The following is a 115,977-nucleotide window of genomic DNA, read 5'->3' as shown; positions in this document are numbered from 1 at the left end:
GCAGGGTGCAGGACCTCCACGAGGTTGTGCTCCTCGGGGCTTGTTTCAACTGACAGAGAAGTGGGGCTCAAACAGCCATCAATTCTGTACCAACCTTCTCCCTGCGCTCCTGCCCGGCCCAGCCCAGGCTGTGACCACTTCGCTCCTGCTCCCAACGACCGATCCCATGGCACCAAGCCCCCAGAGCCGTACTATGCCAGCACCGTCTGGCAGTGTTTGCAGGGAGGGCGAGGGGGACTCGGTCAGCGGGCCCAGCTACCTTCCGCTGTGGTTTTAAAGTGGATCTGGCAGAGGATGGGTTAGCAGCACTCAGAGAGGGGGCTGGATTCTCACAGGAGCACGGACGCATCCCTGGTTAGTCCAAACACCATGCCTGGGAGTTACCCCCCCACTGCAGGATGGGCTGTGGCTAAGCCAATGGAACTCACAGCAAAGGACTCGTGGCTGTTCGTGAAAATACAACTCAAGGTTTAATAAAATACCCCACTTGTATCCGAGTAGCAGAGAGGCAGGGGGGGCGGGTTAGGCCATATCCGCAAAATCCACAAGAAGTCCTGAGGCATCATATAAACTAAGATTTCTTGGCGCATCAGCTTTTGTGGGCAAAGGCCCATGTCGTCAGCCATTCCACGCAACTGACAGACTGGGTCTCTGCCCCTGAGAGCTGATGCGCTGAGAAAGCTGTTAGCCTGTCAGGCGCCGCGGGACTTCTCGTTGTTTTCACTGATATACAGACACTTCTCCCCACCCCCCGCGCACACCCACAGCACGGTTTCACACAAAAGCTAACAGCAGGACAGAGAGGCCAGGGAGTCTCTGGGAGCGAGTACCTGCCAGTCCTTCTGTCCCACGCATCTGCCCTCCCTGAGCTGCTGGCAGAGGAGTTCTTTGGAGAGCCCATGCAGGACACTCGGTGAATGCCAGTCCCCTCACACCAGACAGCAAGGGGAGGCGGTGCCGCAGCAGCACAGCAGGGGAAACGGCTCGCGTTTCCCGGGGGGCTCCCGCCTGCCGCTCTGTGATTCCCAGGACGTGCTGCCTGAGCCAGTCAGGGGCTGGCTCTGCGGGTGCCGTGTACATTGAGGTGGCCTGTACTGTAGGCAGCAGCCCTGCTGCGCAAGCCAGAGAGAAGCACCCCTGGCCAAGCCGGCAGGCACTGGGAAGGGCTTGGGAAGGCCAGTACTGCTGACTCAGGCCCCGGTTCCAGCACTTGGGCTCAGAGACAAGGGAGAGTGGAGGGCCCAAAGCCTCTTCTTCTGGGACCTGTTACATGTCAGGTGCATAAATAGTCAAGTTCCTTCCTTCTATAAAGTTTTCTTATCCTGTTGGCTCAGGAGCTGGGCGACGCAGTAGGGGATGAGGCCAGCCGCTGCCACAGGCACAGCCGCGCTCTTGCAGAAGGACAGGACGTAGAACAGCAGCTCCACCTGGGTGGGGGGCTTGAAGGAGTCGAAGAGGTGCAGGACGAGGAGCGAGGCCGCGATGCAGCTCAGGCGGAAGGGCAGCTGCCGGCCCACGTTCCCTTTGCAGCTCTCCCGGTACAGCTGGGAGTTGAGCGCCAGCCCCAGCCCAAACAGGATGCCCAGGTTCCGGAGGAGGCCGGCGAAGGGGGTGGTGTCAATGTGGACCCACTCCGGCCGGTCGCACCACCGCTTGGCTTTCTCCAGGGTCCACAGCAGGTCAACCCCCAGCGCCTTCAGCAGCAGGTAGAAGCCCAGGGCGAAGCCGAACAGGAAGAGGGTGGTGCCCAGGTACCGCCGGAGACTGGTGTCGTAGATGGCGCGGGTGTGGCGGAAGGTTTCAGCCACGGCTATGCCTGTACGTGATGGGGCGGGAGAGGAGAGACAACCCGTCAGAGCCAGAAAACGGTGCTCACGCCCCACCGGTGCACAGAGATGCCGCAGCCCGAACAGCTGCAGGGCTCCCAAGACTAGCTGGGGCTGGACAGCTGTGGTGGGGCATCTTTGCTGTCCCTAGCATCGTCACAGAGCCAGCTAGGGCTCATTTCCAGTTCTGCAAGCGATGCTCCCTCTTGTCTTTCCCATCCACGAGCAGAATAAATTTTGTTCTGTGCACCAAGGCATGGGCAGTTGTGCACCTCCCACAGACACACACGCTGCCCTCGGTGGGTGCTCTGCTATCGGCCGGGCAGCCCCCAGATCAGTCACGAGCAGCCATCTGAGTGCTCAGCACTGCCAAGCCAGAATCTGCATTGCCACCTGTCTGGAATTGCCACCCTCTCTGGGCAGCATTCTGGTGCCAGCGTTCACTAGAGGCACAGAGAGGCAATCTTGCCGACCCATCTCACCCTATGCCGGGATACCCTCCACTTTGTGCCACGCCCACTGCGCCCACGATGCCAGACAGTGCTGGCCGGCAATAAAAGCCGCCGGTGACTGGACCTAGTCTGCTGATCTGGCTGAGCTGGATTACTGCATTTAAAAGACCGGGGAATATGGGCCTTGCAAAAACACGAGCCTGTGCACGCTGTCTGGGATTAGAAATGCAATCAGTGCACCCTAGCCACTGCTTACACCTGGGGGCTTGTCCTGCGATATTTCACTCAGTGCTGCACAGGACGCAGGGTCCTGGGGGTGTGGGGGCAGAGTGGCGGGAGACAGGTCACGAGCATGAGGCAGGGCTTAGAAAACAGGCCTTCTGGAAGCTGAGCATCTGGACGGCTGCCCAGGAGTGATTCAGGTGCTGAGCGGCCACAGCCAACAGCATTTGTTTCTATGGGTGGTACACATCCACTCCTGCCTCGGTGCACATAACAAAATTTATTCTGCCCATCAATTGTAAAAATTAGAGAGGCCCCTGCCTATGGAGACAGACTCTGGGAGCTGCTCCATCTATTACGTTTGAAAGACCAGGTGAAGGGGAGCTTGGACTGCAGCCCATCAGCGCCTACCTGGGGAACGAATACTTGCTAATAGGATCCGTCTCGCAGACAAATGCCTAACACAATCAACAACTGGGAGCTGAAGCGAGACAAATTGAGATGGGAAACGGGGCACAGTTTTTTAACGGTGGGAGCAGCCAAGCTCTGGAATAATTTATCCAGGACTGTGGTGGTCTCTGCAGCACTGGCCAAGACCGGATGTTTTTAAAACAATCGGCTTTGGTTCAAAGGAGTGACTGGGGGCTGTCCCATGCCCTGAGCTAGGCTGGTCAGATTAGATCAGGGATAGGGCATCACGAAGAGGCAGGGCCCTCCTTCACCTCGGTGGGCCACAGCAGCCTGTTGCCCTTCAGCCCCCTCCCTTTTGACTCCCTCCCCCATGCAGCGGGGCACCAGAGGCCCTGTACATACCTGCCTCTCCACCTCCCTCCCAGCCCTTTTGGAGCATGCAAAGTGCCTGCTTGGCCCACCTGCCCCTGCTCCTCCTCCTCCGTCCCAGAGCTGGAACGCCATGAACAGCTGATTCCTGGCATTGCAACTCTGGGAGGGGGAAGGAGCGTAAATCAAGGGATTTGCTCTTCCAGAAGTGCTGTGAAGGGTCCAGCCCCCGAGCCCAAGAGGGGTGCAGGAGGAGGGGGCAGCCAGGCATTGCACGGGTAGCACCCCAAAGGGTCGCAGGGTGCCCATCACTGGATTACATGAATACAATGGTCTCTCCTGGCTTTGGCGCTATGAACCTCTGGCCCCTGCGCCTGCTGCTCAGCGCGATGGCACCCAGGCAGGCAGGACTGGGAGAGGTGATGCTGCACAGACCTGAGATGACCCCTGCGATGACTTGGTGAGGAAAGTGGGCGGCGATGAAGACGCGAGACAAGCAGACGCAGACCTGGATGGCCCAGAACCCGGCCCACAACACCGTCCGCAAGCACCTGCAAGAGAGACACCTTTGGTTAGAAATAAAGGTCAGCGGAGCTGGTCTCCGTTCAGGGCCACGCTCAGGCTCCCCTGCCCCTCGTGCGGGGCAGCTGGGATGTCAGCCGTCTCTCCCTGCAGGCTGACACTCCTGCAGGTGGCGAGGAAGGAGGGTCCCATGCCATAGCCCTCCGTGCCTGCCAGTTGCCGAACTGAGAGTGGCATTCGACAGTTCCCGCAGGAGGTTCCAAGTGAGGGATTTGCCTTCTGCCATGCTCCAGGGAGAACTCAAACATTCGGCAGGGGTCCCAAAACACTCAATGCTGGGTTCTGACTGCGCCTGTCACCCTGGCCCTCCGCTTCCTTCCCCGCTGCTGCAGCAGGTTCACAATCTATGCAGTTCCCTTCCTCCGGCATCAGCCGGCTTAGCTGCCATTGGCATTAGTGCTCATGTAGTCGTTCCTGGCTCTGGGAGTGCTTTGGGGTGTGAGAATGAAGCTTTGCAGGCTTCCTCCAGCAGTGAGCTCCACAGCTCAGCTGCACCTTGCTTGATGACTTATTTCCTTTGGTTCAACACACCCCTTCTGCTGGCCTCCCAGAACCACTCACATCCCACAGAGCAATGTTGCCTCTATTTTTTTAATTTTCCATTCATGTGTGGAATAAATTTTGTTTTGTGCACCATAGCACAGACATATGTGCACCACCAGGACATAAGAACAGCCACACGGGGTCAGACTAAAGGTTCATCTAGCCCAGCGTCCTGTCCAACAGTGGCCAAGGCCGGGTGCTCCAAAGGGAGTGAACAGAACAGGGAATCATCAAGTGATTCCCTTCCCTGTCACCCATTTCCAGCTTCTGACAAACAGGGCTCAGGGCACCATCATTACCCACCCTGGCTAATGATGGACCAAACCCCCATGAATTTATCTGTCTCTAGTTTTTGAACCCTGTTAAAGTCCTGGTCTTCACAACATCCTCCGGCGAGGAGTTCCGCAGCCTGACTGTGCTCTGCATGAAGAAAACTTCCTTTCATTTGTTTTAAACCTATCGCCTATTAATTTCATTTGGCGAACCCTAGTTCTTATGTCATGGGAACAAACACATTACTTTTCCATGTTCACGTTCTCCATATCTGTCATGATTTTATAGACCTCTTTGAGATCCCCCTTCGTCTCTTCTTTTCTAAAATGAAAAGCCCCTGTCTTTTTAATCTCTCTTCATACGGCAGCCGCTCCGAACCCCTCCTCGTTTTTATTGCCCTTTTCCGAACCTTTTCCAGTGCAGGATATCTTTTATGAGACGAGGCCACCACATCTGCACTCAGTATTCAAGATACGGGCACACCACAGCTTTATACAGAGGCAAGAAGAGATTCTCTGCCTTATTCTCAGTCCCTTTTTAAAACGATTCCCAACATTCTGTTTGCTTCTTCGACGGCTGCTGCAGATCGAGTGGCTGTTTGCAGAAAACTACCCACGGTGACTCCAAGAGCTCTCTCCTGAGCAGTAAAAACACAGGCTGCCGGCTGGGGGCTCTCTGCTAACCAGCTGGGCATCACCCGGATCTCTCCTGAGTGGCTGCCAAGTGCTCAGCTTACAGGGAACGTTGAGACGCACCCAGGAGAGCAACAGACTCAATGCTGCTTACTGGTGTTTCATGGTCGGCTTCTTCTTCCCCAGAGCATTAGAGAGAATGGCCGTCACCATCACATAGTAAACTCCTGCAGCGCCCATGGCGTGGCCGGAGGGACTACCTATAGGGGGAGAAAACATCCACGTTATGCCTCCCCTGGTAGTACTGCGCGGGTCACTAACAGCAGCCTCCTGCTGAGTGTTCTGGGTGCTGGGATCTCCCGGCTGAAAAGCCAGGAGGCTGCACCATCCTGGTGTGGTACAGCTGGCTCAGGCAGGGTGCGAGGGAGTTGATGGGGGACAGGCACAGAAGGACTCCCCCAGGTGCGGCACTGCAGCGGGATGGTCCTTTTCAGGTGTGTGTAGGAGGGGCAGAAAGGGCAGTAGCCCAGCCGGGGGTGTGACTCTGCGGCGTTAGGAATGGAGACAGGATCCCCAGACCACGGGGATCTCGGAGTGTCTGGCACCAGCTGCAGCACACCTCCTGGGTGTGGGTCATTGCCCCATGGTGCGGCATCTCCCCGCTCACACAGAGAGAGACAGCGCCTCCTCTCCAGCCTTAGCTGAGAGCCAGCTGGCTTTTAGCTCAGCCAGAGAGGCTGCTGCACAGAGGTCCCAGGTTCAGTTCCGCCTGTTGGCGTTTCACTAGCATGAGGCCAGAGGAGGGTAACAAGATTCCTCAGGGCACAATCGCACCCGGGCCCCACTCCTTGCACACATCTGGCATAGGGGAGTTGTGACGGTGACACTGCCAGATCCTTCGCCTTTGTGCAGAGAGTCTCCATTGAGATATTAACTCAAGGAAAGCTTAAGGACAGCAGCTGTGGTCACCGCATGGAGCGTAGGGGCCCATAAACCTTAAGGACCAACTTCATGCTAACATCTTCTGCTCAACCTCAGCCTCTGGGCTCCATAATTCCTTTCTTTGAAGTGCTCTGAAGGACTCAGTGCTCGTCCACACTGTGACACTCAGGGACATTCACTCTAATTACCTGAACACCTGAGTTCAGAATGAATTACCTGCCTGGCCACTCTCACTCTGAATGACAAGTTGTCTTCCCTCTATTTAATGTAATTAACTCTGGAAGTCAATTAAGCTTCAACGTTGCATCAGAATGAGTTTGCCTTAATTCAGCTGATGTTGCTTGACTTCCGGAATTAACAACAGGTCAGTGAATGATTTAATTCTGAAAAGGAGGGTCCACACCGGGGTTTAATGCAGAGGAACTAATTCAAGTACTTTGGAAGACAGAATTAGAGTGAAGAAGTGATCTTGGGAAGTTGGAGATTTGGTTTGAAGCCAGTAAGTTGAACGTCCACAAAGAAACGTGCAAAGAACTGCAGTTAGAAAGGAGAGGTCGAATGCACGAAAAATCTGGGTGTCAGAGCGGCTCACAACTGTCACCAATGTGATGCTGTTGTGAAAAAGGCAAATCTCATTCTTGGCTGTATTCACAGGAGAGTCATGTATAGAGGGGGGCCCTCCGGCATGATTTGGCCTATATTGTCCCTTTTTTAAGCCCCGTCCTTGCTGTCTTGACTTTCTGGGGAGTCGGTCAGTTGGCAAGAGGAAATGGACAAACAGCAGCTTTTGCCAAAAGAAGAGTGTGGTGTGGAGGGACGTGCGGGGTGTGGGGTGAGCTGGTGCAACCCACACACCTAGGGGTGTGGTTCGCTGTCCCATGTGGTGGCACCCAGGCCACTTACGCAGAGAAAGAGCGAGTCGCCTCTCCAGCCTTCGCTGACAGCCAGCTGGCTTTGAGCACAAATTGTGGAGCAGGGTCAGCGACCCTGGCATGGATGCCAAGAGCGGCCCATGAGCTGATTTTCATTGGTGTGCGAGGAGAGAGCTGAGCCCACCGCTCCTCCTCCCCATTGCATCCAGGAGCTGGCTCAAAGCTCGGCTGCCGGTGTATTAACTAAAGACCGGCTAATGCTACCAATCACCACCGCCACAGTCAAGCTGGTAGAATCATAGAATCCTTGGGCTGGAGGGGACCTCAGGAGGTGATCTAATCCAGCCCCCTGCCCAAAGCAGGACCAACCCAAACTAACTCATCCCAGCCAGGGCCTTGACAAGCTGGGACTTAAAAATCTCTTCACTTATTATTAGGACTATTAGTGACTTTAGAAAGTTTCCCTGGCACTGGGACTGTACCTACAGGTCATATTACTGCATTCTGCTTCGGAAAGGTTGCTGACCCTTGCTGTAGAAGCCCCTGCTCTAAGTTCCAGAGGTCCTGGGTTCAAGTCCCACCTCTGGGTGGTTACACAGGAATGCCAGCCCCATGCAGTGGAGGGGACAACTCTCCAGTGAAGGGTCCCACATGGTTCCAGGAACCAAACACAATCTCGCGGGGAGAGAGGGAGGGTGGGACCAGCCCTACCTGGTGTCCTCTTTCCCTGTTGGGAAATATGGTCACCCTACATATGTGGGATACAGGAGGTAATTGTCCCGGTTTACTGGGCAGCAGGAGGTCTCAGCAGAACTGCGTCCCATTTGGGGAACCACACTTCAAGAAAGATGGGAACAGAGCAGAGCAACAAACAGGACAACAGGTTTAGAAGATGTGATCTGGCAGGACAGGCTGGAAGAAGGAGGAGGGACCTCAGAACAGTCATTGCCTATGTAAAAGGTCGTTAGGAGGGGGATCATTAGCTCACCATGTCCCTTGTGGCTTTCTAAGCAGCAAGGGAGCTTTGGGGGGATATTAGAAAAAAAGTTTGAACGGGGATAGGCAAGTGATGGGCCTTCCTCCAGCTTCCTGATGAATCTCCCAGAAGTGAAAAATCCCCACCCCATGCCCTGTTGCTGCAGTGGAAGATGCCTTTCCTTGTGGATAACAAAGCACGACTCTGCCTCATTACACACGTCTCTAGATGTGTCTCACCTGGGCCAGTCTCGCAGGTGAGGGGGAACTGCTGGATCCCAGGGATGGAGGCGTTGCCATAGTAACTGGTCTCCCGGACCCACCAGTAGGGTCTCTGCCCAAAGAGGATCCTAGAATGCCAGGATAAAAGAGGGTGTAGGTGCCGAAGCATGGATGCAGCTCGTCAGCTGGAGCCCACGGGGGAAGAGACTAGGGCTGCAAGAAGGGGGGATGCCCCACTTCCAGGCCTATTGTCTATGGCGCGAGCTCAGCCTGAGCGTGGGGAAGCAGAGATGGGTTCTGCTCCATGTTCACACGCATTGCACACTCACCCAGCTGCCCATCCCCCCCTTTCCTTCATGGTGAGCAGGGCACAGGAGAGGTTGCCTCTGCCAACAAGGGTCTGCTTCTTCCAGGCTGTGAACCGGACAACCAGCTGCTCTCAAGCTGGCTAGACCATCACCCCCACCTCCCAGCCCAGTCCACCACATGCCCTCCTTGGCTCCAGAGGCACCTCCAGCCCCACAATCCATCTTGCCTTCCCCCCCACCCGGCCGGGTCAGAGGCTCACGGTAGCAGCCAGTCAGGAGCAGAGCAGTCACCAAAAAGGGAGCAGCATCTCCATGTCCCAGGGAAGACCCGCAGCGGCTGCCCCACACCAGACCGCCTCCCCCAGGCGAACGAAAGCAGCTAAAGCCCCGCTGAGCCGTGAGGCAAGCACGGGAGCATTTGCAGCAGGTTGCTTTGGCGGGCAAGGGGGCAGCTTGGGGAAAGTTCAGAGCCACACCTAGGAGGGATCTTAACAGATCCAGGGTCTCTTTAGTGTGGTGGGGCTACTGCAGGAACTCTTACTGCACCCTGCAGCGAACAGTCAGGAGGAGTTAGTGTCGTCAGGGGAGGTTCCCGCCAGGGTTCCCACTCATTTTTTCCATCCATGTGGGGAATGAATTTTGTTCTGTGCATGGAGGTACATGCTGTTGTGCACCACCAACAGAGACACAGGGGTGGCTGCGGGTGCTCTGCTAATCAGCTGGGCAGCACCTGAGTCTCTCCTGGATGGGCGCCCGGGCACTCAGCTTACAGGGAACACTGAGCCACGAGCCGGAGCCGGACAATGGCTGCAGTCCCAGGCACCCCTGCGGGGCTGACTGAGGAGGAAATCAGAGCACTGCAGAGCAGGTGCCACCCCAACCCCACTTGGAAGGTGCCCACTTCACAGCCAAACCGCCCTCCGCAAGCAGGGCTCGGGCACGTACAAGGAGAGCTGCAAGCACAGCCAGGACAACTCACCACTTAAAGACCAGGTTGAGCCAGTCCCCGATCACGGCCACCCAGATCAGCTTGATGCCCACGGCCTCACGGAGGTGGAACCAGATGGGGAAGAGGATGAAGAAGGTGTTTCTGAGGTCGGCTGCGAAGGAGACGAAGAGGAACCAGTCCTGGGCGCTCTGGTAGTTGTCCTGCAGGTAGTGGGTGGCCTGGACGCCCACGTCATGCAGCATGTTCATGCCCGCCTCCATCCCCCCTTCCTACCAACGCGTCAGTCTCAGCCGAGAGTGCTGAGCAAGTTGGAGACGGCGCTGCTCCTTTTATACTTCGCCGGGCTCTTGTTTGCAGCCTGCAGGTCACTGGTTCCCAGGCTGATCTTTGGACCCAAAACACTTCTGTCAAAACTCCTCTTGATCAAAGGTGCATCCAGGGGAGGGGGAGAGACAAACAGGGGCAGAGCCACTTATGTAAAAGAGAAAAGGAGGCTGACGAAAAGGGCAGGCCGTTTGCCAGCCGCTGACCCGAGGGCAGGGTTAACCCTTCGTGACACCAGGCCACCAGCTCGTGCAGCGACAGCCAAGGAGAACAAGCAGCCCTGTAGCACCTCACCAGCTGGCCAGCTGATGTATTGGGTCGGGCCGGCCAACCTGCGGCTCTTTTGCAATGAAATGCGGCTCCGGCTCAGCGCCACGTGCTGGGACCGCTCACTGCCGCTCTGCGCGCGCACCCCGGCACCTGGAGGGAGAAGCGCATGGCAGCTGCTCCCATGAGTCCCAGGCGTTGGGTTAGGGCGGGTGGGGAGCTGGGAATGCCTGGATCTGGAGGGGGGAACTGAACCACCTATTATATATTTAATTTCATAGATAGATAGATCGATAGATAGATATGGGGTGTATGGGGACAGATAGATAGATAGATAGATAGATGAGGTGCACAAGGGTAGATAGATAGATAGATAGATGAGGTGTACAGGGATAGATAGATAGATAGATACGGTCTATGGGGTTAGATAGATACGGTGTATGGGGCTAGACAGATAGATGAGGTGCACAAGGGTGGATAGACAGAGAGATAGATGAGGTGTACAGGGATAGATAGATAGATATGGGGTGCATGGGGACAGATAGATAGATAAGGTGTATGGGGTTAGATAGATAGATAGATAGATGAGGTGTACAAGGATAGAAAGATAGGTAGATAGATAGATAGATAGATGGCTCTTTACACTCGATCCACAATGTTTTGGCTCTTAGTCTGTAACTGGTCTGTAACCCTGTTTTAGACAATGAGCTTTCACGTGTCTTTCTGCCAAGCTGCTGGCTCCGGTGCAGTGACAACCAAGGAAAACAAGCGGTCCTGTAGCCCCTTAAAGAGTTACCATTTGATTTAATAGGTAATGAGCTTTTGTGGGTCTGAAGTCTTTAAGGGGCTACAGGCCTGCTTGTTGTTTTGCGAAGCTACAGCCTAACCCGGCTCCCCCTCTGAGACTAAGATCACTGGGGTTGGTATTTTAAACTTGGCTGGCTCATAAGCCTCACTGCCTCCTGTCACTTGCATCCCGCAGTGTCCTGAACTCTATGTGAATAGAGCCCAAAGGGCTGAGAGTTGAACAGGTGAGCGGCAAAACACGACATGCTCAGGCCTGGGTCATACAATCATAGAATCCATCTAGAAGCCACCGAGTCCAGCCCCCTGCCTCCAGCAAGATCAACCCAAACAAAACCATTTCAGCCGGGACTTTGTCAAGCTGAGACTTAAAAAACCTCTAGGGATCGAGAGTCCGCCACCTCTGTAGGTAACGCAGTCAGTGTGGCACTGTCCCAGAGAGCCACAGCAGCGTACTATGGAAGCAAACTGGGACAGGAGTGCGTCAAGCAGGCCTCAGAGGGGGGAGCCGCGTTAGTCTGGTTCTTCAAAACCAACGAGAAGTCCTGGGCCACCTTAGAGACCAACAGAGATTTTGGAGCACAAGATTTCGTGGGCAAAGATGCATCCGACAAAGCGGGTCTTTGCCAACGAAAGCTTCTGCTCCAAAACATCTGAGTCTATCAGGTGCCCCAGGACTTCTCGTTGTTTTGCACGCCGGCCTGTTGCACGTTGGAGGGAAACATCCCCTCGGTAAGGGCTTGATTGGCACTTGACATGCGAGGGTGAAAATGGCAAAAGATGCCTGGGGCAGGTGGGTGCAGGATGAAAACCAAAAGCACCTGCTGGGGTGGGTAGCAGGAGAGATGGATGGTCACCTTTGTGGCATTCGCCCTCCCTTGTGATTGAAGCAGTGTTCCCTGTAAGCGGAGCAGTGGGGCAGCTGCCCAGGAGAGATTCAGGTGCTGCCCAGCTGATTAGCTGAGTGCCCACAGCCGGCAGCGTGTGAGCCTACTGGTGGTGCACATCCACACATACCTTGGTGCATACAATAAAATTTATTCTGCACACAGACGGAAATAGTGAGAGGGACTCTGCTTCCTGGGAGGAGAGTCCTCAGCAAGGCCTGAGGGAACTGCTAACGATGGGCTTGTGCTTTTACAGAGACCCCTTTCTGGGTTTTGGGTGGCTTTGCAGGGGAGCCATTTCGATGTCTGAGATACTGCAGCACCATTGCACGCTGAGCTCATGCCCTGGACTTGGTAACTCTCTCGCTTCCCTCATGCACAGAGCTGCCGGGGTACGGAGCACAATGGAGGAAGAGGTGTGCGTGCCAGAGGGCCCGGTCCTGCTCCTGTTGCAAGCAATGGTAAAACTCCTTTGCTCCTCCCTGGCGTGGCGCTTGCCGGCATCAGCTCTGAATCTGGCCCCGCGCTCCAGCTTGCGCAGTTAAAAGCTGAGCTGCCCCGGGCAAAAAGGTGCCCAGAGAAACAACCAACTAGCTTCTATTCCAAATCGCTAATCTCATGTTGCTGGCTCTGCAAGCATGCTGGGCTCTGACCCGGGCGCTGCCAGCCTGCTCTGTGCCCGGGCAGCCTGCCAAAATCCCCAGGTGATGCAGCAGCAGAGAATATGAGCCAGGCAGCCCTTGGACGGGGTTTCAGGCAAAGGTGGCATCTGTTTATTTTGGAAAATAAAACCCTGAAGGTGCAGTGGACTCGGACCCAATATCAGCCTGGGACAACTGAAAGGGAATACGCTCAGTTCTTGACTCCCTCGTCCCACAGCTTGGCCTCTCCTCCCCTGCGTGCTGCCGCCCAGCTGTGGAGGAGATGGCAGCCCACAGCATTATCAGCAGGTCGCTCCTGATAAGCATGAATTACGGGTCTGCTATCTGCCCAGCGTGCCAGCCAGCCGGAACAACACGCTAGGAACAGGCGGAGGACTCTGCCATGCGGATTCGTTGTCACATGCTGAGTCAGGAAAGCCGGCTTTGATAGCTGGCAGTTCTGGTCCTGACTGACTCTGCCATGAGTCAGAGCCGGTGGCCATTCCTGGGCAGACTGTGCGTAACCTGCACACCTAGGGGTGTGGTTCCCTGGCCTGTGGAGTGGCACCTAGACCACTCACACAGCAAAAGACCGTCTCTCCTTGCCAACCCGAGCCGAACACGAGCTGGCTTTCAGCTCACGCTGTAGCAGCTCCTGAACTGAGGTCCCAGGTTCCAGCCCGCCTGCAGGCAGAGACGTGTGCACTCGCCGAGGTCCTGGTGCAGAGAGGGGTGGATAAGGCTGAACACGTGTGGCAGGATCAGCTCCTTCCGCAGGATGGATGGGGTGGGGGGGTTGGCTGAGCCCCTGCTTCAGGGACGGCAGCCATTGAGGAGGGACAGCGGCACCAGCAGGAGCAGGGTGACGTCCAGCCTTGGAGCAACCAGGAGTCTGATGCACGGAGCAATGGCGAGTGGGTGGCCCATCAAAGGGTGGGGTGGACCAGGTCAGAGCTGCTGCAACATGGAGATCCGTGGTGCTAATCAGGAGTCCCTCTACTTTTTCCATCCATGTTTAGAATAAATTGTATGTGCCGCAAAGTGTGTGAGGATGTGCACCACCCATAGACACACACAGCCCTGGCGGCTGCGGGTGCTCTGATAATCAGCTGGGCGGCTCCCCGACCTGCTTACAAGGAACACGGGTGCTAACGTTGCAGAGGGTCTGGCCCTGCCTCAGCTGCAGAGGGAGGAGGGGAGGGCAAGCTGGCTCTGAGGCTGTGGACTTGGGTTTCAGGAAGCAGGCTGGGATGTTCTGGGAAGAAGGGACAGCTAGAGTGGCAGGGCTGCAGCCAGGGGACAGGCCCAGGGTGGAGAAGCTGCTGTCAGAGGCATCAGCCCAGCAGCACAAGCCGTTTGCTTTGTCCAACATTGCTCTGCTGCTGGAATGTTGTTCTCGGGCTGTGGCCTGCCCGTCCACCCGCCTGCCTGGTTCCAGCTGGCTGGTGCTGCTGTCGAAATGCCGGGGGCAGATGCTAACCAAACAGCAGGGATGTTAGCTGACCAAACAGAGGGCGGCCAAACTCCTCTGCACCAAAACATGTTGACGTACACAAGTCGGAAAACAGCATGCGGGTCTCGTGTTTGCCAGTCAGTGAAAACGCAGCCCTTATCAGCGCTCAGCGAGAAAGTTCAGGTCGAGAGCCTTGAACCCCTTCGGCTGCGGGCAGCTTCTCCCAGTGCAGGGTCACGTCCCCAAGAGCTGGGCCCTGCTGACAAACAGTGGACACTAGACAAGGGAAAACACGCTAAACCGCTGAATTCGCCATCAGCTGTATCCCACCCGCACAGCTCCCAAGCAGCTGCTGGTGTGAGCAGCAGTACCAGTTCTCGTGATAGTTTACCTTAAAGACCCAGCTCCAGGAGTCAGGGGATCATGAGGGAAGCTCAGATTTTTTAATGGCGGAATGCAAGGTCTGAGGGTTCCTAATCTAATCTGATGAAGCGGGTCTTTGCCCACGAAAGATTATGCTGCAAAATTTCTGTTCATAGAATCATAGAACAATAGAGCTGGAAGAGACCTGAAAAAGCCATCAAGTCCAGCCCCCTGCCCTAGGCAGGACCAAACCCATCAGATCAGCCCAGCCAGGGCTTTGCCGAGCCTAGACTTAAACACCTCCAAGGATGGAGACTCCACTACTTCCCTGGGTAGACCATTTCAATGCTTCACCACCCTCCTCCTGAAAAAGTTTTCCTAATGTTAGTTTTTCTAATCTGTTAGGCTATAAGATGCTACAGGACTTCTTATTATTCTTGAAGATACAGACGAACTCGGCTACCTCGCTGATAATTGCAGAGCAAAGCTGGAAAACGCAATCTTAGAAGGCAAAGTATCCAAAGGCGGGATTTAAAAAAAAATCTCACATGCGGCTTGTGCTCGGGGTCCTGGTGTCACCCACACACTTTGGCTATGTTTACACTGCGGAGCTATTTTGGGGTACTGAGGTATCCCACAATAGTAACGCCACATCTAGGAAATGAGCCTGGTATTTTGAAAATATTTTTCAAAATACCGGGCACACAGTTTCGGCATCCCTCTCCCCTTGGTGCAGGAGGCGTAAGGGATGCCTTGAGACAGTGCCGCTTTCCTGCTGGCCACTGAATACAGAAAACACATGTCCCATGTCTCTCCTCGTGCTAAGCACTGAATGCAGAGAACATGTGTGTCCTGTGTCCCTCCTCCTGTTAATCCCAGAATGACGAGAACACACGTGTCATGTGTCCCTCCGACGAGCACAAGAGCCCATGGGCTGCACAGATGAGGAGGATGGTGGTGCTCTCTGGATACCAGTGGCTCTACCCCGGGAGCTGCAGGTCTCTGCCCAGAGGGGGCGCACAGCAGGGATGTTGCCCAGGCAGGTCTGAGAGGGCAATACTGGCTTCCGTGTTCCCATCAGACAGTTTAAAGTCCTAGAGCCCAGGGCCGTGTGCAGGCCGTGGGACCCTGCCACGCCCTAGCCACAGGCCGTCGGACCAGCAAGAATGGGAGCAGGCCTGGGCTGGTGGGTGGAGGGCAACCAAAATAATTAGGGGGCTGGAGCATATGACTTATGAAGAAAGGTTGAGGGAATTGGGACTGTTTAGTCTGCAGAAGAGAAGACTGAGGGGGAACTTGATAACAGCCTTCAACTTACTGAAGGGAGGTTGCAAAGAGGCTGGAGAGAGGCTGTTCACAGTGGTCACAGATGGCAGAACACGGAACAAGGGTCTCAAGTTGCGGTTGGGAAGGTCCAGGTTGAACATTAGGAAAAACTTTTTCAGGAGGAGGGTGGGGAAGCGTTGGAATGGTCGACCCAGGGAAGTGGTGACGTCTCCATCCCTGGAGGTGTTTAAGTCTCACCTCGACAAAGCCCTGGCTGGGCTGATCTGATGGGTTTGGTCCTGCTTAGGGCAGGGGGCTGGACTCAATGGCTTTTTTAGGTCTCTTCCAGCTCTATTGTTCTATGAATACACTCACAGAGGGCTTCTGGGCCCAGTTCTTTTGCTCCTTCCCAAGAAGCTGCCCAGCCTGGGGGCCTTGTGCACATTCAGTCTTCAGGGCGCCCCAGGGCCACCTCACCAGGAGCACGCGTCCAGTGCCCGCTCCCCACCCAGCCTCAGGCTCTGGGTTGTCAACAGGGGCCTGAAGAAAGCACAGGGGTCTTGCACCCCAGCCGGCGCATCCCCTACCCTTACGGTCCGACCAGCTTCCAGACTCGGCACAGCCTGCCCCAGGCTCCGCTCAGCTCACGCCAGTCCCTGGCCTGTTTCCCCAGCGCCCCTCCCTGCTCTCCAGCTCTGCACGAACTCCCAGTCCTCAGCCCATTTCAACCACCCGGACCTGGCTCGCCCGCTCATTCCTCCTCAGGGACGTCAGCCACCGGCCCGGCTGCTTCCCAGGAGCCAGCACCACGCCTGGCCCTGTCCTTTGCCAGCGCCCCACGTCCTCTCTTTGTGAGCCCCAGAGGCTGAGCTGTCCTCTTCATCAGCCTCGCCTGGGATGTGTCTGCGCCGGCCTAGGAGCAATGGGTCTGCGTCATGCGAAGGGAGCAGCCAGCCGGCGACAGGCTCCCAGGGAATGGGCGTGCTGGGGAGGGGTGGGGTGGGAGGGATTTTCTCCCCATTTAGCTCCTGGGCTCAGCCCCACCACACTGAGAGTGGAACTAAGTGGATGTACACAACACCCAGCCGGCCCGCGCCTCCACCCATCCCTGCAGGAACAGCTTACGCGCTCCTGGGGCAGCAGTGGCTTTGGGGAGGTCCTGGCACTGATCCGACTTAGGCCCTAACCAGAGGCGGGAAAAATACCCCCAGTTACCTGAGTAAAAGGCCAGCTGCCTTGGGGTGTGGGGGATGTATCCTTCTGGGAAGCTACTTGAGTAAAAGTGCAGCTGTTTCATGTCTAGATTGTACCCAAGTATCCAAAAGTATCCGCCAATTTCATTAGGGTGGTTGCTTGTCACTTCTGGATACTTGAGTACAATCAATCTTGTACTTTTACTCATGTACTTTGGGAGGCACATACCCTAACTTTTACTTAATTACATCCCTCCCTCATCTAGCTGTACTTTGATGCAAGTAACTTTGGGAGGCACTAACATTTACTTATTTACACCCCCCCATCTAAGCTGTACTTTTACTCAAGTAACTTTGGGAGGTTCTTTTTCCACCTCTGCCCCAACACAGTGCAAAGACACAACAATCCATAGCAGCTTCCTGGCAAGGGACTTTTGAGGAGGCAGCTGTTCTGCAGCCGCCTGCTCCTCCATGCAGATCTCACGCCCTCCTGTGCTGCGGTGGGAGCCCAGGCTTGCTGTGTGCCCCTACAGAGGAGCAGCGTTTGGGGGCGCCCGGGCCCTGGGGCCTTGTGAGAGCTGCTGCAAAGGGGAACACACACGTGCAGAACCAGTGCTTAGATAAAAACTGTCCCAAACACACCCTGCCAGGCCTCCCTGGGGGAGAGCTCTGCCGAGCCGTGCCAGGGAATTTGACTTCAGCTTCACAAACGTCTTGGAAACGGCCCAGTAAGAGGTCAGCCCTTTGAAGTTCCCCCTTGGAAAACAAGCTGGGAAGCGGGGCCCTGAGAACCACTGGTCTGCAGCTACTTCCGGCCTGATTGCAGAGACCTCCCCAGAGGTGGTCCCAGCCAAGCTGAAGAAGGCAGGCAAGCCGGGGGGTAGGGAAAGAGGGTTTCGCTGGACAGATCATTAGAGCCAAGAGCTCTCGAATCGGAAAACAAGCCCCGGCTGCCAGGACAAAGGGCTGATGGCCAGAAACGCCACCGGCTCTTGCAGCCAGTCCTCAAAGGACATCTCATGCCCCCATCCTTTGCCCCACCAGCTTTGCCCACCCCGCCAGCCACTGATCACCCAGCTCAGTAAATGCCAAAATGGCTGGCAGCACTGTGCCTGCCTCCCAGCCACAGCCCTGGTCCCTAGCTCTCTACCCTCTCAGAACAGCTCTGCACCCTGACTGTGGGTCAAAGACCCCACACCGCTGTCATCCTGGGGATGGATGGCGGGGCGGGTCTCTTTCCATCTCTAACTGAGACGCTTTTCTCTAACAATGTAGTTGTGCAGGGGTGCAGACAAGGTAGGAGCAGGGCTCGCCCTAATTTTCTTCCTTCCATGGGCGGAATAAATTTTATTGTGCGCATGATGGCTGGTGCCGATGGGCACCACCAACAGACACACATGCTGCCCACTGTGAGTGGCTGTGGGCGCTCTGCTAATGAGCTGGGTAGCCCCTGAAGCTCACCTGAGAACTCAGCTTACAGGGAACACGGGCGAGGAGGCACTTATGAAGTGTCAGTCCCCTTTGCTCTTGGTTCAGCCTCATGAGTCCTCATTCAGAGTGTAACTACTGGGCAGTAACCAAAGCAGGTGCCCCGCTGGCTTGACAAAGCCCTGGCTGGGCTGATTTAGTTGGGGCTGGTCCTGCTGTGGGCAGGGGGCTGGACTTGGTGACCTCCTGAGGTCCCTTCCAGACCCAGGAGTCTAGGATTTAAATGACCCCTTGGAACTTTTTGTTCTGTTCAATCCGCTCACTCCCCGAAAGGCAGAGTGCGCTGTGCCCAGGCTTTCCTTTGGCCAGGCTGTGGGGTGTGCCTCCACCAATGCCCATGGGTGCTGGTGCAGGTATCGGAGGGCTGCAGCCTCCATCCGTGCACCTGCTCCTCAGACGCAACACAGCACCAAGAGGCCCAGGGAGCAGAACCAGAGCACGGAAATCCTCCAGGTGCCTTGCCACTGCCGAGAGGGAAGTGTTCAGATTCTGCGTCACGCTTCCCCATATGCATCTGCCAGCAGCAAAACCCCACTGCGCGGCTGCCCTGCAGAAAGCACCTACCCTGAGGGGTACACAAGAGACGCTGGGGTTGTTCTGATCCCAACACAGCCCCTCTTCCCCGAAGGACCCCTGCCTCCCTGGGAGCTGAAGCCAAGCTCCAGCCAGCCCTGCAGGGCAAAATGTTGCATTTCTGTGGGTGACTCCTTTTCACTGTGAAATTAACAAGTGGGTTCAGAGGGAGAATCATTGTCTGGCCACACCCCATGGCCTGCGATCCACACACGTCAGCATCTGGGCCAGGAAGCAATGCCAAGTGCAGGGTCAGCCCTGCTCCCGTCCACAGCAAGGGGCCAGACACCTCCTCCAGAGGAGAGATGGAGTCGGTGCCATGCTGGGCCCAGAGTCGACATTCAGGCCCCACATCCTGCGAGTTTCTCAGCCTCAAGGAACTTTTGTCGCAGGCCAGGAACAGCTGCAGCCCAAACAGTGTCTGCGAGAGCAGCATGGCTCCTGGCCAGTGTTACACAAAATTGCTCCTGACATTCTAGGTGCTGTAATAGCTGGCTAATCCAGCCGGGTCTCTGCCCAAGTTTCCTTCCACCAGTGAGTTGAGGAAGGTCTTCGGTCTTAGGATGCCTCCCATTTCCTGTCCTCGGCAGATCATCCCTCAGGGCCTGCCAGCGCCAAATTCCCCCTTCCCACTCCCTGCAAAGAACCCCTGGCCTTCCAGTGGCTGGCCTGAACCTAGCCCACCCGTGGGCAAGCTGCAGCTGATCTGGGCTCTGGGTGTGTACTTAAGTACAAGTTAGTGGTCCACCACCCAGAAAACTACTTGAGTAAAAGTACACGCTTGTCACATCTAGAGCATACTCAAGTATCCAGGAGTGAAAGTAGCTGCATGTAACTTTGGGGGCACATTTTCCACCTGTGAAGGGTGAGGGCAGCGCAAGGTCTGGAATCGTTTCAGCTGGGTTCGCTCGGTGCTCCCATCTGCTGGGAACTCATCCCTCCTTGCCCCTAAGGAAATTGGCCTTGGCTGGAGTGGATGGCGAGGCCGGCATACCCCACCGTGTGTGTGTGTGTGTGAGAGATGCACCTTTACCTCTGCCAGCCGGGACATGCAGGAAGGCTGTAGCTCTGGAGAAAGAGAAGAGGTGCCTCCATCCACAGCCTTCTTTGGTACCAGGTGCACACGCACCAGAGGGAGAGAGATTTCATCCGCATTAAACCACCACTGATTGGTGAGCTCTGCCTTGGCCCAGCTCCAAGCATTTCCGGTGATTTCAGTTCCTCCACTGCTGGCTCCATCCTCTTGCAGCGTGACGGTCCTGGTAGGCTGCTGTGCCCAGGTGCAGAGCAAGAGCATTTCAAAGGGCAGCATTTGCCTGGGAATCAGAGCAGAGCCCTCCGCGTGTGCCGGGAAAGGAGGATGAACATCAGTCTTTTTATCAAGGCCCCCGCACAGCTCCCGACCGAGAATAATACACCCAGGGAGAAGAAACAACCACGTCAGAACCCCCGTCTCCTTGTGCTCCAGAAGGGTTCAATAAGTAACAAGTCACTGTGGCCCCAGGGCCTCTCACCAACCTTTGTTCCGCTAACCACAGCGGCCAGATGGCTGGTTTTGGGACAACATGTTCCCGGACATTCCAGGGCTCTGGTTAGTGCCCCGTCACAGATACCGGCTCTGGGAAACATTCCCAGCTCTTGCGCTTTCTGTCAGAGAGCCCTGCTGGGTCCTCTTGTGCTAAGAGAGAGACGTTTCCTAGAGCTGGAAGTGACCTTCCAAGGTCACCTAGTCCAGTCCCCTGCCTGCTTGGCAGGACCAAGCACCATCCCTGACATCTATTTGCCCTGATCCTTAAATGGCCTCCTCAAGGATTGAGCCCACATCCATGGTTTCAGCAGGCAGTGCTTTAACCCCTGAGCTACCCTTCCCCTCTTAAATCAATCAACCCTGTATCACGTACATATTATATTATACACTCCCTGCCCACACCGGCCACCCCCCACCCCCACACACGCTGTCTTGTTACCCACTAGTTGTTCCCCCTGATTTCACTGGCCAGGTGAGTTCAATGTTGGGGGGTGGGGGGAGCTGGGCTTCCGCTGATCCAAATCAATGCTCCAATGTTGATAAGCTGAGACTTGGGGTCCCCTGCAGGACACAGATTTAAAGTAGCTGTCCTATTATGCAAATCCATTATTTGTCTTATACAAATCCCTGCACTCTAGATGGGTGGCACCTTTGTGGCACCTTCTCATCATAGAATCACAGGGCTGGAAGGGACCTCAGGAGGTCACTGAGTCCAGCCCCTTGCCCAAAGCAGGGCCAACCCCAACTAAATCATCCCAGCCAGGGCTTGAAAACCTCTAGGGATGGAGATTCCACCACCTCTCTCGGTAACACATTCCAGTGCTGGAATTCCTGGAGAAATAGTTTATAATATATTCCTGGAGAAATAGTTTTTCCTAGTATCCAACCTAGACCTCCCCCCACTGTAACTTAAGACCATTGCTCCTTGTTCTGCCATCTGTCACTACAGAGACCAGCTTCTCTCCAGCCTCTTTGGAGCCCCCCTACAGGAAGTTGAAGGCTGCTATCAAATCCCTTCCTCACTCTTCTCTTCCACAAACTAAATAAGCCCAAATTCTTCAGCCTCTCCTCATAGGTCATGTGCTCCAGCCCCCAAATCATTTTGGTTGCCCTCTGCTGGACCCTTTCCAGTGCATCCACATCTTCTGGGGGTTGTCCTCAGTGCTGTCATGGGCATCTTCAAAGCGGGTTTTGATTTTGCTTCGAAAGAAGGTGCCAAGGCCATCGATACGTCTGACCTTCTCTCAACCAGCGCATTTGTCAGATCCGAGGCTCTGGCTACACTGCAGGGTTTTCCGGAAATAACTGAGTTTGACCATCTAAGTAAGTTATTTCTGAAAAGAGCATTCACACTGTAAGAGCATTTCGAAGGGGCACGTTCACTGCGAAATAAGAGCCTTGGCGGCAGGCAATTAACTTGTAATTACCTCTGCTTAGCACACACGAAGTCAACGTCCCACTCGGAAGGGGAAGGGGTCACTGAAAGTCGTTCAGTCTGGTGGAGTTACTATTTTGAGTTAAGTATCAGAGAGGGAGCCGTGTCAGTCTGTATCTTTCAAAACAAGAAGTCCTGGGGCACCTTATAGACGAACAGATATTTCAGTCCACTCGTGCATCTAACGAAGTGGGGCTTTGCCCCCGAAAGCTTCTGCTCCAAAATATCTGTTCGCCTACAAGGTGCTCCAGGACTTATTTTGAGTTAAATGCTCTGTTACTCCAGAATAACCAGCTATGTTATGTGGACACCAGGGGTTTGTTTTCCCGGGAAAAATAAAAGGGGGTTTTCTCCAAAATTAGCGGCAGTGTAGACAAGTCCTTAGCGTCCTGAGATCAGGCCCCCTCTTCCCTCCCCAACTATTGCGACTGTTCAGAGGTACTTGCCTTTCACATCACGCTCATCCACACCTGATTCATTCAGCGGGGCAATCAAGTCAAAACGGAGTTGATCTATTTTAGTCCAAAGACATTTTCTTTGCCTGAATTATTCCTAAGGACAGTGACATTACAAAGACGAAGATTTGACATTTAAAAAAAAAAAGACAAAACAAAGTTTCTATGTGATGAAAAAGGTTCAATACAAAAGTTAGCTGAGAGGATGTAACATGGGGATTTATTTACACCCAGGACAGATATTTAATCTAAAGAGCTCCTGGCCTGCTGGGACCTTTTGGGGGCCACGGCGTAGCGGGGAGCAAGGAGCTGGTCTTGGCAGCAGTCCACAGGGCGTGCTCCCAGCCTTCACCTACGTCAGCACAGTGAGAAGAGTCCAGGCAGGGTACTCTGGTAAACACCCCCGGGGAGGGTGATGGATTTCCAAGAACCTGGCCTCCCCCGGTTCTGGCTGGCTGTGTGTAAGGCAGGAAACATTCAGGGAATGGCTTCCCGTTTACGGCTATCCCTGGCCCCTCCCTATCTCTGCTTTCTCAGCTCCTGGGGCCTGATTCTGCATTCACCTACTCAGGTGTAAATCCAGAGCGACTGCACTGGGGAAGGTGGGGTGAAGCTGGCCAGCGCAGGAGAGACAAGGCCCATGGACATGCAGCTCAGAAAGGGTCATGGTGTCCAGCCAGCCCCATCCATGGACTCCTTCAGGAGAGGCAGCTAGACTTCTTCTGGTGGGATGTGACAGAGCTGTGTAACCTAACCAGAGCATAGCTGTGAGAGAGACACCCGCCATCTTTTGTTAAAGGTTCCCACTGCCTCGTGAGCTCAGGACTTCTCTTGGCCACAGGACCTCACGGAGAGGATGAGGTTCAACGCCCTGATGGTTTTAAAGCACAGTCAGCTTCTCAGATGCTAGAGATGGGGCAAAGGATGCAGCTGCTTCTAATGTCCCTCCCCTGCACGCACACCCCGTGTGTGAGCCGTGTACAACAGCCACGTCATAGACACCAGAGAGGGAAAGGTCATAACCAGCCAGCCCACAGCCCAATCCGGAGTCCAAGGCAGAATTGTTCTATCCTGCTAGGAGCCAGCAAACAACAAGGACTTTTCTAAGTGGTCTCCTCTCCCCAGCAGGTATTTTTTCCCTTCCCTTTGCCATTGTCTAGGCAGCTACTCCATCCTGGTGTCATCTCCCGAGCACAAGCCTTTAGTGGGAACCAGCTCCTGGCCTTTTCTACTGGCTATTCTCCGCAGGCTGACTGGCAGCTGGCAACGCTCACGGAGGAAATGGCGTCTTTCCCAGCCAGACGGGCGTCTGCAAAGGGAGCTGCTTTCCATCTGGCCCATCTCGTCTTCAATTAAAAGAGGAATCGTTCTAAGCCGCAGAGGTTTCCGAGGATCCCTCAGACAGGGCACAGATTGGGGCTAACCGCTCTCGCCACGGAAATGCAACCACTTCTAGGATGGCACGCGGAAGCCAGAAGCATAGAATATGAGACTTGGAAGGACCCTCAAGAGGCCATCAAGTCCAGTTCCCTGCCCTCATGGAGGACCAAGCACCATCCATAGATACTTATCCAACTGCTCTTATATATCTCCAACGATGGAGATTCTACAACCACCCTCGGCAATTTATTCCAGCGTTTAACCACCCTGGCAGTTGTGATATGTTTCCTAAAGTCCCCTCTAAAACTCCCTTGCTGCATTTTAAGCCCATTGCTTCTTGTCCTATCTTCAGAGGCCAAGGAAAATAATTCTTCTCCCTCCTCCTTGTAACGCCCTTGTAGGTTCTTGAAAGCTGCTATTGTGTCCCCGCTCTGCCTTCTCTCTTCCAAACTAAACAAACCCAACTCTCCCTCTTCTCTCGGCGGTCATATTTTCGAGACCTTTCGTCGTTTTAGTTGCTCTTCTCTGGACCCTTTCCAATTTCTCCACACCTTTCTCAACGTTGCACTCCTTAGCCTAGGACAGGGTAACGCCAAGCCACCGCTGCTGCTCCTAGGGAAAGGAAATCCTGATTGTTTCTGGCCTGGGCTTTGGGGCTGAACTTGTATCCTGGGAAGAGCAGATGCTACTAGGAAGGAGCAGCAGCCCTGTGGTAAAGCAAGGAGCACAGAATCCTGCATATACCCCTATGCAATCCTGGCCTTGGCTTTTGTGGCGCACAATTCTCCTGGCTCCAAATCAGAGATACGGAGCCTTGCACAATGCATCTCCAGCCTCACCAGAAACACGCAGGGCCTGGGCACCTGGAACTCATGCAGCCCAGGCACAGAACAGCTGAGCAAATCCCTCAGGCTTCAGCACCCGCTTCTTCTGAGTGGGGTTGTCCCAGGGTGGACACCTAGGTGGAGAGGGTCCCATCACAGTGTGCCCCATGCACCGGGCCTGGTCCAGGCAGGCACTCTGAATGTAGCAGCCATTAAAGCGCTCAGCCAAGAGCGGCGAGCTCCGAGAGCTCATTTCTGTACAACGCCTCCAGCTCCGAGCCCACACGAGCCACTTCACGCACTACACCCTGGCTGGACCCTGGCAGCCTGGATAAGTATACTTGCATGGCCACACATACCGGTGTGCCACTGGCCCTTCACCCCAGCGTTCCAGAACTCTGCACCAGGGGCTGGGGGTTGCAGCCTTGGGCAAGCTGGGAAAATATTGCAGCCCCTTCTGCAGCCCTAGAGGGGTCGTGTTCGCAGGCTCTCAGGCCAGGCTTGCTGCCTCAGGAAACGTCCCGGCTCTGAGAGGTCAAGGCAGGCACACGCCACCTCTGCCCTCAGACACACAAACCCACCGGAACCTGGGCTCTTGCCTTCTGGTTTGGTGCATGTGTAACTGCCCACAGAGGGACTCACACCTGGGACCTGTGGAGCTGAGTGCAGGAGCCGCGACCGTTGGCGCTAAAAGCCGGCTGGCGCTCAGCTCAGGCCGGAGTGGAGACTGGTTCTTTCTCTCTGTAGGGTCCAGGGGCCACGCCAGGGGACAGTGACCCACACCTAGGTGTGCGGGTTACCCACGTTCCCTGAGACAAACCCCACTCTGAAGAAGCGGGTGCTGGAGCCCGAGGGATTTGGTCAGCTGTTCTGTGCCTGGGCTGTGTGAGTTCCAGGTGCCCAGGCCCTGAGTGTTTCTGGTGAGCCGTTGTGCAAGGGTCCGTATCTCTGATTTGGAGCCAGGCAAATTGTGCTCCACAAAAGCCAAGGCCAGGGCTGATTAATCCCCGCTAAGTACAATCGTTACACATTAACTCACTTGTTTGTCCCTTATTTTCCAGCTAGTGCCTCGCTATCAATGGCCTGGGTCCACAGAGCATTCCCAGCATGCGTCCTGCGCGTGGGATGCTGGCGAAAGTACCGCGCAGACACAGGTGAGATCATGCCTGTGGGTCCCTGGCTGCGCTGCTCCCAGAGCCCTTTAACCTGCCCCTTGCTCCAGGGACGACTCCATTCAATAAGCTGCCAAACAACTAGTCCTCAGGCAGCGCAGCTGTGCCATAGTCTGCTTGCCAGCACTCTGGGCGAGGGGGTGAAAGCCAGCAGGCACTCTCAGACCTCAGCCACCTCCACTTCTCTGCCTCCTCCCGCTCCTCCTCAGAGGCTAGTGTAACACCCACAGACCTGGGTTGCCAGCACCAGGGATTGAACCTGTGACCATAGGGGCTGAAGCCCTGCACTCTACCATGGGAGCTAAAGGCCAGCTTGGTTGCCTGGTAGCAAACATTTCACTTACAGCTACTTCAGGCCATGTCTAGGGAGCGTGCACAGCTTCTGTGCTTTACTTTCTCATATGCACTCTCAGCTAAGCTGCAATTCTGCACCACGTCACTCGGTGTCTGTGGAATCAAAACTGACCTGGGAGAACTTTAATGAGACGTGAGGTATCTCAACCTTGGCCCAATTCAGCTCCCTGTTGGCAACCCCCCAGGAACATGACTGCGGCACCTACTTGGTATTCGGGGAAGCATACTGCAGCCATCTCTCCACTCTGACACAGAGGCACCGCTGTTTTGCTGACCGATTCTGGCATGCAAGGCTCCCTCTCAGTCCACGTGACTTTAGAGATGAGGTAGCTGGCCTGCACCATTATGGATGATACGCAGCCCCTTCGAGACACCTGCAAGCTGAGAAACCCCATGCTGCCAGCGAGTTAGAATTGCTTTACAACACTGCACTCAAAGGGCCAGAAATTCAGCTCCCACCTCAGAAATTTCCGCCTTGCTTATTTACATACCTACAAGGGAGCTGAGCTCCTCTGAAAATCCAGCCAAAATACTCAGTGAACAGAGAATCACAGAAGAAATGAAATAGTCTCCGAGGGGCAGCCGCATTAATCAGCAGCTTTACAAATAACAAGCAGTCCTGTGGCACCTTAGAGATTAAGACATTTATTAGGTCATGAGCTTTGGTGGGTATGGAGTGGAAAAACAGAACCCAGTGTTTAGATAGCAGTGGGGCAGGGGGGAGGAAAGACTAAGAAGGGTTACCTGTCAGTGGTGGGGCCAGTTAATGAAGCATATTAAGCAGGTCGTGAGCTTTCATGGGTAAGACCCACTTCAGATGCAGAAGAATCACCTGGAGAAGTGGGTGTCGCCCATGAAAGCTCACGACCTAATCAACGTGTTAGTCTCTAACATGCCACAGGACTGCTTGTTATTTGCAAAGCTACAGACTAACACAGCTACCCCTCTGAGACAAATGAAATAGGCCGTGTCCCATTCCTGTGAACATCAGAGGTGGGGAAATCGTCCTTGTAACACATTAGGTAGTTCAGACCTCTGGTCAGGCCGAAAGAACGAGAAGTCCGGTGGCACCTTATAGACTAACAGATTTTTTTGGAGCATAAACTTTTGTGGACAAAGACCCACTTTGTCAGATGCACGTAGACTTCTCTTTGGTTTTGTGGATACAGACTAAGATGGCTGCCCCCTGATTCAAACCAAAGTTAAATGTCTAATATTTGTAAATGAGTTCCAATTCGGCTGTCTCTCTCTGTAATCCTGAGGTAAAATTATTTAAAATCCATTATCAAATGCCTGAGAAAGTTAAAGCGTTCCCCCACAGGTTTATGTGCGTTCCCATGCCTGATGTTGGATTTATGTCCATTCATCCTTTGGCACAGAGATTGTCCAAGGTAAAGGGAAGAGGGACATTATTGGAAATTTCCCCACCTTTGATATTCCCAGGAGCGGGACACATCCTTAAGTGATTTGCTTCATTACCTTATCCTACTAGTGACAGCTAAACCATTTTTCCACCAACCTGGCTCCCTCCCTGCTATATAAACCCACATTCTGTTTTTCCACTCCATTCATCTGAGGAAGTGGGTTTTACCCATGAAATCTTATGACCCGGGAAAAGGAAGGATATATAAGCCATGCCGCAGGGTTCTCATCCAGTCCAGCTCTAGCCAGTGCAAGGTTGTTCTCAGTGCTTTGTCTAGCCCTTGTGCATTTCGATATATGTCAGTCCAGAAGCAGAGCAAGCCAATCGTGTTCGAGCTGAGAGAGAGCAGGAGCAGCCCTCTCTTTCTCGGAAGTTTTTTTTGTAAGCTGCGTGACTATTCAGCTAACCATAACCCACCTGCAGCTCTACCGCTGCCAGTGAGCCTGGGCTGACCGTTGCTTCCTGTGAAACCCTGAGCATGTGGCCCAGTGAACAGTCCATCACCAGCCTCAGGCCTCTGTCAGGTTCTGGAAGCCGCTGTAGGTGAAGGTGGGGAGGGCTGGCGAGCACGAGGCAGTCTTGGAGAGGCAGGCGAGATGGTTGACATCACACCTGCCGGGGTCCTGGTCGCTTCGGAAATAGATGCCGTCGGGCGAGCGAATGGAGGGGTCCTCGTCGAAGTAGTTGTAGGGTCTCAGGAAAAAGCCGACTCCGTTGCCCACAGTCGCCGTGTTCGGGATGTCCTCGGCGTGTGGGACGTGCAGGAAACCCACAGTAATCCAGGCCACAAGGTCCTGGAAGAGGAAGAGATGCATTGCTGGGCTGCTTGAGGAACACTGCTCCCTGGGGAGTGTACCTGGGGCAGGCCCACTGGAAATACCACTGAGCAATGGCCCTCAGGCCAACACAAACGGGGAGCAAGGGGGCTACCCTGCAGCCTGAGCATTGGGTCTGCCTGCCTGCCTGCCTCCGACGCCTTGGACTCCCCGTCGGCCTTGCACTCTGTCTGTCTGTCCTACACACACACGCAAACACCCCCAGAAGGCGCTGAAGCTCCCCCACCCCCCAGCGGAAGGAGAAAGCAGCGCACCTCGTTCACGATGGTCTCGTTGTCTATGAAGTCAGCAAAGGCCACGGTGGGCGTCCAGGGGTCGTTCTGGTTGTAGATGCTGGTGCTGGTCAGCTCCTGTTCCTTCCGTTTGGTGACGGCCAGTTTGTACCTACCGAGGGGAAGGAAAAGACAGATCGGCTCTCCCGGTTGCAGACTGAGCCCAAGCGATCACGTCTGCGCTGGGAGCCTGGACTCCTGGCGTCTCTTCCCTGCTGTGTGAGCCTGGAGAAGTCACCTCTTCTCCCTGCCCTTGTTTCCCCAGCGGCAGAGAGGATATTACAATCTCAGCCTGCAAGGGAAGGGGCCGGTCGGACAGTTAGGCCATGCATTTGTCTGGGCCCAGTGCTAGCGATATGCCCTCTGCAAATCAGCGGGGTTGGGGCCCCGTTCGCACGGCGTCTGCCTGCGGAGAGTGCCCCAGGGAAGGGGCCGCCCCATATTTGCAAATGCTGCCAAGGGGCGGGTATATAAAAGAGACGAGAGGGAACAGCTGAGCCGGGAAACCCTCAGCACCTCTTCGTCACTCAGACGAGTATGGAAGGCCGGGGCCCAGCCCAGGGGTGTGCGGTGGAGGGAGGACACAGCCTGGGCCTGACAAGAAGAGCTGGCGAGATTAACCTAGAGGGCTGGCCACATGGGCTGAGACTGCTGCCTCCCGACGGGAATCCTCCTGCAGTTGATCATGGCCTCGTAGACCCCCCTAGGGCTGGAAGGAACCTCCGGAGGTCATCCAGTCCAGCCCCAACAGTTCAAGGTGGGAAGACTCGGCTGTTAAATAACAGTTTGGGACCATCTAGAGCAGGGGCCAGCAACCCCGGCCCGGGCGCCCAGAGTGGCACCGGCGCTGATTTTCATCGACATGGGAGCTCAGCCCCGCCCCTGCTCCCCGCAGCCGTCGGGAGCCGGCTCACAGCCAGGCCGCCTGTGGATTAACAGGAGACCAGCTCATACTACCCACCGCCACCGATGAACGAAGCTGTCGGCGGCAGGACTATTGGTGACTTTTAAAAGTATCCCCAGCCCTTGGACCGGACCTAGACGTCAAAAGGTGAAATTTCAGCACTCCGCCTTCGACAGGCTGCTCGCCCCGGAGCTAGACTGTCCGAGAGACAAGATGGGCGACGTAACATCCTTTACGGGACCTCGCTCACCTTGGGTGCCAAATACCGTAGGACCGACAAGGCTACGGCAGAACTGCATATAACAGTCGAGATTCGTAGCATGTAAGGCCAGAAGGGACCATTAAGAGCTGTCATAGCCCTCCTGTACAGGAGAGACAGGCCTCTTCCTGTTACTCCTGTACTGAGCCCCACAATGGCAGTAAGGTACCAGTCCTGATCAGCGTCCCCTGGAAGCTGAGCCCTTGGGCGGGCACCCAGGAGAGATTCAAACGCTGCCCAGCGGATTAGCAGTGTGTCCCCAGCCGGCAGCCTGTGCTTCCAGTTGTGGTGCACCTCCACATATGTCTCAGTGCACTCAACAAAATTCATTCTGCACCAGGAAGGGAAAAAGTAGAAGTGCTCACTGAGGTGAGGGCATCACGAGACAGGGCACGTGTTCCAATGGTTCATCACCCTCCCTGCGGAAGACCAGGGTTGCCAACTTCGGCCGGACATAATCCTGGAGATTTCCTCATACAACATAACCTTGAATAACGGATTCAGCTTTAAGTCCTGGAGACTCCAAGGCACTCCTGGAGGGCTGGCCACCCCAGCACAGAACCCTGGTACGCTTAGAAGGGAACCGGGGTTTGAAATACTTCCGCATTTGTGTCATCAGCAAAACAGCTCTCAGCACATACGGGTCTGAGCCCACGACGAGCTCCCCCCGCACCCACCCACAGCCTCAGACAGGGGCCTCTATCTCTGGGACTGAGCCCGTCGTGAGTCCCACCTTCAGACAGAGGGCTAAGTCTGCGGAAGGATATACCCCCGCCCCCGGCAGGGGCCTTCACCTCTGGGCTGAGCCTCTGGAGCCCATCGGAGCTGGGCCTGGACCCTTTTAAAATCTATTTTTATCTTTGCTCCCAGCTCGCCAGGCTCCAGCAGTTGGGTGGGGCAGCCAGCGCCGTCCTCCTCCTGGGCCTCTCTCCTCCACTTTGTCCCGGCCCAGCTGCTATTTCACCGCAGGGAATTCACATCATTTCCCTTTGCCTGTTTTCCTGGCTTGCGTGACGCTCGCCAGCCATGGCGGAGGCCCGGCCAAAGACAGAGCAACGCCAGGGAGAGAGAAAGCATCTGCGGAGGCTGCTCCAGGTCTGTTTCTGCTTCGGATCCGGTGCTCTGTCTCACGTTCCGGCTGCCCCAGCGTGGTCTGTGTGGTCTGGGCCACTCCTCGCCGAATGAAACCCCGGAGGAGGAACTGTTCCCCCTCTGCGGCCAGGCAAGCGGTGCTTGGCTCAGGCCCTGCAGCAGGAGGCTGCTGGACCGGGCCGCCCACTGGGACAGCGGAGGGGAGCAGTTCCCCAGAGCCCAGCGATTTAAAAGGCCCTGGAGCTCCAGGCCAACACTGCAGTGCCTGGAGGCCAGGGCCCTTTAACTCACCACCGGCGCCCTGGACGGCTGCCTGGGGGTGGCTAGCTTCTAGCCCCGCCCCTTCTGCATGAGGCCCCGCCCCTTCCCAGGGGCAGATCCAAGCGCCCCTCCCCCCGCATTGCCCAGAGCCCAGCAAAGTCTATCACTAACTCTGGTGCTGCCCCATTGCTGCCCCATGGGGGGACCACTCCCCACAGCCCCGATTTTGCAGCCAGAGGTTCCTGTGTGGCATTGACCCAAAGAGGTGGCAGTTAATCATAGAAGACCAGGTAATTCAATTGTTCCTAATGTCCAACCTAAACCTCCCTTGCTGCAGGTTAAGCCCATTGCACCTTGTCCTGTCCTCGGAGATTAAGGAGGACAATTTTTCTCCCTCCTCCTTGTAAGGCCCTTTTAGGCACTTGAAAACCGCTGTCATGTCCCCTCTCAGTCTTCTCTTTTCCACACTGAACAAGCCCAGTTCTTTCAGCCTTCTAAGCCTTTAATCATTCTCGTTGCTCTTCTTTGGACCTTCTCCAATTTCTCCTTGTCTTTCTTGAAATGGATGCCCAGAACTGGGCACAATACTCCAATCAAGGCCTAATCAGTGCTAGGGATGTTAAAACGTAACCAGTTAATCAGTACTGGCTTCGGTTAACTGGTATGGGCAGGAGCTTACTGGAAGGCTGCTGCAGCCCCACAGGGCTGCCATGGGCAGGGGCTCTTTGACTGGTCCAGAGTAGCCCCATCCGTGGTGTAGAGGACAAGGGGGCAGCTTGGGGGCTACTTCAGCTCAGCTGGGCTGGAGTGACCCCAGTCAGTGCAGAGTAGAGTGGAAGAATGACTCTTCTGTCTTGCTCTCAAAACTCATATTCCTACAACCCAGAAGGAGGTTTGTTTTTTCCCTTTGCAGCAGCGTTACGCTGTTGACCCATATGTAGCTTGGGGTCCACTATGACCCCTAGATCCCTTTCTGCAGTGCTCCTTCCGAGACAGTCACTTCCCATTTTCTATACGTGAAACTAATTGTTCCTCCCTAAGTGGAGTACAGGTGGACCCTCTCTCACTCAGCACCCTCAGGAGCTGACGGGTGCCAGAGGAGAGAATTTGCCAGACCCTGGGAGGTCAATTTGATCTAGCACATGACCAACACTTTCACTGCTTACTGGGCTCTTAGAAGACATTTGGGGTAAATCACAGCTAAATAACAGCACAGACCACCGAGAGCCAGGACTGCTGGCTGGAAACAAACTTTATGGGACCACGGGAAACTTGAACACAGCCCTGATAAGTGGTCATCCAGCTAACTAAAATCATGCCGGATTACGGATGATGCCGCACGAGAGTTCTGTATTAGAGAGGTTCCACCTGTACTTTGAATTTGTCCTGGTTGAACTTCATCCTATCGTGACAAAATCCTCTGTCAACCCTCCAGGGGTCCCTGTGCTTCCAGGCACTTTTCTGTTGTGCCTCAGAGACCCACGGTGGCCCCTTAGTTGCCCAGGTCTTTCCAGAGGCAGGGGTCTCCACTTGGCAAGCTATTCTCATCACAGGCAAGTCCTGATTGGGGGGGTAAAACAGACTCCCCCTGCCCCCTTGCAGGCTTTTGCCTGCTCCAGCAAGGTAGCCCTCGGGGAGGGGGGAAGGGTGGGAGGAGCCCAGACCCACCCACAACCCTGGACTCTGGCTCAGGGTCCCTAAGAAGACAAGAAGCAAATAGCAGGGCTCTTTCCTCTGTCCCAGCGTAGCAACCTCACCCTGGGCCACTTCGCCCACCACTTCCCTGGGGCAGGCCACGGCACGGCACGGCACGGCACGGCACGGCACGGCACCTTCCAGCTCTTCCACCCCGCTACCTGGGAGGAGGCTTTTTATAGAGCATACGGAGGCGTCAGCTGTGGCTAACTCCTAACGAGGCCCCAGCTGCCTGCCCTAATTGGGCTTACTCAGGGAACAGGAAAGCACTGGCCCACCGTCCAGAATATCTGCCTTTTAGCAAGTCCTTACAGCCCCACAGGCTACCTTCTGCCGCACAATTTCCCTCAGGCCATTTCTGGCAGCACAAGTGGCAATCGCTGAACGAAAACACCTTACCTCCCCCAGCTGACGGACCGCTCCATGGAACTGGCTTCTGGCAGGGGGTCCCCAGCAAAGCTGACGACCTGCACCCTGTAGCCGCGCTGGTGGCCCCACTTATTTTCACGGTTGGTGGCGAAGTGGATATATCTGGGCATCTTGGAATGAAGCGGGAACACGGCCTTGTCCTCGGTGTCCAGGATTTCCTGAGTGAGACTCGGCTGCTGTATCTGGTGCTCTGGACTCCACGGAGCCTGCACGGTGTTGAATTTCATGTCATGACCCACCAGAATATTCTTTATCCCTGGGAGGCAAAGAGAAGATGGCTGAGAAACTTCACCCTGGGCCTGCTGGCCTTCCCCAGGGGTGGTAAGACTCAAAGCCTTGGCTCACCCCAGGCTGCAGGCTACCTGGCAGCCAGCAGTGCTGAGAGAAGAACTGAGGAAGAACTGAAAGTAGGATGTTAAAGAGAAGCCATCGGTGGCATAGAGGAAACTTCCCCCCTCTGCAAGGAGACACTGACTATGCTACAGAAGAAGGAACTTCCAACTCACTTTGGACATTGGGACATGAAAAATTCCAGGCTTCTCTGCTGGCTTGACTAATCAGGGTGAGGATTCCCAACCAGCGCCATCCTTATGATTTATGGAGTCCTTTGCATTATTATTAAACTACAGCCCTGGGAGCCAGCCCACTCTGACTTGCCTTCTTGGGGGGCCCAAATTTTCAGGTGCCCTATGTAGCCACATATGCCTTAGGACAGCCCTGTCACCCTGCTGTGCACCCAAAACTCCTCGCTCTACTGCTTTCCATTCTCCAGCCTTCTGGGAAAGAGAAGAAGATCATTTCCTCCCGTAACTCCTGGGAAAAAGGGTGCTCACCCCTCTCTGCCCTTAGCATTGTCCTGGGGAATTGGGATTTACGGCACAGGGCTCAACACACAGTGAATGTGTTTCAAAATCACCTGCTCTGTTTCTGTGATGTCTCTTCCAGCAGCTCCATCCCTCAGTGATGTCTCTGTGACACGAGCAACGCTCCCGCTAATTTTTCTTCCCATACATGTGCGGAATAAATTTTGTTGTGTGCACCAAAGCATGTGCAGATGTGCACCACCCATAGAAATGCTCACTGCCAGCTGTGGGTGCTCTGCTAATCAGCTGGGCGGCACCTGAATCTTGTGGCCTGCTGCCCAAGCGCTCAGCTTGAGGCAACACTGTTGTCAGAGATGGTCTAGCTCAGGGTTTCCAAACCTATGGGTTGCGACCCAAACATGGGCGGCGAGTCCTCTGCTTCTTAGTTGGCTTAGCAGCCATCAAGCAGTTAAACCAATCAATTAAATCAAGTACCTTTTCAGCCCCGCAAGGCAGGGAACTACCCACCTGCATGCGAAAAAGGTACAGGGCAGAGATCTAGGGAGCCAAAGGGGCAGTTCAGGTGAGGTAGGTGTCAGAAGGGGAGGGTGGCAGGCTGAAGCCTGGTTCTGGGGGGGGGCTGAAACCCGGTCAGGGCTCCGAGCTCCCACCAGCTTCCAGCCGGGGGTCCACCCTGCACCCAGCTGGGGTTCCCTGGCTGGCATGCTGGCCAGGGCCTGGGTCAGGGGTTCCCCAGCACCTGGCAGGGGTTCCTGCAGCTGGCACTGCTGGCTGGGACTCCGCGCTCCAGCCACAAGGATCGGGATCCCTGTGCCTCCCCTAGCCCCCTCCAGCCCCTGAGTGTGACTCCCCTAGCCCCTGACAGTGGGGTTTAAGCCGGGGGAGCAGTTTGGGGATGAGTGTCTTTCCACCACCCCAGCTCTGACTAACTCTAGTAAATGTAGTGTTATTATTTTATTAATATATTTCCCCTTTTCTATGAAATAATGATAACAAAGAGGAGGGGACGCAATTTTATATTCTTGCCTCAGGCAAAAATTAGCTAGTTCAAACACTGCCCCCTCACACCCCGGTTTTTGAAAGGCCTTGGGGTCACCAAGTCGTGCTGAATTGTCAGAATGGGTCCCCCTCTGGAAAAGGCTGGGAACCGCTGCTCTAGCTGGTGCCTGGTCATGTGAGGAGGGCAGGGGGCTGAACCTCAAGTTCCTTCCAGGCCTACAGAGATACTGAGAATCATCACCTCGTGGTTAATTGGATGCTCTACTGGCACGTGGCTAAGGTACAGGTGGTGTCCCCCATGGGACACTCTTCATGCAGAAAGTCACTGGCTGGTGCAATTTGTTTTCCATGCTGTAGCATAGTCTAATCAGTCGGTCATTCTTCCGCTCTACTCTGTGCTGGTTAGGCCTTAGTTGGAGTATTGTGTCCGGTTCTGGGCACCGCATTTCAAGAAAGATGGGGAGAAATTGGAGAGGGTCCAGAAAAGAGCGACAAGAATGATTAAAGGTTTAGAGAATGTGACCTATGAAGAAAGGCTGAAAGAATTGGGTTTGTTCTGTTTGGAAAAGAGAAGCTTGAGGGGAGACATGATAGCGGTTTTCAGGCATCTAAAAGGGAGTCATAAGGAGGAGGGAGAAAATTTGTTCTCCTTGGCCTCTGAGGATAGAACAAGGAGCAATGGGCTTAGACTGCAGCAAGGGTGGTTTAGGTTGGACATTAGGAAAAAGTTCTTAACTGTCAGGGTGGTCAAGCAGTGGAATAAATTGCCTGGGGACGTTGTGGAATCTCCATCTCTGGAGATATTTAAGGTTAGATGAATGTCTCTCAGGGATGGTCTAGACAGTCCTTGGTCCTGCTGTGAGGGCAGAGGGCTGGACTTGATGACCTCCCAAGGTCCCTTCCAGTCCCAGCATTCTATGATTCTTGCACGCATCCCTTCTGGGGCTAAGCAGGTCTGTTGTCAAACAGCTGTGCAGAATTCAGGCTCATCCCCACAGAGGCACTGGAGTGAATCTGTCCAGTCTTCTGATTCCCACAGACACGTAAGCTGAACTTTCCCATGTTCAATGCTAACTCCTCCCCCCGCCGGAGAGGCAGCTGCAGCCAACATCTGCAGGATGCAGTCAGCAACGTTTACATCAACAATTCCTAAGCCTGCCACGGTTTGATGCTCGGAAACTGCTCCAGGAGGTTTTCTAATTTAATCTCACCGCTCCACTTTCTGGGCTGCTCTGGTGAGTCTATTCACCCCTTAACCACGCTGGCCTCCAGTTCACTTTCTGGGAAAGGGCTTTCCCAATCTTCCCAGATTACCAGCTACAATGCAGTTTACACCCAGTGGCCCCAATTCTTGGCTGCATTCCAGCTCCCTCACACCATTTTGTCGGGGGCCAGATCCCAGAGCAGGCAGAGGGCAGATCCCAGGCTACTCACAACCACTCAGCTCCAGGCAGAGGTGGCAAAAGGACACCCAAAAGTTACTTGAGTAGAAGTACACCTGATGGGGGTGTACTTAAGTACAGGTCACCTAGTTGAGTAAAAGTCCACTTAGGTCACATCTTGATTGTACTCAAGTATCCAGAAGTGAAAGCAGCTGACCTTTTACTCAAGTAACTTTCGGGGTACTTTTGCCACCCCTGCAAGGGGTGAGCCAGGGCTGGGAAAGGATATAGCTGCCTGAGCCCAGTGCTGCAGCTGTTCTGGGCTGTGGGAATCTGCCTTCAATGAGGTTGTGATTTGCACTGGGCGATAGGGATGTAAAATCCCATGTAATTAGTTACCCAGTTAAATGTCACGTTTAAGCTGTTAATTGATTAAACGGAGGGACGGTGTGGGCTGCTCTGGCCACACTGAAGCGCCCTCTTTCCGCAGCACTCGAGGGTCCACCCTGGACCAGTGCTGGCAATCCCCACCCTCAGCACTCCCCCAGCTTCTGTGGAGCAGGCTAGAGCAGCTCCCTGCTCCACCAATTAACCTTAACGAGTAAGCTTCATCTGTTTAGGGTAAGGCTCCATTTAACAAGTTAACCATTAACATCCCTATTGAAGGACGAGCAGGCCCTGGCCAACCCCAGAATGCAGAAGCCTCTGTTACAATAGCTGGGGCTGCTCTTCCTCCAGGCTGTGGTTCCCCATCCCTACAAAGGGCTCTGCGTGTCCTTCATGAAGCATAGGCGTGAGCGGGGGCGAGAGCAGGCGTGTGCACACGGAGAGACCTACCTCCAACATCCAAGTCCACTTTATAATGGATGAGGTGGTTGTGCATCGTCCCTAGGGTGTGTTCCCCCACCTGGCTGCCATGCTTGGTGCCTGTGCCATAGAGAAAGGATGAACTAATGTAGCCGGTCGCGTGGATTTTGACTTCTATCGCGCCGTTCTGGTAGAAGATGAAGTCCCAAACGTAGTCGTAGTTTATGAGTGTGGAAATGGCCCGGAGGACCAAAGCGTAGTTGGCCAGTCCCCCATAGTACAGGGACTGCATGTTGGAGAAATGGCGCCTCAGGGGGACAGACATGTCCTGCTCGAAAATACACATGGAGTTTTTATTAACTTGAGGGGCCTCTGATTCAACTAAGTAGTGTCTGTCCACATAGGTGGCTGTGTAGGGACAATCAACGCCCCTGACCAACTCCAAAGCAAACCTCCCAATGCCAAAGCTCCCATCCATATATCGGGTCACCATCCCCCCAGGACAATTGGAGCCGTAGAGAGCCAGGGCTTCCTGCACGCTCAGCTCATAGAGAATCCTCTCGCCGTCGAACCTGACGTCAAACAGCCGTGGTCCTGTATTCACATCCATCCCAAAGGCGAAACTCCAGGCCTGGAAGCTGACGTGGTTGTTGCGGATGCTGTAACGGGGCCCGTGAGGCTCATATTGCAACGGGCCTGGTGCCACAGGGGCTGCTCTGGGCTTCATGGAGCCAAACGCCTCCTCGGGCTGGACTTTTCTCACTTTGACGTCTTTCACGTGGCCCTGTCTGAACTGGCTCTCGAGCTGCTCCATGCTGTCGTAGTAAATCCCATTGTAGAACACTTTGCTGAGGCTCCACTGGGAGAGGTCCAGGCTGCTGTGGTTCACCAGCACCTCCAGCCCCACCGGGTGTAGGTAGTAGCCACTGCCAGACGCTTTCTGGAACAGAACAAACCAGGTGGCGCGATCTCCGGACTGGAACCCACGAGGAACCGTGGTGAGGGTGGCAAAATTGGTCCCGTCATAATCACAGCACTCTCGAAGCAAGGCCGAAGCTTTGGAGAGCTCCTGGTAGACAAAGTGGTCGATAGCCTTGTATTCTTTCATGGTCACCGGTCGGCGGTGGTACGGCAGCTTGCTGCCGTATTTCCGCACCGTGACATCCCTGTGAGCCGTTGGCCTGGGCAGGGGCTCCACCACGTACTCCGTGATGTTCGGATCTGGTTGGTTGCCAAAGTACACCACAGCCAGTGCCTGCCGGGTGGGTCGCTGGCCGCCACGGTCCAAGAACCTCAGCACCTCTGCCTTGGTGGGGAGCTGCACGTCCACGTAGTATATGCAGTCATCAGAGGGGTTGGCGTGAGAGGCGTCTACCAACGGCACCCCCAGGTTTTCCCGAAGGTACTTCACCACTTGCTTCATTTCTTCCGGCGTCAGGTCAGCAAAGACCAGGCTCTGGTCACTGTGTTTTCCCTCCTGGCTGCTCTGGGGCTGTGCCTCGCAGCTGGTTGGTTTCCCTCCTCGAGTCAGCAGCACGCAAACCAATGCCAAAATCGTGGCTAGCGCCAGGACCAAGAGGATGAGGACAGTTTTCAGATTCATTTTCCTGCCACTGCTGTCAGAGCTGGCTCCTGAAACCTCCCAGCCTGGGGGCGCTTGCTGCAGGCAGCCTGGCTGCAGGGCGTGTCTGGGTCTGTTTGTGGGAAGGTGCAGGGCTGGAGGAGGGAAATGCAGCGAGAAGACGCTTGAAATTTGCTGGCGACCATAAAAGGCTTCTTTTCCCGGCTCCAGACCATTCACAGGCTCAGCCTCTTTATGCTTCTGCACAGACTCCCTTTCTGGCCAGGTCTTCGGGAAGTGTGTTACAGAAGTTGCTCCCAGCTTCGGGGTCCTGGAGCCGGGATGGCTTGAGAGTTGTTTTAGCAAACACGAGCATGGACCCCAAAACCAGTGACAGCCAAATGCTCTGGCCAACAAAGCAGGCGCTTTGTAGAAGAGAGTGGTCTGCTGGGGGCTTCTTACCAGATGTTGTAACCTGATCCCCTCCTGGCTCCACTCCCCTTAGGAACTTCTCTGCAGCCGTGTGCCTGACTTACCCTCTCCTCCCTTGCGTGGTGATTTACTGGGTGACATCCACTATTTGGTCTGATTCAGCTGGGCGGCCAGCGCCTGCTCCGGTGATATGCCAACTCTTTTATTTAGTAGCAAACGGTTCTGGGTACTGAGCTTGGCCCAGGCGTGACGTCCCATTCCTAGTCTCCGTTCCAGCCTACTCAGGAATTTCTTGGGGATGGAGGGAAGGTTTTTTTTGTAAACGTGGACCGCAAGTTTTGCTAAATATAAAGGCGTTCAAGATCATCGTGCAATGAACGTACATGGAGAGGTTAATGAAAAATCTGAACAGAAGCAGAGGTGGGTAACATGATTTTGTTATAACATACTACAAATGTACGCAGGAATAAAGGTCTTATGGAAATTACCTTCTGGGGGGTTTTGCTGTAATATCGCAAGTGAAAAGAACATTTCAAACTATTTCAGGCTTCTGAAGGTGAGACTGGGGCTAAAGCCACCTACCACCTGTGCACCCCTGTGCTCCACTCACTATGCCACCCTTTTGCAGCAGCCGTCTCCACGCATAGCTTCCCCTTTCCCCCTCCTTTCCCCATTGCTAGTAGCCAAGGACATGCTGGGAAATGTAGTCCCTTCCCTGCTCCAGGGCTAACCAAGGGACTACAGCTCCCAGGGTGCCTTGGGTCCCCTCCTCCCCCCCCCCCGATGGCATAGCACAGCACAGCAGGGAGGAAGGGAGAGAAACAGGATGAGGTGGGAGGCGGTGCTTTCTCATGAACCATGCCTTACCATGCAAAAAGCCCTCTTGGAATGGAACTCTCCTCTGTTGGAACAACCCAGCAGGATTAAGGGTGGCTGACCTGGGCCCAGGGGCAGGGACTTTGCTGGGTTGTCTGTCAAGCACCACACACATCGCTGGAGCGAGCGGCCCTAAATAATGATAGTAATGGGCTGCTGGGAGGAGCATAGGACTGCAGGAGGTCTCTAGGGTGACTTGTGTGCCTTTGGAAACAACCTTCATGCTGTGCGATGCGAGTCAGAGTCCCAGGGCGAGGGGCACCGAAAACACATCCATGGAGACCGGGAGCTTCCTCTGAAACCTCACATGTGCTAGGAAAGGATCCCAGAGCAAACAGCCAAACCCCGCTCGCCTTGCCTGCTTTTTGGAGCTGGAAATGGCTATCACAAATGTGCAGCAGGTGGGTGGCTGATGCTGGGTAGGCAGGGTCAGAGCCCAGAAGTGTCTCGTCCCCTCAAAAACCTCCTCCCCATGGCATATCTAGCCCTCCCCTCCATCCGCGTGTTGTCTAGAGAGGTGGTGGAATCTCCAGCCCTGGAGGTTTTTAAGTCCTGGCTTGACAAGATCCTGGCTGGGATGACGTAGATGGGGTTGGTCCTGCTTTGGGCAGGGGGCTGGACTCAAAGACCTCCTGAGGTCCCTTCCAGCCCTAGGATTCTATGATTCTGAGCAGGGTTTGGTGCAGCTGCAGGGAAATCCAGGATGCTTGGACTAAAACCCAAGCACAGGGGCTCATCCAAATGCCCACCCGCTAACTGGGCTGATTTAGTTGGCACTGGCCCTGCTTTCAGCGGGGGGGTTGGACTCGACGACCTGAGGTCGCTTCCAGCCCCATGATTCTAAATCTGAATCCCTTCTTCCTTTCTCATTGTCCTCAGGTCTGGCAAGCCAAGTGCGTGGGAGTGACAGGTCCCGTCTCAGTGCAGCCAGACCAGACCCTCAGGAGAGGCTTCAGCCTGCAGGGCGTTACACAACGGATGCTCTCGAAAGGCACTGGCTCAGGATGAGGACTGGCTAACCTCAGGGAGACCTCACGGCTGTGCTACAGCTAGTGCTTTCTCCAGGCTGGGTCCTGGCCAAAGCTTTGGGCCAGAGCATGCTTTTAGAGCTGCCTAACTGTCGGCCGTGCCTGAGCCCATGGAACTCATTTCCAGGGATGCCGTCAAAGCCAAAAACGTAACTGGGCTCAAAAAGGAACTCAATAAGCTCCTGGAGGACAGGTCCGTCAGTGGCAATTAAGGCCGCAACAGCTTGCTGCATAGGCGATGTGGCACAGGAGGTTACATGCACCCCCTCCCCACGGCCCCCCTTGCATTCACCATCGGACTGTGCCACTTCCAATGAGCGCAGGATGGTTCCACCTCTCCCCTGGAGCAGCACAAGCATCCTAGATTGTGCTACTCCCAGGCAGCCCGGCTCCAGGGGAAGGTGGGCGAACCTGCCCCATACTCGCTGGAAGTGGCACAGTGCTTCTGCAGGCCGGGCAGAGCAGGGGCAGGAGGGGAGAGGCACAGCTGGATAAGGGTTGGAAGGGGAGGGATAGGGCAGGGCAGGGCAGGGGGCATGTGACCATTGCCCTCTTTAAAATCCCCGCACCTGTGGCCTCTGCCTTGGGCAGCATCTTCCAGCTCCACAGACGGCTTCAAGGAGCTGAGCCTCTCTGCTCAGTGTCCCCCTCTGGCTCCCTCATTTTAAACCTCAGACCTGCACCCCGCTTTCTCATTGGTTGTCCCAAGCAAACAGTTGGTTCCTGGGTCCAGTAGCCCCTACCACTCTGAGTACCAGCAAACAGGATGGGACGCCAGAGAATGGATCGCTCAATGATCACCTCTTCTAGTCACCCCCCGGCAAAAAGCTGCCGTGGGAAACCAGGATACAGTAGTAGTGAGACACCGCCTGACCCAGCCCGACTAATCACATGTTCTTACGTTCCTCGCCCCTTCTGCCTTCCTGAGAATGGAGAGTGCAACACCATTCAAGACTAAAGCACTGGGGATCACTCGGTTCGGAGATAACGTGAGTTTCACCTGAACTAGCCACTGCTCAGTATCTATTACTGTTATTAGAGGGGCAGAATTTGCTCTCCTTCGATCTGCCTCTCTCCGTGTGACATGTCAGATTGATACACGTTATTCTGAAACAGACTAAAGCAAATTCTAACCTGGCCAGGCACAGAGGATGTTAGATTTCCTTGTAAAGATGCAGCCCCTTGTAAGACAGGTTTGTCCCTCGGGTGCCGAATGAGAGAATTTGCTGGATCACAGTCAATATTGTCTAGCAGCATTACCAACACTTCCACTGCTCACTGGGCTCTTAGAAGCACGTTAGGGTTAATTTACAGCTAAATAACAGCCCAGAACAAATAAACTTTATGGGATCCTGGGAAACTTGGCCACCCCCATGAGAAGTGATCTTCTGGCTAACTAAAATCATGCTAGATTATGGCTGTTGCCAGACGAGGGAGTTCCAGATTAGACAGATTCAACCGGTCGGTACTCTAGCAAAGGTCCGCCACATCGTTAACAGATGGCCTTGATGACAGATCCCTGTTATTAAAATAGACTTGGGGACGGGCGGCAGCCTGGTGACTCAAGGGGATCAGATTAGTTTCTTCTAGCACATAAAGACACTATGGCCAGGGTTCCCTGTATTTATTTCCATCCATGGGCAGGATAAATTTTGTTACATGCACCAAGGCATGTGCAGAAGTGCACCACCAGTAGAAACACAGGCTGCCGGCGGGGGACGCTCTGCTAATCAGCTGGGCAGAACCTGAATCTCTCCTGGGCAGCCGCCCAAGTGCTCAGCTTACAGGGAACACTGGCTGCAGCCCATAACTTTCAGACATAGCCCTTGTAAGCAAAGATATCGGTGATCAAGAGAGACGCGCAGTCATTAGAAATTGGCTTAAGACAGATCTCCGTTATGCGAATGGATCTTTTGGGCAGAGTAGTGACTCTGGTGCATCATATTCCTTTCTTCTACCACACCAAGACCCTACAGGCCACAACGTTTACAGTCTTGCAAGGTTCTTGAAGCCTTCATAGGTGAATGGAGGGAGGGCGGGTAAACACGAGGCACTTTTGGACAGGCAAGCAATGTGATTGACTTCACACGCACTGGAGTCCTGCTCGCTGCTGAAAAAGACGCCGTCGGGTGAGTCTATGGAAGGGTCCATGTCATAATAATTGTACGGCCTCAGGAGAACGCTGACTCCGTTTCCCACCGTTACCGTGTTGGGAATATCCTCAGCATGGGGGATGTGAAGGAAGCCAGTTGTCACCCAGGCAACCAAGTCCTGGGGAAGAGAAACAGCGGCACAGAATTAGGTTAACGTCAGGAAAACAGCCCTGTGGGAGCAGGACCTGTCACAGAGCTGAAACCTCACAGGTGTCTGAAGAGAGAACCCAAGCCAACATCTGGGAACACCACCCGACTGACATTTTTTTCCCCCGTTTGTTGCCGTTTCAGGCTCTTCAGACTGTCCGAAGTAGCTCTGCTCATTCACTCTACTCACAACTCAGGGGCAGGGACTTCCCAGGGGCAAAGGCCCAACAGGAGCCAAGTCAGAAGACGAGAAACACAGAGAGCACCGAGTTACCGCAGCAGTACAGCGGAAAGGGACCCGGGGGTTATGGCGGATGAAAGGCTGGATATGAGTAAACAGTGCGCCCTTGGAGCTAAGAAGGCTAACGGCATAGTAGGGTGCATTAGGAGCAGCATTGCGACCAGATCTAGAGAAGTGGTTGTTCCCCTCTATTTGGCACTGGTGAGGCCACATCTGGAATATTGTGTCCAGTTTTGGGCCCCCCGGTATAAAAAGGATGTGGATTTGCTGGAGCAGGTTCAGCAGAGGGCAAAAAAAAAAAAAGATTAAGGGGCTGGAACACATGACCTATGAGGAGAGGCTGAGGGATTGGGGCTTGTTTAGTTTACGGAGAAGACGACTGAGGGGCAATTTGATAGCAGCATTCAGCTTCCTGAAGGGGGGCTCTAAAGAGGATGGAGAGAAACTGTTCTCAGTGGTGGCAGATGGCAGAACAAGGAGAAATGGTCTGAAGAGACAGAATGAGAGGAGTAGGTTGGATATTAGGAACGACGGTGAAGCGCTGGAATGCGTTGCCCAAAGAAGTGGTGGATTCTCCATCCCGCAAGGTTTTTAAGTCCCGGCTTGACACGGTCCTGGCTGGGATGACTTAGTTGGGGTTGGTCCTGCTTTAGACAGGGGACTGGACTAGCAACCGCCTGAGCTCCCTTCCAGCCCTAGGATTCTATGAGTCTGATTACTTCTCCTTCCCCGAGGTGTTACTGCCATCCCAGAGCAACCAAACGCCCTGTTAGCTACATCGGAGTCCCAGGCAGAAGAACAGGGTTTGCCTGTGTGGGTCCCTAGCTCTAAGACTGATAAGACTCAGCAAGCCCTATAACGCAGGGCCCCAGTGTAACCTGTGCCCGGTTCACTGTCCCATGGAGTGATACCTAGACCACTTTGACTCTTCTCTACAGCCTGAGTCGAGAGGCTTTTAGCTCAAACTGTAAAGGCTCCTGCCCCAAGCTCCAGAGGTCCCAGACCGCTTGCGGTCGGTTCCCCGAGCACAAAGAGAACCCAACTCACCTCGTTCACGATGGTCTCGTTGTCTATGAAGTCAGCGAAGGCCACAGTGGGCGTCCAGGGGTCGTTCTGGTTGTAGATGCTGGTGCTGGTCAGCTCCTCTTCCTTCCGTTTGGTGACAGCCAGTTTGTACCTACCGAGAGGGGAGAAAGAGGGGCAGCCACCCAACACACAGGCATTAAAAACCAGACTGGGAGAAATACACTGAGCACTGACTCCACTGGGGGCATGGGTTAGAGCCGGGGGGAAGGGTCCCTTCTCGGGTGGGAGTGTCAAAATTTCCTAAGGGTGGCCAGCATGACTGGCTGCCGGGCCTCAGGCTCCTGCAGCTCGTTAAAAATGACGACAAGTATCGGAGAGGGAGCCGAGTTAGCCTGTGTCTTCAAATACAACAAGAAGTCCTGTGGCACCTTTTAGATTAACAGATATTTTGGAGCATCAGCATTCATAGGCAAAGACCCACTTTGTCAGATACATGGTCGGGGGGTTTCAGAGGAGGGTCTCAGAAAAGGGGAGGGCCAGAGCTGACAGGGTCTAGTCAGTCTCCCCTTTACTGAGACCCCCTCTTTAAATCCTCCTCTGAACCCTGCCCCACTCATGCATCATTAAAAATGTTGAAATCAGTTACTGTTTTTATGTCTGTGTATTCACATCTGCAGACCCATTCATAAAAGTTTTTACTTTCTACAGACTTATTTTCTTACACATGCCAAAAGAGGGGGTTTTTTGTATGAAAGTAACCGAAATTTCCATCAGTTTTTCACACAACGCACAGTTAACCTGGGGAACTCCTTGCCGGAGGATGTCATGAAGGCCAAGACTACAGCAGAGTTTAAAAAAGAACTAGATGAATTCATGGGGGATAGGTCCATCAATGGCTGTGAGCCAGGACGGGCATGGACGGCGTCCCCAGCCTCTGTCTGCCAGAGGCTGGAAATGGGCGACAGGGAATTGATCACTTGATGATTCCCTGTTCTGTTCATTCCCTCTGGAGCACCTGACATTGGCTGTTATCAGAAGACAGGACACTGGGCTGGATGGACCTATGGTCTGACCCAGTGTGGCTGTTCTTATGTTCTGATGGATGCCACTAGAAAAGGCTGGGGTGGGACGGGCAGTAGCTGCTAACTGCAGAGATGAAAAGCGGGGCCCAACAAAGAAAGTTTACTCCCCCCCGAGGTTAGATAACACACTAGGGCTTTTCCATCTCAGGCTCCTCAGAGCCCACAGTGCACCTCCCAAAACTATTACCCCAACATTCAGCCCACCTGGCTGGACCTACTAAGGAAACACCAAAGCCTGGCGTGACAGGCAGCCAGCGAGGTGCATCAGCCAAATGGGAGTGGGTGTGTCCAGGACTGGAGTAGCAAGTACTGACTGGGATCTGTGGCCAAGGGGTGCGGCAGGACTGGGAAAACAAAGGGGGCTTCAGCCCACAGTTCAGGTGCATTGGGAGAAGTGTGGACAAAACAAACCAACGACATGGACGACGCAATCAAGGTTGCCACAGAGGTTTGGCTGTAAAGTGCAAAGAATCAGCAAACAGCGGATAGGACCCAGCTCCCAGTGATTGACAATGGGAACGTGACACCCCTTTGTTATAGGTGACCAGAGTCTTTGCCCATGTCCATTCAAGCGGTATCTGAACCACAAACTACACGGTAACATCGAGATGAAAACGGCCTACCTCCCCCAGCTGATAGCTCGCTCCATGGGACTGGCCTCTGGCAGGTGGTCCCCGGTGAAGCTAACAATCTGGATCCTGTAGCCACGCTTGTGGCCCCACTTATTCTCACGGTTGGAGGCAAAATAGATGTATCTGGGCATCTTGGCCTGGAGCCGGAAGGCAGCCTTGTCCTCTGTGTCCAGGACAGTTTTGATGAGTCGCGGCCTCTGTATACGGTGCTCTGGACTCCAAGGTGCCTGCACGGACTCGAATGCCATGTCATGGGCCATCAGAGTATTAGCTGTCCCTAAGAGGCAAAGAAAAACACTGCTGAGAAATGTTTGCCCGTCTCAGAGACTCCGAACAGCATGGTTGCTGCATGCAGCCATCTCCGGTTCTGTGCTCAGCAAGCTCTCGGACTCCAAAGGAGCAGTTTAATCCTTCCCAGCCACGACTGCAGCTGTGATCAGTGGGTGAGCTGCAACAAGAGGTGACCAACCCCTTCCCCTGGAGTCACCTCAGGTTAAGTGGAGCCTTATGTTAGCCCCGGCAGATGGGTGAATTCCCCCCAGATGACGATGCGGGTGTGACAAAGTGGGGTTGGTGGGGATTTTATTCCCCTCGTGATGGTGCGTTTTCTACTGTCCTGTAGGACCCCGGTGTGGGCCTTGGTTTCCCTGGGCCCTGCACCAATACCTAGTTGGTGATGGGAGTTTCGGGCGTGATAGCTTCTTGCAGGAACACAATGGCCATGTCCTTCGTAACCTGAGTGCAGCCAGGTGACACCTTTTGCAAGAGGAGGAGGACAATGGCTGGAGGAGGCCCCTGGCTGTTTAGTTTTGAACTAAGCTGCTGGGAATGCGGAAGTCTGGCTGGCTGGGAAGGCGGGGGGAGGGCCAGTGTCCTGGGTTTGGCCTCTCTCAGGCCTGCACGCAGAGGTCCAGGTGCAGGGATGTCCCGAGTGGGAGGCGGGGCCCCAGGCAACCTCCTTCACACACCACTTGGCTTTGTAACGCTTCACAGTACACTTTGGATGTGACTGTCTTGAACAATTGTCGTCTGCAAATTTCACAACTTCATTGTTCTCACAGGCCAATGCACACAATCTTTAGGGTCAGCAGATGTTTGGCTGGAAGGCTGCATGGCTCCCATTTCCAGATAATTTATGAACATGCTGAACAGCACAAGTCCCCGCAGAGATCCCTGGAGGACACCACTATTTACTCTTCTCCATTCTAAACACTGACCATTTACCCCTACCCTTTGTTCCTTGTCTTTTAACCAGATACAGATCCGAGAAAGGACCTTCCGTCTCCTCCCACAACTGCTTATAGTTTAAGAGCCTTTGGTGAGTGACCTGATCAAAGACTTTTTAAAAGTCCAAGTACGCTAACGCCACTGGATCACCCTGGCCCACGTTTCGTTGAACCCCTCCAAGAATTCTAAAAGACTGTTGAGGTGTGATTTTCCTTTACAAAAGCCAGGCTGACCCTTTCCCACCTGAAAACTGTTCTTTTCTATCATTTCAACCAATTTGCTGCTACTCCAGTTAGGTTTATCCCTTGTAATTGTCAGGATCACCTCTGGAGCCATTTTTAAAACTAGGCATTACATTAGTTACTCTCCAGTCATCTGACATGGAGTCCGATTTAAACAATAGGGCCATGTCTACACTAGCTCAAAACTTCGAAATAGCCATGCAAATGGCCATTTCAAAAAGTTTATTAATGAAGTGCTGAAATACATATTGAGCGCTTCATTAGAATGCCGGCGGCCACAGCACTTCGAAATTGACGCGGCTCACTGCTAAGCGGCTCATGCAGACGGGGCTCCTTTTCAAAAGGACCCCAGCAACTTTGAAATCCCCTTATTCCTAACAGCAGATAGGAAGAAGGGCTTTCAAAAACTGGGGGGTCCTTTCAGAAGGTCCCATTCTCCACAGGTGGCGCACGATTCAAAAAGCCGCACTTTCGAATCGCCGCGGCCGGCATTATGCTAATGAGGCGCTGCATATTCATTGCAGTGCCTCATTAGCGTCTTTCGAACCCGCTCATTAACATGCCCCTTTCGAAAGGAAGGGGCTCATGTAGACACAGCCTGTCTTATATACCAGTCAGCAGTTCTGCAATTTCATATTTGAGTTTCTCAAGAACTCCTCAGCAAATACCCACTTTATAGCTGCAGATAAGGTGCATCTAGGGGTTTGGAAAGCCACAGACCATTTTTGTGGGTCGTGGATCGCACAGAAATACACATTTTGTATCTGCACAGGGCTCTACCCACATCCTCTGCAGTGAACACTCTGCAAAGCAGTTGTTGAGCTTTTACGCAATGACCTGGTCTTGCTTGAATTCTCTGCTTGCCCCGCACTCAACAGGTCCCATGGACTGTTTGGCATGGCTCCTGCTTCTGATGTACTTTAAAACAAAGTTAAGCAAGACCAACTTATTCCACGGTTAGGAGGCCTCCATATCTCAGCGACCTTCCTCAAAAAACTCACAGGCGAACATGTACAAGCTTTAGGGTCTGCAGATGTTTGGCTGGAAGGCTGCATGGCTCCCATTTCCTCCAGCTGTTCGGCCTCAGCCCTGCAAACTCACAGTGGGGTGGAGTTAGAGGCCTCCTGTTGAACTCACAGGGACCCGTGGAAAGACTTTGATGGAGCCAAGGGCAGGTCTGCACCACGGGCACTGGTGCAGGGACAACAAGACCTGGCTTGGCCCTGCTGGTCCCCTCACTTTTCACCCAGGACATAAGAGCGCAATGCCTGACCCAGCTGCGTGGAACGACTCAAGCGCCAGGGCTGGAAGCCTGGGCCGAGTGTGATGCAGGCTCACTGTGGCAGCTTGCTGTAGGGTGGCATTGGGCTGTGGGTGGCTCCCATCTGCAGCTGCTTGTCAGTCAGACACCCAGGGACAGAGGGCAACGTACGTGAGGGAAGTCACTGCCCTCCCAGAACAGCCTACGTTCTTGGGCCAGCCACAAGGGCTGGGGCCACGAGGCAGCTGCCTGGTTCTCTAGTGGGCCGGGGCCACGGCATAGCTGCCTGGTTCTCTGACTGGCCAGGTGGGCTGTGGCCATGGGATGGCTGCCCAGGTCTCTGGCTACCAGGGCCATGCCACCCACTGGCAGGGGAGACACGAAGGAGCCTGGGGGTTGGCTCCACCAGGGGAAGTCGTGGAAGGGCCAGGGCTGCAGTTTGCATTCCCCACCACCCATGCAGATGCTTTTCATCTCTTCCCTCACTCCAGAGCACTCTGCCTTTTGGCCCCAGTCAAGGGGCTGCTATTCAGCGGAAGGCCGGCTACTCTCTACAGAGCCCCAAACCTCCAACTCATTTGGCACGGGGAAGGACGCAGGGGCTGCTGGTACTGTAATTCAGGCCAAAGTGCATTGCTGAAAAATGTTGCAAGGGCAACTTTCTAACCAAAGCATCTGCTGGGCCTTTCCCACTCACGTGCACAGGACAGACAGACTCAGCAGCAGCTGTTGCATGGGGGTGTCAGATACTCATGCATCAAGCAGGCCCCTTAACAGACACCCTGCGCTGGGACTCATGACCGGTCTTCCGATTTTTCACATCCAAGGGCAGAATAAATTTTATGGGGACCAAGGCCTGTGCAAATGTGCCCCACCTATAGAAACACAAGCTGCCGGCTGGGGGCGCTCTGCTAATCAGCTGGGCAGCACCTGAATCTCTCCTGGGCGGCCACCCAAGTGCTCAGCTTACAGGGAACATTACTCACCTGAGCTGCTTCAACCATCAGCAGAGGCCCAGGTGACTTGTGAGCAAGGGATGAAATGCAAGACGTTATTCTAAATCGGTATGTGCACATCCTGGGCCTTGCCTGAACCCGGGGAGCTGCACAGAGCAAGCTCTGGGCGAGACGATATCAGGCTAGACTCTCAAGACTATTAGAAACTGATCTGCCAGCCACTCACCTTCCCTGCACTGCTGTCAGGCTGCTGTCAGGCTGCTCTCTGCTGGCTGAGAGCTACGTTGCTGGGCTGAACAGGACAGTGGCTAAGACAGTGCCAGTCCATTAGCTTTGGCCAGCCAGCCCGAGCGAGAACCCTGCCTGCTGTGTCCATGAGTATATACGCACATCCTTCTGCCAGTGCTAGCGGATGTGGGTGCCTGGGGAGGGTTCTGAACTGCCTGTTAATGCAGGAGAGGGGTATTGTAACAGGACACAAAGAACAGAGCAGCTTCTTTCAGCACTCTGGGCAGAGGGGGAGGACCAGGCTGGCCTAGGCCACTGCACAGTTTTCTTTGCACATTCCAGGCTGGAACACTCAGTGGAGGAGGGTCCAGGGCAATGTTCCCCCGAATCATTTCCATCCAGGTGCAGAATAATTTTTGTGTGCACGAAGGCCTGTGCGAATGTGCACCACCCACAGCAACACAAGCCTAGGAGTGGGAGCTCTGCTAACCAGCTGGGGGATAGTGGAACCTCTCCTGCAGGGGGCACACAAAGGCACAGCTGATAGGGAACACTGGTCCAGGGACGCGACCTCCCATTTCATCCAGGACTTCATCCCACACCCCTACCGCATGTTCAGTCTTGGGCTAGGTAACTTTCCCAGCAGCAGATGGGGGCTGACGCTGCTGTGAACAGCCGTCACAATCCTCTCCCAGCCCCTGCTGTCGCTCCGCATCTTAGTGCCGGGGTCAACACCCCCCGGCACGGGTGCCAAGAGCGGCACCTGAGCCTATTTTCATCGGCACGAGCTCAGCCCCAACCCTTCTCCCCCATGCAGCCGCGAGCTGGCTCACAGCCAGGCTACCTGTGGATTAACAAAAGACCAGCTCATGCCACCAACCACCAGGTCTGCGGTAAAGCTCTGCAGCTTCATTTATTTATGAATGAAGCTGTTGTCAGTGGAACGATTAGCGACTTTAAAAAACATCACGGGCGCTCGCTATACGAAGAGGTGGAAAGGTTGAATTTCAGTGCTCTGCCTCGGACAGGCTGCCGACCCCTGCCTCAGGCCCTCTTTCTTGATGGGTTTGGCTGTTCAGAATGCCCAGCGAGGACTAGAACTACAGAGGGGATCAGCCGAGATAGCTACAAACATTCTCTCTCTCTCCCCGGCCAGCCAAGTCAGGGAACTGGGGTGTGGCTGCTGCGTGTCAGACCCAAAGCACGGAGGGAAACCAGAGGGATGATTAGAACAGAGGGTTCCAGATTACCAGACTTAGGACAGAGAGGAGACCAAAACATCTGGGTTTTATGCAGCTGATTGCCACGTGGGTGCTTATGGTTGCTTACCTCTTAGTGGATAAACAGCATTTCCCTGAAACCTTCCAGCCGCCAGGGCTATTTCTGCCAAGCGGATGGAGATAGAGAACTGAGAGCGGCTCTCTCTGAAGAGGCCGGAGTGCACTCCACAGGAATGAGACTGAAGCATTCTGCAGTGCCCCTTAACGAGTTAGAAATGAAATACATTTCCCTTCAGTGGTTGGCTCCACCACTGTTCCCTGCTTATATCGGGTTTCAGAATTTAACTGAGAGATGACTTAACTTTTATTTCCTTCAGCTGTGGAGATCTGGACAACGACTTGCATTCCCCAGCCCCGCCTTGGGTTCTCTCATTAATGCAACTCCCCCCAGGTGGACTCAAACCTGCAACCTGTGGAGCTCGGTGCATGTGGCTCTACATTTTGAGCTAAAAACCAGCAGGCTCTCAGCTCAGGCTGGAGAGGAGTCTCAGTCTCCGTCTCTCTCTCTCTCTCTGTAAATGGTCTCAAGAGCACTCTGTGGGCCAGTGAACCACACTGCGGTGTGGGGGTTACATATTTCCACAAGCTGAAGGGCCCATCTCAAGCTTCAGAAACCCAGACAAGCCCCCACTTGTAACAACCCAGGAGCAAGCTCAAACTTGGGACCTCTAGAGCTTAGTGGAGGTGCCTCTGCATGGAACAGGCAACCACACCTAGGTGCCAAGTATCAGAGAGGGAGCCATGTTTGTCTGTAACTTTGAGAACAACAAGAAGTCCTGGAGCACCTTATAGGCTAACAGAGGTGCCCCAGGACTTCTTGTTGTTCACACCTAGGTGGTTCATTCTATCCCTTGGCTCCTGATGAGAGGGTTACCCAGACACCTTCTGACCAGCTGCAGGGCACGTCATCGCATGCTCACCATAAGTAGACTGAGGATGCTAGAGAGGGCAGATCTGGAGAAACATGCCACTGATGGGCTGCACGCCTCATCTACCAGAAGATGGAGAAAAGTCACACATCAGAGACCACCAGAAAACCAACTTTGCCTATCTAAGTTTACCCTGCTGAGGTCCTCCACGGCCGGGCACAAAACCAGCAAGAAAAGTTACATGGAGACCTACCTCCAACGTCCAAGTCCACTTTGTAATTGATGGAGTGGGTGTGCAGCGTTCCCAGGGTGTGAGCCCCAACCCGATTGCCGTAGTCCAGGCCGTCCCCGTAGAGGAAGGAGGAAGTCATGTAGCCTGTGGCTTGGACTTTGGCCTCAATGGCTCCGTTCTGGTAGAAGATGAAGTCCCAGATGTAGTCGTAGTTGCCCAAGGTGGCAGCAGAGCGAATGACCAGGGCGGTGTTGGTCAGCCCCCCGTAATGCAGAGAATACAAGTTGGAGAAATGGCGCCGCAGGGGCGACCCCAAGTTCTGCTCAAAGATGCAGATGGAATTTTTGTGCTTTTCGGGCACCTGGGTTTCCATCAAGTAGTGCGTATCTACATAGGTGGCCGAATAGGGGCAGTCGACCCCCCGGACTAAAGGGTACATGAATCTCCCAATGCCAAAGCTCCCATCCATGTACCTGGTCACCATCCCCCCAGGACAGTTGGACCCATACACAGAGATCGCATCCTGGATGCTGATCTCATAGACGATCCTCTCCCCCCGAAATCTGATGTCGAACAGCCGCATGCCGCTATTCACGCTCACCCCGAAGGCAAAGCTCCAGGCCCGGGAGACGACGTGATTGTTGCGCACACTGTAGCGGGGCCCGCGGGGCTCGTACTGCAGAGGGGACGGAGCCGTGGGAGCGGCTTGGGGATGCAGGGAGGAGAATCCCCCCTCAGGCGGGGCTCTCTTTACGATCTCCACTTTGACCCGGCCCTGTTGGAACTCACTCTCCAGGTGGGTCAGGTCCCTGTAGTACTGCCCGTTATAGAACACTTGGCTCACCCGCCACTGGGTAACGTCCAGGCTGCTGTGCTCCACCAGCACCTCCAACCCCACTGGGTGCAGGAAGAAGCCGCTCACGTTCTGGAAGAGAACGAACCAGGTGCTGCGGTCTCCAGACCGGAAGCCCCGGGGGGCTGTAGTGAGTGGTGCGAAATTGGTTCCATCATAACTAAATACTTGCTGCAGGAAGACAGGAGCCTTGGAGAATGCCTCCTTCGTCAGGAAGATTCCAATCTGCTCGTACTCGTTCCCCAGTAGCGGTCGGCGGTGGTACGGCAGCTTGTCCCCGTATTTCTGCACCGTGACGTCCCGATGAGCCATCGGCCCGGGCAGGGGCCCCACCACATACTCTGTGATGTTCGGATCTGGTTGGTTGCCAAAGTACACCACAGCCAGTGCCTGCCGGGTGGGTCGCTGGCCGCCACGGTCCAAGAACCTCAGCACCTCCGCCTTGGCGGGGAGCTGCACGTCCACGTAGTATATGCAGTTATCAGAGGGGTTGGCGTGAGAGGCGTCTACCAACGGCACCCCCAGGTTTTCCTGAAGGTACTTCACCACTTGCTTCATTTCTTCTGGGGTCAGATCAGCAAAGACCAGGCTCTGGTCACTGTGTCTTCCCTCCTGGCTGCTCCAGGGCTGTGCCTCGCAGCTGGATGGCTTCCCGCCTCCAGTCAGCAAGGCACAAAACAAGGCCAAAATCGTGGCTAGCGCCAGGACCAAAAGAACGAGGAGAATTTTCTGATTCATGTTGCTGCAACCACAAAGGCAGGAGACCGTGAGGCTACAGAAACCACTTCCAGAGTGGAGTTCCCAGCAGCCGTCAGCCTCTTTAAGCTGCAGCTGGAAGGGTTAAGCACAGGAAATATGAGATGTGGAGGCAAGCTGGGAGGAGACGATCTGCTTGGTGGAGCCGCTTGATGGGGATCAAAAGGGCAGGTCCTCCTTATCAGCCCCGCCCAGCTCCCTCTGCAATGGGCTGACCATCAGCTACAGAGCAGCCACCAGGACTTGTTCGTTCAGACCAACTCCAAAGGGCTGCCTGAAAAAGTTGGGATCCAAGTGTAACCCCAGAAGCACGGAGACCACTGACAAGGGAGTGAACGCTGTTCTATAGCCTTGGTAACCAGCGTCCATTGGCTTTTAGCTTGTGCGGTTGTGGCACATGGCTTTAGCCCCTACAGTCGCAGGTTCCTCCCCTCCCACCTGGGTCCGTTGGCCTTACAAGTCCTCAGCTAAAGCTGTAGAGCTGAGACTTCACTCTCTCTCATAGGTGGCCTCAGCGCCCCGCGGGTTTCAGACATCCCTCAGCTGAGGAAGCTTCTGAGCTCTTCCAGCAATTGTGCGCTTTGGTGCACATAACAAAATTTATTCCACCCGTGGATGCAAAAAAATTAGATGACCTCCAATTGTTTCAGCCAACAGGTGGTGTGCACAGCTCCACCAAGCCAGCCTGGGATGCAGGGCATTATTTACAGAACTCTCCAATAACCCACTATGGGAACTGCTGCTGCACAACATGCCTGACTTTGCAAAGGCAATTGGAATTCAGCAGCTGCCATGAGGCCCGGTTGGGGTCCCAGTTTTGAAACCTGAACCACAAACATTCCCAGAAATCAGCTAACACTTGGCACCGCACAGTCCACTCAGTGGATCCTCTCTGGCCACAGTCACGGTATCCGTGCTTTACACTGGGGAAAACAGGCACAGCAAGGAACGGTGGTAACCTCAAGCCACCGGGAGTGGCAGCAGTTAGAACTAGTCAGAGCCTGGCTCCCACTCTATACCCAGCAACCAAGAAGTGTAAGAAAAATGTACCCATTTGCAAACTGCTGCCTTACACCTTTTCCCTGGACCAGCTGTGGCACCAGCTGCGTCTTGCTGGGATTGCCAGGGCTCCTGGGATAGCGACTTTCCAACTCCTCAGTTGAAAGACAATAAATAATGTTGGAAGAGCTCTAAGGGAAAAGAGAGTGACTGAGTGGGAAGTTCCAGCTCTGAGACAGCTCCCACTCCTGCAGCTTTCCAAACCAACACGTAGCGAGAGGCACAAGGAGAAGGTCTTCGAAAAAGAGACCTTCCACCAGCGACCAAGTCCACTTTATAATTGATGTAGATGCAATTAGCAGAGGGGTTTGCAATTAGCCCAGGGCTGCTCTGCAGGTACCTCACCACGCATTCAATTTCTCCTAGTGTCTGATCAGCCCAGGCCAGGCCAGGCTCTGGGCAGCACGCTTTCCCGCCTGGCTGCAACTTGCAGCCAGTTGATTTCACTCCTGGAGTCACAACGCACAAACGAGGACCAAAATTGTGACTAGCACCAGAGCCAAGAGGATATTTCATGTTGCTTGAGTAGCAAAGCAGAGGAGACTCCTGGAGCTTCATCACCGTTTCCAGAGCTTGTTTGGACCGTGGCTGGGTGGTTAGTACAGGAAACGTGAGAGGTGGAGAGAGACGTGGGGGAGAAGATCTGAAGTCTGAGCGACCAGAAAGGACAGGCCTGTGCCGTCAGCCCATCCAGTGGGCTGTGGTTCTCCAAGAACACTATGCTAGGCAAACTACCGGCACTGCAGGGCCAGAGATTCGTAAGACAAATTCCCCATTGTTCTGTTGCTTTTTTTCAGTCTGCTGAGGTGACCCATAGAACTGGTTGACCGGTTGTCGAGCAACAGGCTGGGGGACAGGGCTGGGCATGTAACCAGTCAGCAAGTGAAGATTTCACTGCCACCCCTCCGAATCTCACAGAATTCCCTCAATTTCTGAGGCTCCTTCCTCCTCCATGTGCCCCTTTGCCGAGTGTTTGGGTTCTCGATCCCCAGCAGCAACGCCCATGTGGAGGAACATTCCCACCCCCTTGGCTGTTACACAGATGGATCAGCTCCAGTTTAGGGCCTTCATCTCAGCACCCAGACCACAATGAATACTTAGCACTAACAGCCTCCCATTGTGCGGCCTTTAATTGGCCAGGCCTGGTTACACTCCTAGGAGAAGAGCTCCAGGTCATGCTGAGCCCTGTTTCAGTGGACAATGACACCTTGCTGCAAGGCATAAGAAGAGACATAGCCATCAAGTTCCACCATGTGCTCACCCAAGCTGCCCGGCTGCACCCCGGTCACCAGCTTGGTACCTGGCTGGGTGGGCTCCGGGGAATGACGACACGTTTCTGCAATGCCACTTGTCACATTTTCCCTGGCCGCAATGTAGCGGGCGCAGCCGCCTGCTGCAATTCCCACCAGCTCCTGGGTAAAATGACTTCTCTCGACTCCTTGGAGGAAGCGACGGTCTCTCTGAGCCTCCTGAAAGGGCCCAGTAGCACAACGTGCTGGTGAGCCAGGCTCAGCGGGCGGAGACTGGGCTTTGGTGTCCCCTGCTTGGCAGAAAGCAGAGCTTTGGGATCCATAATTCTTGCCAGCTCTGCGGCCTGCGCTGAACGCACAAGGAAACGAGTCAGAGAAAGTTTCTTTTCCTACTGCCAATCTCCCCTCACTGCTGCCTCCTTGCCCCTCCCCCCTTTACTCCTCCTCTCCTTCTACTGCAGCGTCCCTCCCCTTGGCTTTGGCCCACCTCCCTGCCCTGCAGAGAGCCATGTAGCCAAGTAAAAAGGAGAGGGCCTGCAGCACCTTACAGACTAACAGGTCTGCTGGAGCACGAGCTTCCGTGGGCAAAGCCCCACGGCTGCTCTTGGCAGAGGGCAGCTACAGCAACACCCCCGCCCCCACCCTACTGTGCAATGGCTGAAGCAAGAGCATCATCTAGTGGCCACTGGCTGCAGACCAGGAACACCCCCAGTGTGTTCTGGAGAGGGTGGGGGGCTTCTGAACAGAGCACCCCTCTACCCAGCCAGGGCAAATCAGCTCCACCTGCCGGCCCCTTCCCCAGCCCCAGGAGGTTACGGACTGTGAGTGGCTGAGGCCGCACTGGAGGGGAGTGCGTGGCAGGTTCCTTTCCCCCAGCTGTAGAGCAGGGGAGCTTTCCGTCTTGCTTCAGGGTGCAGGCAGGCGGCAGAGGGAGCTTGGAACCCGTCACTCACCCCTGGAAGGCAGGAAAGGAGGGAGCACACGCCCCGACCAATGCAGGCGGAAATGAAACGAGGGCTGAAAGGTGGCTGGGGAAGGGGGCAGCATTCTGAGAGCACAGCAGCTCTGGCCTAAGCAAGGCACAGCCTGATAGTCTCTGCCAGCCAGGGTACTGCCACCGAACTATTCAACAGGCTCATGTCTCTGTCCTCCTTTGGTCCTCAGCTCCCGCCTAGCGAAAGGGGCCGGGTGGAGAGCTATGGGGCAGGCACTCTAGGCCTGAATCACCAGCGAAAGCTTCTCCCTCAGGCAGGGCCTCATCAGTCCAGAGACAGACAACCCCAAGGTGGGAGGCACCCACTACAGAGCTGCAGCCGCGGCCCAAGGAAGAAGCTCCAGGGCCAGCTGCCTAGACCCAGAAGCTTCCTTGTCCCAGTCCCTGGTCCCCAGGGCTCATTTTATTCCAAATGTTACCAGCAACTCCCACTCGAGGGAGTAAAACATGAGGCCTTGGTCCGAGGCGCATGGACAGTCCTGGAAGCCGAGGGCTCCAGCCAGCAGCAGAGCATTTGGACAAATGGTGAAGACGAAGGAGCAGGATATGGCCCGAGGTGGAGAAAGGGAAGTGAGAGGCAGGGCCAGAGGTGTGGCAAAGCCACTGACAGAGCAGATCCGACAATGCAGCATCACACAGGGTCCTGCTTAAGAATTCAAAGTACCTGTATTTTAATTTCTTGACATGGTAAATGTTTTACACACGTTCATCCTGCAAGGAAAGTTGGAAAATCCAACAAATAAAAACAGATCAGTACAAAGAAACACACGGAAGATGCTACTCCCAGGTAGCAACTAAGACGCTGTTGGTTTGTTACTGAATATTTATTAAGGGGAAGACAAAGATTGGACTTGCTACAAACAACAACAAAGGAGGCTATCGAAAGGGCCGGGGGCCCTCTGCGCTCAGAGTGACCCCTGGGAAACCAGCGAGAGACAACATGGCTCTTCAGCAGAGTGGAAACAAAAGCAACGCTCATTCCATTTCTCACGACTAACGACTCTAAGGCTACTGCACAAGAAGTTACAGGAGGGACAGCGAGACCTGGGGAAGCTGCTGGGGTCCAGGCCCCAGATGACCCAGCATCTCCCTGAAGGAGGGCGTGAAGTAAAAATACCATAAATAAGAAAATGGAGAAGGAGCCTGCAGTATTACGAGCCCATTTCCCACGCACACAACTGGCAACGCAACTGATCATTTCCCACAGGGTTTGCAATGGACCACGACACGCTCCAATGGCGTGGGGAGGAGCTGCTGGCCACAGGGGCCATCTGAGAGGTGGTGGGGTTTTGATGCTCATTGGCTGGCATTGCTTATGGCCATCCTCAACCCAAGAGTTTGGCCATTACAGCCACATCTTGCCCTGACAGGACAGTGTGTCTCAGCCTGCCAAGTCCTCAGCAGCAGTGACTCCAAAATTTGAGCTCAGGCTTCTCCCTGACCTCATTCTGGACAGAAACGCCCCACGCTGGAGGCAAAGGGAGATTAACATTGATTGGAACCAAGGAAACTGCTTTAGGAGAGCCAAGAGGAAAACTACACAGGGGTGTAGAAGCTACCCCAGCTCTGAACATCCCAGGCCAGTGGGATGTGGCGGTGGCAATCGGCTTTGGTGACAGGTGCTCCATACAACCCTCTGCACGGATCTAGCTGCACCTCCCAAGGGAGAGGAACACGACGGGTAGGCTCTAACTTAAGGTAAGTTCTTTCCTGGCTTGTTCTACCCTACACATCTCTCAATGGCACTTTGGGGAGCATGGGGCTGCAGCCTGGGCTGGGGGAGCTGCCTACTCCCCAGGGCACATCCTCCCCAGCTTACAGTTAACAAGTATAAAAGGAGGGGGAGAAGCAGAGGGCTCACCCAGAGATGGCACGGAACAGCAGCCAGCGCCCCACGCGGTGGGCTCAGTCTAGTGTTGAAGACACTGCGTCGCCTCCATTCCCAGGGACCCCCAAGGAAACTTGCAGCTGAGAAATGGGGGGTAATCCCCAGGGTTTGGGCTGTCACCCAGTTCCCATCTAGGTAAGTAGAAAGGTGTGAATGGGCATTCCTGCTCGGAGGCTGCTTGCGCTGGACATCCCATGGCAGCGGCTGGCTCCGGAATAATTACTACATTAGGGAGAGTTCCTGAAACCCGAACAAAACCAATGACAGACCGGGAAGGAGGGTGGGGGATGAGGAGGAGTTTCTTTAGGGTTTAACTAAGAGTGCAATACTATTTCCAGCCAGTTTCCCATCTCGAGAGTCACGTAACAAACCAAGGCAATGACGGTCTTTAGTTGACGGAACAGTTCTCAAGCTCCAAGGGTGACACTCAGTACAGAGTCTCCGCGTTGCTGCTTCGAGGCCTCTTGATCTTCTCGATGTTTTTAAGGATCATATCATGCAAAGTGACCTGGTGGGGGGGAAGAGAGACAGACCACAGACACTCATCAGGAGGGGAAGTCCACGATTTCACTCTCACAATAAGCACGCATTGGCGGCTCTCAATCACAGGTCCCTACCCACCCCACCAGCTGCTGCCCTCACTCAGCGCCTCAGCCTGGCTTGTTTAGCTGTGCTCTGAAGACACCAGCATGTTTGGCTGCTACAAGCCCCACCAATGACAGCGAGTCGCAGGGCCAATACCACGCAGAGCGGTCGGAAGGCTCCTGCAAAGGGCGTAACAAACTGCTTGTCCTGGGGCTTGCTGCACTCAGCACGGCAGAGGGAAACAACAGGCTCTTCAGGGAAGCGAATCGCTGTTATCTCCGCTTGCTAAACACAGAGGGAAAGCAGGGACCCAGGCCAGCTCCCAGCGGTGCTTCTCCAAGGAAGAACGCATGAGCTGCGGGGCCAACCACTCACTCACATATTGATTCCTCAGCTCCGAGATGATTAAGCGCAGACTAATATATTCCTTCTCGTCAATTTCTGTCACCGTGCGACGATAATCCTCCTAGGCAGGGAAGGGAGAACACGACTGTGAATGGCCTATGTGCCAGCCTGCCCCTCAACCACCGTCTCTCCTGTCCAGCCCTATTCAGACAAGGGCCCGATGGGGCCACTGCGAGCGAGTATGCAGTCGGATCCTGTGTATAGCACAGGCCTGGGAACTGCCCCAAGTCGTTCTTAGAGCTGAGATCTTAAGAAAAAACATCCAACCTTGCCAGTGGAGGATGACGAGCCTGTTACTCCTACTGCTGAGGATGGGCCTCCTGTTTGGCCCCTGGGTGCGTCTAGCTTCAGCTCCCTGCTACGGCAGCCTGACAGGCCTTCATCTGCTAGGCTGAAGATCCCTTTGCCAAATAAATGGTCCTCAGGTAGTTGCTTACAATCTGCGATCACCCCTGAACTGTCTTTGCTCAGGCTAAACAGACAGGAGCTCTAGGAGTCTCTTGCCACAAGGCAGGGCTTCTAACCTGTTAGTCCTCCTTGTGGCTCTTCTCTGAGCCCTCTTCAACTGATCACTACCCTCTGGGCACTGCAGACAACTGGACAACAGGCTCCAGGAACAGCTAATCCAGTAATAAGCAAACTGCTCTACTTCAACTCGAGATTCCTTGGTTTATGCAGCCCAGGAGGGTGCTCGTGCCGCTGAGCACAATGCCACACTGGGCAGCCCTGTTCACCACGAACCCAAACTCTATTCCTGAGTCCCTACTCCCTACATTCGCTGTTCCCCAATGTGCCTTTATCCCTCTTAAAATAGATACTGTTTGCTTGGGGAAGTGGGTCTGAACAACCCAGACAGCTCTGAATCAGTACCCAGTCCTCTTTCCTTATTTATCACTCCCCATTTTCGTCACCTGCAAGCTTTATCAGTGATGGGTTTAGGTTTTCCGCCAGGTCACCGAGAAAGAGGTTACACAATGTACGGCCAAGACCTGATTCCTTCAGGGTCTTACTGGAAACAGACTTGCCCAATGGCAATGCCCCTTCACAGTTTCATTTTGAGACTTATCCGTTAGCCAGTTTTTAAATCCACTGAGTGTGAGACCGTGTTAACTTTATATCATTCTCACTGAAACAGCATACGGCACCAAGTCAAACCTTTTACAGACGCTTCTGTCTTTAGTAACCAAATTTGTTATCTTACAAAAATATACCAAGTTAGTTTGAAGGATCCTTCTTCCCTATAAACGCACAGTGAAATACCCAGTTACAGTATCTTCGACTTCTTCAAGAATCAAATCCCACGTTTGCCACTCCACTGTCTTGCCTGGGATTGACGGCAGGCTAGCAGGCCTGGAATGGTTTAGGTAATCCTATCTACCCTGTATACATTGGCATCCCATTAGCTTTCTTCCAGAACTTCCCCAGTGCTCCAAGACCGATTGAAAAAAATCACTATCAACAGTCCAGCGAGCTCCGTAGCAGCTCTTTTAAAACTCCTGGATGGAAGTTACCTGGACCTACTGATTTCAAAATGTCTGACTTTAGTGACTGCCACTTAACACCCTCCAGAGATGCTAGCCTAGTGGAAAAAGGGTTTTCACCATAGCATTAAACTCTACCTTCCGTTTTTTCCCCGCAAACTCAGAACAGAAATACTTATTGCACATTTTCACCTTTTCTTGCATTGCTGTTGATAATTCGACCACATCCATCTAGTAACAGACCACACATTTTAAAACTCCTCCTTATTGTCTTTTACTGTGCTGGCCATAGATTTCTCCTTGTGCCCATCTGCATCCCTTATCAATGTTCTAAAATTACTGACTTCTGATCATCATCAGTTTCCCCTTCTTTTCAGAGAACCGAGAGCCTTCCAGCCCTGCGGCTTCCCTTTGCAGTACTCCTAGCTACGACAGTGCCAGTCAGCCCACCCTCCAGGCTCATAGCCCACTCTCCACCCCCAGACTCCTGGCAGCAGGAGGGGGCTATCCACAGAAGCAGAAAGACAAATTAGACTCTCCAAGCCCACCAAAGCTCAGCAAAAAGACGCTTCACTTACCACATGAGGGTATTTTGCTATTTTGGAAACCAGCTTTGCCCTTGTGATATAATATCTGGGAGAGAAGGGAACAGGGTGGATTTAATAGTCAAATAAAGCCAATGCAGCGATCTAAGACCTTGCCTTAGCTAGAGGGCTCAAGTCCTTACCAAATGCACATAGCCTCCCGCCCCACTTCCCATCTACCTAGAAATCTGGTCCAGATAAGAAGCTGCCTCACTCTCCACAGTCCGCAACTCAGCCACCGTCTCCTCCTGCAAGGGAGCCAAGGACGCAGAGTGAGATCCGCAGCAGAAGCAAGAACCTCCAACCCCACACATGGGCAGGCAGCTCAGGGCAAACAGCTCAATTTCACTAACTGCTGAGGAACAGAGCAGCCAGAAGGAAACCAGTAGACTAGGAGTCCCAGCCTCAGTGACTCTCCCCAGCAAACACACACCGGCCACACAGCTCTAAGAATTTAGTCTGCCTTGATCTGATAATCAGCAGCCCGGTTCCTGGGAGATTCAAGGAATAAAGCAAAGAGTTTCACACAACCTCCCTGACCCTGCCGGGAGGAGCAAGCTGCCTGCAGCACAGAGTCCCCCTCAAGTACGGCTCAGCTTTACTGAGCCTGGTGAGCCTATGGCCAGCTCCCTGGCCTCTGGGCAGAGTGATGATTTTAGGCACTCTCTGCCTTTCCTTTCTTCTCAGATGCCAGGGAAAAAGTCAGTAGCCCAAACAACCCGTTGAATGGAGCCTGAGGAAGCAGCGTCTGGTGAACCTAATGCAGGAATCCCTCAGGAGCCGCAGCATGGCCATCTCTAGGGGGTTCATGGCCCGGGACAACGGTCTCTCATCCCCAGGTCCCACTCTTCCTCGCCCTCATCCCAGCCCCTTACCCAAAGCCTCTCCTAAGGAACACCACTAGCTGGTTGGACAGAGTGTAGCCAGTGGCACAGCTGCCAGACCCCATGTCACCCAGGCCACGTGTCCCCCCTTAAAGGCACAGGGCCCGGGGAATGGACCGGATGGCTCTGAGGCCAAGCTGCCCCAGCCTCTGCACTGCAGGCATACAAAGGAGCCACACAGCCGTGGGTCACCGTACCTGAATAGAAACGCCAAAGTTGTTTCCGTCTTCTATCCTGGGGATCAGAAGCTGCACCCACATTTTGACCTGGTGGGATGGGAAGTGACATTGGGACCGGATGCGGACAAGACCGCGGGGACCTGCCTTTAAATCAGGATCTCTTCAGGAGCCCTCAGAAACAAAGCTGCCTTGGAGCCTGGCTCATGCAATGACTGGAGACAAGTCCCGATGCCTTGCCCCCTCCTGCAGCACTGTGCTACCAACCCATGGCATCCACCCAAGCCTTCAGGGAAGCTTCTGTCCCTCCACGCTACTGAAGCCTCCTCAGCGAGTACCTGCCACAGGTTAACCCCGTGCCATACAGCATCACAGAGCTGCAAGCCCTTCCGAGCACAGGGCTAGCTGCGGTGACAGTGCCCTGTCCAGGAGCTGGAGGCAGGGGCAGTGCCAAGCAATGTGGGGAAATGCCTTTTCTCTTGGTCACTGCTGCTTCCTGCCCCTTTGAGTAGTAGCTTGTCAGAGACCGCAAGAAGTGGGGAATGTCTACCGGCCAGTAGGTGGGACAGAGGCCCTGCACACCCTGTCTGGGTCCCTGAAAAGCCCTGACACGCTGGGAAAGCTGGGTCAGGAGAGCTGAGCACCATCCAGCCCTGGGATGTGGTCCTCACCCACCGTGTTGCACTTCTCGATCAGCAGCCTGATCTCCGGTTTCACTTTCTCAATGATGTCCACCAGCTGCTGGTTGCTCTTCAGCATCCCATTGGGCATCACAAACACTTTGGTGCCTGGGGCCAGAGGGGAAGGGCAGTTACTCAGAGCAGCAGCCAGCCACCTCTGCACTGCCACGGGGAATGCAAGACTCAAGAGGCTGTTACAGAGATCACCACACGGGAAGGGGGAAGAGAGGCAAGACCCAGGAAGAAACCCAAACTGGAAAAACAGGGTGTAAAAGGGCTTCCCGTGTAGCAGCTACTTCTGTTTCAGTGCAGCATGAGGACAGGCAGCTCTCTCCCTCCACCAGTTCTAATCTGCTCCAGCAGCAGAGTGCAGCTCTCAAGAGCACCACTCCAGGCTCCTGGGAGAGGCCACACTGTTTAGAAAAGCCACTATCTGACTTCTCTACGGCTCAGTCACGGACAAGGGCTTCCCTGGCCCCGGCTAAGGCGGTCGCAGTCGGGAAAGGGCAGGTGGAACTTGTGCAGCTTCATAACTCCAGGCACAGATTGCTGGCTCAGTGGGCAGGCAGCAGTACAGAGACTGGGGGGTTCTTACCCTGCAAGGTCTCTTCGCAGTCTTCCAGCTTCCTCTTTTTCATATGCGGCTAAAATACACACAACAAAACGTTTTACTTACAAACAATCCATGACCTGGAGTGACACCACCCAGGGAATTCCTTACAGAACGTCTCCCTCAGTCCCCATTTCAGAGCTGGAGGGCAGGTTACAAAGCAAAACAGCACCACCTCCAGCCAAGAGCCACAGGCTCAAGGGACTAGTTCTCACGTGCTCACAGGCGGCTGTGGCCTAACCAAATTTACAGCAAGGGTTTAAATAACACAGCCAAGGAAGGAATCTTACCCCGTCCAGTCCGTCGTGGCTGTTAGTGAGAAGAATCGGGTCAGGGACAGGGAGGTTCATGTCTGAGTGGATTTGGGTGAGATCATGAATGTTCAGGATGGGCTCCTGGAAAGTAACAAGAAGTTTGGTACAAATCTAACAACTTGCACCATGTTTATTGCTGGGAAACAAAAGATGCCAGGTCTCAGGTTTCCTCCACCCACCAGGCAAGGGAGAACACAGGAAAATGGACTGTATATTTGGGACTGATCCCATTCGATTTCTCTCCAGTACCCAGCACATGGGCTCTGTACGCTGTTGCAGTGTAACTAAGGATGGTCTAGAAAGGCTCCCCAGGCACGAAAAAGCAAGTGAAAACCTCCAACCCACAAGAGACAGTCGGCTGAGTGTCTAGGGCCAATGGCATTCAAATAATTACAAAGCAAGTCTGGGCCACTGCTCGGACTAGAGACAACCCCACCCCACAGCCAGGACTGCTGACTGGAAGCTGCAAACAGGGAAGCAGGCACCAGCACGTAACTTACCTTAAGGAACCCGTCAAGTTCTAACAACTTCTTTGGGAAAAAATTTGCCACCAGATCTTCAGCCTGAATGAGGAAGAGCAGCAGGGGGTTACATGAGAGCAGCTTCCCATGCGCCCACCCCCCCCCCCACACACAAGGACACTGTGGAAAATCAAGGCTACTGCAAAAGGCTGCGTGTATAGCTCTGTTCATGAGTAGGGGAAAAAAAACCTCAGAGGGAGTCTAACTCTCCCCCAGGACGGCTGAGGAGTCTTGGCAGCCCTCCACTCTCCCAAGGTCCTGGAGAACAATAGGGCTATAGACTGTCCACGTTTAGTGATAACTGGAGTGCTCAGTGCCAGCAATGAACCTGCGAGGGAAAGCTCTGTGGCACCTCAGGGATCACAGCAGAATTCCCACAAGGGATGTGCTCTGCGCGCCTGCTCCATTCGGGGGCGATGGGAGTGGACACTTACCTCACTTGTGATCCGCTCCCTGAAAGAGTCAACCTAGAAAAGAGAAAAACAACAGCTCAGAATAACTGCTCCCCACCACCGCAATTCACGGCCAGCCGTACATTTTCCTCACATAGCCGCCCAGGCGTGCCACGCACTGAACCAGAGACACAGCCCTACGGAGTCATTCCACAGCTCCAGAACTCATTCCCTGCCTCAGAGCTGGGCTCCCAAATTCCAGCTCTCTTCAAGTGGACCCAGCTACATTCCAACTGACTAGCCAGACACCCAGAACAAGGGGTAAGTGACCCAGGGCCAGTGGGCCTGCAGACAGCCTCAGACACTAACAGAGGAGAGGAGACCTACTCATCCACACGAGGTTACAGGGAAGCTAGAAGATGACAGCAAGAGCACTGGAAATGCAAGGCCACCATTAAAACTTGAACTCCATCCTAGAATTAAGCACAGGGGCCACCATTCTGACTGTCCCAGCCATGGCATATTGCATCTAATAAGAAACCCTATTTTCAGAATCTATCTGAAGCTCCAAGAGTCTTGGAAGTGCCCAGAATCTGGGGATCGAGAGGCGGAATTTAGGTCCAGTTTACCCAAAGGCACGCAGAGACCACGCCTGGGGTCAATGGCTCCTTTTCAATTGAGAACCTGGGTGAGAGGGAAACCGGAGAGGGGCAGGAGCCACACCACAGCCTCTCCAGCAACTTTCCCCACTGAACAAATGGGAAAGACTACGCAGCTAGACAGGATGTCATTACTACCAACAGCTGAAAGGGTCCCAGACTTGATATTCCAGGCAGAACCTGTCACTCCAGAGCATCAAAAGTCCCCGTTCATCCAAATAAAGCAAGCTCAATAAATAGAGCTCACCTTGACAATGCAGGGACAGCAAATCTGACGCTCCTTGTCTTTTTACTGCCACCAGAGGTAATGGTGACTGCGGCAACCAACTGCAGCAGGTGCAGCACAGCCAGAGGCTGAAATTGCTGCCGTTAGCTCAACAAGGCAAAAAGTACTCCTGAAAGGGCCCCAGTGAAGCCTCAGGAATATGCACATTAGGCTAGTAACACCTGCACAGCACTCCTGGGCTGGAAGAGAGGTTCCCACCAGCTGAACTTTGCCTTGCCTTGCCTCAATATTCTTAAATACTCACTGCCAAGCATTATGGTCAATTATGCCTAGCCCTTCTCCTTTGTCTGGCTTTAAACTGACTTGGTGGAACACTTCACACCTTGCTTGATTTTTCATAAAACAGCAGAACAGCTGCCCCTCTAAGTAACTGCACCACCCCACCTGCACGCACAGTGCAAGACATGGTCATTTTGCTTAGCTCTAGGCCAGCTGGGTTTCTATTCGTACCCAGACACTCCCATTGTTCTTGCACTCTTACTGGCAGCGAGCGTTCTTACTGTTCACTGAGGGGGTGGCGTAACACAGAATTTGCGTAAGAAGGCTATGGTTGCCATAGCAGGAAGAGCTCTCAGTTATTGAAATGTTTTGCCCTCATTCTCACCCCACAAATTCAGGCCTCTTCCCTGGGGACAGACGCAGGCCTGTGCCCCAATGGTGAGAGGATTCCTTGGTTGGAATGAAAGAACCAGAAACTCAATATTCCCCGGCTCCAAAGCACAGAGCAGCAGAGTAACAGTTAGGGAAAGTACCTGAAGACAAGGGCAGGAGGGTTATTAAAAGGGGCATCACCAGCCTGAAGACTAATCAATTTAAAATACGAGTTGGTTTCGGTCTGACACATACTCTTGAGCCTCTTGCCAATTGAGTCTGACAACAGCCTTTTTTTTTAAAAGCATTTTGTCGTCCTGTCGGTCAGGTGACTGACCAACAGGCAGAAGGACATTGACCTGCAGGTACCAATTAGTGGCGCCACTTAGGCAAAACAAGCAAAGAACACAAAACAGAATCAATGCCCACATTTCATTTTTATAACCTGAGATGTACCTCTAACAACAGAAGATGACTGAAGTTGATGGTGCCCTTGTAAGTATTTCAGAGAACCACCTAGAGCCTTTCTGAAATCAGAAAAGGGGATGCATTTGGAGCAGGCAAAGGGTTTTGCAGACTCCTACCTATTGGAGAGCAGACTGTGCAGGACAAGCACCCAAATCTAGCACCTGAGAGGTGCAATGAACAATAAATGCATTGCTCATCTAGCTGCACAGCCCTCACTGTGACCCCACGTCCCCTCCAACGCCCTCCCCAAACACCCAGGCCTAGGCAAGCATTCCCACACTGCAGGCACCTCACCTACAAGACCACATCTGCTGTTACCCACCAAGCAAAAAAAAAAGTAGCAAACAAGGGTACATGGTCTCCTACACCCTGAGTAACAGGACAGCCTGCCCTGAAAGCAAGGTGCAGATATTCATCTAAGCTGCACCCCTGTCATTATAACACTGTGGCATAGACACTTTTGACTTTGAGGTTTTTTTGTTGATACTGTTAGCCTAGTGCTCTGAAACGTGGGCAGTTTGATCCTGGAAGAATTCTTCAACTGACCTCCAGTGTGGGTTTGACTGACTTATCTACAGCATTCAGAGGACAAAATTTCACAGCCTGATTTTTAAGTACTGTAGCCAATGGCTTTAATTATTCACTTATTGTGTGATGGTATAAATGTTGTTACACTTATATATATTCACTGTACATTACAGTTAATTTTGGGAATTATAAAAATATCAGTTTGTCTAAATCAGTGGCAGGCAACCTACAGCCCAGGGTTCTCACGTGGCTCAACAGAAAAAGATGCTGGCAGATTAGCAGACAGGTTGTTGTCCTTGTGTCTGCAGGTATTATTGCCTGCAGCTCCTATTGGTCATGGTTTGCCACTCCTAGCCAATGGGAAGTGAGGGAAGCAGCAGCCAGCAAATTGTGATGGCCTGCAGGTAAAGAAATACCAAGTGATAATACTGCACAAAATTACCTGCAAGATTAATATTAGATCAAAGACATACCATGAAGGTACATGTCTCAGACATGCATCAATCACAGGATACAGATTATACGTCAGTGCTAGTAAGAATAAAAAGAACTTATCAGCATATAGAAAATTGGGGTCCCTTAAGTTTGCAGAGGACACTGACCAACAAAAGAAAAGAGGGAAGAATGATGTGCGTACAGAGAACATAGGTGCAGACAGAATCAGGTTAGAAAAAGAGGATGCTCAAAATAGGAAAACTGAGCTCCTGACAGGAGACTCTAGCAAGGGCCAATAAACCATAAGAGACCAGTTATCCCCTAAAATGACTGTCAGGGATGTGAGTATAACTGTATTTGTAGCTTGGGCATAGGCCTGTACAGAATTTCTATGAGCTTTAGTAATCAGCTGAATTGTAACTTCAGTAAAACTTACAAAACAGACTGGAGCTTGTACTGGTAAAGGCCAAAGGTGATCACACAGGCATTCATCTGTTGTTCCTAGATATACTACATTTGAAGTAAGTAACAGAGATGACCTCCACTTGCTTAAACTTGAAACTGTAGGTGCCAGAGCTCACCCAATGATATCAAACCACATTACAAAATTTACTTTAAATAAAGTCTACCATATAGACCCCCAAAGGGCCCTGTGCAGGCCAGGCCAAGCAGGACCCAAGCTCCATGAGACTCTAGCAGGTGCAGCAGGCTGGAAATTCTTAGGCAGTCACAGAATGTAAAATGAAGGACACTGTTGAACTGCATACAGCACAAAAGGATGGAGCCATTGAATCATTCCCTCTCCTGGGGTTGGTCATTTGCGCACCAAGTAAACTGAATATTATGCTCATGCAGATTGCAAGCGCTGGAGTACCTATATCCAATAGCATTAAGGACTGAGGCAGTGCTGACTCACTATAAATCCTAAGCACGAATATTCCCCGCTCCCCCCAAAAAAAAAAAAAACCCTAAAGCCCTCCTCCAGCTACTCCAGGCATAGACAATTCATTTAGTCTGCTTATGCCTAACGCCTGCTCTGTCTGGGGAGCTAGCCAGAAACACAGCCAAGTATTAGGGTACTGGAGAGGCTCAACCCCGAGCTGGCAGACTGGGATTTACAGACACAACAAGGTTTCTGCTGCGGGGATGGGGGGCGGGGGAAGAGGGACAAGTGAGACCCACCGTGGCTCAGCTTTAGAGTCAACGCTACCACCTGTAGTAACCCCAGGCAGCTCCTAATCCCCCCCCCTTCCCTTTACCAGCGAATGCCCCGACTATTTCCACACCGGTGCAGAGTGAACCCTGGTCTGTGCGCACGTGCACCACCGGGAGAAACACCTGCTGGCGGCGCTGTGTTCATCAACGGCGGGAGGGGGGCAGCTGAAGCGCCCCTGCGCCGGCGCCCGAGGTCCCCCCCCCCTTACGGGGATCGCGGCCCAACCGCTCCGCAGGGCCCGGTGCCGCAGGTCACGGAGGCTGCAGCGGCCGCGAGCATGTGGGGGAGGGTCGGGGGCAGCAGCCACGTAAGGGGAGAACCCGCGGGGGGGGGGGGGGCAGGAGGGGAGGACACATGGGGGCTGGGACGGGGGGAGGGAGAGCTGAGGGGAGGGCCCGTAAGCGGGCGGGAGGGGGACGTGGGGGCGGGAGAACACGGGGGTACCCGGGTGGGGGAAGGGCAGGGCCCGTGCCATGGGCTACCTTGAGCTTCACTTCCGGGTCCACCTTGAGCAGCGAGGCCATAGCGGGGCCAGGCGGGGGGCGGGGAGGGGTCTCGGGCCGGACGCCCCCGAGTCTCGTTGTCGCTCGAGGTCTCGCTCGCGACCGCCCGAACCACCGGCTTCGCCGCCGCCGGAACTGACCTCACAATGGCGTCCGCCAATCCCTGAGCCCCAATCGCTCCCACGTGACCCGCCGCCCAGGCGCGCCTCCGTCGCGCGAGGCCCTCGCTTCCAGGAAGGCCTCCCCCGCCCCGGCTCCAGAGAGCCGCGAGGTAGCCAATCAACATGGCCGCCTCAGCGTGCCCGACTTCCGGTCCCGCGTGACGTCACACCGCTCTGCCCCTCGCTGGGCGGGAGGCCGAAAGCCCTGTTTGGCTCGCGGAGCACGAGCCGTGAGGCGCGTTTTACCTTCCAGGACCTGGCCGCGCCACACGCACCACGTGGCACCGCCCAGCGCCTCGGGGCAGGACCACGTGGGCGTTGGCGTGGGACGAGCCGAGTCGCGCCGCGTGTGCCCCGCCGCCCGTGGCCCTCGCGGGAGGGTGCGCAGGGGCTCAGACTCCTTATAATGAGCGGGGCAAGTGAGCACCCAGCACCGTCAGCGCCCCAAAGACGCACATTGGCCCTGCCGGGCCCGACGGAACCCTGGTCCCACCCACTGCCCTGCTCTGACCGCACAACGCAGCCCCACTCCGCTGCTCCCTCGCCTGCTGCCCCCCGCCTTGGCCACACTACACCCGTACTGTGCCTTCCCCGCGGGCCACGCTGCCCCCTGCTGCTGCCGCCGACTCCCTCCGGCCACACCGCCCCCCTACCCTGACTCCCCCGCCCCACCCACGCTGCCCCACTCTGCGCGCTCCCCCAACCTCCCGCATTTGTCCCCCTTACCGCTAGGGGCGCTGCAGGCCACGCCGTGGAACGGGGGCGGGGAGAGGGGCGCGATTTGCCGGGGCTGCGCCACAAGCGGAAGTGACGTGTGTGACGCTGGCGAGCTGGGCGGGGAGCGCGCTTCCGGGTTAGCGGCCGGTAAGAGAGGGACCTCCCCCCCACGCCCGGCTATGGAGGCCTCCAAGGCCTCGGCCTGCACCATGCAGGTGAGCTTCGTGTGCCAGCGCTGCAGCCAGCCGCTCAAGCTGGACACCTCCTTCAAGATCCTCGACCGGGTCACCATCCAGGAGCTGACAGGTGGGGGCCGGGCACGGGCAGCCTAAGGGTGCGGGGGAGGGGGGTCTGCCCTCGTGGGGGTTGGTGGTTCCCCGAGTCTCCGCTGATCAGGTGCCGGCCCAGCTGAAGAGCGCGGGGGGTGGGTTTGGGGCTGCCTGGCGTTCCAGCCGGGAAAGGGTTGTTGCTCAGGAGCTTCAGAAAACAACAGGAAGTCCTGGGGCACCGTAGAGACTAACAGATATTTTGGAGCATAAGGTTGCGTGACCACAAAAGCCCACGCTCCAAAATATCTGTTAGTCTCTAAGGTGCCCCAGGACTCCTGGTTGTTTTTGAAGATCTAGACTAACTCGGCCACCCTGCCGATACTTGTCACCGTCTTCGGTATTTGTGATGGCCTCGAGTGGGACCTTGACAAAACGGCTTCATTGGTTCAGAAACTGACAGCTCTGTGTTTATCTGGCACTATTTCTTCAGTCCGCTGACCCTTGTTGTTGTTTGTGCAGCGCCCTTGCTTACCACGGCTCCAGCAAAACCAGGAGACGGTCATGAAGAAGAATCCAACTTAACAGAGGTAAAAGGTTTGGATTGAATGTTTTTGTTCCTTTAGCCATAGTTCTGGCTTTTGGAAGCTATAGGTTAGCCTGAGCTTCAGATGAGTTTATCCTGTGGGAATGATAATCTCTGTTTTGAGAGAGAATCCAAAAGGAAACTAATTCAGCTCTTCTGTATCATGATTGATATTTAATTAGCTGATGGTATATTGCCTTAATTTCCAGGAAGCCTTCACTGAAACCCGCCAAGATGGTGTATCTAGGAGATTCATTCCTCCAGCCAGGTATCACTTGGGGTTTGTTCCACATCCCAATGTGTTTGCGGTAAACTTTCTGAAATATTGTGGGGGTGTCATGCATCTACATGAAACCATTGCTGTAAGAGCAGCCACAGTGAAGGTATTTTGGATGTTGCCTTCATTTCAAAATAAATCTTTGTCATTCTTTATATAGCCACTGTAGTACATGAAAGTGCAAAAAACATGCATATAGGGAAGGACCGGTGTAACTGTATGTGTTGAGTGTGGGTGTTGACCATTAAGCAGACTTTTGCTTGCCATGGTGAACTTCAGTTGGACTTATGCTGAGAACCTGAGCTTCCTAGGGTACTTGGGATATTCAGTGAGGTTCCCAAAGCTTTCTAATCCATTCCATTCCATTCAGGATTTTCCTATTATTCTCCCCTTCCCCATCATTCACATAGCAGTAGTAATGCCTGCGTTTGTATGGTTCTGGGGATATTATTTACCAATTAAAAGGTGGCACAGAACTATACATCGCTACTACAATTGCCAGTCTCTCACTGACCTTTATGTAAGTTCAGTGTAAAAATCAGGGGTTCTCAAACTTTATTGCACCACAATTCTCTCCTGACAACAATAATTACCACATAATCCCAGGAGTCTGAGTCCTACTGTCCTGGGAGGGCAGCAAAGTCTGAACCCCACCCTGCAGATGGGGCAGCCAAAGTGTTTCAGCCTCAGGTGGTGAGCCTGGGTACTGGCTTCAGCTTTGGCCCCAAATCGCAGCAAGTCTAATGGCAGGCCCAGTGACCCCATTAAACCTGGTTTGCAACCTACATTGGGATTCTGACTTTCAATTTGAGAACCACTGGTATAGCCAGAAAAACCTTTGTTCAAGAATCAAAGGGAAAGGACTTTTCATAAGACATCAGAATTAAAGGCAGAGTCTCTTTGTTAGAAAGCTTTGGAGCAGTTTCCCCACAGTGAGAGGAATTCAGTGATGTTCTGATTTTCTGCATCAGTTCACAATAAAATCCCTGTCTCTTCAAGAATGATGTCAACAGAAAGTGCCAACAGTTTCACTCTGATTGGAGAGGCATCTGATGGGGGCACCATGGAAAATCTCAGCAGAAGACTGAAGGCAAGTCACATGCTGACAGACTAGAAATACTCTTGAATGCAGTGTAAGTTCTTTGGGGGCACTTTGCAAGTTGGAGTTGTAACTCATAGTTCTGGCTTTTAAATATTTGCATAGAATAAAGGTAAACGTAACATAGTCTGTTTACTTTATCAAGATTGGGCTGTGAAAAATGGCAAGTTGCTGTTGTTTTACGGAGCATGAGTCTGTCAGTTGAAGACTTGTTTTTTCATTTAATGTTGAGCAAAACCTGGTCTTGACTCTAAATTTTCTATACTAAGAGCAAGCTCTTTCTCTAGGTTACTGGTGACCTTTTTGACATTATGTCAGGACAGACGGATGTGGACCATCCTCTGTGTGAGGAATGCACAGACACCCTTCTGGACCAGTTAGACACACAACTCAATATCACAGAGAATGAATGCCAGAACTACAAGTAAGTGATTTTTACCATTGAACTGCAGGAGCACTCCATTGTCACTTCAACTAGTTTCAGCCTAAAGAGTAGGGAAAGAATAGAAATTTGATCATGTAATCATTAACGTAAAGAAGATCCTGCATTGAGTGTTTGCTAATTCTCAAAATCTCATTCTTTGAGACTTGCCTTAAGTATTCATTTATCTCCTGTAGGCGATGTTTGGAGATCTTGGAACAAATGAATGAAGATGATAAGGAGAAGTTGCAACTGGAGCTGAAAGAACTTGCTTTGGAAGAGGAGAGACTGATCCAAGAACTGGAGGAGGTGGAGAAGAACCGGAAGATGGTAGCAGACAACTTTGAGAAAGTCAGGGCAGAAGCAGAGAGACTGGATCAAGAAGAAGCACAGTGAGTCATAGCCAAAGTCTTTTGTGGTAGCAGTGACAAATACAGACAAGTGTATCAGACAGACTGGCTTGTGGGCAAACATACTGTACTTCTAATGACCCTCAAATGGCCTCTCGGTATGAGTGGCTTCCTTTGTTACAAAACTGGGCATCTGGGAAGTTAATGGATTGATTAGATTTTAATGACGATAGTCTGAGCTCTCCTCTTCCTAGTGTCTTTCTGGGATAGTGGTGCATGTAGGATTTGATCTCTAGCCATCCTGTGCAGTTGGTAGTTTCTCCTTGTTGCCATTTGAAGGTACCAGAAGGAGTACAGTGAATTCAAGAGGCAGCAGCTGGAGCTGGATGATGAACTGAAAAGTGTTGATAACCAGATGCGTTATGCCCAGATCCAGTTGGATAAACTGAAGAAAACGAATGTGTTCAATGCAACTTTCCATATCTGGTAATGTAGGCTCTGGATTGGAGGGGCAGAGCTGCTGAAGCACCAGCTTCCAGGATTCTGTATTACAGCATCATTGCCAAGATTTCTGGCAATTCTGGTGCTAGCCAGGGCTGAACTCTACCTCAGCTGGGGGCAGGCAATGAGCTGAAAGGAAGCATGCTGTACCCAGCCTGCATGCTGAGAAGTGGCAACATGAGAGCAGCTGGCAGGAGCTAGCTTTAATCTGTCAAACCTGGGGCCACAGGAGGCCCAGTGCTGAGCCTAACTCTACCGCTCTGCTTGAGCTTTTGCACTGGCCATTTTGAATCCTGCACTTTACTTTGAGCTCCTTCCAGAGACTGTGTGGCTTGCAGGTTTATTACTTTTCATTACAGCAGGACAGGGGATTAGGGTCCTGTTGTGCTAGGCACTGTGAAGACAATCCCTGCCCCAAAGAGCTTGCTTACAACTTTTCCTTTTAACACAGGCACAGTGGGCAGTTTGGCACAATTAATAACTTCAGACTTGGCCGCCTCCCCAGTGTCCCGGTGGAATGGAATGAAATCAATGCAGCTTGGGGGCAGACTGTGCTATTGCTTCATGCGCTTGCTAACAAGATGGGCCTGAAATTTCAAAGGTGAGAGCACTACTTTATATACCTCATACTGGCTATTATGCTGGGGGAAAGGCACTCACAGACTTGCCTGCTTTTTCTTTCAGATACCGTCTTGTTCCGTATGGAAACCATTCTTATTTAGAGTCTCTCACAGACAAATCAAAGGTAAGAAAATCCAAAAATAATCTGCTTGGAATGCTAAATTCCCTCTATTCATGCTAATAGGAGTGAGCAGAAAATGTAATCCTATCATTCACAATTAGATCATATTAGAGGCTTAATACAATTGCTGCTGTAATTGCCTTACCTTTAATCATGCTTTATACTGCCCCTGGGACATATGGGGGTGCAGGGAAGCAGAGGAGGTGCCCTGCTTTATTTTAAAAGCCATTTTTCTGGCCAGTTGAGGTTTGTCAGTAGGTTCAAGAGTCTGTCCAGGTGGTGAAGGGTAGCTGGGATAAGTAGGTTAAGGACTGGAACCAACTGGGGCTTTGCTCTTGAAGGCAAGAGGATCCCTAGGGCCATCACCTATGGGGAGTGTTTTGAATACAGACTCTCAGACACTTAAAACTAACTTCTCTTTTCCAGGAGTTGCCCTTGTATTGTTCTGGAGGTTTAAGGTTCTTTTGGGACAATAAATTTGATCATGCAATGGTAGCCTTCCTGGACTGCGTGCAGCAATTCAAAGAGGAGGTGGAGAAAGGCGAAACTCGTTTTTGTTTGCCTTACAGGTAAAGGTCACCAATCTGAATAGCTTTTGTAATATGCTGCATGTCAGCCCCCGCATCCTGACCCATAGCACTCTTTTTGCTATTCCAGGCCTGTCTTATTTTCAGCCAGGCTTCAGATCTTTTCATGGTTTTGTGCTTGAGTGGACAAACACAAAAACATTTCATAGGCTCTGTCCTTTTCGACCTAAATGGGATTTAAAGCTGGTTCTGCAGACATGAAAACCCAATGGAATTTTTTTAAGTGTGTTTTACTTTTGAAAAAATAGGTGCTCATATCATGTCTTAGACAAGATGTTTAGTGGTCATGTACAAATGTATAACTTTGAGATTAAAAACTCTGAAATCTTTGTACAAGTTGAGCCTCTCTAGTCTGGCACTCATCCAGCAACAGCCGTAATCCCGCATGATTTTAGTTAGCTTGATGACCACTTTTCATGGATGTGGCCAAGTTTCCCATGGTCCCATAAAGTTTGTTTCCGGCCATCGGTCCTGGCTTTCGGTGTTCTGTGCTGTTATTTAGCTGTAATTTACCCCAACTGTCTTCTAAAAGCCCAGTAAGCAATGAAAGTGTTGGTAATGCTGCTAGATAATATTGACTGCACATGGTCCAGCAATTCTCTTGAACAAGTCAGGTTCCTAGGGTGCCAGATGAGGGAGGTTCAACTTGTACTTGTTTACTTCAAATTAATAACCCAATCACTGGAAATAGCTACAAGTTGAACCTCTTTAGTGTAGCACTTTGTGGTATAGCATGATTTTAGTTAACCAGACAGCCACTTATCATGTGTATAGCCAAGTTTCCCACAGTCCCATAACATTTGTTTATAGCCACCAGTCCTGCCTCTCAGTGTTCTGTGCTGTTAATTAGCTCTAATTCACCTCTAAATGTATTCTAAGACCCTAGTAAGCAGTGGAAGTGTTGATAATGCTGCCAGGCAGTATGGGAATAAATGAAGTGAAAGAAGAGCTTATACAGCAGTTGTGTATTACAAAGATGACCATTTAAGTTGCAGTGTAAATGTGTTAATAAACCTCTGTTTATACGATACAGAATGGATGTGGAGAAAGGCAAGATCGAAGATACAGGTGGCAGTGGTGGTTCTTACTCTATTAAAACACAGTTTAACTCTGAGGAGCAATGGACAAAAGCACTCAAATTCATGCTAACTAATCTGAAATGGGGTCTTGCTTGGGTTTCATCCCAATTTTACAACAAATGACTGAGCATATGTGTGTGTGAAGAATTTGTTCTGAGGGCTAGTGAGTATCTTTTTTGACTGTCATAAATTGTCTCTTAACATTAACCAGTACAACATGTTTACAATACCAAAAATCAACCAGACACTTTAAAATTTCATTTTATGAGTGGTAAAGAGAAAAGCAATATGTCAAATTGTACTGTTGAACAGAATATATAATTCAGCTCTTTATGAAATAGCTAGTTAGCAAGTATCTGCGAGTTTTATAAACCTGTCATAAAATTGTTGTACAGCACCAATGGATAGCAGCTGTAACCTCTTTACAATATAACATAATGAAACATTAGAGACACGGTGAGAACTATGTTGTGGGCAAAGCTTATGGAAGCTCTGCCTGATCTCCTTAAAGGGTGACTGATGCTTGAAATTTAGTATTTTCTCTTAAAATGAGAACTGATGAGCACTTAACTTGGTGCCATTGAACTTTATGGGGGTTTGATATCGTTTAAAACATTGCCAGCTATTTAACTATTTGTAACGAATATTTCCTGCAGTCTGTTACTGCACAAAGGTGCACTGAATAACACTGTAATAAAATACTTTGTATTCTGGACAAACTGAGTGCTTCCATTCTGCATACACTCTTAACTACAGCCTGCCATCCTATGCATTGAAACGTAGATCCTGAAAAACTTTCCATCCAAGTGAGCTTTGTTACAAACTTTCAAAGCAGGTGGTGCTTGACTTGAGTTTGCTTTGCTCCCATGTTAACGGTCGCTTATTACCTGACTCTCTCTCTGGGCTCTGGGTTAACTAGATCTGAGGAGCAGAAAGAAAGGAATAACCTTGACCCTGTAAAGCAGTCAAAACAGTCAGTGCTCCTGCCCAACAGCAACTGTGCACAATAAAAGCCTGAGCTGGCTTGTAACACTTGTATACTGTAGAACAGTTTATAGAAATGACAATAAGTCTACAACTAGTTTTCCGAAAGCAAAACACCCATTTTGCACTGTCACTACTTCAGACTGAGTATATGGGATGGTTTGCAACGGCATAACTCACAGCTGCTGTGCAGCAAGTGAACAAAACTCCACCCTGCATGACGCAGTCAAAACCAGCTGCACCTGTTAAAAAAGATTCATGGATGGAAGAGTTCCAGGCTGCCTTTGAGCATACTGACACATGGGAAAGACTGCAATAGAAAACCCAAGTTTATTTTATAGTAGGTACAATACAGTTCTCTGAAGCTCAAGTTCCTTTATTCTTCCTTGGAGTAGCAGTCCCAATACTATGCTTCAGTATTGCACATGAAAACTCTAATATGCTTTGTGTGGTAATGCCAGTGATGCTGTTTAAATGCTCCACAAGCTTTAAAAAAAAAAAAAAAATCTTTAAGATGCTTCCTTATTTTGGGCAACAAAAGTAGTTCTAGATCAGGGGTCAGCAATGCCCGGCACAGGTGCCAAGAGTGGCATGCAAGCCGGTTTTCATCGACATGCAATGTGGGAGCTCAGCCCTGCCGCTCCTCCCCCATGCAGCCAGGAGCTTGCTCAAAGCCAGGATGCCTGTGGATTAACAAAAGACCAGCTAATGCTACCAACCACTGCCTGAATGGTAAAGCTCTGCATCTGAATTTACTTATTAATGAAGCTGTTGCCTGCAGGACTATTAATGACTTTAAAACTAATCAACACTCAGACCGTACATAGATGTCATAAGGGCTAATCTTGACACTCCACCTCAGAAAGGTTGCTGACTCCTGTTCCAGATCTTAAATCTTTATGGTTATTTGTATAGGAAAAGAAAACCTGATTATAATCCACCTTATGTTTTCTGTGCTACCTAGCTACTACAGGAATACAGATTTTAAAAACCACTAGCCCTCTACAATTAGCCAGTTGAGGATCCTGTTTAGTGGAAAGTTTCCCTTTATGAGGGAAGTGATTTTTAAAAAACACTTAACTGCTTCTGCTTTGAGAGGACTTTTTAAATACGCTCTCTCTTTCAAAGTATAAAATGTAGGCTGGTGCTTTGGGGAGAAATTGTTGCCTTGTGGAGTTACCTCTCCCTTTTCTGTCAATTGAAGCCTTTGGAAGCATGCTGTCAGAGTAAGAAAGCTGCAGGCTCTTCAGAATAGGTGTGCAAAGTAAAGGCGCATTAATTTCCTGACCTCATGGTACTCTGTCCTGCACTTCATGTATTAAAAAGACTCCACCTTTAATATACTCAATACAACACACCAGTCCCCTCCTCCCCACCCTGTAATGCACAGACAGTAAAAGAAGCAAAACTTTCATTCCTGAAGGCCCAAGCACGGTGTATTTCCTATGTAGCAGTACCTCATTCCAGTATTCAGGATTTAGTATGAAGGCACTTGTGCTGATGACTCCAACTGCCAAGAGCATGAAATCCTCCTTTACTGACAAAAATTTTGCTCTGTATAATTAAAACAGTAATAGTATCTGCTTTAAAATACAGCTATTCTGTGTTTCGACAGCTAAGTGTTATACCATTGATACTTCATCTTTTTAGGTAAACAATTTCAGTCGAATTGTAACATACAAAACACATACAAATTAACCTTCAAAAGCTATTTCGGGCTCCTATTAATACATTCAGCTTTAAGTCCAATCTCCCACTACAGGTTGAACCTCTCCAATCCAGAATTTTCTTGTCCGGCAACATCTGTGATCCGGCATGATTTTAGTTGGCTGGATGACCACCTAGCATAGGTTTGGCCAAGTTTCTGATAAAGTTTGTGTACAGCCACCTGTCCTGGCTCTCAGTGTTCTTTGGTGATATTTAGCTGCAATTTACCTCTAAATGCCTTCTAAGATCGCAGTAAGCAGTGGAAGTGTTGGTAATGTGCTAGATAATATTGACTTCTGGTGGTCCAGCAAATTCTTTCATTTGACACCAGTCAGGTCCAGCAGGTGGCGGATGAGAGAGGTTCAACCTGTATGTATCTTTCTTTCTTTGACTATACAGTATTTTCTTAAAAATAGGAAACATCCTCTCAGCCTACCTCTTTCATAGCAACATTGCTGAAGCATTTTGATTTTTATAAGCGATGGAAAAACTAAGACTATGAACTGTAAAATGTTAGAAAAAATTATATTAGTGCAATCCCTCCGAGCCTAACAAATATCACTGTTGTGCCAATGCAGAAAGACAGCGTGTACACAGGCTGGCAAACACTCATTGTCAGAGCTGGGATCAATACTTGAAAAATTTAGTTAGCCGTACTTAGCTTCAGTTATCCCCCAATACTACCAACTGTGGAAAGAAAGTCATGTACGCACACTTCACAGAATTAACATCTTAAATCTGGAAACAGTCCCAGATTTTAAGTTCACAAAGAATAATCTGACTTGTATTGCAAATAACTATTTTCTCTGTGCACTAGCCACTCTCTACTCTGTATATGTTGCACCATAATGTCTCAGACAACTGTGAAAGTAAAGCAGAGGGATGGTAAAGGCACAAGAATGTGTGACCTTCACAAGCTTTTTCCCTCCCCTCTGAGCATAAAATCAATACTAGTTCAAGTGTTTCCTGGGGCGTAGGCTGGAACTTACATCTGGAGTTCACTTGGTGTTGAATTCTCAATAGAAGTCTTCAGTAAAGTATCATAAATGATGTTCCGTGTGAGATAAGTTAAGTCCAGTAGGAGCATGCATATCTTATGCAACTGTTTCACAGGAAGTAAGCAGCCATTATGTCCTAAAGTGGAGATTACACAGGTTAACTATACATTTTATGATACATAAAACTAGTTTAACTATTATGACGAAGGCAGTTTTGTCCATTGAGTAGTTTATGGCTAAGATTTTCTGTAATGGCCACTTCAAGATGAGGCATCCACGACCTGAGACTTCATAAAAGAGTCTGACCTTGCTCAGCAATTTCTATAAATCAGGCCCACTTAAGTGAACTCAAGTTGGATATGCCCCAAAAATAGCAATTTGCTTTGGAAAAACTGAGGCCTTATGCAACTGCTTTAAAAAGAAAAAAGTATTAATTTTATAACATTGTGCCAAACAGGCAAAAGACCAGTTGCCCAGATGTAGTTCTTCTTGGGTGCTAACTGCTGGACTTGTCACTCTATGGCTACGTCTACACGTGCCCCAAACTTCGAAATGGCCACGCAAATGGCCATTTCGAAGTTTACTAATGAAGCGCTGAAATGCATATTCAGCGCTTCATTAGCATGCGGGCGGCAGTGGCGCTTCGAAATTGACGAGCCTTGCGGTCCGCGCGGCACATCCAGATGGGGCTCCTTTTCGAAAGGACGCCACCTTCTTCGAAGTCCCCTTATTCCCATGAGCTCACGGGAATAAGGGGACTTCGAAGTAGGTGGCGTGCTTTCGAAAAGGAGCCCCGTCTGGACGCGACGCGCGGCAGCAAGGCTCGTCAATTTCGAAGCGCCGCTGCCACCCACATGCTAATGAAGCGCTGAATATGCATTTCAGCGCTTCATTAGTAAACTTCAAAATGGCAATTTGCGTGGCCATTTCGAAGTTTGGGGCACGTGTAGACACAGCCTATGGCCGTGTCTACGCTAGCCCCAAACTTTGAAATGGCCACACAAATGGCCATTTTGAAGTTTACTAATGAAGCGCTGAAATGCATATTCAGTGCTTCATTAGCATGCGGGCGGCCGCGGCACTTCGAAATTGATGCGGCTCGTCCCGACAGGGCTCCTTTTCGAAAGGACCCTGCCTATTTCAAAGTCCCTTTATTCCCATGAGCTGATGGGAATAAGGGGACTTCAAAGTAGGTGGGGTCCTTTCAAAAAGGAGCCCCCTCAGGACGAGCGGCGAGGCGCGTCAATTTCGAAGTGCTGTGGCTGCCCGCATGCTAATGAAGCGCTGAATATGCATTTCAGCAGTTCATTAGTAAACTTCGAAATGGCCATTTTGAGGTTTGGGGCTAGTGTAGACGTACCCTATGGGTGCATCTACACTTGCATTCCTCTTTTGAAAGAGGCACGCAAATGAGGTAAATTGAAAATGCAAATGAGGTGTTAATTTGCATTTTGCCCCCTTATTTGCATATTCTTTCACAAGAGCTTTTTTCGAAAGAAGACTACCAGTGTAGACGCCGCTCTTTCGAAAGTAAACCCATCTTCGAAAGAATCCTTCTTCCCTTTATTTAATGGGAAGAAGGATTCTTTTGAAGATGGGGTTTACTTTCGAAGGAGCAGCATCTACACTGGTATTCTTTCGAAAGAAGCTCTTTTAAAAGTAGAATATGCAAATGTGGGTCAAATATGCAAATGTATGCCTCATTTGCATTTTCAATTTACCCCATTTGCATGCCTCTTTCGAAAGAGGAAAGCAAGTGTAGATGCACCCTATAATGTGTAAAGTTTCTTGTGTCAGTCAATGGTGGATGGCAGCACAAGGTTCAGCCTAGGAAGCACCCCAGAGAATAGATAGATGCTTTGGGCTTTCCAGTGCCTTCTGGGGAGGGGGGGGGGAAGAGCTGATACTCAGCCGTCTCTCCGCCCACCCCCTCAGCAATCCCCTGACCAGGGCTGCCAAGGTGCCAAGTACTCAGTACCAGCACAAAAAAGCACTGGGGTTTTCTATTAGTAATAACCACACTGAATAGTTTCTCTGCCATTTTATGTTTGATTTTACCTCTACAAGTTGAAACTCTCTGTTCCAGCAGGGCCAGGGATGTTGCTGGACTAGCCAGCCCCTGGATCAGAGCGCTCGGAGTGCCAGCAGCTGGGAGAAGAGCCTGAGGCTGGGGTCAGCAGCAGAGGCCAGCCAAGTCCAGCTGGGGGAGCAGAGCTTGGTGGCCGGGGACAGCATCCAGGGCATAAAGCCTGATAGCCAGGGATGGGATCCCCAGAAGAAGAGCCTAGCAGCTAGAGCTGGACCAGCAGCTGACCTTGGCCACTAGGGCTGGCAGCAGAGACGGACTGGCAACCAGGTCCTGCAACAGAGCTGGGACAGGGACACAGATCTTGGAGGGGAGCCCAGTCTGCTCGCAACCCAGGACAGCCCAGAGCCTATCAGCAGAGGGTTGGAAATTGATCTCGCTTGGTCTGGCAAACTCCCTCATTCATGACCAGTTCAGTCCTTAGGGAGCCAGGCCAGAGAAGTCCAATCTGTACAATGAACAGTTAATCTCAGGGTTGTTTCAGAACCTAATGTCTAGTTTCTAATGAACACTCTTACCTAACACCTCCAGAAGCAACTCAACATAGGCCAAAGGAGTTGGCACATTGATCTGAAAGCACAGAACCTTCAGAATGGCAAGTTCTGACTCCATCAAGTCCTGTTTTGTGTACGAATAGTTTAAGGATTGCAGAAATTTCAGAACTGTGTTATTGTTAATTATCTGTGAAAAAAACAGTGATGTTATTTTAAAAACTGTAACACTACTGTTCTGAATAAGAGGTGTTCCCCCAAGACCCCAGAAGTTCACCTCCATAATGGTATGCTTTTAATAGTTTCTGTTTGAGTTGAGGACTAACAGAATTACCATTACCCTTTGCTGCGTAGTAGCATATATTGGGGTTTTGCAGGGCTGCGCCTCACTGGAGCAGAAAGCAGGGAGGCTGAGTTTAGTTGGCTGGATGACCACTTAGCCTAGGAATATGAGTATAAGTTGTTTCATTTATACAATATGTACATGTACTAGAACGGAAGTGGTCAAGATGGCAGAAAGGGAAAGCCTCCCCCTGAAATCTCTGGTCTAACATCACTGCCCACTTCCCAGGAAGCATCTTTGTCCCAGGGATTGATTCTTGCTAGAGAAGTAAAGGGAGAGAGCAAACTCTCTTGTTTGCAATATTTTCCTCAGAAAAGTATATTCCAAGAATATCAACAACACAGCATCTCTTCAGGTTGAATCACACATCAAGAATATGAATTTGTAAAGCTATGGAACAGCATCACATAACTCCCACCATAACAATGCTTGGTTTTGATATTGTGGTGTGCTCATAACCAAATGGGTACAGGTCATGATTATGCTAAATAATAAAGCTATGGGTTAACTTTCATTGTGCAGGTGCAGTGTATAATTTCTAGGGTAACAATCTGCCCAGTGCAAGGGATTTAGATCTTCCATGTTCAAATTATCCTGGATTATATTGTCCCACCTATTCTTTGAAACAGTAAATCCTTTGGTGTGTTTAGATAAGAGCAAAAGCTAAAAGCATAAAAATAGGGACTGTGTCTACACTTGCGAATGAGGAAATTGAAATGCAAATGGGGTGCAGATTTATATGGCTGGCACCTCATTTGCATGTGCTTCTTTCAAAAGAAGAAAAGCAGTGTAGACACAGCTCTTTCGAAAGTAAACCCCATCTTCGAAAGGGGAAGAAGGGTTCTTTCGAAGATAGGGTTTACTTTCAAAAGAGCTGCATCTACACTGCTTTTCTGCTTTGGAACAAAGAATATGCAAATTAGGTGCCAGATAGGTAAATCTGCATCTCACTTGCATTTTCGATTTCCCTCATTTGCATGCCTCTTTCGAAAGAGGAATGCAAGTGTAGACACAGCCAGGGTGTACTTCTAAACTTTGGTGATTAGTTTCCTCACATTGTAGTGAAAAGAAAGTTTGCTGGCGAGCTGAATGCAAGACACAACCCGCAGCACAAATGTGTCGCATATCTGCGCTTTCAAAGCGCTCCAGGTGTTACCATCTCCTTGTTCACTGTTTATCCTTGACGCTCTGATAGAGTCATAGATCTCTTCGACATGCTTAATCATAAACCTGCAAGAAAAAAAGCCAATTATTATAGGAACCATTACATAATAAAGAGAGTAAATATTAAGACACTATATAAATCCATGGTGCACCTTCAATACTACATGCAGTTCTGGTCACCTCATCTTAAAGAAGATCTATTAGTAATGGAAAAGAAAATAGCAACAAAAATAATTGCAGTAAGAAACAGCTTCCATATGAGGAGAGATTAAAGAGGCTGGGACTGCTCATCTTAGAAAAAGAGAACAGTAAGGAGAGTTAATATAGAGGTCTATAAAAACCTGAGTGGTGAGGAGAAAGTGAATAGGTAAGCCTCAGTCACCCCTTCACATAACACAAGAACTAGGAATCACCTGATTAACAGGCAGCAGGTTTAAAACAAACAAAAGGAAGTACACAAAAGGCAGCATCAACCTGTGGAACCTGATGCCAAGGGATGCTGGGAAGGTCAAAAGCATAACTGGATTCAAAAAAGAAAGGGTAAGTTCGTAGGGTGGGGTGAGGAACCTACAGATCCAGCCTGCTGTTTGCCTGGATCCAGCCCACAAGGTGCACGGCTTAGCTGCCCCCACCCCTGCAGACTGGCTCTTCAGGCAAGCATGGGGCTGAAGCACCAGTACTGGCTGGCTTGCACCTTTACTGTGGAGGGAGCCCTGAGCTTCACAGCCTACCTCATACTCAGACCACACAACCCAACCTCAACCTGCTCCCTGACAGTTCTCTCATGTGCATTGAACCTTTCTTTTTTGGCCCAACCCAAGCCTAAGTGTCTCGACAAAATTTACTAGTCCCATTCCCCTTGGCTGTGGAGTAGAGGTTGAGGGTAGTGAAGTAAACGTCTCTTATTTTTGTTTCTAAGTTGGAGGCCACATTTGTGAATAGTGGGGGATTTTTATTTTATTTTATTGTAACTTCTTATGTGCATGTGGTTCCCCACTGATTTTGCTGTGGGTCAGTGGCCCCTGCCCCAAAATAGGTCCCCCACCCTCTTATACAGACTAAGTCCCTTACTGGCAGTTGGACCAATGGTCAGGGATACCACCACAGTCTCTGGGTGTCTCTAAACCTCCAGTTGCCAAAAGCTGAGACTGGGTGACAGGATGGATCACTCAAAATTGCCTTGTTTTGTACATTCTCTTTGAACTATCTGCCACCGATCATCTGAGGCAAGCTATTGGGCAAGATGGGCCATTGAGCTTACCCAGCAGGACCATGAAAGGTACTTTCTACATGTATTCAGAGTACTTTACTGTCAATATACATACCAGTTACCCTTGTAACAGGAAAAACAAAGCTGCAGACATAAAGAGATACTATATCTTCTGCCTGAACAGTGCAACTAATATGCATATAAGAACTGCATGCTGTCTTTGCTTGGGAGATTACCTTTCAAATATTTCAACTGCTTGATATCGCACAGATTGGTCCAGGAACCATTTTTCACATAAAAGAAATACAAATTCTGCAAAAAAAGTGCAATTAACCATCATAACTGGAACTGGCAGATACACTTTATCAGCTAGTAAAAGTAACAAGGCAAGGATAAGGAATCAGACATGACTATTGTGTCAGCCTTTGCAAAGAGGCAACTAATGGAATTTTACACAGAGGATGTCATCAATAAAGCAGTAGCCTCTAGCTAAGACCACAAATTAACTAGAACTCATTTGACTTCTGTTACCATTCATTACAGCTAACAGAGACTGCCATCACAGCAAGACCAAACTGCTGCTGGTCTCCGTAACAGCCAACATGCTAAGCTCTCCTTTAATGTCACTTTCTGATTGGACAGGGCATGTTTTTGGATGCACGTGTAAAAGAACAAATAACATAAAAAATGTTTTAGTTGGGGTTAAAGGTTCAACAGAGAATATATCAACAGGAACTCTTGTTTTCACACTTTCTTATTTAATCCCACATCTGGTTTTATGGTTTTTACCATTTGTTTTTACCTTTGTTCATGTTTTTAACTGATACGCTGGTTGGCTTAGAACTGCCACTCTAAACAGTTCCCACACTTGTAGCAGCTGCTACAACCCCCTTCTGTTTCTATATTGACTAAAAATTTTGTAAATTCATTAACTTTCCTATTGGTGTATATAACTACACAAGTATATAGCAAACACTTGCATACACCCAGCTTTGTTTTCATATAAGAACATTAAAGTGATCCTTTTACTGCTGGGAAGCCTGAAGATCAAGAATGAACCACTGTTGTGCCTGCAGTCTGGCAGCAGAGACTCAGCATAATTTATTTGCATTTTATTTTTAGCATAGTTTTGCATCTTCTGTTCCTCCTCTATAAGATGCTGTCAAGGTATTTTCATAATCTGTAAAACACCTCATGTAACTTGGCCCTTCACACCAAATGAATCAAACTCCTGTGCTAGGGTAAAACAAGGTGATACTCAATTCCATATACTGATTTTCATAATCTCACACACACACAACTCTTTAGAGCAGATTTTTCACAGAGCTGCATTGTCATCTCCAAAATATAATAAAATACTCATCAAAGGTTTTGTAAGTGTATGGTACACACAAACACAGTGCATACAAAGCACGTGGACACAGCCACACCAACATACACAGGCTGACAAAGATCTGCATTTCTCACCCACTATCTGGGTCTCTTTGAAGCATCCTGCTTGATCTGACAGCTCATTCAGATATTGCTCATTTTCTGTAGCTAAATAGATTAAGGTGTCTTCAATGATCTCAGGAGCAACAACTCCGAAGACTGGCTCTGGGGTGCAAAACCTGAACGCTGCCTGTGCCACTGAGGTCATCTTAGCACTTCTAGCCAGTCCTCAAACAATAAAATAGTATCATTATTTTTTGCACTGCAGCTGTGCTCACTACAGTAACTACTAGAGAGGAGACCAGGTAAGGTAGGAAATTAGACAGCTGTATCATCAGAAACTACCCTACATAAATATTACGCCACCTTACAGTGGATGTGCTCCCTGTGAGTGATTGGAATCATTCTGGAATTAGTTAACAAGTACACATCCTTACTTCTGTCAACACACTGCAAGGGCCATCACAGTCACAGGTGGGAGAACTGGATGTCATTTACCCTGGTGCTTCCTTGACAGAATCATTAGCTACATTCACCCCCAGGGAACCATGTGACTGCCCTTACTTAAAACACAGGAGCCACTTTATGGAACACATGACCTAAATCTATCAGTGATAGTCTGTGGGTGATATGAGCTAACTGGCTACACCGCTAATACCAATGGGATTTAGGTCCACAGAAAAAGGCAGAATTGACGGTTCCCAGTGAGGAAGCAGGAGCCAGAGCACACAGCTCGGCAGCCAGTGCTCCTGGGGCTACACATGGGTGTTGGTACATCACAGATTGGCTGCTGCAGCTTGGAACACTTCCCAAGAACATCCTCAAGCCTCAGAGCCAGCTTCAAGAGGTGAGGCATACTGGGAAGCCTGTGGTCCCAGGTCTGAGCCTGGGCAGGTCTTGGATGCTCTTCTTATCAGATGGGTGATATTTAACTCTCTTCTGGGTGGGTGCACAAGTGGTCAGGTCACCGGGAATACTACTTGGGACTCCAGCGAGTAGAGGGAAGAGCTGAGGTTGGGAAGGAAAGTGACAGGAGACCCAGCTTGGGGAGTGGGTGGGAAGGGAGGTATCAGGGAGGGGGTTCAGGCCAGAGGGGTGCAGTGAGGTGGGAGGGGTGGGGAGGGTCTGGCCTAGAGGGGTGCAATGAGGTGGGAGGGGCAGGGAGGGTGGGAAGGGAGGAGTTGCAGGGGGTCTGTCCCAGAAGGGTGCAGTGAGGTGGGAGGGGCAGAGAGGGGAGGGTCTGTCCCAGAGGGGTGCAGTGAGGTGGGAGGGGTGGGGAGGGTGGAAAGGGAGGTGTCGGGGGGGGGGGTCTGTCCCAGAGGGGTGCAGGCAGGTGGGAGGGACAGGGAGGGTGGAAAGGGAGATGTCAGGGGGGTCTGTCCCAGAGGGGTGCAGTGAGGTGGGAGGGGCTAGTAGGGTGGAAAGGGAGGTGTCGGGGGGGTCTGTCCCAGAGGGGTGCAGTGAGGTGGGAGGGGTGGGGAGGGTCTGGCCTAGAGGGGTGCAATGAGGTGGGAGGGGCAGGGAGGGTGGGAAGGGAGGAGTTGCGGGGGGTCTGTCCCAGAAGGGTGCAGTGAGGTGGGAGGGGCAGAGAGGGGAGGGTCTGTCCCAGAGGGGTGCAGTGAGGTGGGAGGGGTGGGGAGGGTGGAAAGGGAGGTGTCGGGGGGGGGGTCTGTCCCAGAGGGGTGCAGGCAGGTGGGAGGGACAGGGAGGGTGGAAAGGGAGATGTCAGGGGGGTCTGTCCCAGAGGGGTGCAGTGAGGTGGGAGGGGCTAGTAGGGTGGAAAGGGAGGTGTCGGGGGGGTCTGTCCCAGAGGGGTGCAGTGAGGTGGGAGGGGGCAGGTGGAAAGGGAGGTGTTGGGGGGGGGTCTGTCCCAGAGGGGTGCAGTGAGGTGGGAGGGGCAGGGAGGGTGGAAAGGGAGCTGTCGGGGGGGGTCTGTCCCAGAGGGGTGCAGTGAGGTGGGAGGGGCAGGGAGGGTGGAAAGGGAATTGTCTGGGGGGGGTCTGTCCCAGAGGGGTGCAGTGAGGTGGGAGGGGCAGGGAGGGTGGAAAGGGAGCTGTCGGGGGGGGTCTGCCTCAGAGGGGTGCAGTGAGGTGGGAGGGGCAGGGAGAGTGGAAAGGGAGCTGTCGGGGGGGGTCTGTCCCAGAGGGGTGCAGTGAGGTGGGAGGGGCAGGGAGGGGGGGCAGAGCCCAGCAGAGGCGGGGGGGTGTCAGTGGTGCAGGAGGGTGGAAAGGCGGGTGCTGGGGGCAGACCAGGGGCGGGCGGGAAGAGGGCGACGGGGAGGCCAGCCCAGGAGGGGCGGAGGGCGGTGCTGGAGGAGGCCCCGCCTGGCGGTTTGTGGGGAGCAGGTGTTGGGGGGCCCCGCCCCGGGGGTGCTAGGAGGGGGCGGTGGGGGAAATGCCAGCCAAGGGACTAGGGTGGGGGGCAGCCCAGCGGCGAGGGTAGCGGGAGGAGGGCAGGGGCCGCCGAGGCGATGGCGAGAGCGGCCCGCAGCAGCCCCACTCACAGCCCCTCTCTCGCCCAATCACACGACGCCGTAGCCCGTTGCCGCCTCGTCACTTGGCAACGCCCGGGCACGCGGCCGTCCCTCTTTCCCGCCTAAGAGCCCCGTGGGCACGTGACGCGCCGGACCTCCCGCCCGCTTCCCTTTCACAAGCCACGCCCCCTCGGGCCGTGTAACCAATCGGGCGGGAGCACTTGATTCCCAGACGGTGATTGGTGAGAAGTCCGCAGACGGGCACGTTGCCCTCCTCAATCATGGCGGCGCGCGCGCGGCACAGGGAGGCGGAGCCACACAGGCCCGCAGCGGAAATGACGACAGACGCCGCGGCCAGTCACGAGGCGGGGGGGGAGGAAGATGGCGGCGCCGCAGCAGCCGGGGCGGGCCTCGCAGGCCGAGCTCGCGAAGCGGATGGACCCGGGACCGAGCGCGGAGCAGCGGCGCCTCCTGCAGCGGCGGCTCCGGACCCGCAACTCGCTCACGGCGCTGGGCATCGGGGCGGTGGCTCTGGGCATCTGTATCCAGCCGGGCGGGGGCAGCCGAGGTCCCGCCCCCACGGAGGGCGGGGCGGGGGCAGCATTGGTTCCCCCCCGGGTGTTGTGGGGGTGGGGACAGTGCGGCGGGGCGTAGCCGAGTCCATTTCCTGGAGCCGGGGGGGGCGGTTAGGAGCAGCAGCGCCCCCCCAGGAGGTGGGGAGGGGGTGGGAGCAGTGGAGGCCGCTGCCCCCCCCCCCCAGGTTGGGAGCGGGTGAGGGGAGCAGAGTCCTTCTCCCCTCCGGGAAGTTCGGCTGCCAGGTTTTTGGAACGCTCCCGTGGGACGAGCAGCCCCGGCTGTGGGATTCCCAGCGTAGCTGCCTGTCCTGCACGAGTTTTCCAAAAACAGGGAAGGAGCGGGGGGACCCCACGGCAGGGCCCTGCAGATGAAAAGTGGGGTCCCCGCTGGGGGGGGGGTGAGGAGGAGACCCCACAGCTTGGAGCCGGCTGGGGCAGGGAGGTCCTGCCAGGCGCCCCAGTCACATGATCCCTAGCTGGGGTGGAGCCCCAGCTGCAGGTTCCCTCGCTGAGGGACTGTGCAGCCCTGCAGGACCCCTTGCCAAGAGCAGATGGAATTTCCCTGACGCTTTTGCATGGATGCTGGATCATCCTGCATTTTGCAGGATGTCTGGCACCCCTAGTTGGGAGCTGCAAAGGCCCCCTTACTCCATGGAGCTGGGAGCAGCACCCTACAAGCTATGCAGTCTCATTGAGCAGGAAGGGCTGGTGGTGTTTGTGGGGGGTGTTCCTGGAGTGTCTTTCGTTCCACCTGTTTTCCTGAACGGCTGGCCCAGATGGGTTCACCTTCTACAAGATCTCCCAGGAGCGATTCCTTGATGAGCTGGAGCAGGAGGTAGAGGCTGCTCGGTCCCAGGCCACCAAGACCCCAATGAACTGATATCCTGAGCAGACAGAGGCTGCTCCCACACTTGGGACGGACCCTGCTGGAACTAACACCATGTGCCGGGGACTCTGAACAGCCCCACTTCAAGGTTGCATCTACCTTTGATGTGTTGCTTATACCTGGGGCTCCCTAGGGTGGGCTGATGCCCTGCAGTGGGGTGTGGGGGGTCTTCTCTCAGTCTGTGCCCATCAGGGACCAGGCTGCATTTACTCTGTTGTGTAATAACAAGGCTATTCCCTGACATGCTCAGCAGCTATTCATCTCCTGAAGCAGCTGAGTCAGGGCCCTCAATAAACCTGTCCGAATTGTCATCAGAGTTGGTGTATGGAATGCCAGCCCTTGGGTCTCCCCAAGTGGCCTGGTTAAGGGGAAGGGGGCCTTGGAAGGATAAGCTGGGGGTAAGTGCAACATACCTATATTTGTCTGTGGCAAACACCCTGGCGGACATTAAATGCTCTCTTCCAGGCCTGGCCCTGCAGCCGTTGGTGTGGTTTGTAGCTATTTTAAGAACAGTTAAGGAAACATAGTGGAACGGCAGTTGCCTAGGACCACATTTACTTGTTGCATGGCAAGTGTCTGTGGTTCTTGGGCTGAATATGGCTGCCCTGAGGGTGTGTCCCAAATCCCTTGCTTTATGGTGCTCAGAGGAAGCAAGGAGAGGTGCCTGCTGTGGGAGTGCCACAGTTTATCACCCACAGGCAGAGAAGGGAATTCAGCACCTGTGTCATTTTGCCCCAGGCTGTGACAAGTTGTTATTCATTGACCTTGCAGTATGCCTGGTGAGGATGCATGTGGGGAGAGCCTGAGATGCTTGCTTGTCCTCAAGGGGGGGGTGATCACCCAGCACTGCTTGCTCCTTCTTAAGTGCAGCAGGGAAGTCATACAGGGAGTTGTGCTCAACCTTTGCCTGACCTGTGATTTGACAGTTCAATGTGCTGCCCTAATTGGCTAATCTACATTGCAGAGTGGTACCTAGGCTCCTGCCTGGCACTGGAGAGGGGAAGTACAGGGTTGCCCAAATAGTCTTCTCTCTGCTGCAGTCACTTCCACAGCCCCATGGCACTAAGGGTGGGGTGGGAGCTAGACCTGGAAGTGAATGACTCAGTCCTTAAAAGGTGATGCAACTTTCAGGATATGAACAAAACCAACTTTGTGGTGCAAGCTGCCAGCGTGACCCTTGACTGATGGTGCCCGTACCTATTCTGGGGAAAGGGAAAAACCCACTCAGTGAAGCAATGGGGCAGGGTGGTTATAGGCTGCTTCCAGGCCTACTGCAGTAGACACACAGGTGCTGCTTTCACAGGATGGGATACAAACCACACCCCTCACTGCCAGAGAAGACTCCCAAGGAAAAGGGCAGCTCTAGTCCAGCCTCCAGGGGAAACACTCCTTCCTCTGCCCTTGCAAAGGGTGGAGCAGAACCAGTAACTGTTGACTGTCATGTTCCAATACAGGCCATTGGCTGGGAAGTGTGCTTCCAATGCTTATTAAGGAAGCTGGTGGCAGCCTACCAGCCCTGGGCCTGTTCCTTGCCATCCACATTTACCTGAGACTTCAGTGTGAAAGTGTGTGGGGAAGGGAAGGAAGAAATGAGATTTCCAGTTCATCCTGAATTCACAGTAGGACATGGTATTGCCCAGGGGTCATCTTCTGCCCCCCTACCCTGTGAACACAGCAGGGCTGTGTCCCCCTCCTACCTGCCATCCTACAGAACAATAGATTTGATTACAAGATGCACCAGCTGCTGCAGTCCCACCCCACAGATCAGTGCAACCACAGTGATCCCCAGTGGATCCGTTTTATTCACAACAACTGTACAGAATCTCTACAAAGCCTTTTACAACAAGGTCAGTTTGTGTCCTATTGAGGGCAAGGCCAGGTGTCACCCTGCTGGGCGCCTGGCCCTACCAGAAAGCAAGCAGAACTCCCAAGGTTTCCTGCTAGCTAAGGCAGCAGGCCTGACTCCTGTTGCCAAGGAGAAAGGCTTAGCACAAAGGCATAAATGCACTTGGTCCACTGCCACTGGTTTCTAGTTCTGGGGCAGAGGCACTGAGAACTCAGCCCCAGTGCAGAGGGCAGCAGCCCTCTTGCTGCCATGGGGCTGGAGTAAAGAAAGCACAGAGGTAAGGTGTATGGTGGAGGAACAGTATCTGCACCTGCGTTTCCTACAGCCCAGGCCCTGGTCTTCAGCAACTGTGACCCAAGGGCCTCACTCAGGGTGCTATGACCAAGTGCTGTCTGTCCAGGCAGAGGCCACATCAGCCACACCTCACCCAGCCTGGGCCTGTCCCGGAGGTGACCCTGTTGCCACCCCCCAAGGATTCTGGGAGGGTATCTGGTGGGAGCAGATGAACAGGGGGGAAGCTCTGAGTCAGAGAGCAGAAGGCATTCCTCAGCCAACAGGACTAGGGGGAGGGGAAGAAATTGTCCTGTCAGGCCTGCTGCCCCTCAGCCTCCTTCCCAGCCCCCAAGCTTGGCCAGGGGCAGTCCATGCTGGGGAGCAGGTGAACCGGGCAGGGCAGGGCCTGGGCCTAGGTGCAGATCCTCCCTGGTGCTCTTGAGACAAAGGCAGAAGTCCCCGCTGGCCGGGTTGTGCGCACCCATAGCAGACCCCAGGGGGCTCAGCTCCACCAGCACAAAGATGGGAGGAGCACAGAAGGGCAGGAGTCTCTATTCTCAGCAGCAGGGCCAGTGCTGTCTCCACGCCTGTGGGGTAGGGCACTGCCTGGCCAACTCCCAGCAGAGCCTCTCCCCTGCCTCCATGGCAGCTGGCACGTGGCTGAGGTAGTCCATGAAAATCGGTGCTGGCAGGTGTTACTGCAGAGAGAGACGGGGGAGGGGGGGGCTGAACTTGTGCTGGCTCCCAGCAGAGGCTGCTCACCCTGAGGGGCCTGCGGACAGGAGCCACCCACCCCTGGATGCTCTCAGAGACTAAGCCACAAGTTTGGCTCCACCACAGGGAGCCTGGCCCAGGTCACTCTGGGGTGTTCCAGTCAGTCACTCCAGCATATGCTAATCTGTGCCACAGGCAGCTTGGTCCATGGGGAGGTACTGACTTAGTGCGGTGGGATCCTACAACCCAGGAGGGCCCCCAGCTTTCATCCTCACCATTCGGCTGAGGTCTCCAGCAAAGGTCACCCCTCTGGTCGGCCGCTGCTCCTGTGAGCCGGTGCTGCTGCCGCTCAGTGAGTTCCTGCGCATGATGCCTGCAGAGAGTCAGCGGGGGAGGAGATGGAGACAACAGGCTGGGAGGCCTGAGCAGCCACTGAGCAGCCGCCAGGTGCCCAGTCATGGTGCCCAGCTGGCGTGTGGGAACATCTGCCCTACCACGCAACATACAAGTCAGAGCCACCCCCGCAGGGAGAGCTGAGAATCCCCGGGCAACCCAGGGTATAGCCCCAAACAGGTCCCCACAACACACGCCCCAGGCAGGCTGCGGCCACAGGAGAATGCCAGGTGGCAGGAGTGAGAACCGGGACAGGGAGGGTCAGGCTCCAGCAGGTAGCAGCAAGCTGCGTGTGCAGGTGCCAGCAGGGAACAGCCAGTTCCTGCAGGCTGTGAGAAAAACAGCAGGGTGGTGGGGGTTGTTCAGGTGCCAGCCAGGACCTGCGGGCTGTCAGAGGACTGCAGGGCGGCGGGGGCTGCGCCAGCACCAGGCAGTACCTGCGCTCTGCGAGAGCTCCAGCCGCTGCAGGCTGTTGCGCCGGGACGGGTTGAAGCTGCCCTTGGAGAGGCGTCTCTGGCGACTGGAGAGCATGGCGGCCGGCGACAGGATGCCAGGGGGCGGCTGCTTCCCCATGCGGAAGTAGAGCTCCTCAATCTCCTTCTTCTGCACGGCCTGCAGGGTCTGCACTTCCGAGAGGTGCCTGGGGACAGCCAGGCCGTCAGGGTCTCGCCCAGCTGCTCCTAGGGAGGAGCCTGGCAGGACTTGGGGTGACAGGTCCCCATTCCAGCAGCTCCCTTGAGGGATGTGGGAGAAGAGCCCGCCCGAGGTCCCTAGCACAGATGGCACCCGGCCAGGGCCAGGGCCAGCCCCCTCCCCTGTGGAAAAGGCCTAGCACGACCCCCCCTGACCCCCAACTCACTTCTGGCGCAGGCTCTGCAGCTCTTCCCAGATCTCCTCATCCTCACTCTCAGTGTCGTCACTGCTCAGGTAGGACAAGCTGGGGGCGTAGCTCATCCACACCTGGCTCACCACGGCCTGCTGAGCACTTGGGGCGCCCTCCTCCCCAGCCCCCTCCTGGTCGCTCTCTGCCAGTGCCACCGGCGTCCCCTCCTCAGCCAGCAGCTCGTCCGGGTCCTGCACTGGGGTGTCCGGGACGGAGTCCGAGTCGTGGCTTGTGCTGCTCTCTGTGGCAGAGGAGCTGGGCACGGAGGGCTGGGCGGACGCACCAGCTGCCCGCTCCCAGGGCTCCAGGCTGCTCGGCTCACTCTCACTCTGCTGCCTCAGGGGGCTGCTGGCTGGGTCCTTGGCCATGGTCACCTGGAACCGGCCCAGAATCTGGGGCTTGGCCTCTGGGAATGAACGGGAAAGGGCAGGTTAGCAGGCCAGGGCAGGTCTGGGCTGGGCTGGGCATGCCTCACCCTGCAACGCCAGCCTGGTCCCCACAGCCCAGCCACGGGCAGCTGCCCTAACCTCGTCCGGCACAGGCCTTTACCTTCGTTGATAGGGGAGAGCCGGGTCTTGGCCGGGCCGGGGGCAGGCGACTCGGAGACAATCAGGTGGCTGCTGGGTTTCGGGGAGCAGGGGGATACCTAGGAGAGAAGCCCAGGAGCCATGTTAGGGAGCACCAAGCCACCCCCCATCGCACACAGGGCTCCATGCACCCTCCCCAGCCACCCCCCGACCACGCACAGGCCCCCCCAGCCCTCTCCCAGCCATGCACAGGGCCCCACACACATCCCCAGCCACCCCTCAACTACACACAGGGCCCCTCCTGGGCTCCCCCCAGCCACGCAGAGGGGGCACAGCCCCCCTCCCCCCCGGTCACCCCCAACTACGCATGCAGCCATCTAATCCCCAAGCACAGACAGGCCAGGGATTGAGCTGCGGCTCTTTGGCTCAGGCCCAAGACTCTGGATTAAGGGACAGCTCCAGGCCTGGCTGGGAGGCAGCTGCTCATCCTCCCCGCGGAACACCAGCCCCAGGGCTGCTCTAACCCACCCCCCGGGCCATTCCACAGCAGAGGGCACAGCGTGCAGCCGGCCCCCTCCCACCAGCCTTACACAAAGCACTGGGGTGGGGGCATGGCCTGGCTGTACCCCCCACGGCCCTGAGGCCTTCCCAGCCCAGCCCCTTCCGGGAGCTGTCTAAGCCACCTCAGGCTGCAGCGCCTTCCGGGGGGGCTTACCGAGCCGCTGGCTGGTCCCCCTGCGGCAGGAGCTCCCACCGATGACAGCAGACTCTCCCCAGTATGGCTCCTTCCAAGGCTCTGAGGGGCAGGAGCTGCCCCCCAAACGGGGGTGGTGTGGGGGTCCTGGGTCCCATTGCAGGGCGGTGCTGGCTTTGCCAGGGCTGGGGGGTCAGGGCCCAGGTACAGGGCCTGCGGGCGAGGGATCGGGGCAGGGGGCAGGGGCTCGCCGGGCGGGGCAGCAGCCGAGGAGACGGACGGCAGCAGAGTCTGGGCCACGCTCATCATTGCCAGGGAGAACATCTCAGCCAGCGAGAACAAGGGGGAGGCGGCAGGGGACCAGGGGGGCATGGTGGTGTTCACGGGCGGGCTCAGGGGGCCCAAGCTGCTCAGCCCTCCCCCGGGCGGCGTGGTAGGCAGCAGGGAGCTCCCAACCTGTAGCCCTGGCCCGGCTGTCTGGGGGAACAACTGGGACGTTGGCAGCTGGTATGGAGCCAGGCCGGGCGCCGCCGAGGAGGAGGGCCAGCTCCATACAGCCGCGCTGGGGGAACCTGTGGGGGAGGAAGGGGTGAGCAGGGCCAGGAGGGGAAGGGTTAACCATGTCCCCATCCAACCCCAGCCATGTGCCCCACCAACCACCCCCTCCCATCTAGGGATCCCCTTCCCCAGCCCCCGCCCCCAGCTTCCCACCCTCACTTCCCCTGTCGCCGGCTCAGGCTGCAGCGAGGGTGTTCCCGCCCCCGGCTGTCAGCTCAGGCGGGTGCAGGGAGCCTCTCTGGCCCAGCATGGCTATGACCTGGCGTAGGGAAGGCAGGGAGGCTGGTGCCCCGGCCAGTACCTAGCGGTGCTGCTGGGAGCAGTGGCTGCAGCCCAACTGGCTGGGTCGCCGGCAGAGCGTCTGCGAGGCCGAGGAGGTCGTTTTCAGAAGGGGAGCCGCTGAGCGAGGGCTGGACTGGAGACAGCTCCGACAAGCCAGGGCTGCTGCAGCCCAGGTCTGGGACAGAAGCTGGGAGTCAGAGCCAGCACCGAGCAGCTGCCAGGCCCTCCCAAGCCCTCCCTCGCGCTGGGGCCAGCTGCTGAGCAGGGTGGCACAGGCCTCTCCCTCCACAGCGCAACTGAGCTGCAGGCGGCCATCCACCGGCAGGGGCTGCCCTTTCACCGCAGGCCTGACCCCGCTGCAAACCAGCAGGCAGCCCGGAGCTGTCTGGCTCAGCTCCCCCGGGGGCTGGCGGCCCCAGGGCAGGGGCAGCCCTTGGTGGGAAGCACATACCGCTGAGCGAGGACGAGGACGAGATGGAGCGTGACAGCGCCTGCAGCTCTGCCTGCAACGAGAGACAGGGTCAGTGAGGGACTGGGCTGGAGCTGTGGCACCCTCCTCCCCTGCCCTGGGGCAGTAGAAGTTGCTGCCCCGGAATGACCCGGGGCAGAGGCGCACGCTGGGCATTCACAGAGGGGCGCATGGGGCGGCGGGAGCTGGAGGGAGGGGTGTGGTCAGCCTGAGGAGAGCCAATTCCCCAAGAGCTGCCTGCCTGCCGGGAGCGCCCCTCGCTCAGGGCTTGGCCGACAGGGAGCCACTCGTGCACCCGACTTCGGCCTGTGGACACCAGCCAGCATCTCCGTGCAGAGCAGCTCCCCGCAGGCAGGTGAGATCAGGCTCTGGCACAGGCCACGTTGCCTTGTGGCAGGAGCAGAAGGAGGGTTCCCGTCCATGCGCAGAATAAGTTTTGGTACGTGCACCAAGGTGTAGGCAGAGGTGCACCACCCAGAGAAACACACGCCCTGGCTGCGGGCGCTCGGCTTATCAGCTGGGTGGTGGCCCCTGAATCCCTCCAGGGGGGCTGCCCCAGTGCCCAGCTCACAGGGATCGCTGAGGAGAAGGCATACTTGCCAGTGGGCAGGGAGGCCTTCACTGGGAAGCCAGGGCCCCTGGAGGTGTTGACCAGGGGTGGGGGCCACTCACCGCGGGGCACCCGCTGAGAGGCCAGGACATGGGGGCCGGGGGGAGGAGTACGGGGTACTCACCAGGAGGCCGGGGGGCAGAGGAGGTGGAGCACAGGGGGCACTCACCAAGAGGCCAGGATGGAGGGGAGGTGGAGGAGGGGCTGAGGGGGCTCACCAGGAGGCTGGGGGTGGAGGGGCCGCTCACCGGGAAGCCAGGGGAAGTGCAGAGGGGTTTGCCAGGAGGGCTCGCCAGGAGGCCGGGGCGTGGACGGCAGGGGGTTTGCCGGGAGGGTGGGGCGTGGGGGCCGCTCGCCGGGAGGCCGGAGAGGTGCAGGGGGACTCGCCGGGAGGCCGGGGCGTGGAGGGCAGGGGGTTTGCTGGGAGGGTGGGGTGTGGAGGGGTGGGGGCCGCTCGCCGGGAGAGGTGCAGGGGGGCTCGCCGGGAGGCCGGGGCGTGGAGGGCAGGGGGTTTGCTGGGAGGGTGGGGCGTGGAGGGGTGGGGGCCGCTCGCCGGGAGGCCGGGGGAGGTGCAGGGGGGCTCGCCGGGAGGGTGGGGCATGGAGGGGTGGGGGCCGCTCACTGGGAGGCTGGGGAGGTGCAGGGGAGCTCACCGGGAGGGTGGGGTGTGGAGGGCAGGGGGTTTGCCGGGAGGGCAAGGGGTTTGCCGGGAGGCCGGGGCATGGAGGGCAGGGGGTTTGCCGGGAGGGTGGGGCGTGGAGGGGTGGGGGCCGCTCGCCGGGAGGCCGGGGAGGTGCAGGGGGGCTCGCCGGGAGGGTGGGAGCCGCTCACCGGGAGGCCATTGGCGACATCGGTGGGCGACAGGCTCTCCGGCGGCAGGCTGCCCCCCGCCCTGGCGGCCCCAGGCCCGTCCTTGCGCAGCAGGGTCTCCACGCGCTGGATGATGTCCTGGATGCGATGGATGAAGCTGTCCTGCTCCGACTGGAGGATGAACTCGTTACTGACCTGTGGGGCGGAGCAGGCCGGTCAGGGCTGGGCACAGGACCCCAACCTAGCGACCCCAACCGGGCCCCGGCCCTCACCATGACAGCCGCGATCTCCTCAGGGTTGTCCCCATCCAGGTCGAACTTGAAGGTCACCATCTTGTTGTTGTAGGTCTGCAGCTGGCACTCCACCACCCGGTCGCTCTTGTCCGAGATCTGTGGGGCAGGGCGGCTCCAGGCGGCTGTGAGGGACACCCCCCGCACCCCAGGCACCCCCACCAGGAACTGGGGCCATGCAACGCACAGGGAGAGGCCAGGGCCCTGCTCCTCTGCCTGTGGAGACAGGCAGGCTTGGGGGGCCCACGTTGGACGGGTGAGGGGCTGGCTGTGCTTCCACGCAGGGGAAGCGGAGCAGGGCCCCGAGGTTGGAGCAGCCTCTGCAGACCCCACAGGGCCAGGAATGGGGAGAAAACGGAGGTCAGGCCGGAGCTCACCCCACCACCTCCCCAAGCCCCTCGGTCTCCCTGATCCCCTGCCCAAATCTCCCTGTCTCCCCACCACTTCTGGGCCCCCCAGTCTCCCTGTCCCCACGAGCCCCCTCCACACCTCTGCCCCTGGGCACTTACATTGGTGATCCGCAGCCTGGACCGGGCGCGGCGCCGGAGCAGCTTCCCCGAGGCCCGCTTGGCTGGCAGCTTGGCACCGCGCTCGCTGGCCGAGAGCCCCTCGCAGCCGTCGCTCAGGCCGGACGCCACGTCGGATGCGTAGCTGGGGGGCAGGGCCAGGCAGCAGCATAGCACACGGGCGAGAGTTACACAAAGCCAACCCCACCTGCCCCCCAAGGCGCCCACTGCCTCCCGGGTGGGGCTAGGGGCCCTGCCACTGGAGCAGGGCGCAGCCGTACCTGTCCACCGGGGAAGAGATCTCGCTGGCCGGGGCAGAGGGCAGGCGCTCAGAGGGCAAGCTCACCGCGATGCTCTGCAAGGGAGAGGCTGGCGTGAGGGGCACCAGGGCTCCCCCGGCAGCGAGCACCCAGGGGCCCCGGGGAGGCGTGAAGCCCCACTCACCTCAGGGAAGCAGCTCTCTGGCTGGGCAGCTGGCGGGCTGGACGGGTCGCCGCTGGAGAAGGGCCCCGAGTGGCAGTGGGACAGGTCTGGGGAGTCCATGAATCCAGAGGAGCTCAGGTACCCGTCGGTCTCACAGTCGGCTGGGGAGCAGAGCAGGGTGAGCAGCCGGGCCGGGCGCCCTTCCCACCCGCAGGGGAGGGCTAAGGCAAGCCCCCGCTCCCGCCCAGCTTCAGTCTCCCCCCGCCCCCCTGGGAGCTGCTGGTTCTGGCCCCTCTTTCCCAGGAGAGGACAAGGAGCCGCTGCCTCGAGCAAGCCCTGCCGGGGCACCAGGACGGCATGGTCCAGGCCCCCAGCAATGCCCCCTGCAGATGCCACCGAGAGGCTGCCCCTCCCTGCAGCACAGGAAGGCTCAGGCCAACGTCACCACCCCCGCTGAGGGCCACCCCCGACCCCCGAGAGGCGCCGCTGCCCACGCACAGGTGGTGGAGGAGTAGCTGGTGTGCCGGTAGAGGAAGGGCTGGTGCTGATCTGCTTCGGGCTCCTCGGGCTCCGGGGGGAAGGACCCCCCAAAGACGGAGTCCCCGGAGCCGGGCGTGGCCGGGGAGGGCTGCGGAGCGCTAGTTCCCGAGGGGCATTTCAGCTCTTCCAGCAGGTGCAGGAGGCCCGGCGCCTGCTCCGGCTCCTGGTGCTGCAGCTCGGCCTGCGCCCGCTTCATCTTCTCCCGCTTGCGCTTGATGGTGACCACCCGGTCCCGCACCGCCTTGGCCACCAGCTTGTAGTCGGCCTCGCACACAAAGCCCAGCGTCACCTGCAGGGAGCCGGGCGCATCAGGCCCTGCCCTGGCCCAGCCTGGCCAGACACTCGGGGAGGCAGCAAGCCAAGCCCAGGCGAGGTCAGTGCACAACGGCAGGGGAGACTAAGGGACTGGGGCTTGGTTGTGCCAGGGGAAGCCAAGGCAGAGGGTAAGATGCTGGGCAGGAGCAAGCTAGGGCATAGATTGGAGGGGCTGCCCCGACGGAGCCACAGGCTGTGTGGGAGGCACGTGGTGGGTCGCAGGGATCCCGGGGCACAGATCGGAGGGGCCAGGGCATGGGTCCAAGGGGCTGCCCCCGACGGAGCCACAGGCTGTGTGGGAGGCACGTGGTGGGTCGCAGGGAGCACGGGGCACAGATCAGAGGATCCAGGGGCACAGATCAGAGGGGCTACCCCAATGTCGCTGCAGGCCGTGTGGGAGACACATGGTGGGTCGCAGGGAGCCAGAGGAACGGGGCTGGCCCAGATCGCCGTCTCCCCCTCTGCCGGGCAGGTGCAGGGCTGCACCCCTCCCCCCCGCGGGCACCTACCATCTCCTGGGCCACCTCCTCAGCCACGTCCTTGTGCAGCTCGAAGAGGAACTCGATGGCATTGTTGTCCTTGTACTTGCCGTGCAGCTTCTTGGTGTCGTCCATGCGCAGCCAGAGCTTGAGGCCGGACTTGACTCCATCGTCCTCCTCGGCCAGCTCCACGTGCACCCCCGTGTCCTCCTGGAAGAAGGAGTGCTCCAGCAGGTCCTGGATGGTGTACCTGGTGGACAGGCCGGTCAGCCGGGGACTCAGCACAGGAAGGGGCCACCTGCCCGGCACGGGGTCCCACCCGGCTCAGCTTCCGGCAGCCCAAACCGACAAAGGGCAGAGCCCAGCACACGGGCTGAGCCAACAGCAGGGCACCCTGGCTCATCTGCTAGCCCAGCCCAGCGCCCCCGGCTCCAGAGACCTGCGACCCCCACCCCATCAGCCCCCCAAACCACCCAGCCCTGCTGCACCCCACAGGCTCCCCAAGCCTCACACCAGGGAGGACTCCCAGCTCCACTCCATCAGCCCCCCCCACCAAAGCCACCTCACCCTGCTGCACGCCAGTGGCCCCACACCCTGGGCTGCCCCACCCCGTGGCACCATGCGCCTGCCCCCACCTCTCCGCCTTGTTCATGCGGATGCAGCCCTCAATGATCTCCTTCAGCTCCGGCACCTTCACCTTGTAGAAGCTGTTGGGTTTCATGCCCTGTGGGGAGACCCCCACCGTCAGGCCGCTCCTTGGACAGGCCCTGCCCGGGCAGCTCCGCAGCCCCCTCTGGCCTTTAGCTCCAGCAGCGCTGAGCTGACGTGCAGGGCAGAGCCGAGCCAGGCCCTGTGACATCCGGGGCTGCCCCCTCTGGCTCTGGGGACCCGACTCCCAGCACCCGCAGGTTAAGTGAGCACGGGAGGGGCTGGGCCGCCCGCCCCAGGGACACAGACCCCAATTCTGGCAGGGCCTAGCCAGCCCCTGGCCTGCCAGTGGCTCAGGCTGAGCGGACCCACCCAGCAGCAGTCCCTGAGGAGCCAGGCAGACCAGCCTCTCCCCGCCCTGAGCCGGTGGCAGAGCCATTCTGGGACGAGGGGACAGGAGGTCACAGAGGAGACCAGCTCTGCGCTGGATCTGGCTGGCTACAGGCTGTCCAGGCTGGGAGCTGGCCCGGGGCAGCGGATCGGACCAGGTTTACAGCCAGCTCCCTGGTTCTGCTCCATTAGCACTGGTGCTGGCAGCAGCTGCCAGGAGCAGCGTGTGAATGACCCCAAGCCTCCCCCAGACAGAAGCCTGCTGCGGGCGGCCCGGCAGGGAGCATGGGGAAACGGGTGGGCGCCGCCTCCCAGGGACGCCGCGTGCGTCCTTAACCCACCTCTCAGCCCAGGGGCTGGACAACAGACCCGAGAGCTCGGCTGCGGCTGCGGCTCCGGCGCCAGCCTGGAGCTGCCTCTGCCCCCGGGCCTGGTGCTGCTCCCGAGCAGCCTCGGGACGTAGGGGACATGTCAGCGGAGGGCCGGGCTGGGGAGGGCGTCCCCAAGATCCCGGACAGCAGCAAGGCCGGGAGGGGGCCCCCCCACTGGTGCCCAAACAGGCTCGCACCGAGGTGACCTTGCGGTAGATCTGGGCAGCGTTCTGGCACTCCGAGTAGGGGTACTCCGAGGTGGCCATCTCCAGCATGCACATGCCAAAGGCGTACACGTCCACCGCCTCGTCATACTTCTCCTCGTACATCTCGGGGGCCATGAACTCCGGGGTGCCTGGGGCGAGGGGGAGGGGGTGATTCAGCCCCACACTGCCCAGCACCAGCCTGCCCCGCAAGGCTGGGGGGGGGGGGCTGGCTGAGCGCCCCCTCCCCGGCTCCCACCTCAGCCTGGAGCCAGGCTGGCGGTAGCCACCTCCCCCTGGCCTTGTGCGGCCCCTCAGCCTGCCCCAGGGGCCCAGCCCGAGGCGGCCCTACCCCCCCCGGTACCTATGACGCTCTTGGCAAAGGAGGCCCGCTTGAGCGTGGCCAGGCCCAGGTCCCCGATCTTGACGGAGCCGGTGGGGCCGGTGATGAAGATGTTGTCGCACTTGAGGTCGCGGTGGATGATGGGGGGCGAGCGCGTGTGCAGGAAGTGCAGCCCCTTGAGGATCTGCCAGCTCCAACGCTGCAGGACTCTCAGCTTCATCTCCTTGAAACGCTTCAGGTAGCTGCGGGGCCAGGCGCCGGGGACGTGAGGGGAGCTCCCCGGCACAGACGCCCGGAGAGAGCACAGAGCCGCCAGGCCGGCCCCGGGCTCCAGGCAATTGGGTCCCTCTGTCGCCAGAGCTGCTCGAGGGCTGCTGCAAAGGCAGGCTGGCGGTGCCCGGCTGGGACCAAGCAGGAGGCGGCCCTCGGCCCGGCACCACCCAAGCTGCGGGGTCGCTGGACGGGCTGCACGGAGCCCGCCCTCTCTATGCCCACAGCTTGCGCTGCACGAGCCGTCACACAGAGCAGCCAGGCTCCCCCAGCCCCTCAGAGCCCTGCTCCGTCTCCACGCACCACACAACCCCGCCGGGACGCTGCCTCCCACAGGCACCGGTGCCCCATTTGTGTGGGCCACGAACCGGCTCTCCCAGTGGCCTCCCCAGCCCAGCCCCGCTCACGTTTTCAGGGTGCCCGAGGTCATGAGCTCGGTGACCAGCACGATGCAGAGCTGGCCCTTGATGGCCGACTTCCAGGAGTCATAGAAGCGGACGATGTTGGGGTGCTGCAGGCCCTTCAGCATCTCCACCTCCTCGCTGAAGCGCTGACGTTCAGCCTTCGAGAGCTTCCGCGTCTGTGGGGAACCCCCGGGGAGGGCGTCAGTGGCCACCCGGGCCAGTGCCAGCCCAGAAACCTGCCAAGCAGCTCCCCCAGGCCCTGCTGTGCTGCCCCACACCCTGGCCACGAAGCCCCTGCAAACACCCTGGCTGCGGACTGCCCCCAGCCTCCCACCCCGAGGTGCAGCCCCATTGTGTCCCCATCTAGGCACCGAGCCTGCCTCCTTCCAGCTACCTCTGCTCCCAGCACCTCAGCGGCAGACGGCAGCAAGGCCCTGCCCTGGCGCCCAGTACAGAGCCCAGACTGGCCCCGTGGGGCACCACCACCCCATGCATCAGCCTTGGCCCGGCCCAGCAACCCTCCGTGCGCTGTCCAGAGCAGCTGGGACGAGCAGAGCCAGGCACCATGGCCTGGGCGACTCCTTGCACAGCAGCATCCTCCCCACGCTTCTGCCAGGTGCTGCCCCCACACCCTGGAGCCAGAGCAGGGCTGGGGAGCTGGCAGCTGCTAATCTCGCTGGCTGGACACGCTGCAGCCCGACTCTCCCTGAACACCCGAGCTCTGCTTATCAGCAGAGACGGCCCATATCTGGGGCAGGGTCGCACCGGGAGAGGACAGGGCTGGGCGGGGAGCCCACTCACCCGAGAGAGGAAGCAGGGACAGCAAGACTCTTCACCCAGCAAACAGCTGGGTCCTGCATGGGGGCAGCCAGCTCAATGACCCAGCCAACCCGCCCCCTCCCGGGTTCCGGCCCCCAAAGCAGAAGGATGTGCTGCCCCACAGCCCACCCCCTAGGGCAGGGCAGGAGCGAGACATTTCGGCCTCACAGGGACATGCTGCTCCCCAGTTCAGTGACCAGCTGGATGGGGAAGGGGCAGCCCCGAAGTCACCCCCAGCGGCTGGCCTGGAGGGAGGCGGGTGCCAGCCACACGCCTGCTAGCCCCCCGCCGGGCTCTGTGCACTGCGATTCCCCAGCGAGGCTGCAGCTTGCCGGCTAGTGGGGCAGGACGGGGCTATTGCCCTCTGCGCCCAGTGGGACCGGGCAGCAAATGCTGCCCGCCTGCCTGCGCCCACACGGCTTCGGAGCAACAGCCGGAGCCACAGGGGTCTGCACCTCCCTGCCGCAGCCATGGGCCCTGCTGGCCAGTAGATCGGTGTCGCGTTCTTATTTAAATCCTTCACCCAAAGCTGGGGGCAAACCCTCCCCAGCCACCCCCGGCCACCTGCCTGGGCACATGCCAGCGTGAGGACAGGAACAGGGGCTCATTTCCACGCCAGCACAACTGTCCTGGGGCATCAATCGCCAGCCCCGGCCTCTGTCCCGACCTGCTTCCCCCACTTATTCCAGCCGGGGAAGGGGCAAGGCCTGGGGACCTCCCTCCCCGCCAACAGCTCAGCAGAGCTCAGGTACCTCAGGTGGCAACCCTGGGAACAGAGCCAGAAGGGAACGTCCAGCCCTCCAGCACAGGGCCCTGGCCAGGAGACACTTGTGTGTCCATGGGTCCCCTCCACCTGGCATGCCCCCGCCCCCACCCCACCAGCAGAGTCCCCAGGGCCTGGGCACCAGGAGTAACAATTCCTGACGTTTGTTCAGAGCGTGGCTGGCCAGGGAGCGCAGACACAGGGCACCTTTATGGCAAGAGGCCACGCCAGCCTCAATGCGGCCTTTGTCGGCAGCCCCGGCGCGCCAGGCTCTGGCTCGGCTTTCTCCATTTTCCTCCAGCTTGACTTAATTAAAGTGGAAGCAAAAGCTGAGCTCTGACAGAGGCTTAAAGCACCGTGACTGGGAGCTCAGCCCCAAGGTCGGCCAGGAGGACACAGGCACCTGCCCCCTGGGGCTTGGCCCAGCAGCATCTCCTCACCAGGCCTGCTGGCGCCAGCCCACGCAGCTTCCCCTCTGCCCACAGGGTCTGCTGGGGCCACTCAGGCCAGGCCAAGTCGCTGTGGGCCAGCAGGGGCTGGCCCCATGACACCGACTCAGCACACACAAGGGGCTGGGGAACTTTCCCAAGGGTCTGGCAGGCTCCCAGGGGGCGACAAGCCCTCCAATCCAGGCACAGCCCGGGGGCAGGCCCACAACAGCTGTCTCAGGGACCAGGGAAAGAGCCACCCGCCAGGGCACCCATCCCAAGGAACCGGTCGTTCCAAAACGTGAAATGAAGTCAGACCAGCTGCCCAGTCCCGGTGCTGTCTGGCCCAGCTCCCCCTGGCCCTGCTCCCCTTGCTGGCTGTCCAGGCTCAGGAGTCCCAGCACAGCGGCGCTACGTGCTCCACAAATCAACCCCTCTCCCGGAGCACAGCCTGGCCACTGGCACACCAGGCCCTGGAGCCGCCCGGTTCCCTCCTTCGCAGAGCCTAGGGATGTCTGGAGAACCCCCCTCCCCAGCCTGGCACAGGGGGCTCTGGGCAGTGAGGAGCACGAAGGAACCAGGCCTGGCGCGGAGGGGAGCTGCCCCAGCCAGGCTGGTTTGCATAAGGGAGATGCTTGAACGACATGAGCCTGAAGCAGAGAGAGCAGACGCTGTCCACACCTGGGCTGCCATGCGAGGCAGCATTTTCTGGCAGGGCAGGACCAGGAGAGGGGGAACGTGGCTCTGAAGGAGCTGCCCCCTCTGCGATCAGAGCAGAGCTCAGGCTGACCCCTACTACCCCCTCCCTCCCCGCTGGCCGCAGCGCCAGGCAGCAAGCGGGACCCCGAGCTGCCCGGCTGCGACAGGCTCTCCTGACCCTGCATTCGCAGCCAAAGATGCCGACGGCTCGCGGCTGCCGCGTTCCTAAACGCTGGACGCTGCTGGCTCCAGGGAGCCGTGCGCTCAGCCCCTTGGCTCGCAGCAGCTGTAAATCCACCCAGGGATCTTTCGTAATGTTTTCATTGCATCAGAGCTGGCCCCGCGGCCGGGCTGCAGCTGCCTTGCGCCCCACATGGGGCGGCACACAATCCCCTCCTTTCAGACATGCCTTCGGGGGCCCTGGCCCGGCCCAGACCAATGAATGCGCCTTTCAGATCCAGGGCCAGAAAACTAATCCCCAAGCCCCCTGCCCCGGCTCTGCCCAGGCTGACTTGTAGAAGACCTGACAGACCAGCCGAGGCCAGGGGGAAACCACCCACTCTGTCACTGTCTCTGTCCCAACCTGCTGCCGCCCCCTGTTCCAGCCGGGGCCTCTCCCAGCTAGCAATGAATATGTCCAGTGGCAGGCAGCTGAGCCCCAGCAAACTCATCAGGGACCAGCCACAGCTCAGTCAATTGCAAACAGCAGCAGCAAGATGGAGGCCTCGGAAGCACTGCGTCCTTCAGCGCCTGAGAGCATCCAGGCCCAGGTGGTGCCAGGGGGGCTTCCCAGACCCAGAGGTGTCTGCTGAGCAGAGGTGGCTGGCCTGGCACCCAGGACCCATGTCTCCCGAGGGACCTCTGGAATCTGCTCCCTGAGGCTGCCAGCTGCTGCTGAGACCAGAGGGTAGAGTCAGAGGCAGCTCCCCACTCCCGGGACAGGACGCGCCGGCTCGACCCACTGGAGCACCAGAGGGCAAGCAGGGAGGGATCGTGCCGCCCCCACAGCTGCAAGGCTGCAGCCCTGCGAGGAGAGCAATAACCAGGCTGGCACGTGCCAGGACACAGAGCACCAGCAACAGGATGCGCCGAGCCCCAGGAGGAAGCACCCAGCCCTCGCTTGCAGGCCTCCTCCCGGCCACGCTGAATGGCGGGAGCTCCAGCCAGTCCCCGTGGGCAGGGGAAAGGCTGCCCAGTAACTGTGTCCAGCACATGCACCAGAGGAGCCGGAGCGATGATCTGACTGAAGCCCACAGCCGGGGTTTGCCCCAGGGCAGCCCGACAGCAGCCCCGAGCACCCCAAGGGCTCTGCAGACACCCGTCTGCCTCCCACCCCAGCTTACAGCCGAGGAAGGCCAGCAGGACAGCAACCCAGTCCCTGAGCAGGCTCCGACTGCTAGGTCACACTGCCAACCCACGTGCGCTCCTGCCGGAGCGGGCCCCAGCCACCCCGCTGCTCTCATTGGCTCTTGCCGAGGCGGAGTCGGGGGAGGCGATGTGGTATTTTTACATGTTTCTTCCTCTCCGAGGGTGTTTATGAGGTTCTGGCTGCAGCCCCGGCGCTGCTGCGATGCCCTGGGCAGGGCAGCCGAGCAGCAGGCTCTGAAAGCCCCATTGTGCAGGGCTGAGCTCTGCGGGCTGGAGAGGAGAGCCATTGCCATAATTACGGTGCATTTATAGCTAAAAGCCTCCGCAGGTCACCAGAGGAGTGCGGTTCAGCCCTGGAATAGCACCAGCCTGGGACAGCCCCACTCGCTGCAGCCCTAGAGAATCGGCAACCTGGAGCAGCGATCCGCCCCAGCCTCCGTTTGCTGTCACCTTCTCCCAGCTGGGAGCAGCCGGTCCGTGGCCGAGAGCGCGCTACTGGGATCCCAAGGGAGCTCACCTCTTCCGCGTGCTTCCGGACCGGCCCCAGCTCCCCTCGTGGCCATGCACCCAAGGCCGCACCGGCCCCTGGTTGCTCAGCTAGTGGGGTGCAGGGGACAAAGTTTTCCTGGCTCCCATGAAGCTCAACAGCTTCCCCGCCCGCAAAACCAGCCTCAGCGTGCGCCAGAAGCCACCAGGCCTGGAACGAGCAGTTCCCGGGACAGTCGGGTGGGGGCAGCAACCCCCCAACCCAACCCCAGCCAGGAGGAACGCCTCCCCCCCACCCCTGCACACGCACACACCATGCAAGCAGCATCTGCCACCTATTTACACACCCAGCCCTGCCCCGAGGAGCTGGCAAGCCTGCACTGCTGCCACCAGTACAGCCAGGGGCCGAGGGAGGTCTGTCCCCCAGGAGAGGGAACGGCACTGGGCGGAAGGGGGTTTGGGGATGTGTCCACAGAGCAGTGAGCATGAGAAATGGCCAGGGCTCCCGGCAGCAGCCACGGCACACAGGCAGCGACCAGAACGGAGCCCACCGTGTCATGCGGCATCCTGGGCAGCACCGTCCCAGCATGCACCAGTCTGAGGCCCCCCAACAAGAGCCCAGCCCCACTGCGCTGCTACCCATGGAGCTGGAGGAGACGGTAGCTGCCTGCCCTGGCCCCGAGAGACACCGGAAGTCTGAACACAGGGAGGCCACCCCCAGGACTGAAGCCTCCTTCCCTGGGACCTGAAATGCCCCAGAAGCTGCTGGCCCGGGGTCCCGCTAACTTTGTCTATTCATGTGCAGAATAAATTTTGTTACATGCACGGCCCCATGAGGGGATGTGCACCACCCACAGAAACAAGCTGCTGGCTGTGGGCACTCTGCTAATCAGCTGGGGGGGCACCTGAATCTCTCCTGGCTGGCTGCCCAAGAGCTCCGCTTACAGGGAACATGGCTCCTGGCCCCCCCTGCCCTGGAGTGTAACGTAACCACCCACACCCCAGCACAGAGAGGTCTCTACGCACAAGATGAGCTAAGGGTTCTGGGTCACCCTCCTCCCATCATCCCCGTCCAGGAGCCCAGTGTTGTATCTCGAGCCCAGGACTGTCCTGGCAGCATTTAGGAGGCGCCTGGCACACAGGGGCACTGCCCCAGACGCTTAAACAGCAGCCCCAATGCCCCTGCATGCTTAGGGGGTGCCTGTCCACCTGGGGGGGCCCCTTTGGGTCTGCCAGCCCCTGCCCAGCTCTGCTCTGGCCTCAGCAGCACGGGGAAGGCACAGGCCCGCCCTGCGTAAGGGGAGAGCACAGGCCCGCCCTGGCCATCTCCAGCTCCATGCCACTGCCCACGGCTAGTAGGGGGGTGCTGCAGGAAACCACACACGATAAACAAATATTGACCACTTTGGGCCTCTGGTTTCCCCTCCCAGCCTCCTGTCAACAAAACCACAGCTTTAAACCTGGCTGCAGACACCAGGCATGGAGCCCTCCAGGCCAGGACTGAGGCGGCCCTGGCAGAGCTGCTGCATGAGGTTAAACGACCATTTCTATTGGAAAGGCAATAAATGACAACTGTGCGACCGACGCAGGACAAAGCTATTTCTGCCCGGGCACAACCACAGCCACTTTTACTTGTGGTGCAAACGCCTATATTTGAACCACAGCGCCTGCGGCCCTGCAGGAACAGGGCTCAAAAACAGCCTTGTTAGATCCCCTCACGTGCTCCATGGCTCCCCAGGGCACGGGGGGCAGCGGACGAGAGATGCTGAACGAGGCAATCCTAACCCAGGGGCAGCAGAGGGGGTTGTGGGTCAGTACGGCGGGGCACCGGCAGAGCTCTCAAAAGAGCAGTGGGGGGCGCTGTGGGTCGGGACTGAGGGGCACCGGCAGAGCTCTCGGGGGGTGGCCGAGGGGCCGTGGGTCGGGACTGAGGGGCACCGGCAGAGCTCTCGGGGGGTGGCTGAGGGGCCGTGGGTCGGGACTGAGGGGCACCGGCAGAGCTCTCGGGGGGTGGCCGAGGGGCCGTGGGTCGGGACTGAGGGGCACCGGCAGAGCTCTCAGGGGTGGCTGAGGGGCCGTGGGTCGGGACTGAGGGGCACCGGCAGAGCTCTCGGGGGGTGGCTGAGGGTCGGGACTGAGGGGCCCCGGCAGAGCTCTCGGGGGGGAAGCAGAGATCAGGACTGAGGGGTAGCCACAGAGCTGGAAGAGGCGGGAAGAGCCAGGGACAGGGTAACAGGGCTGGCGTGCTCAATAACCGACTGTGCCGGGGGGCTGCTGAGCTCCATGCTCCCCCCACGCCCATCACTTTACAAGCACGCCGAGAGGCTGCCTGCACCACACCCACACCACAGCCAAACGCTGCCCTTCAGGCTAGGGGGACCAACAGGCTCCCCTGCCCCACCCCACGCAGGCCACCTGCTGGTACCTCCCACCCAACCCCGCAAACCACACATGCCCCCAGCCTGACGGGCACCCCTGGAACGCGGCCCGGGGAGAGAGACTGGGATCTGCCTGGAAACCCGGTTTGGAGCAGCAACCCCCAGGCAGGCTGGAGAACTAGCCTGGGGCTAAGAGAAGTGCCCAGATGCCCCCTCGAAGCCGCAAGGGCAGAGAACGGGGCAGGGACGCACATGCCTGTCACACAGCACATGGCCAACCCAGCGAGAGAGAACAAACTGCCACACCTGGGGAAAGCCAGGTCCCGGAGGGCAAACAGGCTGACTGTGAGCTCTGGCCCCTGGGACGTAGCCCCATAAACACCACGGGGCAGCCGGCATGTGTGGAAGGTGGGACGCTCTGACAGAACATTCAGGGACACAGCAAACGTGCGAAGGGCAGACAGCCCCGGCCAGCCTGCTGCCCCGGGTGCGAGGCCCCCTCCTCACGGAACTGCCCGCGGCCATGCAGGGGCACCTCCTCCCAGGAGCGGTCGGCGCGCCCAGCAACGCCTCACACCCTCGCAGGGGCAGGAGACAAACTCGCAAGACACGTTTTCCTGCATAAACAAGGACTTGGAACCGGCAGCCGCGCCGGCCACCCCAAGGACAAGACGGTGGTCTGGGATTTTGGACGGCAGCCGAAGCCCATCGCGAGGGGCGGTATGGAGAGGTGGAGACCTCCAGCAGGGAAAAATCCCACGCAGCCCTGCAGCCCAGAACCAGCCCCCTCCCCGCACCAGCTCCAGCAGAGGGAGGGCGGTGCTGGAGGGGACCACAAAGCACCAGCTCCGGACGTGTTAAAGCATCTCCTGCATCCAGCCCCTAAGGGGACCACCGAGCATCTGGCAGCATCATCCTCCACCAACCCCCAGGGGCCCAACAAATCTCTGCTCATAACCCACAGGCACCTCATTAACCTGCAGCTGGAAGAGCTCCAAAGGCACCTGCCAGCCGTGCCCAAAACCAGGACCTGAAGGCACCAGCTCCACAGAAGACAGCAACGGGGGCACAGCTGGCGTCTGAAGCAGCCCCTCCGAGCATTCGACCTGCCCCCTGGCGCCGAAGGCCTGAGACACGACGACACGTTCTCGGGAGCAGAGACCGGCCAGCTCGCTGCCGTCACGCGGCCATGAGAACGAGCTGAGCGGGAAGCGGTGACGGATGCAGAACCGAGCTGCAGGGAGCCCTGAGCAGCGAGAAGCTGGGAGCACGATACACCAGGCCCCGGCACGGCACCCCAGGACCTAACCCAGGCTGGGGGAAGTCAAGAGCCCACGCTGCTTGGCTGCTGCGGTCCGTCTGCAGCAACGGCACCCAGGGGAACAGCCGTGGATTCGGCTACTTCAGTATCGATGGCTGCCAGCTCAGGCTGCTACGTCACAGACATCACCCTGTGCTGCACAGGTCCCGTGTACCAGCCACAGGAGGCCACAGCTCCGGCAGGGGCAAGACCTGGGGCTGGAGGAGCCAGAGATAACAGATGGAGAAGTGACCAGAGTAAGAGACTGAGGCTAAAGCTGACTGAGGGGGCAGAGTCCAGGGGAACCACCCCCCACATGCACCCCACCTAACATCCGGAAGACATGTCTTGAGCTCATCTTTGGGGGGGCCAGCAGCGCACAGGGCTCAGCCCAGGACCACCAACAGGGCCTAGCGCTTGCCCGTCACAAACCCAACTTTCGAATCCCTCTGGGGAAAGGAGCCACAGAGCTGGAACCCTGCACAAGAGCCGGCCCAGCCACGTGGCCTTCCCTAGCCCTGCCAGCACCACAGGCAGAGCCAGGAGCACCAGTCAAGCTCCAGAGACCTCTCTCCCTCCTGCACCCGCCCAGGTCCTCTTCTGTCCAATCTGCCTTGTCTAGCAACCCAGCACCAGGGGCTTGGGGGAACTGCCATGCAAACCTCACCTCCGAGCCACCCCCAGAGGCCTGAGTGCCGTGAGCTGCCTTGCACCAAGGCAGCGTCTATTAGCCTAAAGTAACGCCCAGGGGAGCTGGGGGTGGGGAGCCCAGCTTGGTACATTGGGTCCTGAGCAGAGGCCGTGCAGCTTGCAAGGCTGGCTGGCAGTCCCACCCGGCCGTCGCTGCAATCGCAAGCTGGGGGCGCTGCTCTGCGAGGCCTCTGGATGTGGGTGGAGGGATGCCACACAGGATCGCCCACACTTGTGAGAGCTCGGGATCTGGCAGGCGGACAGCTCCTGGCCCCCCCCTCCCCCCGCAGAACATTACAGGCCCCAGCCAGGACCACCTCCCCCAAGCACCCTGCCCAGCCGGCCGATCGGCCACCTCCTGGAGCCACAGCACCCTCCCCAAGCCCATCTTCCCCCTGAAGAACTCAGGAGGCCTCATCCTGCCCCCACCCTGGCGGGTACCCTGTCTCCTCCCCACCCCCAAGGGCTGCGGCTGGCCAGTGGCCAAGGCACCGGGCGCTCCAGCATCCCACATGCCTACAGGCTGTGCAGCCAAGTGCCCCTGGCCCTGCTCACCTGCAGGCACAGGTGTGGCAGTCGGGGCGCTCTCAAGCATAGCTGGGGGTCACCGGTGGGGGCCAAGTGCTCTCAGGGGTGGCCCCCCTGCACTGTTCCCAACCCCCCCGGGCACTGCCCCCCCACACTTCTCCCAGCCCCCCTGCACTGCTCCCAGCCCCCCCCGGCACTGCCCCCCCACACTTCTCCCAGCCCCCCTGCACTGCTCCCAGCCCCCCCCGGCACTGCCCCCCCACACTTCTCCCAGCCCCCCTGCACTGCTCCCAGCCCCCCCCCGGCACTGCCCCCCCCGCACTTCTCCCAGCCCCCCCATTTCCCTGACCCCCCCGCACTTCTCCCAGCCCCCCCATTTCCCAGCCCCCCTGCACTGCTCCCAACCCCCTCCGGGCACTGCCCCCTCGCGCTGCTCCCATCTCACCCCCCATTTCCCAGCCCCGCCGCCCGGGGAGCCCCCGCGCCCACCTGCAGCTCGCACCAGGCCACCTCCACGGTGGTCTCGGTGTCCAGCCCCTTGTAGACGGTCTTGAAGGAGCCGCGGCCGAGCTCGATGTCGAACTTGAGGAAGCGGCCGTCGGGCGAGGTGGCCACGGCCCGGGTCTCGACCTCCTCGTTCTCCTCCTGCGCCCGGCGGCTCTCGGCCGGCGCCGGGGCCGGGGCCGGGGCGGCGGGCGGCGGGGAGGGCGCCGGGCCGCCGCTCTCGCTGCCGGAGCCGGAGCCGGAGCCGGAGCCGCAGCCGGAGCGCGCCGCGCCCTGGCGAGCCCGGGGGTCCCCCGGCGCCGCGTGGCCCAGGCGGCTGAACTTGTAGGAGCCGCGGCGGCGCCCCCGGCTGCGGAGCGGGGCTGCCCGGCCGGGGGCCCCGGGCTCCAGGGCGATGCCGCAGCCGGCCAGATCCACCTCGGTCTGGGACATGGCGGCGGCGGCCGCGGGGGGCCCGGCCACGTGCAGCATCAGCATGGGGGGGGGGGGGGGTGAAGGTCCGCTCCGGGGGGCGCCGCCGCGCCGCCGAGCCCGCACTGGGACGGGAGCCGCCGGGCGCGCTGCGCCAGCCCTGGGCTGCCCGGAGCCGAGCTCCGCCCGCCTGGCGCCGCCCCCGGCCCGCCCCCGCCGCCCGCAGAGCGGCCAGGGCGCCGGCCGCGGGTCAGGCAGCCGCAGGTGTGGGTGAGCTGGGGGCAGGGCAGCGCCTCCCCCTCCCCCTCCCCAGTGGGGGGTGGGGCAGCTGCAGGCGCAACCCTACAATAACTATAACAATAACAATAACAACTCAGCCCCATCCAGCCACGTGGCCGGGACAAGCCCGCCTGGCCTTCAGTCCTCCGGCTGCGGGCTCTGCGCCTGCCCCTTGTTCCCTGAGTCACCT

The 115,977-nt window shown here is 55.5% G+C and overlaps 8 protein-coding genes across 11 annotated transcripts; 2 read left to right on the top strand and 6 right to left on the bottom strand.

Moving 5' to 3' along the window:
- Window positions 1–354: 354 nt before the first annotated feature.
- LOC142002817 (glucose-6-phosphatase catalytic subunit 1-like) lies at window positions 355–9,953 on the bottom strand. Its single transcript, XM_074979241.1, has 5 exons — window positions 9,609–9,953; window positions 8,340–8,449; window positions 5,465–5,570; window positions 3,716–3,831; window positions 355–1,816 (listed from the first exon to the last, which is right to left on the bottom strand). The coding sequence occupies exons 1-5, from the start codon at window positions 9,836–9,838 to the stop codon at window positions 1,305–1,307; spliced, it is 1,074 nt and encodes a 357-aa protein (XP_074835342.1). The 5' UTR covers window positions 9,839–9,953; the 3' UTR covers window positions 355–1,304.
- Window positions 9,954–26,614: 16,661 nt separating this feature from the next.
- On the bottom strand, window positions 26,615–42,519 carry LOC142002810 (amine oxidase [copper-containing] 3-like). Of its 2 annotated transcripts, none has more exons than XM_074979230.1 (4): window positions 37,199–42,519; window positions 33,127–33,412; window positions 28,499–28,628; window positions 26,615–28,202 (listed from the first exon to the last, which is right to left on the bottom strand). In XM_074979230.1, exons 1-4 carry the CDS (start codon window positions 38,769–38,771, stop codon window positions 27,918–27,920), a joined length of 2,274 nt encoding a protein of 757 aa, XP_074835331.1. In that variant the 5' UTR covers window positions 38,772–42,519; the 3' UTR covers window positions 26,615–27,917. The 2 variants fall into 2 exon arrangements, with proteins under 2 accessions (XP_074835331.1, XP_074835332.1); XM_074979231.1 differs by having other exon boundaries at window positions 42,200–42,519.
- A 155-nt stretch (window positions 42,520–42,674) lies between these two features.
- On the bottom strand, window positions 42,675–54,351 carry LOC142002813 (amine oxidase [copper-containing] 3-like). The gene is made up of 4 exons (XM_074979232.1): window positions 52,663–54,351; window positions 46,338–46,623; window positions 44,654–44,783; window positions 42,675–43,336 (listed from the first exon to the last, which is right to left on the bottom strand). Exons 1-4 carry the CDS (start codon window positions 54,230–54,232, stop codon window positions 43,052–43,054), a joined length of 2,271 nt encoding a protein of 756 aa, XP_074835333.1. The 5' UTR covers window positions 54,233–54,351; the 3' UTR covers window positions 42,675–43,051.
- A 3,849-nt stretch (window positions 54,352–58,200) lies between these two features.
- On the bottom strand, window positions 58,201–71,719 carry PSME3 (proteasome activator subunit 3). Of its 2 annotated transcripts, none has more exons than XM_074979244.1 (11): window positions 71,647–71,719; window positions 66,116–66,148; window positions 65,661–65,723; window positions 65,137–65,241; window positions 64,832–64,880; window positions 64,232–64,344; window positions 63,578–63,646; window positions 62,677–62,744; window positions 62,491–62,545; window positions 60,406–60,492; window positions 58,201–59,949 (listed from the first exon to the last, which is right to left on the bottom strand). In XM_074979244.1, the coding sequence occupies exons 4-11, from the start codon at window positions 65,194–65,196 to the stop codon at window positions 59,869–59,871; spliced, it is 582 nt and encodes a 193-aa protein (XP_074835345.1). In that variant the 5' UTR covers window positions 65,197–65,241; window positions 65,661–65,723; window positions 66,116–66,148; window positions 71,647–71,719; the 3' UTR covers window positions 58,201–59,868. The 2 variants fall into 2 exon arrangements, with proteins under 2 accessions (XP_074835345.1, XP_074835344.1); XM_074979243.1 differs by lacking the exon at window positions 71,647–71,719 and adding an exon at window positions 70,739–71,015.
- Window positions 71,720–71,743: 24 nt separating this feature from the next.
- BECN1 (beclin 1) lies at window positions 71,744–78,264 on the top strand. Its single transcript, XM_074979233.1, has 11 exons — window positions 71,744–71,943; window positions 72,426–72,493; window positions 72,699–72,757; window positions 73,766–73,856; window positions 74,153–74,289; window positions 74,484–74,678; window positions 74,976–75,122; window positions 75,589–75,738; window positions 75,822–75,882; window positions 76,306–76,448; window positions 77,500–78,264. The coding sequence occupies exons 1-11, from the start codon at window positions 71,817–71,819 to the stop codon at window positions 77,666–77,668; spliced, it is 1,347 nt and encodes a 448-aa protein (XP_074835334.1). The 5' UTR covers window positions 71,744–71,816; the 3' UTR covers window positions 77,669–78,264.
- A 631-nt stretch (window positions 78,265–78,895) lies between these two features.
- On the bottom strand, window positions 78,896–88,167 carry CNTD1 (cyclin N-terminal domain containing 1). The gene is made up of 7 exons (XM_074979242.1): window positions 87,996–88,167; window positions 86,765–86,840; window positions 85,210–85,384; window positions 83,839–84,001; window positions 81,226–81,370; window positions 79,987–80,083; window positions 78,896–79,015 (listed from the first exon to the last, which is right to left on the bottom strand). Exons 1-7 carry the CDS (start codon window positions 88,165–88,167, stop codon window positions 78,896–78,898), a joined length of 948 nt encoding a protein of 315 aa, XP_074835343.1.
- A 2,615-nt stretch (window positions 88,168–90,782) lies between these two features.
- COA3 (cytochrome c oxidase assembly factor 3) lies at window positions 90,783–92,204 on the top strand. The gene is made up of 2 exons (XM_074979245.1): window positions 90,783–90,973; window positions 91,784–92,204. The coding sequence occupies exons 1-2, from the start codon at window positions 90,814–90,816 to the stop codon at window positions 91,885–91,887; spliced, it is 264 nt and encodes an 87-aa protein (XP_074835346.1). The 5' UTR covers window positions 90,783–90,813; the 3' UTR covers window positions 91,888–92,204.
- A 1,473-nt stretch (window positions 92,205–93,677) lies between these two features.
- WNK4 (WNK lysine deficient protein kinase 4) lies at window positions 93,678–115,574 on the bottom strand. 2 transcript variants are annotated; one of them, XM_074979228.1, is made up of 20 exons: window positions 115,083–115,574; window positions 105,138–105,310; window positions 104,482–104,702; window positions 104,112–104,269; window positions 103,141–103,229; window positions 102,536–102,755; window positions 101,670–102,000; window positions 101,193–101,332; window positions 101,030–101,103; window positions 100,752–100,893; window positions 100,225–100,341; window positions 99,974–100,147; window positions 98,515–98,566; window positions 98,083–98,238; window positions 97,245–97,795; window positions 96,552–96,648; window positions 95,979–96,408; window positions 95,557–95,759; window positions 95,002–95,099; window positions 93,678–94,710 (listed from the first exon to the last, which is right to left on the bottom strand). In XM_074979228.1, the coding sequence occupies exons 1-20, from the start codon at window positions 115,572–115,574 to the stop codon at window positions 94,708–94,710; spliced, it is 3,921 nt and encodes a 1,306-aa protein (XP_074835329.1). In that variant the 3' UTR covers window positions 93,678–94,707. The 2 variants fall into 2 exon arrangements, with proteins under 2 accessions (XP_074835329.1, XP_074835330.1); XM_074979229.1 differs by having other exon boundaries at window positions 95,002–95,103; window positions 95,558–95,759; window positions 115,083–115,572.
- Between the last annotated feature and the right edge of the window lie 403 nt (window positions 115,575–115,977).

Source organism: Carettochelys insculpta, chromosome 28 (genome assembly GCF_033958435.1).
Source record: "Carettochelys insculpta isolate YL-2023 chromosome 28, ASM3395843v1, whole genome shotgun sequence".
In the NCBI taxonomy this organism is placed as follows: Eukaryota; Metazoa; Chordata; order Testudines; family Carettochelyidae; genus Carettochelys; species Carettochelys insculpta.
Note: the sequence above shows the minus strand (reverse complement) of the source record. Positions and strands in the feature narration are given on the sequence as shown.

Bases quoted from the DNA above. Each gene is read 5' to 3' on its own strand.
- COA3 (XM_074979245.1), top strand. From the start codon at position 90,814: ATGGCGGCGCCGCAGCAGCCGGGGCGGGCCTCGCAGGCCGAGCTCGCG. The intron at 90,974-91,783 runs GTATCCAGCCGG...CGGCTGGCCCAG, and splicing joins GGCGGTGGCTCTGGGCATCT to ATGGGTTCACCTTCTACAAG.
- LOC142002813 (XM_074979232.1), bottom strand. From the start codon at position 54,232: ATGAATCAGAAAATTCTCCTCGTTCTTTTGGTCCTGGCGCTAGCCACG. The intron at 46,624-52,662 runs GTAGGTCTCCAT...TTTGCCTCTTAG, and splicing joins AGTGGACTTGGACGTTGGAG to GGACAGCTAATACTCTGATG. The intron at 44,784-46,337 runs GTAGGCCGTTTT...CCCTCTCGGTAG, and splicing joins CGAGCTATCAGCTGGGGGAG to GTACAAACTGGCTGTCACCA.
- LOC142002810 (XM_074979230.1), bottom strand. From the start codon at position 38,771: ATGAATCTGAAAACTGTCCTCATCCTCTTGGTCCTGGCGCTAGCCACG. The intron at 33,413-37,198 runs GTAGGTCTCTCC...TTTGCCTCCCAG, and splicing joins AGTGGACTTGGATGTTGGAG to GGATAAAGAATATTCTGGTG. The intron at 28,203-28,498 runs GTGCGCTGCTTT...TTCCTCTTCCAG, and splicing joins ACGAGACCATCGTGAACGAG to GACCTTGTGGCCTGGATTAC.
- LOC142002817 (XM_074979241.1), bottom strand. From the start codon at position 9,838: ATGGAGGCGGGCATGAACATGCTGCATGACGTGGGCGTCCAGGCCACC. The intron at 8,450-9,608 runs GTGAGTTGTCCT...CTGGCATTCTAG, and splicing joins CTCAACCTGGTCTTTAAGTG to GATCCTCTTTGGGCAGAGAC. The intron at 3,832-5,464 runs GTAAGCAGCATT...TCTCTCTTGCAG, and splicing joins AAGCCGACCATGAAACACCA to GTGCTTGCGGACGGTGTTGT.
- BECN1 (XM_074979233.1), top strand. From the start codon at position 71,817: ATGGAGGCCTCCAAGGCCTCGGCCTGCACCATGCAGGTGAGCTTCGTG. The intron at 71,944-72,425 runs GTGGGGGCCGGG...TTGTTTGTGCAG, and splicing joins CACCATCCAGGAGCTGACAG to CGCCCTTGCTTACCACGGCT. The intron at 72,758-73,765 runs GTATCACTTGGG...TGTCTCTTCAAG, and splicing joins AGATTCATTCCTCCAGCCAG to AATGATGTCAACAGAAAGTG.
- WNK4 (XM_074979228.1), bottom strand. From the start codon at position 115,574: ATGCTGATGCTGCACGTGGCCGGGCCCCCCGCGGCCGCCGCCGCCATG. The intron at 104,703-105,137 runs GTGAGCGGGGCT...CTGGCCCCGCAG, and splicing joins ACCTCGGGCACCCTGAAAAC to CTACCTGAAGCGTTTCAAGG. The intron at 101,333-101,669 runs GTGCGTGGGCAG...TCTGCTCCCCAG, and splicing joins CAGCTACTCCTCCACCACCT to CCGACTGTGAGACCGACGGG.
- PSME3 (XM_074979243.1), bottom strand. From the start codon at position 70,780: ATGGCCTCGCTGCTCAAGGTGGACCCGGAAGTGAAGCTCAAG. The intron at 65,242-65,660 runs GTAAGTTACGTG...GTTACTTTCCAG, and splicing joins AACTTGACGGGTTCCTTAAG to GAGCCCATCCTGAACATTCA. The intron at 62,546-62,676 runs GTAGATGGGAAG...CTTCTCTCCCAG, and splicing joins TATCTGGACCAGATTTCTAG to ATATTATATCACAAGGGCAA.
- CNTD1 (XM_074979242.1), bottom strand. From the start codon at position 88,167: ATGACCTCAGTGGCACAGGCAGCGTTCAGGTTTTGCACCCCAGAGCCA. The intron at 85,385-86,764 runs GTAATCTCCCAA...TTTTTCTTGCAG, and splicing joins GCAGTTGAAATATTTGAAAG to GTTTATGATTAAGCATGTCG. The intron at 81,371-83,838 runs GTAAGAGTGTTC...TCTCCACTTTAG, and splicing joins GTTGCTTCTGGAGGTGTTAG to GACATAATGGCTGCTTACTT.